This window comes from Dermacentor variabilis, chromosome 3 (assembly GCF_050947875.1).
Source record: "Dermacentor variabilis isolate Ectoservices chromosome 3, ASM5094787v1, whole genome shotgun sequence".
Classification (NCBI taxonomy): domain Eukaryota; kingdom Metazoa; phylum Arthropoda; class Arachnida; order Ixodida; family Ixodidae; genus Dermacentor; species Dermacentor variabilis.
Window position 1 is genome coordinate 149,655,059 of NC_134570.1, and position 144,179 is coordinate 149,799,237.

Genomic DNA, 144,179 nt, shown 5'->3' on the forward strand with positions numbered 1-144,179 from the left:
TCCGTAGCAATATAATCTGCGCATTACATGAACCGCCCAGTGCCATTTTTTTCTCTTAATAACAATTAGAAAATCGTCTATGCCCGTTTGCTCTCTGATCCAAACCGCTCTTTCTGTCTCTTAATGTTATGCCTAGCATTCTTCGTACCATCGCTCTTTGCACGGTCCATAACTTGTTGTCAAGCTTCTTTGCCAGTCTCCAAGTCTGTGCCCCATGTGTCAGCACCGGTAAAATACACTAACTGTATAGGTTTCTTTTTCAATGATAACGGTGATCTTCTAGTCAGGACCTCACGATGTCTGCCGCATGTGATCCAACCCATTCTTATTCTTCTTTGAATTTTCTCCTCATGGTCAGGGTTCCCTGTGATTAGTTGATCTAGGTAAACATACTACATCACAGAGTCTAGAGGCTCACTTGCGATCCTGAACTCTTGTTCCCTTGCCCGGTTATTCATCATTATCTTGGTCTTCTGCATATTAATCTTCAACCCCGCTCTTACACTCTCCCTGTTTAAGTCCTCAATAATTTGTTGTAACTCGCCTGCACTTTTACTGAATAGAACAATGTCATCGGCAAACCAAACGTTGCTGAAGTGTTCGCCGTTGAGCATTACTCTTAAACATTCCCAGTTTAATAGCTTGGATACTTAATCCAAGGACGTACTGAATAGCATTCGAGAGATTGTGTCTCCTTGTCTGACCCCTTTCTTTATGGGTATCTTCCTACTGTTATAGTGTAGAATTAAGCTGGCTGTGGAATCTCTGCAGATATACTCCAGGGCATTTACCTAAGCGGTCTGTACTCCTTGATTACGTAATGCCTCTGTGACTGCTGGTGTCTGTACTGAATCTAATGCCTTTTCCTAATCTATGAAAGCCATATAGAGAGGCTTATTGTACTCTGCGGATTTCTCGGTAACCTCATTAATGACATGGATGTGATCTATAGTAAAGCATCCCTTGCTGAAGCCAGGCTGTTCCCTTGGTTCACTAAAGTCCAGTGTTGCTCTTATTATATTGTTACGATGAGTTGCGAAGGTATGGTTTTATTCACAGGAGATGGACGATGGTCGTAGCGTGATCGCAGCGCAGCCCGGCCTCTCAAACTCCTCGTTCTCTTCGTCTTCTCTTCCTTCTCTTCCTGTCCGTGCCTTTCGTATCTGTTACATTTCCCCGCAAGCAGACGAAGCCCGTGGGGCGAGTCAGGATGGACAAGGAGGGTAGAAAGGCTTCAGGCGAGCAATATGAGTCAGCTGAGTTCTGCTTGATCGCCGACCATTGCACAGTAGGCGAGCTATGACGTAAGTGAGTTCGCTCAGGCGGTCCACAACTACATATGGGCCTGAATATTGTAACAGGAACTTTTGGCACAATCCACGCTTGCGTTGCGGTGTCCAAAGAAGGACTAAGTCACCTTTTTGCAGCGATACTTGTACGTGACGGTGGTCGAACCGACACTTTTTTGAGTTTACGACCAGTCCAGCTTTCTCAATGGAGTCGAGAACGAGGCTGAGGCGTTCGTTATGTTCTTCAAACGTGCGACCAAAGATTACAACATCATCGAGGTAACACATGGATATCTCCCACTTTAGACCACGTAGTACTGTGTCCATGAATCTTTCAAAGGTGGCAGGAGCATTGCAAAGGCCAAAAGGCATAACATTAAATTCGAATAGGCCATCTGGAGTCACGAAAGCGGTCTTTTCCTTGTCGGCAGGGTCCATAGGTATTTGGCAATACCCCGATCGCAAATCAAGTGTCGAAAAGTAAGAAGCAGCATGTAAGCAATCAATGACGTCATCGATTCGCGGTAGTGGATAGACATCCTTCTTCGTCACTGCGTTTAGATGTCGGTAATCCACGCAGAATCTCCAGGAGCCATCTTTTTTTCGGACCAGGCTTACTGGGGCTGCCCATGGACTAGATGACTCTTGAACGACACCTTTGTTCATCATCTCCTTTACTTGCTCGGCAATAACTTTGCGCTCGGACGATGACACTCGGTAGGGCTTCTGGCGGATGGGGTGTGCTGAGCCGGTGTCTGTTCTGTGACGAGCGTGGGACGACGGTAAATGAAGGGGTGCATCTCCATGCGTGAAGTCGAATGCAGCCTCATGCCTGGCAAGGACTTGTACCAGTGCTTGCCGTTCCGATGTACTGAGAGCCTTGCTGATCATGCCAAGCATTAGCTCTTCAGAATGGCGATTATCGCAAGGAGAGCAAGATGCAGAGACGTCCGCAGTTAGTGCCGCTATTGAGCTACATGCGGCTTCATCGAAAAGAGCGATTTTCATACCGCGAGGAAGGACAACCGGCGTGGCGGAACAGTTCAGCACCCAGAATGTGGCGACACCTCTCGTCATGCACACGAGAGAGCAGGGCATGAGTATATTTGTTTTAGCACAGTTTACGCGGAGAGGCCTAACTACAAGGTCAACACAATCAGCATCAACAGTAGTTGTAGAAACACGAACGGGCGTCAGGCACCACGATGGTGCAATCACTTCATCAAGAACACTGAGTGTGTCTGTGTCCCCGTCTTCACCACCCAAGCTTTGTTCGGAATGTGCTGATATAAATAACTTGTTGAATGAGATTTCGCCACAACCACAGTCCACGGAAGCGCCGCACTGTTCAAGAAAATCGATACCAAGAATAACGTCGTGCGAACGAGAAAGAACAAGGAATTCCGACACAAACACTTTCCCAGCCAGCAAAACACTCACAGCACAAACACCAAGGGGGTGAAGCCACTCGCCGCCTACTCCACGAAAGGTAATACCGTCGTTCCAAGAAAACATAACTTTGTGGCCTAGCCGGTTTTTGAAAGCGAGGCTCATCACAGACACAGTCGCCCCAGTATCAACTAACGCCATGGTCGGTATACCGTCAATCGAAACATTCACTTTGTTTTTGAACATCACAACAGGCAGAGGTATTTCTTGCGAAGACCATCCGGCGACCGCACCTCCACTGGCCGCGGATGCTAGTTTCCCGGTGGCGGTGAGGAAGAACGGCGCCGAGGGGACGGAGAGCGACGGGGACGGTTATTTGGTGGCGTCAAACTCCGCTCAGATGCTGGCGAATCGCTGCGCCTGGTCTCATGTAAGAAGTGGTCCATTGGGGGCAAATCGGTCGTCCGCAAGTCATATGAAGTACGGGTTCTGGGTGGCGAGAACATCGGTGGTGTTCTATGTGGTTGACGGCCTTGGCGACAATACCGAGCTATATGGCCTGTGGAACCGCAAATGGAGCACACGGGAGGGTCGCGGTTCACAGCGTCTTCCTCAAAACGAATGGTAGGCGGCTGCGGTCGGCGAGAAAGTTCGTTGTCATGTGGATAACGTGTCTCTGCTGCTTGCTGAGGTCCGTTATATCGTTCATAAGTCGCGTCGTGGTAATAGGGTCGGTGCTGTTCTTGTCGCGGCCTGACAGAAGTCACATAGCCTCGGGGGTGAAAACGCGGCTGCTCTCGTTGTGGCCGAGCGTCATAGGTAGGGCCTCTGTTGTAGAGACGTGGCTGCTGTCGGGGCGCGAGTTCATAATCCTCAGTGCCTCTCGCCGCAGGATACGCGGAGAAGGATGCTACGTTAGGCTCGAAATCTGGTGATAGGCGGCAGCTATGAGTGCCTGGATGTGTCACTTGCGCGTGCAGGCTTAGCTCTTCCCGAACTATTTGTCGGATCGTTGATGCCAAATCGAGGGGCTGGTTGGTGTCCACGCTAGCAACTGTGGTCACATTGGCTAGCCTGCCAAACTTCGGCGTGACGCGCCTTGTCTTCAGTTGCTCGAAAGTACGACAGCGCCGAATGATGTCAGCGACGGAAGCCAGGTTGTCTTTTGCGATGAGGAAGTTATAAACATCCTCGGCAATTCCTTTTAGGATGTGCCCGACTTTGTCTTCCTCGGACATTCCAGAGTCCACCATCCTACACAGTTTTATTACTGCCTCCATGTAGGTCGTGCAGGTTTCGCCTGGCACTTGCGCACGTTGCAGTAGCGTCTGTTCTGCCCTTTTCTTTTTCGTCGCGGAGTCGCCGAATCGTTCTTTGAATTCCGAAACAAACCTTCCCCATGTCGTGAACGTTTCCTCGTGATTGTCGAACCACAACAACGCAGTATCCGTTAGATAGAACACGACGTTCGAAAGCTGAGAAGCGCTGTTCCACTTGTTAGCGGCACTCACCTGGTTATAATGGATGATCCATTCCTCGACGTCTTCGTCCGATCTTCCGGCGAAGGGACGCGCATCTCTCAGTTGTAGAAGGGAACTGGTCGGTGCAGCAGTTGGAATGGGCCGTTGTTCGTCTGCGTCGTGGGACATATTCAACTCCGGTGGATTCGGTGGGAGTCCAGCAAGGCGACGGCTCCGTCGAAGAATTTGTGATTCAGCCTCCGTCTTCGGGTGTCGATTACCCCGCACCTTACACCACAACTGTTACGATGAGTTGCGAAGGTGTGGTTTTATTTACAGGAGATGGACGATGGTCGTAGCGTGATCGCAGCGCAGCCCGGCCTCTCAAACTCCTCGTTCTCTTCGTCTTCTCTTCCTTCTCTTCCTGTCCGTGCCTTTCGTATCTGTTACAATATTGGAGATTATTTTGGTAAGTACTTTAAATAATAATGGGAGTAAGCTAATGGGCCTATATTTCTTTCAGTTCTTTAACGTCTCCCTTTTTCTGCATTAGTATAAAGTTTGCATTCTTACAGTTTTCTGGGATCCTTGCAGTTGATAGACACTACGTATAGAGAGCCGCCAGTTTTTCTAGCATTATGTCTCCTCCATTTTTGGTTAAATCGACTGTTATTCCATCTTCTCCTGCCATTTTACCCCGTTTCATGTCTTGCAAAGCCCTTCTTACCCCAACTCAAGTTATAGGAGTTTGTGTATCCTGTACATTATTGTTTCGAATGGAGCACTCGTGAGTCCTCTGGGTACTGTACAGGTCATTATAGAGTTTTTTTGCTGCTTTTATTATATCTTCGAAAATGCTGATGATATTACCCTGCTTATCCTTCAGTGCATACATCTTAGTTTGTCCTATGCCAAGTCTCCTTCTCACTGATTTCATGCTGCGTCCATTTTTTACGGCTTCTTCAGTCTTTCTCATGTTATAATTTTGAATATCACTTATTTTCGCATTGTTCATCAGTTTTGACAGTTCTGCAAATTCTATCTTATCTTTTCACTTGCAGACTTTCATTCTTTGTCGTTTCTTTATTAGGTCCTTTGTAACTTGGGAGAGCTTTCCAATCGGTTGCCTTGGTGCCTTACCTCCCACTTCAATTTCTGCCTCTGAAGCCAGCCTCGTTAGGGTTTCATTCATTACCTCGATGTCATCATCATCATCACTCTGTTGCATCATCGTCACTCTGTTGCACTCTGTTGCTGTTGCATCACTCTGTTGCATTTAATATTACATTTCTCACGGCTGTGCATTTCACTGGGCAATGCTGAAGTAATTTATCTAGCGTGCTCCACTGAGAAGTCCGAGCTCCTGAGAGTTTGGAGAGGAAAGCAAAACCGCACAGTCCCCACCAGCGACGAGTTAAAGCTCAACGTCTACCTTGAGGGGAAGCCAATACCGGAAAACACGCTCATCAGAATCTGCGGATGTTGATACATTCAGACCAACGCTGCACCCACACCCTCGCCCTACTCAAGACATCCACCATACAAGTGGCCCGCATGATCACGCGCATCTCCCACAGACGCCACGGCATGCGAGAGGACGACACACTCAAGCTGGTGAGAAGCCTGGTGGTCAGCCGAGTTCCATACAGCCTCCCATACTACAGTCCCATCAAGAGTGAGGTACAACAGGCGGACGCGATTCTACGCAAAGCCTACAAAACCGAGACCTTCCCCTCCACCCTCCCCACAACACCTCAACCGAAAAGCTCCTTAGGGCTACATAACACCTTCGAGGAATTGAAAGAGGCACAACTAGTCTCACAACAGTGCAGACTACAGCAGACCCCATCTGGCAGGCAGCTCCTGAAGACGCTAGGCTGCGCCGATCAACTTCAAGAGATACAGAGGACCGAAACAATGCCGGACGAGTATCGCAACACACTAAAAGTAGCACCCATACCTTGGAACATGGATCCCTACCTACACAAAGCACGCAAAGAGGGGAGGGCTGAATACCTACAAAAGACACCAGCACCCCAAGAAACGACGGTAAATGTGGACGCAGCCACAAGCGCCAGAGCAGCGGAGCAGGGCAACAGTAACGCGGTAGAAACGGTGATTGATTCGAACCTACGCGAGATCACCAGCGCATCACTACAAGGCTGTACGATAGTCGAGGCTGAAGAAGCGGCCGTCGCTCTAGCGGCAGCGGAGGGATATCGGCCTAAACGGTCTCTAACAATCCTTACAGACTCACAAACGGCGTGCCGCAACTACCTACGCGGCAGAATAGGGCACGGAGCGCTCCGCATACTCCGCCCCGGAGACCACATAACACAACGACAACCAAAAGAAGAACCAATTAGGGATATGTTAGTATGGACGCCGGGACACACGGGAGTTGCAGTGAACCAAGAGGTGGACACGTCAGCTCGAGGGTACACTTATTACCGAGCATCCAACGTAGGCGACCTGGAGGGGACTGAGACAGACTATTCGGCGATGCTAAAGTAATACAAGGGCTGCAGAAAGCGGTATCCACCACCGCACAACTCCCTTAGCAGAGAGAACTCTGTGGCGTGGAGGCAGCTACAAACGGACTCGTACCCGAACCTAAACGTACTCAACAAATGATATCCCACACAATACAATGACAAATGCCCCTGGTGCAACGAAACACCCACGCTGTATCACATAGCGTGAGCATGCCAGAAGATAGACGTGGTACCCGTTATACCAAACCCGAGTGCGGAGAAATGGGAGGGAGTGCTCTCTAGCGATCGCCAGGTCAACCAAGAAGGTCTCATTCGGCGAGCACAACTGGCAGCAGCATCCAACGGACCCCTGGACTAAGGGCAACCGGCCGTTGCGCAAGAAGATGGACGAGGCCATCTGAAGACCGCAGAAGACCAGCAAATCTAGTGCTAATAAAGTTTTTCACTCACTCACTCTCTGTGAATATCTAGCCGGCTTAATTCTCATCCGTCGAGGCCGTAGCGGGTACGTTCTTACTAAGGTATGTTCATCATCTATGTATAAAGAACGCTGTCAGCTCTTAATAATCATTGCATCAAGCATATAGCAGCCAGTGCATTCCACAGCGCTTATGGGATGAAGACTCGGGCGTAGGCTACCACGGTAGAAATAGATCGCCGCTAAACGAGGCTTGCTCATTGAAGAAAATTAAAGGACCATGTTTATAATTCGGAGAAAGTGCAATGTCAGTCATCAGGGCAACCACGGCAAAAGGAAAATGATGCATCTTTAGCAATCATTGACTAAGCTGTCCCAAAAGGGGTGGCCAGCGAATGCAATACTTGTGGATTCCCTAGGGGCGCACCATATATATATATTCGGTCAACACCGGCATAACAAAAATTTCTTGGTCGTCAAATGCCTATGATTCCGTACGAAAACTTTCATTGAGGCCCGTATTCACAGGAAGCTTCTATGCAATAATTGTTCTCATGCTGGACATGATAACGAATGCAGCAGACCAATGGCAATAAGCACTTACAAACGAACAACTTTGTGAGTACGGCCCCAGATGCCTGCGGCATGACGCCTACAAGAGGGAGGACTTAGCGTCAGGCTTAGGCTTGCAGATGAAGGGACCTAAACTCGAGAATTCGCCAATGTACGTACTTAAATAGGGAGCCAAACCCACATAACATGCTGAATTTATTTTTGTAAATTATAGAAGACATCATAGCGCACTCTTTCCACGTACTTCATTCCATGTTAATTTTATTCAAATTATTTAGAATTCAATGTCGACAACTACTCCTTGACGCTGGCCTGAGGCGCTAGTTGGGGCAGTTGTAGAGGATGTTAACGCTGAGGATATCAGTGTCGCTTAGCCCTGTTTTGTTGTAGAGGGGAATCAACACCGTTCCGTCGTTTGCCGTCATAGTGGTAAGTCCTTGTTCACGGGCGAACGCATGTCCACCATATAACATGACCGAATTGGTGTCGAAAGGAACAAAGTTGTCGTGTTTGCCAGGGTGCAACTTTTGAAACTGGGATTCGTACTCTGCAGGAAGAGAAAATACACACATATCAGGAAGCGAAAACACGCTCGAAACGACGTACTGCCATCTCGTACAGCCAGTGAAATGTTACCATTGTTTCAAAAATAATCACAACTTTAATAAACTATTAATTGCAGCCAGAGTTTAAGATGGCAAACAGTACACAAAATCTAAATTCTAACTCTCAACTTACACAGAAGTTTCGCTTATTCGACACTAGTAACAGACCAAACGAAAGCGCACGCAACAACGTATGTCTTCACTGTCACCAATTTAGGATGCAAATCATGTTGAAGTGATCGCACAATTTGGTTGTGAAGCATGAGAATTAAATTTTGTCTAAACAATATTCTTTAAGGTGAAGCTTAGTTGGTCTACACCCTAGTGTATGTGTACGTCACGTACGTATGAGTAACGTCTCTCGTCCAATTGACATTATGGTCCACTAGTTACGCACGCATTCTGAGCCAACACTCCAGAACGTGTAACTGTCACCCAACGGATTTAGTGTAAGCAAGAAACGCATTAAGATATGTGCCCTACTTTCCCATGCGAAAATTATACATCACATCCGTTCTTCTGACCCAGAGATCAAACAGATTGAGGAATTGATGCCATGCGCGTTTTATCCGCTGCTGCAGCTTCCGCGCCAACTCAAGCAATTTTGACGTCCCTTGGATTCAAACACCACGTTGGATCTGTGTGTTTTCTTTCGTGTTGATCCATGTGACCCAGTTAACAGAGTATTCTGAGGAACTTTTTGTCCACTCGAACTTACCGGGGTCAATATTTTCCTTGATGATGGTGATGTACTGGTCCCTGTCTGGCCGCATCTGCTCGTGGAAGAACCCGACTGCGTGGAGAAGCTCGTGCTCTATAGTGCTCAGATAAAGGCAGCCATTTCCGAGCGACACTGGCTGTACTCCGCGGAGATGACCGACCTCAGCATAGCAACTGCAAGATATCGCTCGAATAAACTACTGAGAAATGAACAGGGGCTTGGGGCATGTAGGTGGGAAAATCTTTGTGTAGAATTAACAGTTCACGATCGCCATACAAAGAATTTTTCTAATGCAAATGTTTTTAACAATTGGTCAGTTATTGCGTCGGTAGTCCTCAGCGTATCTGCTCATGTTGTACTTGTCGCACACATGACACATGAAGAGCCGGTTCCCTGAACGCTCTCGAATGAGAAATTTTCTCACGTAAGGACATTTTTTCGACACGGACCAGGAAGCATAAATTATGAGCTAAGTACATATAAAACTGAGAGCCCATGTTCAGAAAAGTCTCCATAGGCTGTTCGTAAGAGGAACTCCTGGCCGATCATGCGATTGGACATACCATAACGAACGGAGAAGGGCAAGCAGAAAACTAATCTTACCAGCTAAATTATTTGTGAGTTGGGCATCAGGGTCCTTACTAAAAAACTAGTGCTAAATTTGAAGTGTCTGTAAGAGTAAATGCCAGATATTTGGGATGTTGGACGTAATATTAGCGAATGCAGCAAGCACTGGCAAGCAGAATTTACGATGGAACAGCAATGTACATTCGGCCTTCTCCCTACTAACAACAACACCAGAACGTGAGACCATTACGGCATTCGCGATTCTCCTGTGATAGACATTTATGCTAAAATTAGTGCAATAATGTTTTACGCCACAGTGAATGAACTACCACCGCAATGATGGGCATATACAGACATTCTTACCATTTCGCATGGTGTCACTCGGAAGCGACACTTATGTTATTCATCCTTGTCGTTCAGCTTTGCTGTTTGCCATCTGCACTGCGTTTCTTTAGGAGAGCTGAGCACTTTCGTCTGACGACTAATTCTTTCACTACTACGTTATTCTGAAAGCATAATAGTGTCTCAGCTATAAAAATGCATGACACTGAATTCAGATTACATTTGTAGCGTAAAGTTTGCCGTGTACGATTCTTTTTCATTCTTAATTCGAAAGAGCTAAGAGGACGCTTCAGCTCGAGCCCAACTTCGACGCGGCCTATTCAAATAATGAAAAACGCAAAAGCGTTTTTCTGACATAACCCTGGGACCGATTTTAATGCAATTTGTTGCATTTGAGAAAGACCGTTAAACTCGAGTGACGGTTGGAAGCGGAATTTCGATTTAGGGCCGGAATTTCGTTTAAAAGATTTACAAATATTCGACAGTTCGAAAAAATATAGAAGTACGAAGTTTACAAATCCATAGCTCTGCATCAAAAACAGATATCGCGGTTATGTAAAGGGCATCCATTAGATCATTCAAAGCCGACAAATTCGATATGTCAATTTACATCTTACGTCAATTCGTTAGATTGTTTACAGAGGTTCTGCAAAAGCTATATTTACATATTACTAAATGTTTTGAGATTCATGTGCAACATATTGACACAAAGATGTAAGGCTCCCGCACGCAGGAAAGCGCGCGCAAAGGTCGGCGCCACGAAAGACGATGAAGTGCGTAAGCTGCACGCTCTTGTTCTTGCCCGCCATTAAAGAGAAGCGTATATTTTGCAAGACTCCGTCTCCAATCTACGTTACATTCTTCTGGTGGAGGTGCGGGGTAAAACACCTTCAACTCCTTGGAGGTGCTCGATCAGCGGCAGCAGCTCAGCGTCACCGCGCTGGTGCTCAGCCATCTTTATGGCGTCGATAACGCCGAAAAATGGCAAGTCATGGTCAGAGTCCGATGACGTCGTAGGGAGTGGCGCGCGTGCCAAACAGTCAGAGTCATTGTGCTTTCTTCCAGATTGGTAGACAACTGTATTATCGTACTCTTGTAAGCGCAGTCTCCAAAGGGCTAGTCTGCTTGAAGAATCCTTGAGGTTGGCATGCCAGCACAGGGCGTGGTGATCGCTGACAGCCTTAAAGGGTCTACTGTACAAGTAGGGTCGGAATTTACCAATTGCCCGCACAACCGCTAAGCATCCTTTCTCAGTGGTTGAGTAGTTTTTCTCAGCCTTGGTGAGACTGCGGCTTGCATAAGCAATGGTGCGTTCCGCACCAGCTTGCCACTGCACAAGAACTGCGCCGAGACCCACATTGCTGCCGTCTGTAGGAATTTCAGTGTCAGCGTCTTCGTCGAAATGAGCAAGTATTGGGGGCTTCTTACAAACGCTTACACATTTCATTGAACGATTGCTGCTGCTTGTCCGCCCAAATGAAATGTGCATCATCGCGTGTAAGCCGTGTCAGAGGCTCAGCAATTCTTGAGAATCCCTCGACGAAGCGCCTATAATATGCGCACAAACCAACTAAGCGTTGGAGAGCCTTCTTGTCTGTGGGTGGTGAAAACACGGCGACGGCAGCTAACTTGTCGGGGTCTGGTCGGACGGCTTGAGGACCAACGACATAGCCAAGAAAATTGAGCTCTTGGACCCCGATGTAGCATTTTTCAGGCTTGATGGTGAGGCCGGCAGTATAGATCGCAGCGAGGACACTCTCGAGTCGTGCGATATGTTCGTCAAACGTGCTCGAGAACACGACCACGTCGTCCAGGTATACGAGGCAGGTTTGCTATTTGAGTTCAGCAAGCATGGTATCCATCATCCGCTGCAAGGTGGCAGGTGCGGAACAGAGACCGAAGGGGAGAACTTTGAGCTCATAAAGCCCGTCAGGTGTCACAAACGCTGTTTTTTCACGATCCTGTTCATCAAATTCGATTTGCCAATACCCTAATTTAAGATCCAACGAGGGAAAGAAAACTTGGCATGTTGTAGACGATCGAATGCATCGTCGATGCGTGGCAATGGATAAACATCGCGCTTGGTGACACGGTTCAACTTTCTGTAAGCTGCACAAAAGCGTAGTGTGTTGTTTTTCTTTCTGACAAACACTACAGTGGAGGCCCACGGGCTGGTGCACGGCTGGATCACGTCGTGTTGGAGCATCTCTTTCACCTGATTCTTCATCGCTTCCCGTTCCACTGGAGACACTCTGTAAGGATGCTGACGAACAGGACGTGCGGACTCGTGCGTAGTAATGCGGTGCTTGATGATGGACGTGCGCTGCACTTTTAATGACGTTGAAAAACAGTCCGCAAATTTATTCACGAGACTCAGTTGACGGTCTTTCTGACGGTCTGGCAGAGCAGCGTTAACATGAATCCATTCTTTTAGGTTGGGGAACTCAGATTGCTGAGACGATGCGGTTTCCAATGTGGCAATGTCAGTAACGTCAGTGATTTCTCGAAGAAATGCGATGGTCGTTCCTCGCGGTACATGCCGATACTCGTAGCTAAAGTTTCTTAGCAAAACAACTGGACATTTGTTTCGCAGCTGAAGAAGCCCTCTGGCTATACAAATGTGGTGCTCAAGAAGCAGGGGCATGTGTGGCTCAGCAATTCATTCGGCATCGTCTTCCACGTCACATCGGACAAGGATAAGCACGCTGCTCTTGGGTGGCAACGTGACGTGATCGTCAGCTACGCGAAGCGCAATATCACGGTCGTTGTCATTACTGTTCGCTATGGCTTGCGTAGTAACGAAGCTGACTGTAGACTGTTGCAACTCGATGATGGCACCGTTCGGCTGAAGGAAATCCATGCCGAGTATAAGGTCCTCTGAATGTTCAGGAAGTATGACGAAGTCGCCGATGTACGTGAAGCGCCGGATGTTGACTCGAGCCGTGCATTGGCCCTTAGGAGTTATGAGATGCCCTCCTGCAGTACGAATGTGAGTTCCGGTCCACTGCGTCGAAACTTTGTTCAGTATGCGCGCGAGATTCTGGCTCATAACAGACGTGTCCGCACCCGTGTTGATTAACGCCGTGACTTCGTTGTCATCTATGATAACTGGTACGTCGCAGCATACTGACACGGAACTACACTGCTTTCTCTGCGCCTCAATTACGTCATATAGCGGTCGTCGTAGTGGAGGATCTTCAGCGTTCGCAACGTCAGCGACCTGACCTCCATAGGCCGCTGGACTCAATCTTCCCGGAAGGCTGGGCTGTGTGAGTGGCGCCTCGTCGCTCTCGGCGTGAATAGGGGGCTGGAAGACCTGTTTTGGGCGGGTAACGATGACCGGGGTTCACGGAATCGTGGGGAAAACGAGGTCCTGGCGTCCGCGGGGTATGCTTCAATCCCCAGCGGGCGTTCGCCATTGCGCGGGCACGGCGAATTCAGTGAAAATCCACAGAGCCCAACCCGGCGGTAAGGACACGCCCTGTAGAGATGATCGGCTTCACCGAAACGGAAACACAAGGGCCTCCGGTCTGCGGTGCGCCATACGTCGCTCTTGCGGGATGGTCGTGTTTCAACCATGAATGGCGTGCGACGGGGCCTGAAGTCGCCAGTTGCTTGTTCAACGGCGCGCGCACCTTGAAATTCCGGGACGTCGCTCACATCGCGAAAAATCGAGGACAACGAACTTTGCGCAGCTTCCGCATACGACATGCGAGGTTGTGGCTGCCGTACCTCGTGCTGTGGTGTCTCGCTTCGCTCTGGGACTTGGACTGGCTGCCTGATTTCCTCCCGGACGGCCTCAGCCAAAGCGAGTCGCTTTACCGATGCTGGAGCCACCTGGAGCTTTTGGAGCTCTCCTCGAACAATAAGCCTAATGAGCTCCCGCAAGGCGTTCGCATTGTCCAGGGGTATAGCGAGAGTCACACGATAGGGTCGACACGTCGCGGTTGTACTGCCTTTTTCGCTGGTGCAGTGCCTTTTCCATTGATACAGTTTCCGCAAGAAACTCTGCAACGGTTTTTGGTGGGTTGCGTATTAGGGCACCGAATAACTCTTGCTTGACACCGCGCATCAAGTTTCTGAGCTTCTTTTCTTCCGGCATGGACGGATCTGTGCGTCGGAAAAGTCGGCACATATCTTCGACAAACATTGCGATGCTTTCGTTCAGCCTACGTACTCTCGTCTGAATTGCAGATTCAGCTCGCTCCTTGCGATCGAGGCTGCCGTATGCGCCGATCAGCTGCCGTCGGAATTCGTCACATGTCAGTAGATGGGGCCGCCTCACGGTTCTCAAACCATGTCCGCGCATAGTCCTCGAGCGCAAAGTAAGCGCCGCGTAGCTTGCGCTCTGGAGTCTAGCCATTGAATTCTGCGACACGCTCAAAGTGATCGAGCCAGTCCTCTACATCCTCGAAGGTGTCCCCATGGAAGGACGTGGGTTTTCGCGGCTGGTTGAGGACGACCTTGGTCGGCGCGGTCGAAGAATAAGATGGAACCAATGTATTCATCCTTCTGACTTGATTGGGTAGAGGCTCGTGCTCAGGCGGCAGTCCTTGAAGTCGGCGGCTTGTCCGTTCGTGCACAGGATTCAGCTCGACCGGCCAAGCCCCACTGGGCTTATAGATGGTGTTCGAGCTGGAAGTGGTAACATGTACACCGCACCTCCACCAGAAAAATCTAACGTCGATTGGAGACGGAGTCTTGCAAAATATACGCTTCTCTTTAATAGCGGGCCAAAACAAGAGCGTACGTACCTCTTTGTCGTGCCGTCGACGCTACGCCAAGACATTTTTCAAGCCTGCCATGATGAGCCATGCGCGGGACACCTGGCATTCGCTAAGACATTAGAGAGGATATGACAGAAGTATTACTGGCCCCGGCTTTATTCTTCTGTGGAACGGTACGTAAAGACCTGCCGCGATTGTCAGCGCCGCAAGAAACCACGAGATAAACCGGCTGGCTTTCTCCATCCTGTGGACCCTCCTCAAGTACCATTCCAACAAATAGGAATGGATCTACTTGGGCCATTCCCAGTGACCTCTTCGGGCAACAGATGGATAGTCGTGGCTGCCGACTACTTAACCCGGTATGCCGAATCCGAAGCTATTCCTAAAGCGAATTCCTATGAAGTGGCCAAGTTCATTGTACGCCCCATCGTCCTGCAGCATGGTCCACCTTCTGTTCTCATCATCGATCGAGGTACAGCATGTACAGCGGAACTTATGCAGGACGTTCTCCAGCTGACGCATAGCTCTCGCCGCTAGAGCACTGCGTATCATCCTCAACCCAATGGATTAACGGAACGTCTGAACAGAACGCTGGCTGATATGCTCTCCATGTATGTCGACGTAAAGCACAAGACGTGGGACGAGATCTTACCCTATGTGACTTTCGCGTATAAGAATGCTGGACAGGAGACTACACAGTTTAAGCCATTCGAACTTGTATACGGGCGCCACGTCACGTCAACACTTGACGTCATGCTACCTCTGGCTGAAAGTAGCCCGACCAGCGAACACGTGAAGGAGCTCGTACAAAGAGCCGAAGAGGCACGCCAGCTTGCTCGGCATCATATCCGGAGCCAATAGCATACCGACATTTTTCGATATAACCAGGGTCGACGCGACGTCCATTACAATACCGGCGCCTGCGTGTGGGTCTGGACGCCCGTCCGTCGCCGTGGACTCTCGGAAAAATTGATCCGCCGGTATTTTGCTCCCTAAAAGGTTACCCGCGGCCTCACTGACCTGACCTACGAAGTCGTCCCCTGCAGTTCTAATCCCGGTTCACTCTGTCGTCGTCCTCACTGTGAAGTTGTTTATGTAGTGCGCATGAAACCGTAGTATGCGCGTACGTGAACGCCGAAATGCACCTGAGGAGCTCCATTTCTTATGTCTTTCAAAGGCTTTTTTGACGTGACCGAGACGGTCACTTTTCGCATGTGTGTGTTTGGGGGGGGGGCAATTGACACAAAGATGTGGGGCTCCCGCACCTCAGGACGGCGCGCGCAAAGGGCGGCGCCACGGAAGACGATGAAGTGCGTAAGCTGCACGCTCTTGTTCTGGCCCGCCATTAAAGAGAAGCGTATATTTTGCAAGACACCATCTCCAATCTAGGTTACAATATCAATTTTGTGCGCATTAGATGTACTATTAGATGCAATTCACACAATTGTATTATCATTTTTGGTTGCTGAGTTAAAGAGTTGTAAAATTGACAGTTTCGTATTTTGAGAATTTTCGATTTTTGAATATTTTACTAAAGAATTAACGACCTAAATCGATAATTCAAAGCCAACAGTCACTAGATTGCACGTTTTTATTGTAAATGCAACAAACGTCGTCAAATTTGTGTCAGTGGTTGCCGAAAAAAACGAATTCTCCTCTTACATGTATTTATATAGGAGCAGCCGAGCTAAAGCTTCGTCTTAAGGACCACATGTGTCAAAAATCCGGCTTCGACGTCCAGCGTCGGATGTCTCGACAAAAAGATATTCGAACCACGCATAACCAGGCCCTCCATGTGGCGCAAGGAAGCTGCTGAACTAATTAAATTTCTCAAGCTAAAATACGCAGAAAAATCGTAAAGTACGACTCACACGCAGCCTACGGACATGATAGCGTCGGATTGTAATATTAATATACGAGAAAACATAATTTAGTTACGCAAAAACTGAAACAAACCCGTTTTCCAGCGTTTCTACCATATATATATATATATATATATATATATATATATATATATATATATATATATATATATATATATATATATATATATATATATATATATAGAGGCATGGTAGCTCTGCTGGAACGATGTGCTCAAACCCGTTTGTTTTTGCCATACAGATCGCCGCCCTACTGCTCACACCAGCCGGGTACGAAGGAAGAGGCCAGGATGTGAAAGCAAACTCGACCTATCTTCCAGGGTATCTTGGATCCCAAGTGCCTACCGCGCCATTCTATCTGGACAAGCCCGATATACAGCACCATTACAGTGCAACAACAACGCTGGATGACGTCACGGACTTCAGCGCCACCACAGCGAGTCTATGGGCACCACCGACCATAAAAGGAGGCGACAGACTGCGGCGGACCACTGGGCATGGTAGCTCTGCTGGAACGATGTGCTCAAACCCGTTTGTTTTTGCCATACAGATCGCCGCCCTACTGCTCACACCAGCCGGGTACGAAGGAAGAGGCCAGGATGTGAAAGCAAACTCGACCTATCTTCCAGGGTATCTTGGATCCCAAGTGCCTACCGCGCCATTCTATCTGGACAAGCCCGATATACAGCACCATTACAGTGCAACAACAACGCTGGATGACGTCACGGACTTCAGCGCCACCACAGCGAGTCTATGGGCACCACCGACCATAAAAGGAGGCGACAGACTGCGGCGGACCACTGGGCATGGTAGCTCTGCTGGAACGATGTGCTCAAACCCGTTTGTTTTTGCCATACAGGTGAGCAAACGTTTTGGGAAATGCCTAAAATCCAATGAATTGTGCCTAATTGTGCTGCCATGCCCAAGGCTGCTTTCAAATTTGTTATGTGACTTTTGCGTGCATGTTTCTAAATTGCTGCTTATAGCAGGGGATGTGGAAAGTAACCCTGGGCCTGATTATGATCAATTTTCCAAGCAGCTAAAACAAATTGCAGACGACCTTCGTGTTATTAAGGAAGAACGTCTAACATCCATCGACTTAAAACTTGACAGCCTAAGCAATCTCGATACCAAGGTTTCTACATGCATGGAACAAATTAATAACCTCCAGAAAGCACTAATATCACTTGAACTAAAAGTGGACGATCTTGAAAATCGCTCAAGAAGATCAAATCTAATTGTTTACGGTCTTCCCGAGGAAGCTAAGGAAAACGAAGGCTCACTTGAACACAAAGTGCACGAAAAAATTCTTAAAAGTGTCCTCGAAGTCGAAGATGTAACGATTGAAAGGATTCACAGATTGGGCAGGCCAGCAGCTAAAAAAACCAGACCGGTTATCTTGAAGCTCCGGGACTACCGCGACAAAACACAAATCCTAAGCAACTGTTATAAGCTGAAGGGGAGCAGTTTTTCAATCGGCGAAGATTTTTCATGGCGTGTAAGAAACATCCGGAAGAAACTGTGGAACTACGCGAAAGCTAGAAAAGAATCTGGGGACAAGGTATCGCTGTCCTACGACAAACTGCGTATCAATGATGACCTCTACCGATGGGATGACGAAACAAATGATGTGGCTCTAATCCAAACGCATTCAGCTACCTCGAGCAAAAAAAACCAGGAAGCAGAAAGGCAAACAACGCGCACTCGGCGCAACGCGCCACGTCAGAAATAACTTTCTGCAATATTAATGCGCGTAGCATACTAAAGAAAACTGACTTCCTTGAGGCATTACTTCTTGGTATCGAACCAGATTTTGTTGCTCTAACTGAGACTTGGCTAACAATCGATATCAGGGATGCTGAAATCACACCACCAAACTACGTAATCGTACGGAAAGACCGATTAACACGTGGTGGCGGCGTCGCCTTATTGATTAAAAAGGATATCCCTTATATCGTATTACCTGATGTCACAGGAGTGGAAGGAATCTTTTGTAAACTAACATTTTCTACAAGCAATATTGTCGTCGGCTGTATTTATCGTAGTCCCTCATGTGAGGTTGAAGTGATGGAAAGACTGTGTTTGTATGCGCAAAATAACGTTTTGGGGGCCAGACTAATACTTCTAGGGGATTTTAACTTGCCTGATGTGAACTGGCAAACATTTGAACACCACTCACCAAGTGCTGATATGCTTTTCGAACTCATGCTTTCATTGAATCTTAGCCAAATCGTAACAGAGCCCACACGTGTTCAAGGAACTACTTCCAACACACTTGATTTAATTTTTTTGAGCCATCATTTTCCTTTAGAGCAAACGCGCCTTGAACTCATTAATGGCATGTCTGATCATAAGATTACTCTATGTGTTGTACCTGCTCAGAATACATTTTCTTCCCAACCACGCATCACTTACCCGGACTTCAGTAGAGCAGACGATACGAGTATTATTGACTACTTATCTAACGAACTTACCGCCTTTGAAGAACTTTCAATACGTTCCACTACAAACATCGAAACGTTGTGGCATGGTTTCAAAAAAATCATGTTTCATTGTATTTCTAAGTATGTACCTTCTAAAGTTAAAAAAACGAGAAAGCACAATCCCTGGATCTCACGTGACATCATTCATGCCAAACGTAAAGTCAAACGTCTGAAAAAATCAATGAAAATAGCACCTAAACCTTCATCTCGAAGTAATCTTACTCTGGCTATCCAAGACATGAAATCTAAAATAAAGACAGCGAAGTCAAACTTTTACACAAACACACTTCAAGGATTTCTAAGAAATTCACCGAGCAAATTCTGGAACTACCTTAATCCTAAGGCATCAAGTGATCCCCAAGTGTCACCCGAAACTAGCAAACAAACCGCTAATTCACTAAATAACTACTTTTCTTCTATCTTCACATCTGACGATGGGAAACTACCCCAAATTGACATCACCGTTAACAGCACACTAAGCCCCCTCACCGTCACGGAGGCCGGAGTACTGAACCTTCTCCTAAACCTGGACACAAAAAAAGGGCCAGGCCCGGATAAAATACCCAACGCTTTCTTGAAACGATACGCAGAATGGATGACGAAGTACCTTTGTATAATATTTAACAAATCATTATCATCATCTGTTCTTCCACAGGACTGGAAATCCGCAAAAGTTGTCCCAATACATAAGTCAGGCTCCAAAGACGACCCGTCCAACTTTCGGCCGATTTCACTTACGAGTACCGTGTGCAAACTTCTAGAACACATCATACTAAAACACATAACCGTTTTCTTAGACCAGGAGAGTATCATATCACCATATCAACATGGCTTTCGCAGAGGCCTTTCTACAGTCACTCAACTACTGGAACTAACCCACGACATATCATTTAATATCGACCAACACAGACAAACAGACCTCATCCTACTCGATTTCTCGAAGGCATTTGATCGGGTATCACACAAAAAGCTCATAAGGAAACTTCAGGCTACATTAGGTACAGGCCCCATAATTGACTGGATTTGCGACTATCTTACTAACCGTACCCAGTTTGTGGAAGTGAATGGACAGATTTCCCAGACAGCCCGGGTAACATCGGGAGTCCCCCAAGGAAGCGTTCTGGCTCCCCTTTTATTTCTAATTTTTATTAATGACCTACCCGCAAAAATCACAGGAAACATTAGGCTATTTGCAGACGACTGCATCCTTTATCGAAATATTAACTCATATGATGACCATATAACATTAAACAACGACTTGAAAGCTGTGTCTAACTGGTGCGCCCACTGGCAGATGACCATCAATACTAAGAAATCTGCTGTTCTTTCAATCACCAGAAAAAAAAATAACTCGAGCTTTATGTATACCGTTAACGACGTGCCACTAATACGAGTTCATGAACACAAGTACCTCGGATTAACGTTAACACATGACTTCAGATGGAACTCCCATATAAATAATGTTACAGCAACTGCAATGAAACGCCTTTTCTTTCTTGGAAGACACCTCCGACTAGCACCACCCGATACAAAACTTCTTGCTTACAAAACTTTCGTCAGGTCAGTCCTTGAGTACGCAAATGTTATCTGGTTTCCACATACTAAACAACTAATTAAAAAACTAGAAGGTGTACAAAGGAAAGCTCTACGGTACATATACAATAAACATAAATTAACAGACTCGCCCACCGAACTACTTAACAAAGCCGGAATCCTAACAGTACAAAACCGAGCTGTACTAGCCCGTTCTAAACTTATGTACCAGCTGTTACACAACAAGCTTAAGATTGATACCTCTAGATACATCTCCAGAAATGAAACACGGCCAACGCGGCATAAGAACACACAAACACTCAATGAGCATTCTTTTCATACCGATTGCTTTAAGAATTCATTCTTTCCTTTAGCGATAAGAGAATGGAATCAACTGAGTGAATCCATTAGTAACAGCTCCTCATTAGATACATTTGCTAATTCAGTGGAAGAACACCTTCTTGCCTTACAGCTCTGACTTACATAGTCAGGTTTGTTACCGATCTTCATAGCCTAACACTTTAATCTATGAGTGTTCCTTTTGTATGATGCATCATACGCATGACTGCATACTGTTTGTCATGTTCATTAGGTATTGTATATCACAGGTGATTTCAGGTGTTTCTTTTTCTTTTTTCGTGTTTGGTTTCTTGTTTCCTCAGATTCTTCCTTGTTATAGTATATTGTACCCAAATATTGCATTTGTGATGAACTGCTTCATTCTTTTGTTTAGTGAAACTAAAACCTTTGCAATAACACACTTATGATTATATAATCTATATATACACTTGTTCGCAAATACTACCATATGTACTTGCCCTTCCTGTTATAATCCCATGAGGGATTGACAGTATGTGAAATAAATATATATATATATATATATATATATATACCGACCACGGCGTCCGCCATTTGCGCGCGCCGGTGCGCGAATATCTTGGAGGCCACGGAGCGGCACGCCCGGTTCCTTCCAATACCTCCAGAAGGCGCTTGCCTCCGTCGCATCGCGGCACACGCTTGAGGCCACGTTTCAGCCAGAAAGCGCGCGTTCGTGCATAGCGTTCGCCGCCAGCATTTCCCAGTAAATATCGTCGCTTAGGGTCCGGCATTTTTCATGTCTGGCTTGAGTCAGCCGATCGAATCGCTTCGAGTACATTCCGAAGGCGTCGAAGGTGTTCGTCAAAAGTTTCCGAAAAGATAACGACATCATCTAGATAGACGAGGCAGCTTTTCCATTTGAGGTCAGCGAGAACTGTATCCATCATTCGCTGGAATGTGGCTGGCGCGGAACAGAGGCCGAAAGGGAGTACTCTAAATTCGTAAAGGCCGTCCGGAGTCACAAACGCAGTTTTCTCGCGGTCCCGGTCATCTACTTCAATTTGCCAGTAGTCATATTTAAGATCGATAGAGGGGAAATACTTCGCACACCTCAGCCTATCCAGAGAATCGTCGACACGAGGCAACGGGTACACGTCTTTCTTTGTGACGTTGTTTAGCTTCCGGTAGTCAACACAAAACCGAAGCGTGCCATCTTTCTTTTTAACAAGAACGACTGGCGATGACCAGGGACTACATGAAGGCTGTATTACGCCGTCTTCAAGCATATCCTTCACCTGCGTTTAAATCGCGTGTCGTTCGGTCGGGGAAACACGATAAGGCTGTTGCTGTATGGGGGGCACGTCGTCATAGGTGATGATGCGGTGTTTCGTAATCGACGTTTGACGTATCTTCGACGACCTTGCAAAGCAAGAGTGGAACTCGAGAAACAGCTCGCGCAGGGGTTGTTTGTTCTCTTCCGGAAGCGTTGGACTAATGGCGACTTTGCTTATAGGTGCTTCAGCAGTGTCGATTGCCTCGGAAACAAAACACACAGTGACATCGGCGATCGGGTCGGCGTAGGCGATGACAGTACCGGGGAAAAGGTGCCGGTGTTTGTAGCTGAAGTTCGTGATGAGAACCTCACAGTGGCCATCATGGAGATCAATAAGGCTTCTTGCTACGCAAACACCTTGAGAAAGCAGGAGAGAGCAATTGCTTTCTGCGACCGCTTCATAGTGTGAGAGTCTGTCACATGCCACCTGAACCAAGACACTTGCACGTGGTGGTAACGTCACAGCGTCGTCGATGGCACGAAGAGATGCTCGAGCGTAGACGGTGTTGGTCGTCGCTGCGGCGCTCTTTGTCGAGAAAGTGACGAGGCGTTGTCGAATGTCGATGATAGCTCCGTGCTCTCTGAGAAAGTCCATGCCGATGATTAGGTCTCAAGAACCCTAAGGGAGAATGCTCAAGCTGGCAGCAAACGAAGAGCCGCGAATCTGTATTCTTGCAGTCCACATGCCGAGTGGTGTGACGATGTGCCCGCCAGCTGTACGAACTAGCGTTTGATTCCAAGGCGTCGTCACTTTCTTCAGAAGGGTGGCCACCTTTTCCCTGATTATAGAAGAATCCGCTCCAGTGTCCACTAAAGCAGTCAATTCACGACCTTCGAGCAGTACAGGAACGTCCAAGGAAATTCTGCTTCTGTAATCAGCAGGTACTGTCGTCGTCGATGTATCGTCGATCCGCGTACGCGTCAGTAGAGGTCCTTGAGCACGTCCAGACTGACCGGCCTCGCCCCCGAAGGCCGCTGTGGTTAATTTTCCCGACGAGCTGGGCGCAGCCGGCGCGGGCTGGGCGCGGGCTTGGCGCATGGTCCCCGCATCACGCTCGAATACGTACGGCGAGTCGGAGAAAACCGCCGCGGCGAAGGGTAGCATGACTGGTGTCGAGTTGATGGGGACTGCTGAGCAGCGTATTCTTCAAATTCAGGAGGACGCTCGCCGAACCTAGGCCGTGGCGAGTTTGCTGAAAATCCGCGTAGTCCGAGCTCTCGATAGGATCACTGTCGGTAGATGTGCCCAGCTTCACCACAGTGAAAGCAAAGGGGACGGCGATCAGGTGCCCGCCCAACACGTCTGATTTCGTTGGGGCCTGTCGGGGGTCCTGGTAATAGGAGGCCGCTTGGACGGGCTGTAGCATGGCCTGGCACGCGGTGCGAAGCGGGGAGGGTGGTGGGGCAGGTTGCCTCAAAGCTTGCGAATACGGCATACGGGAGCTGCCAGTACTTAGTGGTCGAGCTTCTGTGTTGAAAGCTGGTTCTCTTAGCGCTTGCTGGACTTCGTCACGGAGAACGCTGAACAAGGAGTTGAGCGTCGGCTGTGAGGGTACCGACAGTTTCTAGAGCTCTTCGCGGATTACTGAAAGAATGAGCTGTCGAAAGAAGTCGACGTGGCCCCCGAGAGCTCGGAAGAAGTCCGTAGGTGAGGCAGCGTTCACTTCACGTTCGTATGATGGTCCCTGCTGCCGAAGCGTCTGTTCCATGGTGACGGCCTCGAAAGAAATTCTGACACAGTCTTGTGAGGACTACTCACGAGACCGCCGAACAGCTGCCCTTTCAATCCACGCATCAGGTACCGCACGTTGTTTTCTTCCGCCATGCTGGGGTCGGCTCGTCGAAACAGACGCGTCATGTACTCGACATAAATTGCGACACCTTCATTCGGCATTTGTATACGGGACTGGAGATCACGCTCAGCTCACTCTCAGCGATCAGGGCTCGCCTACGTCTCACGAATCCGGCGTTTGAATTCTGCCTATGAATTTAGGGCACCTACACGGTTCTCATACCAAACACGTGCACCATCGTTAAGGCTGAAATATGCGTTTTTCAGTTTCTCTGCGTCATCCCACTTGTTGAACGCGGCAACACGTTCATTGTGCACCAGCCAATCTTCAACATCCTCATATATGGCGCCGTGGAAGGTATTCGGTGTTCGCGGATTGAGTAGCGTACAATGAATCGGCGTTGTGCCTTCCATACCAGCTGGGGTGGTCGGAGCTGCCATTTTCTCTGGGAGGAGTACGAACTCAGGGGCTTGTCCGCGGATCCTTCTGCTGGCGCGGTGTACAGGCGTAACCACTGGTATGGAGCTGGAGCTCCTGCTGCTCGGAAGGGTTCGGTGCATAGATTAGATTACCCAGGACCTCCACCAGTTTTTCACGCGCTAAGGCAAGAGTAATCAACAGTACGAGCAGCCAGACACGAAAAATGCCAGACCCAGTAAGGTTACATACTCTGCAGTTGCCGGGAAGCGTTAGAAGCAGTAAGGGATCTTTGAATGCTGTCGCGTTCTACTCTTAAAGGGGAAGCTTAGGCGTCCACTAAATGTTTAAACAGTTCCTTGAACAGGTATTGGTAAAACACTTGAGCTGAAAATTGAGGCTTCGTGAGTGAGCATAATCAGTGCCACACACCATATTTTCTGTTGTCAAATTCTATTTTCTGAAGTCAAATTCACGTAACCACTGACGCAAGCATCGGGTTGTAACCCCCAAGCGTCGCTTGAAAAGCCCAATTAAACGCGCTCCTCGTTTACAGGAGGTCGCGTGTTTCTTTGTTTCAAAGCGAATATCATTGCTTACTAAGAACAGCGTTTATTATCTATTTGGCTGACAAAAGGCAAAGACCACTCTCAATTGGAGTGGGTTTCGATTCGGCTGAGCCAGAACAGTGAATGTAGATAACCGGATGAGACGACGAAGCCAGCGTGTGCGAATGATCTGATTCTCTTTACTAAGCTGGCTGTGACTGGTCCAATATTGAGCCGGCGTGCAACGGAAGGCTAAAGATGTCGCTAAAACGGACTCTAAGCAAAGAAGAGTTGGCACAACGATGTTGTAAACAATCGGAAAGGGCTTGATGTTTTTTTGTGCCGCAAAGACGTTTATTAAACACGTGTAAATCCATGCTCCACAGCAGATCAGAGTAGGCAGTGCCAGAATGATCGGCCGACAGCCATCTTCTATTCCTTTCGGTTTAGGGCAGTCTCCGGCTATTTAAGAAAAATTAAGTTTTGATTGGCATATTAATGTGTATTTAAAGCGTACACGTGTTTTTAACGAGGTGAGTTTTCGCGGTGTTGTGACGTCGCGTGACAGACGGGCGAACTGAAGAAGCCCGAAATTTTTTACCAATAGTAGTGGGCTAATAGCGAAAAAGGCGTTGAACCAGAATTAATAATTTTTGTTTCGTTCGGTCTAATCGATGCTTAATCAAGGTGCACATATATCATATCAACCAGGGCGTTTTGCAGTTTTCGTGGTGCCGCGTGACAGACAAGCGAATTGTGGGTGGTGCGAAAATTTTCTGGCCCTTCGTGGAGGGCTGATTGCAGAATTGGAATAGAAAAGTTTGGAAAAGTTTTGTGTTATAGTGCCCATCGTCTGCGCAAAGGCAGTGTCTCATTCAATGATGCTACGACGCAGAACGATCATTGCTAGTACCATAGACACTCGATGAAGAAATCCTGCGTAGTATTCGCAACAAAATCCAGTGGCATCGCCACCTGTCGCACTGCAGAGTACCGGGGTGCCCGTTTTTCACGAATATGTCGCAACTGTAGCTTAAATAGGGTCAATGTTCACCCTTGTCGAGTGCGACCTGCGTAATTATAAGAACCTCTATTTAGGTTTTACAGCCACTCTTCGTTTCATCCATTAAACGTAAGGTATTTTATGGCGCTGTCAACAGATATAGTGGTTGCTGCAGACACCCTTTGCTCGAGAGGAGTCACAAGTTTCGACCATATGCATGGTATCCGCGATGGTTGACCCACCGTATTTCATACGACTAAGCACAATGCTGTTGTGCCATCATGGTTCACCAGCGGCATCCGGCCTGAGCACGACTAGTAAGCAACTCTTGAAGAGGGAAATACTGCCTATATAGGGCTCCTGAATAAAGTCTGAATACATTAGCACAGCCACTGTTCTGAGAGAATCTTGTTTGTGGTTGCGCTTTCCTCGGCGCTGTAGGGTTGTTTTCTTGCCGTCCTGATGACACTGTCCCATGTTTGCTACTGCGCGTACTAAGGACATAGAAAGAAAACAAATACGACATGTGGGGTTGCGCATACCATTGAATATTGTCAGTTCCTAAACGCACGCAAGTAAAGAAGAATGTATGCATGATTACTATTTGTGAAAACGTATGCGCGCAACTCTTTGTAGCATTGTGCGAGGGTATCTTTCTTCATAGAAGAAGGCCATTCAGCCCCTGTGACATGCCCTGGCTTCGCGCTTGGACAAATGTTTGTCATCGTCAACTATATCGTGTTAACTGCAAGGAACATTTCTTATGTGATCTATAGGCACAGTTAGCGAACGAACTATAACAAAAATGAGTTTTGATTGTCTACAGAATGTCTTTCGACTTCTTGTAGACGACGTTGCCTTTCCACAAATTCCTTCGTTCGGGGATACTAAAGTTACAGACTGTCTGTTGAAAAAGGTGATAAGGCTTCTATTTGTATTTGTCTACTCCCAATCTATAGTCGGTGTATGCAAAAAATTCAATAAGACGTAGGTAACTGTTGTCTACTTCGGTAACTATAGACTGCCTGTAGAGAAGAGTCAAAGCCCTATCCATTTATTATGGTTCATTCTTGCTCTATAGACAACAGTCGATAAGCTGTTGATTATTTTTGTCTGCTTCCAGTTTATAGATTGTCTATATGAAAAAGTTGGCAAGGTTTCTAATTTTGTCTACTCCAATTGTATAGTCGGTCTATAGGAAAGAATCAATAAGGTGCTTGTTTCTTTTTGTCTACTTTTGCTCTATAGACTACCTACAGCCAAAAGTCTATACAGTCTCTTTATACTTGTTCCATCCTTGCCTATAGGATTTCTATAGATGAGAGTATTTATGGTGTCAATTATTTTTGTCTACTCTCGGTTTACAGATTGTCGATAGATAAAAGTTTCTAAAACGTATATTTTTTGTCTCTTCGCCGTTTATAAGTTTGCCTTTCACCAAAGCCATTAAATTGTCTCTTTCATTTTGTATATGTTAAGCCTATAAGCCGTCTGTACAAAGCTTATTCGGTTGCCTATTTCTTTAGCCAATGTAAAAGTTATAAAATGTCTGCAGGCTAAACCTAGAAACGTTACCCTTTCATCTTTGTCATTGAATTACGTCCATCCTGGATTATTATATTAATAGATGATTTGGGGTTTTAGGGCCTGCTTGCAGATTTTCATCCAGGATTGCACTGCTTTTCAACATGGACCCTCTGGGGCATGCTTGTCTGGAATGCATCACCGATGCTGATTTTTATTTGCGAACCGCACCTGAACCAAATCTTAAAAAATATGCAAATGCCGCCTATCTGGACCGAGCCAAGGTATTGTTGTTTGCCGTCGCTTCGAGATACTCAAATTATTTTTTACATACGGCCTAATCAGATAATTAGTCCTAATGATTATTCAACTTCTGGGTTGTTATAATTACATGCAAAGTGTCAGAGAGAATTCTACACCAATATGCGAAACTTCCGACACAGCAGTGTTTTGCTCAATACATACTACATAAAATGGTTTGTCGACGTGAGAGAAAATCGCGATACACGCAAAATGCCCGCGCCACTGGCCGCTCGAGGCGCTTTGGGTGTCAAGCCAATCCGATCGGGATGTTATGAATGGCAACTTTAGCGACAAGCGGATTCCAAAACGGCATCAAGCTAAAAGCACCGAGGCTCGTTTGTAGCTGGCTATGCAGAACTTATGAGTGTGCGTTGAACCGACGTCGCGCAATTCGGTGTGCGCGTTATGTGTCGTCTGATTCTCAGATACTTTTTATGTTGTCCTGATATATCCGCTGTGTCACTAACATCGGGTGGTTTTTCGAAGACTGATATTCTTAACTACAAACTGATCAAACGTTCTCGTTCACTTAAAATGTATGCCAAATCATCTGAGCTCACCTAGATCTTCGCACGCGGTATGGCAGTGCGGCCGAGCATATGTGTAAGTCATTACTATATTGATTGCTTTGAGATATCACCAGAATAGACAAATGTGCGCTAACATATGTGGAGGTATAACCTTTGGCAGTGCGCTGGATGATATTCTGCAAATATGCTGTATTACTCATCGTCGCTGGTGATAATAAAAGCGCCTTACCTTGCTCCTAACGGGTCCTACAAACAGTGCATTCATCTAAGTGCGCGTTCAAGCTCCATACGAAAACCCACATCGTTTCTAACACAGCGCGACAAACCGTTTCCTTCCTCCATGACATATACTGATAAATGGAAAAGCCACCCGTTTCGCGTGCACGTCACGCAGAAATAGACAGATAAAGAGAGAAAGAAAAAATATAACAGGTAAAAGCTGATGGGACTTCTCGGAGCGCGCATGCATTCTTCGCCCTGAGCGCTTCTGCATGCGCAATGGCAGCAATGGGGCGCGCCATCTGTCCGCGTCAATTTGAATTCTAGAAAAAAAAAATACGGGGTATTACGTACCAAAACCACTATCTGCTCATGAGGCACGCCGTAGAGGGTGACTACAGAAATTTGGACCAACCGTGGTTCTTTGACGTGCACTTAAATCTAAGTACACGGGTGTTTTCGCCCCCATGCTACTGCGGCCGCAGGGATTTGATCCCGCGAATTCGAATGCTCAGTCACTGCTTCCGGCACGTCTACGCTTGTTACAGCGATGTTTGGTGTCTGCCTGCACCTTGGTGTCTGAGTATTCGCACCTCTTTCGTGCATCACACGTCAACTACACTGAACGGTATGATTTAGCAAAGGTGGTGCCGCCAAGAGCTCAGGACTCGTAGAACGCATTTCTTAGTGCCAACCGGCTGCCTATAGTGTAGGCCACTCGGGCATAGTCTCGATTTGTCGTTTACATGTTTTGAATACACGCTCTTCTTCTCGCTTCTATTATATGGAACGTGTTGCGCCAAGCGATCGCTCACGCTCGTTGATTCTACCCTCATACTGGACGTCCGGAAAAAAGAAAATACACCATTATTTTATCTGGATGTTGAGGAGCCACTAAGTGGATTTTGTGTGTTGAGCAGCCTACTGTGCGTACACCTCGTTTCGCGGCGCTCTATAGTGTTACCATAAACGATGCGCTCCTGAGCAGCAAAATTACTGTGATTCGCTTTGCGTATATGCCTCGCAATGGTGTTAGCGTGACGAATCTTCAAAAAGAGCGGTATAGTTGAATAAATGCTAGCGAACTCAGATGACAAGTCGTGTTCGCGGGACATCTATCAGCAGTGTGTGCGCTGCCCTTTTCGTAGGGCAAAAGTAGCAGCCTTTATGCGGATCCAGGCAGCCAATCTAAATATTCACTCCCGCCAAAGCTTTCGGAGTACGAAACACACGATACGCTCAGTCACTCCCAGCTTCGCAACTAAGCCGAAAAAAATAGAGAATAAATTAGTCGAATTAGGAAGGAACAGCGCCAACTAAGACGAGCACGAGAAGGAGAGTGACGCAGGACAAGCACCGACTTCATCTATCTTTTTTCAGCGAAAAATCTGCAAATATAAAAAAACTACAGGCATGCGCACAAGGACCATAATTCTTCATCTGCCAAACCGCTCAAGATATGACATCCCGTTTTTAAAGAGGGCCACGGAAATATCACTAAAACAGTTTTTTCGCTCTCTTCTTGATATGGAATGCATCCCAAACCACGCCTGCCTTTGTACCTCTGCTTCTGCCAAGAATATCTATCTCTTGGAACCGTGGTTCACACTTCTTGCAGTAGAGGCATTGTTTCCGTGCCGAATGTTCTGCCGCCCGGTCACACGCAGTGCAAGTTGCGCAATGTTGCGAAAGATGTGCACCGCCTTCTTTCAGCGATCGCACATGTTCAGCTGCACGGTCATTCACGCATCTTGGTGCGCATCATGACCGGGCGGCAGAACATTCGCCACGGAAGCAATGCCTCTACTGCGAGAAGTGTGAACCACGGTTCCGAGAGATTAAGATTCATGGCAAAAGCAGAGATACAAAGATACGTGAGGTTTTAGAGGAATTCCATATAATGAAGAGAGAAAAAAAACTGTTAGTGATACTTCAGTGACCGTCTTTAAAAAGGAGATGTCATATCTTGAACGGTTTGGCAGATGATGCATTATGGTCCTTCTGCGCATGCCTGTAGTTCTTTTATATATTTGTTGATTTTTCGTTGAAAAAAAGATAGATGAAGTCGGCGCTTGTCCTGCGTTGTTCTCCCTCTCGGGATCGTCTTAGTTGGCGCTGTTCCTTCCTAATTCAAGTATACGCCATCTAGCCCAAATGAATGTTGTTCTGAATAAACTAGTCACTCGCGGAAGCACCGTTTACACGTTTCAAATGAAGACATTGTGTTCGACGATTCTTTGATGACTTTTTTTTTAGGGCGGGCGGGGGAGAGTCTCTTTTTGAACAGTTTGGCAGCGGGAATTACTTTCCTGACTATCTGAAAAGCGTTAACGCCTTCCGATGCTTCGCCTTTCTGCAGTTTACCAGCTATTATTCCCTGTTTATCAACTGGTTTTATAGGTAGCTGCTAGGGCAGAATCGCATTCTGATAGTCGTGCATGGTATCAAGTCCTCTCTCTGCGTCATTAGGGTTGCGATTTTCCTTACTGTTTTATCAACTGCCATCGTCTCGGACAGACTGTATTCTACATGCGCTGTTCTAAAAAAGGGCCAGATTATCCATTTGGTGCCCTTGTCTTAATGTATAATGCCCAAGTTATCCAAATAATTTAGGGGGCATTCAACTTGTTCTTACAGTATCAGTACACTTAAGAGATTGTAACATGTTTTAGTTGATATGTAACCTTGCCAACACACCCAATTCCTTAGCATTCAACTGAAAGTGTAGCAAATATTGCATTCATCTTATAGTACGAGAAACAAAGACACTGCAGTCTGTTCTAAGCAGAAACAAATTGCAAATCTCTACGCGATCGCTCAAAACTGCTATTCCTATTCTGAGCATGTTCCTTCTGCAATGGCGGATTTTAATAACAGCCGAAAAGTGTACAGCTTGTCCAGACGTGTACCTTTGTTTCAGCAATTATTATAGGAATCATTTGGCATTCTCGTATTTTTTCTTATTTTGAAAAGTACGCTATATGTCATTTAAGCCTCTCTTGAAACGTATCGTTGCTGGCACCAGAGGCCACTACGGTTGTCTAACTGCTCATCGTAGTGTTACATGAATAAACATTATAATTGTAGTGTTTCGTATCAGCATGAAGTCTTTAGTCAGAGGTAAACGAAATTTACTAGAGACATAAGTGATGGCAGCAAATTGTATATGAAGCTACTAATGAACCGCAAAAAAGAATACTCACTGAATATTTTCCATCGCTATATTGCACTTGCTTTGCGTCCGAGTCTTTTTGTGCCCTTGTCCTCCGGGCTGCGTTCGTGCTGCCATGAATTACGAACTTGCCGAAGCCCTTGTCAGCTTTCTTAAACAATGGATTCCATTCAGTTTAATCTGATAGTGCATGTCAAGTTACTGACGCGTTATTCGTTTCTCTAAAGCATATCGAAGTGCAGTAAGTTGGCAAGCATTGGCCACAATATTCTTTTATTCAACTAAAACTGCTGGTGCCATAGACTGCCAGTGAATTTCCATGAAAACTGCCAGGGAAGGCTTGGAAAGAAATCAGGGAATTTGAAGACGTCAACATAGGTATGCTGTCATGGTATATTCCATACAAGGTTCCCAGATAACCTCTCTATTAAATATATTTTTAAAACGTTTCACCTGATAACAAATTCAGACAAATTGGTACCATATTCTTCAAAAAAATGAAAGTGAAGGATACTGACTTAGCGTTTCTTAATAAATTAGTTTGCGTTATCTTCAATGCGGGCCACTAAAGCGTTGTTGAAGTTTCTACAGGACAACAACGTAGACGAGCGGTTGCAGAAGGCCACTGTACTACATACAAAATCAATCACCACTTTACTTATTATCATCATTCATCCCAGTACTTTCACTCCCCTTCCCTCTTCCCCAGTGCAGAGTAGCAGACTAGAGCGCACTAGCTCCAGTCGACCTCTCTGTCTTTCCTGTCAATAAGTTCTATCTATCCATCGTTAACTAAAAGCCTGGAATCTCGAAACCTTAGGAAAAATACTCATGTTTGAGAGCACCTGAAATAATTTACTGTGATAGCATTCATTCGAACAGCAGTTCCAGTTTTGTTTCTCATGAGGTGCATATGCGTCTTGCTATGACACAGAAAGTGCTCACGTGGTATTTCTGGTGTTCATGTGGTATACCTAACTTGCAACCGTGTCAGCATTTCCAAGAGGCCTCATTATCTATAAGAAACTAGGAAATTACCATATCAATACAATTATTCCTTGTTCCTTCAGTTCAAGTTTTGACCAATGATGTTTTCGTTTAAGAGTATGGCAAATAAATTTTAATGTGTAATAATGAAAATAAATTACAAAATTTAGCATGATACTATCAATACTCCATTAACTCTTCTTAGCATATTATTCTGCGCGGGCACATTTAATTACTAGCCAAGAAGACGTGCAGGCTGTCCAACAGGGTAACCTTGTTTTCGCAATTCATATAAAAATCAGTTGGGATAAGTACATTATTGTGTCATACATGAAATTGTCATAAAAGGAACATAGTGTTGCTTCAGCATCAGCAGCAGTTCTGACTGTCTAATTGTTCATTGCACCTTAAATGACGCATTGTGTAATGGTACACATTTGTATTGATCAACAGCCATGAGTCATAATTGAAGTAAATTAATCATTTCCTTAAGTAGTTATAGCAAACATATTAAGCTGCCTAATGAACGTAAAAAGCCCACACAAATACTAGATTTGCCTCATATTGTTGCATCTACTCATTTGCAGCTTTCACTTGCAACGCCTTTGGAACGAATGACGTGAAAACCAAGGCCAGCCTGGCGATCAAGCTTGCAAAGTCTTTAAATAGCCTCTATCGATTGTAGCAGAAGACATGCATTTTAATAAAATCGTATGCTATATCGTGCAATAAACAGTTATTTCAATATTGGTGTACTTGTTTCTGTTGTCGCAGTGCATGAGTCCTCACTATTGGAATCGATACAATTTTAATCTGTTTATGCAACATATGAGAGTGCAGCTGGATGAGGAGCACTATTAATCCATTAACATTAATTCATAAGTACAGATGAGAAGCAACAGGTACACATGCATAACATACATAGAAAAATTTTTGCCACCAAATATAAATAAATTTTAACTAACTTGTAGATATATTGCAGACTTCATTCAAGAGCATGTATTGTGTGTAACTAATATTTCCTTAATGTGCATATGCACGAAGCCTTATACAGCTTTAAATTAAGATTCACGGCTACATGCTTTTGGCATTTTTCGGCTTCTTGCATCCGCATGCATTTCTTTTTGTGAACAGTTTGCTACCTATGCTCCCATACGCATAGTCGATACAATAAATGTTATAGACATTTCTAGCAAACTCCTTATTAAAAAACCCCAGCAGTGATGTTTTTATATCATCAAAATAAAATTACCTGCCTAATCATAGTTGTCAAAATGTGGTCTATATAGCTATTACATAAGGTGTCCTAGCTATATCAGCCAAGCTGGTCAATGAAAATACAAAATAAAAATTTGGTTCATGAAACACAGTTATGGAAAAGACCTATAGGTCTGACCTCTTATACCTGAAAACCATAGGTCTTAAAATCGCATCTCATTGCAGTGTCTTCCTTTAATATCATTCTTCGTTGAACAGCTTCCCTAAATTTGTGTTAGCTGAGGCACCCTGTATAGACAATCGTCGACAAAAAGTGTAAGTCTAAAATCTGTATATGAGCTATAGGCTGGTCTATACTAATCGTCTATACGCAGTCTATAGATTACAATCTGCAATATGTGTAAGGCCACAAGTCCATATACAGACCATAGCTTGGTCTATAGGAATAGTCTATAGATAGATTGTGGATATTTACTTATACACATTTCATAGACCTTAGCCTACATATGTAGAACTACCCTTTTGTCTATAGACATTCTGCAAACATTAGTGAACAAAAGCGAATTTTCAATAATGTATACACAGTCTATAGTCGGTCTATTCTCAGACATTTTGTAGACTAGCCTACAGAAAGTGTAAGGTCGTAAATTCTAGAGTGTCTATAGATTACTGTAAGGAAGTATCATTGAAACCCTACTGACTTCGGGCGGACAGATTTATAACCTTTATATGGACTTTCTACAAATACTTTCGTGAGAGGTTTTAGCGGCTCCTATCTAAAAAAAAGCTAAAGTTCGACTAAACGAGTCTCTGATGTGGATGTTATCTGTAGATTTCTTTTATGGGGTGTCGCGCATCTGCACTCACTGGGAGAAGACGCGACCAAGCGCCAAACGCTTCACCACAACCACTCACCCTTTGCCGCTGAATATTTTGATGTAGTCTTTCTCGTTGGTGCGTTCAACAAAGCGAACGCATGTTACGTTCTCTATCGAGTCCATGGCTTTCCTAATTAACTCATATTGATTTTTCAACTCTGCAATAAACAACAGCACACAAAATTACGGAACCATTGAAACTTGGTAGGTTTGGTACGTTAAAAATACTTTGAAAGGCCTAGTTCACCAGATAATAATGTTCGACCACAGGCTTAAGAAGGAATAAATAACTCGCTAGGGAACTTTAAATGCTAATGCGTCTGATTACAGAAGCCCGTCTCAAGCCTCGTAGGCTCTTCTAAACAATGATATCTTCTGGGAATTAGCAGTCTCAGGAAGAGTTGCTGTGATATTTGTCGTCGTGCTGATCCTGTCCGCACTATACGCGGCCGCTGTAATAAAAAGGCGGTTTCGCCAAGTAGTAAATGAATTAACTACACGACTATTGCATAATAACGCGTTTTGTAGAAATCTGTTTTTCTTACCAAGTGCGCGTAGAAACAGAGGACTCTACGCACCGAAGGCAGTTCCGTGAACATTATATCGCGCGAAAGCAGATGACATTATGGTATCTTGCAACCACTGCACAAGCGCGCTGGTTAAGCAAAATTACATGGAGATTTAGCGATAAATGCAAAACAAATACGTTAGCACCACGTCGCCACTATTCGAGGCACCATATCCATAATTTAAACCGCTTGTACCTATGTTCAAAGCGCTTTTCGAGAGCTCAATTGACGCACGTGCCGTGTATATATATATATATATATATATATATATATATATATATATATATATATATATATATATATATATATATATATATATATTGATATGAATGACCAGAAGGGAAACCGATAGGACCAATTTTTATTAGTCACTGCATACGCCTACAACATACAGAGCCACCAAGAACAGTATCGGGGAAATTATCTGCAGGTCATAGTTCACTTGAAGAAATGATCAATCAATGGACATGGGAGTGTATAAAAAGCAACTGGCTGCCGGTGGTATACAACCCCACTTCTTCGCATTACGCGTGCGATGCTTTTACCGTTTTCCCATCCACTTTCTGGGGTATTGATGTTTATCTACTAAAACTATTCCTTGAAGTGTTATACGTGGTGATTATTTTCCAACCCGTCATGAACATCGTCGCCGTGGAGACCAGCGAACATTCGGGGATCCTTCTGAGTGCTAGGAATGGTCCAAGAAGGTGTCCCGCCAGCAGCACGCACAATGGAAGTTGCCGTGTTGGGCTACTGTTTATGCGACACGGCCGACGGCAGTTGATACAAGTAGCGAGCCGAGCGGAGCTCCAAGGCTACACTGAAGAGGAATATCGAGAGACGAGAGCACTGAGAACGTGGAAAGCAACCATCATGACCACAGGGGTTACTTTGCAGGTCGTCCTTTTCCATCAGCAAGCGAGCCACACACCATTACGGTCCCAAGTGAAGGCAATCACTATGTACAGGTGGGGAAGACGATATGCACTTGTAGTGCTCAGAACACACACACACACACACACACACACACACACACACACACACACACACACACACACACACACACACACACACACACACACACACACACACACACACACACACACACACACACACACACACACACACACACACACACACACACACACACACAAACACACACACACACACTCACACACACACACAAACACACACACACATATATATATATATATATATATATATATATATATATATATATATATATATATATATATATATATATATATATATATATATTCAAACGTGTACTTGTTTATCTTTCTCGGCTGACAGCTTTTTTCACCGGCTAACAAAGGCTTAACGTTGTCGCACCCAGCAGGACGCGCCTGCATCTATCGAAAGTTTTTATGATGCTATCAATGGTTCTATCCATTGCCTGTTGTCACCGAACCTTGTGTAATCTGATTCTGTGCGGGGCACGAATTGTGTAGTCCTTTCTGGAAGACACGCGCTCACGAGCGTTTATTGTGGAACCTTCTATGACTCTTGCATAAAACTGACGCGCTTGCCCCGCCAATCAGATTTCGACGATCGCCAACTGTGTTCGCCGCTTTTGTGCTTTGAGTGCAACTTCATTTCCTGGGCACGAGTTCACCCAATAAAAACTTAGTTTCGTTATTCACAATTCTGCTGCTGTTTTCTTCGTCATTACAATAAGACATCTTATGAAGGTGCTTCTGTGTGCATATACGGAATGCCCCCGTCAACACCATACGCAGAAGGCAGTACCAGCGTCGCTCCAGAATATCGAGCAAGCGACGGGCTACAAAACCTGCCCCCGGAGCATGTACTTGTACCTGAGACAACCAGAAAGATCGTGGCCATGTCAACAACCACAAGCAGCCCCAGCGTCACGCACCATGCTGTAAAAGGCCAGGGAGCCACCAAACTTCCGTGGATCATCGTTTGAAGACCTGGAAAACTGGCTGAAAACGTTCGAAAGCGCCGCCACATTTAACAATGGAAACAGCAATGACAAGCCGCGCCATGTCTTCTCCTCATTTAAAGACGCCGCCAGGGTGTGGTTCTTGAATCGAAAAACCACCCTAACAACGTGACACCTACTTCGCCGCGACTTCCTGCTCACATTCATGAGTGTGGTGCGCAAAGAGCGAGCGCAAGCCCTGCAGAAAATTCGAGGACAACTGTCCAATGAAACCATCGCTATCTTCCCAGAAGAGATGACCCGTCTTTTCCTAAATGCCGACCCGGGAGTGTCCGAGGAGAAAAAATTCCGCTACCTTACGCGGGACGTAAAGCAAGAACTTTTCGCCGTACTGATCCGTAATCCACCGAAGACCGTAGCTGAGCTTTTCATAGAGGCAACGACAATGAAGAAGACGCTGGAAATGCGAACCCGTCAATACAACCGCCAAGTGCTTTCGCCTAAGAGCGAAATTCAAGGCCTAGGTCCTGATGAGCTCCGAGAGACCATTAGAACCGCCGCACGCAAAGAACTGCGCAGTATGTTCCCTTTGACGCAGCCTCAAGTAGCATCTATTTCTGATATCGTCCGATGGGAGATCCAGCCGTAACTTGGAGTCTCCGAATCACCGCAGCCTCGGCCGGAAGCGATGACCTGCGCCGCCGTAGCCCGCCGCCACGCTCCCTCTCCACGCCAGGACCCGGTAACGCCGCCGTTGCGTCGTTCGCCGCCGCAGCAGCCAGCCCTCTCGTCGCCCAGCGCAGCTACCCAATGAAGACATACTTGTATGTATGGTCTGCTCCACACCGCCACTAGCTCTGCTACCGCCGCTAAGAAACGGGCCATGTCTACCGTTAGTGCCATTGTTGTGTTTTGGGACTGCGAGACTTCGTTGTCAACGTGCCTCGTTAACAGCTTGGCGAACGGCCTCGTGGCGCCGCCGACTACATCGCCGCAACACAGAGGAGACCCTGACGTTCCTTGCGTTCGCCGTCACCAGAACGCTGCCAGTCACCGCAGCGTTGACCGCACACAGGGACTAGTACGTGGCCGGCCCGTAAGCCTGTATTCGGAAAACTAAAAGACGCAGCCGATGGAGGTGCAGTTGTTGTCCGCCTAGATATCGAAGATCCTCCTCCGCCGCCGACGACGACGCTTCAAGTTATATCTTGACGACGTAGGAATATCTTGACTTGACGACGTAGGCCGCCATCGCGACGGAGTCTCGAAGCCAAGGATACGCCGACAAAGAGACTTGACCGCCAACGTACCAGCTACAGAACGCTACGTAGCCGTCACGCGACACCACGACCGAATTACAATGCAAGACGGAGAACCACCAACCTCAATGTGCTTTTCGAGGGCCACACCATCACCGCTCAAATGTGACACGGTAGCAGACTACTCCGTCACCAGTGGACCTTTTGTCGCCAAGCTGAAGAAACTCAAGATTACATGGGACGGCCCTGATATCCGGACAACAGGAGGACACCTTGTAATGTCGACTGGACGCTGCACAAGAAGAGTTCCAGCGCATGACCGGCCTTACACGGGGAGTCCAAGTCGAAGTCGATAACGCTGTCCAAAGACGAAGCGATACTGCTGGAAAGGACCTTAAGAGTGCTTGAAAACCAAGTCAGCATCCCACCTCGGTCCAACAAAGCCATTTCCGTCGGCACCGGAACACCCGCAGACGTAGAAGTCGTTATTGAGGGTGACCAACGTCTACTGCTCGACCGCGAAATTTGTGTCGCTAGAGTGGTTGCTCAACTGCACGAAGTAAAAGCGAAAGTGATATTAAGAAACTTCAGCGTGGAGTTTAAGCGCATCAACAACGGCACAATGATCGCATGCATCCAGAAAATTGTGGAAACCAGCAATGTGTTTATCCTCTCTTACTCCGTCGTACCTTCCTCGGCTGTCAAAGTTCAGGAACGAGCCTTGGACATAAATCCAAGTCTTCTCTTGAGTAAGCAGCAGCGATTTAAAAGTCTCCTCCAACAATAGAAAGACTGCTTTTTTGACGTGATCGTGTATTCGAGAAACACCAGTTGCAAGGCATCGCATAATAACGGAAGAATCCGCTCGACCGCTTCGCCATAGCTCTTCCAGAATTTCGACACGAAAACGTGAAGCTATAAGGCAACAAGTCGATGAAATTCTGCGCGAAAATATCAGCCTGCCATCGAAAAGATGGTGTGCACTTCCTGCAGTCTTAGTGAAGAAAGGACATAACCCTGCGTTTCAGCGTCCATCATCGTTGGTTAAATAAGGTCGCAGAAAAAAGTATGTATACCCTCACCCAGGCATAGACAACGCATTGGATCTGATCTAAAACGCTAAGGACCTTTCGTCGATGGGTCGCAGGACTGGCTACTGGTAAAAAATTCTACGATAAGGATCGAGAACACCGCCTTCATCAAGCGACCAAAGTAAAAGGTGCATCTTCACCCATCTCTACTTGATCACTTAGCTCGCCATTCCATGTTGTATCATCATACTTGCTGTCTTCTAGGAAAGGTTTCTTGCTCTCGGTTTTACCCTCAGCCATTATTCCTGAATTCGCCGAAGTTGATTCCGAGTTGTGGAGAACCAAACGTGCCGGCTTTATGAAGCTCTGTGATGCCTGCAAAGCCCCAGGATTTTCATTACGGCCTTTAGCATCATTCATATGGCTTTCTACACTTGGACGAGCATAAGACTCGTGACGAGGTTCTCGGCTTACGACTACTGTAGTGGCAGAGTAAAAGCAGGTCCTCAAGAAAGGAACGTCGTACCTGTAAGGCGCCTGGCTCGCTGAATCTTCACCCGACGTCTTGTTAGTCCGATCGCATACATCCTTCTACGTCTTCAATGATAACCGTAAATGTCCAAAAAACAGAAAAATCAGCGCAGCACACAAAGACAGCGATCGAACAGATACACTTCTGTTGTTGTCCTTGGTGTGCGTGTTTGTTGGCTTCTTCTGATATGACTAGTAAAAATCGGGCCCCTCGGTTAACCCTCTTTCTTCTAGTTCATTACATAACTGGAGTATCGAATCCGGCAACATTGACGCCTTCAGGTAGCATGTGTGGGTTTATTCAGCGCTTGCTTTCACCCAAAAATATCACGTTCTAGTGACCCCTGCGGCAGAAAGAATGTTCCATATCCGCCGCGAAGGTCTGCGAGCGGTGGCATTGGCTAACACTCCCAGGGTTTTAGTAGGAAACATAAATACCGAAGAAAGTGGATGGGGAAACGGTGCCGCGGTAGCTCAATTGGTAGACCGTCGCACGCGAAATGCGAAGGTTCTCAGATCGTTCCCCACCTGCGGCACGTTTTTTCATCCGCTTTCATTTCCAATAATGCACCGTTCCTTTACTTCATTGATAAAGCCCGACTAATTTCCCTTGTGTTGTCCTTGCTGTCAAGTGCTTGTTGGCTTCTTATGATATGACTATATATATATATATATATATATATATATATATATATATATATATATATATATATGTGTGTGTGTGTGTGTGTGTGTGTAGTAACTGGACACAGAGATTCGAACCCGCGACCAACACCTTTCCGGGGCGGTCGCCCTACCGCTTGAGCTAATCCTGGTTACCCGAAGTCGTAGACCACACTGGACAGGCGTTGGTCCCACGCTTGAATGCCGTACCAGGACTGTTTTTTTCTCAGCTGCCAAACTTTCTTTCTGAGAAACCTGTCTTCGTTTCATTTGTTGTCACGGGCTCCATTCGGATACATGATAATTTTTCCCTCCACAAAACGTAATCTATCAGACAGCGCAATTAAGCTGGGCTGTTTCTCTCGTCTCTGATCCTCGTGTCGCTGTTTTATAAATGAGGGTTAACCAAGTCGCACAAGTATCGACCTTGCTTCAGCTCATTGCATTCAGTATAGGCATATCCTCTACTTACCGGATGGAATAGTGAGACTCTCCACCAAAATACCTTATTGCGGAGGCTGCACTGAGATTCAATGTGAGGGAAAGTGAGCGAGGTTGTGTTAAGTCGTGCTGTGTTGCTCTTTGGGACTTTCTGTTCAGTTCTACGTTAGAGTTCTGCGAGCGCATGAACATCATGTTGGCAATTTGCAATGTGAGAGAAGGCCCACATTCATTTCAATGTTGAGTTCTTTCGCGAGCGACAGTAGCTTGCACGAGAAGAAAAAATACTCTCAGCTTTGCATTTATGAGTTCACATATGACAAATCATAAAATGCCACTGAATTTTCGAGACATGTGTACTGATTTCCACACAGCTTTGTTTTGCATGACAGCTACCAAGATAATTCGGACCTATGTAACAGCTCCGTAAATACCTCGGATGACACAACGACAGGAAGGGGGACTTGCTTTTCCTTGTGCTCGTTCCTGTTCTAGGCATTCCTAGTGCTAGCCAATTACCCCCACTTCTGTATTACGGACCAACCAGTAAAACATTATCCTGTACGTGTGCTAGCTCATAGTGCTGAAAGGACAGAGTTGCAGTTAGGGTGGCAAGGCGACGTTTGGATGCCTTGAATCCTTGTGTCATATCTTCTAATAAACTTTTAGAAAGAAAAAAAAACGTGAAAACTATCAAAACAGTATTTGCGCAACCGTGACAAAAAGGAGATATACGAATGTCGGAACCGTTTAACCAACGCCTACAACAGCCTATATACACACACTGAAATGTCTGACAACACACAAGAGAGCGGCTGCGTTATTTTGCAGGTAGTCACGGTGTAGGAGCTCTAAGACATCCGATATTCATGTTATTGGATACTGAGACACAAGAACCGCTTATTACAACTTGTTTAGTTTATTTATTCAAAGGCAAAGAAGAGGCAAGCAAAAACTAGGGAAACTAGAAAGATGCCATGAATGCAATACCTACAAGACAAAAATTCGCGGTCTAATAACGATAGTGATGTACGCCTTGCGCACGCTTCGCGCTTCATAATGAAATAAGGCTTCGGAGATTTCGGCGCTTTTGGTATATTTACTGGCATTACGAAATTTATTGGGATTAGCTCATGGCAAGCAGAAACATTATAAGCAATGCTATGAGAAATCAATCAAGAAGGTTCCTTTAAAGTATAACGATTCTCAGGCATACGGTCATTCGGTAGTGTCTAGTATGCCCAATGTATGCTTTGTTACGGACTGCAGAAATGTAAGAATTTACATTTCATCTGCAGTGGCCAATCTTGAAGCTCTATTTCAGAACTCAGACATGCTGAGGAGCGCGATTTCCGTGGCATTTCATGTGCTGCTTTTACTTTTTCATACTTTCGAACTTGAGAAGAACTGGAAAAGAAAGTTGAACGATATTGGACGTCCAGCATTTGTCCTTTACAGTGGGCGGCGTTCCATTTAAAAGAATTCCAAGCACACTATCCGGCCGTGCATTAAGTCAATGTCAAGCAAAAGAATCTATGTTCTTTAGCGGTGGAAGCGAAGCATTAGCCTTGCCGGAAGGTTGGAAGTAACTTGCGCCTTAATCCTTCGTTTGAAAGAACTGCAACGGTTGAAATGAAATTGTTAACGTAATAGTGACCCATTGCGACCGGCGGTACATCCACAATACATTCTGCAATGAACAATATACAGTAAAATAACAAAAGACACCAATGAATTGTTACGCAGGAAGAATCATATTTAAGCTAGTTGACCTGCTAGCAACAACGAAAATGAAATTTCTTGACACGAATGACATTGAAAATGCACTCTAAATCGTCTTTCGCACTCAACACGCTTCAGATAATGTCAGTGTTCAATTTTGTGCCCGTGTACTCCACAAGAGCCTCAGTGCCGTTGTGCCGAACCGAGGGGTCGCAGCGGCGCGCCAGAATCAGAGGACCAGCGTAGCGGGCTCTTAGAACGTACTGGCATGTGCCGCGTTTGCGCCGTCAGCCCGTGCTGGCCAAATTTGCCGACCGAGAGCGCCGACCTTTCGCGTCCGCGCGTAGCAGCGTCTGTGGGCGCTACACCGTCTTTCATACGTCTATTAAACTAGCACAGATACACTTTTGTGCACTGTTTCTTGAGCGGTTTCAACTTACCAGGGGATATCGTGTAAGGAATGGTTGCTCCGGGCCACAACAACTGCTTTATAGTAATGGCGTTCACCTGCACGAAACACAGCAGATGTATACACGGAGTGCTCCGCGCTCTACTTTGATATCAAGATTGTTTCTTGTCTCACATTTGAAATGCAAAGCTCTGAAAGAATACACGTGGCTTTGTCGATGAGCGGGGGGCTTGATACCTCTGGTACACGAGTACTCATAAGACCATCGGGCTAGGGGGCATCTACTGAAATGTCACTCGTGTTGGGTGACACACGTAAAAGAAGTATTTCTTTTTGATAGGGGTCCTTTGTGAAAAGGGAGATATTCGAACTCCTTCATGGGATAACCCCTTCAAGACTACAAAATCTGACAAAACTCAATGAAACGTTTAAAACAATTCTAGTGCTTGCAAAGACGATCTTATACCTGGAAATGACGCAATGTTTAGCCGTGATCTGTTACCGCAGCTATGCTCTCAAACCATCGCAGCACTTGCCACAATTATAATCGGCGCCTTTATGTCATATTGGCCTTTGTCAGCTTTAGCTATCGGTGGCATTTTCACCATATGTCTTAAACGACGTAGCTTGATTCGCATGGCTCTTGTTTGACAGCGCTTGAAAGCATCACACAGTTGTTGAGCCCGATATTTTTTTCTCCATTGAGACCGATTTGTATTAAATACATGCGTACAGCTGCCCAGCGGGAACGCTATGGCCCTTTTGCACAAAGATGCTGTTCTCTCATGATGCAGACGTTGACATGCTTACAGAGACGTGGTTGAGCAGTGAAATATTTGACAGTGAGTTTGTTCCTAAGGGCTATAAGGTCTTTCGGGGTGACCGCGACAGAAGAGGTGGAGGAGTGGCAATTTTGTACAAATCATCAATGCAACTTTTTAGTATGCCCGATGTGCAAGATATTGAAGCTGTCTTTTGCAAAGCATACATCAACAAGGTCCGCTTCATCCTTGGTGTTTTTATAGGCCTCCAAACTCTTCTGCTGCGGTACTTGAAAACTTAAGGGAATATATGCACTGCCATGTAAAATGATATGACAGAATACTACTGGCAGGGGACTTTAATTTACCAAGCCTTGATTGGCACACCTTTTCATTGCATTCTGCTCACAGTATTGATAACACAATTGTACTCACGTTTCACTTACTGCAAATGGTAAATAATTTCACGAGAGTACAGGGAGCTGTAGGCTCAATTCTGGACTTATTTTTTGTAAGTGGCGCCACCCGGAATGTGATAACCTGTGAAGTCCCAAACGGGATTTCTGATCGCAAAGCTGTCTTGTTGTGCTTGTCAAATGTCTACTCTGATTGCAAAAATGGTGTTCATTTGTTTCCCAATTTTTCTCGTGCGGATGATGAATCTATTCTAGATCTGCTTGCATTCTACTTCGATGACTTCAGAAACAGCACTTGCAATGTAAATGACTTATAGCTTTCTTTTAGGGGAATTGTCTCTGAGTGTATCCAACGTTTCAATCCCACAATTGCAAAATATTCTGTGCACCGTAATCCATGGATTTCTCGCAAGACGTCACGCTTACATCGAAGGCTTAAAAGGTTAAAAGTGAAAACAAGAACAAATGTAACCTAAAAATCGATTGCAGAAGGCACTTCAGAACAACTAAAATAGAAAATAATTTGCGACACAGAAAAATATTACGGAACGATCCTGCCTTCGTTTATTAAAGCATCTACCGAGAGATTGTGGCGCCAAATCACACCTAAATCTTCTTCTACCAGTGGGTTCAGGATAGACGGCAAATGTGTAAGTGATGAGACTGTCGTTTGTCCTGCTTTTAACACATTCTTCCAGTCGGTATTTACCAAAGATAATGGTTGCCTTCCCAACTTTTCTATATCGCTTCCTGTTATATCTGACGTTGTCATTTCTGTGAGCGGCGTTTTTAATTTGCTATTGAATGTTGATACTAAAAAGTCACCAGGACCAGATAAAATACCAAACGCGTTTTTAAAGCGTTATGCGGAATGGTGTACTAAGTACCTATATTTTGTATTCACCAGATCTTTACGCGATGGTTCCCTACCGGATGACAGGAGGATGGCCGAAATCAAACCTTTACATAAATCCGGGAAAAAAAAAACACACATAGACATTACCGACCAGTGTCTCTTACATCTACATCATGCAAAATTTTAGAGCATATAATTCATAAACATATAGCAGGTTTCTTAGAAGAGCACAAGGTACTTACAGATGTCCAACATGGTTTCAGACATATGTTTTCTAGATTTACTCAATTAGTTGAGACTGCTCACGATCTCGCCCAGGCAATTAATGAAGGGAAGCAAACAGATATTGTGTTCATGGATTTTCGTAAAGCATTTGACCCCCAAGGTATCATATAACAAATTAATCGATAAAGTAGGGTATTATATAAAAAATGAACAGATACTTCTATGGATCAGAGCCTATCTTACTAACAGACACCTATTTGTCACCTTAAACAATACTTCTTCTAACAATACAGGGCTTTCGTCTGGAGTCCCCCAGGGGTCCGTTTTGGGACCACTTTTATTTCTATTATTTATAAATGACGTAGTCGCAGAACTTTCAGTTTCCGTGAAACTTTACGCAGATGACTGTATTTTGTATGAAAAGATATCTTCTGTTGACGATCAGGTGCGTCTAAATAATGACCTAGCAAAGGTCACTGCTTAGTGCGTACAAAGGCAAATATCTATTAATTTTGAAAAAAGCGTTTTATGAGAGTCACACATAAGAAAGAACCTCTTCAATTTGCATATAATGTTGACAACGTATCTCTGTCAGAGGTAAGAGAGTACAAATATTTGGGCCTATGGATAACCAATGAGCTTTCCTGGACGAAGCACATAGATACTGTTCTTGCAAATTCTTTGCGTCAACTGTTTTTCTTGAGGCGCTCACTGAAATCATCTACGTCTGGTGTTCGTTTACTGGCATAAAATTTTTACATTCGTCCGTTGTTGGAATATGCCGTAATTATTTGGTACCCATTCACTTTAACCAATATTAAAAAACTGGAACGTGTACAGCATAAGCTAGTTAGGCTTGTTTTTAATTCATACGGCCGCGCGTCTGTTTGTGACCTCATAAGGCGCTGTCGATTACCCCCGGTGACTGTGCGCAACCGTATGTGTCGATTAAAGTTCCTCTGTCATCTTGTAAACGGCCATTATAAGGTTAACACTTCCAAGTTCTTTACTTACTCATCAGGTTATAACACGAGGCAAAGGCATGCTTTATCGATAAGCACCATCAACGCACGGAATAACTCTTTCCAATGTTCTTTTTTTCTTAGGACGATAACAGAGCGCAATAATCTTAATTCTGATATTGTTACCCAGAATTCCTTATCAATGTTCAAACAATGCTTCCAAATGTTATAAATTCGTGTATTTTATCTGCTTGTATGTTTTTTTTTATGTTATGTATTCTTCACCAATGTCTGAATATACCTGCATACGTGATGAATTTTGTATGTGTTTACATGCTTGTATATGTCTGTGTATACCCACCCTGCTATGATCTGATTTCAGATTGCTGTATGTATAAATAAATAAATAAATAATGCTAGAGTATTCCTGAAAGAAGAAGCGTCCTAACGAAACGCTGTCATCGATGTGATGCCAAACAGATTGAGCCTTTACCGTGAAGCTAACTGCGCGCCTGTGGGGCTTGAGAAACGTGCTTATAGAAACACAAGATAAACGGCAGTTCTCCGCAACCTCTGAACAAGTCATCATCATCATCATCATCATGAGCCTGGCTACGCCCACTGCAGGGCAAAGGCCTCTCCCATACGTCTCCAACTACCCCGGTCATGTACTAATTGTGGCCATGTTGTCCCTGCAAACTTCTTAATCTCATCTGCCCACCTAACTTTCTGCCGCCCTCTGCTACGCTTCCCTTCCCATGGAATCCATTCTGTAACTCTTAATGACCTCCGGTTATCATCCCTCCTCATTACGTGTCCTGCCCATGCCCATTTCTTTTCTTGATTTCAACTAAGATATCATTAACTCGCGTTTGTTCCCTCACCCAATCTGCTCTTGTCCCTTAACGTTACACCTATCATTCTTCTTTCCATAGCTCGGTGCGTCGTCCTCAATTTAAGTAGAGCCCTTTTCGTAAGCCTCCAAGTTTCTGCCCCGTACGTGAGTACTGGTAAGACACAGCTGTTATAAACTTTTCTCTTGAGGGATAATGGTAACTTGGTGTTCATGATCTGAGAATGCCTGCCAAACGCACCCCAGCCTATTCTTATTCTTCTGATTATTTATCTCTCATGATTCGGATCCTCAGTCAATACTTGTCCTAAGTAGATATATTCCCTTACCACTTCCAGTGCCTCACTACCTATCGTAAACTGCTGTTCTCTTCCGAGACTGTTAAGCATTACTTTAGTTTTCTACAGACTAATTTTTAGATCCACCCTCCGGCTTTGCCTCTCCAGGTCAGTGAGCATGCATTGGAGTTGGTCCCCTGAGTTACTAAGCAAGGCAATATCATCAGTGAATTGCAAGTTACTAAGGTGTTCTCCATTAACTCTTATCCCCAATTCTTCCCAATCCAGGTCTCGGAATACCTCCTGTGAACACGCCGTGAATAGCATTGGTGAGATCGTATCTCCCTGTCTGACGCCTTTCTTTATTGGAATTTTGTTGCTTTCTTTATGGAGGACTACGGTGGCTGTGGAGCCGCTATAGACATCTTTCAATATTTTTACATACGGCTCGTCTCCACTCTGATTCCGCAATGCCTCCATGACTGCTGAGGTTTCGACTGAATCAAACGCTTTCTCGTAATCAATGAAGGCTATATATAAAGGTTGGTTATATTCTGCACTTTTTTCTATCACCTGATTGATAGTGTGAATATGGTCTATTGTTGAGTAGCCTTTACGGAATCCTGCCTGGTCCTTTGGTTGACTGAAGTCTAAGGTTTTCCTGATTCTATTTGCAATTACCTTAGTAAACACTTTGTGGGCAACGGACAGCAAGCTGATCGGTCTATAATTTTTCAAGTCTTTGACGTCCCCTATCTTATGGATTAGGATAATGTTAGCGTTCTTCCAAGATTCGTGTACGCTCGAAGTCATGAGGCATTGCGTATACAGGGTGGCCAGTTTTTCTAGAACAATCTGCCCACCATCCTTCAGCAAATCTGCTGATACCTGATCGTCCCCAGCTGCCTTCTCCCTTTGCATAGCTGCCAATGCTTTCTTTACTTCATCCGGCGTTACTTGTGGGATTTCACATTCCTCTAGACTATTCTCTCTTCCATTATCGTCGTGGTTGCCACTGATACTGTATATATCTCTATAGAACTCCTCAGCCACTTGAACTATCTTATCCATATAGGTAATGATATTGCCGGCTTTGTCTGTTAACGCATACATCTGATTCTTGCCAATTCCTAGTTTCTTCTTTACTGCTTTTAGGCTTACTCCGTTCCTGAGAGCATGTTCAATTCTATCCATATTATACTTCCTTGTGTCTGCTGTCTTACGGTTGTTGATTAAATTCGAAATTTCTGCCAGTTCTATTCTAGCTGTAGGGTTACAGGCTTTCATACATTGACTTTTCTTGATGAGATCTTTCGTCTCCTGCGATAGCTTAGTGGTATCCCGTCTAACGGAGTTACCACCGACTTCTATTGCACACTCCTTAATGATGCCCACAAGATGGTCGTTCATTGCTTTAACACTAAGGCCCTCCTGCTGAGTTAAAGCCGAATACCTGTTCTGTAGCTTGATCCGGAATTCCTCTGTTTTTCCTCTTACCGCTAACTCATTGATCGGCTTCTTTTGTACCAGTTTCTTCCGTTCCCTCCTCAGGTCGGGGCTAATTCGAGTTCTTACCATTCTATGGTCACTGCAGCGCTCCTTGCTGAGCACGTCCACATCTTGTATGATGCCAGGGTTAGTGCAGAGTATGAAGTCTATTTCATTTTTAGTCTCGCCATTCGGGCTCCTCCACGTCCACTTTCGGCTATACCGCTTGCGGAAGAAGGTATTCAATATTTGCATATTATTCTGTTACGCAAACTCTACCAATAACACTCCCCTGCTATTCCTAGTGCCTATGCCATATTCCCCCACTGCCTTGTCTCCAGCCTGCTTCTTGCCTACCTTGGCATTAAAGTCACCCATTAGTATAGTGTATTTTGTTTTCCCTCTACCCATCGCCGATTCCACGTCTTCATAGAAGCTTTCGACTTCCTGGTCATCATGACTGGGTGTAGGGGAGTAGAGCTGTACAACCTTCATTTTGTACCTCTTATTAGGTTTCACAACAAGACCTGCTACCCTCTCGTTAATGCTATAGAATTCCTGTATGTTACCGGCTATAGTCTCATTAATCAGGAATCCGACTCCTAGTTCTCGTGTCCCCGCTAAGCCCCGGTAGCACAGGACCTGCCATTTTTTAGCACTGTATATGCTTCTTTTGGCCTCCTAACTTCACTGAGCCCTATTATATCCCATTTACTGCCCTCTAATTCCTCCAATAGTACTGCTAGACTCGCCTCACTAGATAACGTTCTAGCGTTAAACGTTGCCAGGTTCATATTCCAATGGCGGCCTGTCCGGAGCCAGGGATTCTTAGCACCCTCTGCTGCGTCGCAGGTCTGACCGCCGCCGTAGTCAGTTGCTTCGCAGCTGCTGGGGACTGAGGGCCGGGGTTTGAGTGTTGTATTCATATAGGAGGTTGCGGCCAAGTACTACACCAGGATAGGTGTAGGTCACCAGGACCAGGCCACACTACATGCCTGTTTATGGAATTTTATCAACACGCGAATGTTTTTTTTAATCCAGTGGAAAATTGCGCGGCACCGGGATTTGAACCACGGACCTCATGCACGCGAGGCGGGTGTTCTACCTCTACGCCGTCGCTGCGGCTTGCCTGAACGTCGCTGCAGCTTCCCTTGAACAAGCGAGCGGATGGAAATATTCGACGCGCGCCTTAAAGCTGTCAATTCTGTGTCAGGATTAAACCCTGTAATATAGTATTTTCCTCCACCCAGTACTCCACCTTAACTCTGGAAAGTGCAACTCAGAAGTGGTCACTAAACATCACTGACCCGTTTTTGTGAGTCCCTGAGGCTGGCAGTGGCAGGAAAGCATGTCAGATCCCCGAGATCGACGTTCGTGATCGCGTGGTAATATGGGGAACCCACTTGCGTTTATCTAATAAAGACGGAAGCTTTAGCTGTTGCTTTGGGCAACATAACCTGAGCTGCGCTGGGTGGAGAAATGTTTTTTTTTCTTGCGCTAAAAGATGCGGACAAAGACAGGACGTACATGTCACACGAAGTGCTTCGTGCGTCCCGTATTCCTTTTCGTTGTCTGCGCATTCTGGCATAAAATAAATTGCTGGCTCTCCCATAAATCTACATGTTACAGCTCGAGTGATGTTGTGAACAAGTATTAGGAAGAGCTTGGAACGAATATTTTTTGTAACTTACTTGGGACATATCTAGCGGATGTAATGCTGTCCTGTACAAAGGGTTGTGGGTCAGAGACCACATTTTCTTATGTTTTGACTGGTTTCCCGATGATCTTGTTTTGTTCTCGCAACTTGACGGGGTGTTCTCGTTTGAGAGCCCGGAACTGCTCTGGCTTTCGGCTCAAGGTCACTTGAAGTTCGGCGAAAACTGGAGGTAAAGCGTCTCATGATTAATACATTTGGCAATACATAACTAACTTACCCAAATCACCACTTGGCTATGTGTAGGCCAGTGGGAATGGCGAGGCGGATGCTGGGAATCAACTCCTGTAGTAGAGCCTTTCTCTCCTACTTCAATCGAGCAAGTACGCTAGACTTCTCAAGGTGCCGTCATACGATGACTGGGCCGCACCGCAAGGAGACGCTAGAATTAACGCTTTGTTTGCTTTTGCAGGAGGAGATGTTCCTGCCTTTACCGGGTACCCTATTCCGACTTAGGTCAAATGAAAGGTTTAATATATATACTCTCTCTCTGGTCTATCACGTCTCGCAAGCAAGCCGATAAGTTTCCCAAACTAAACAGTATGTATCTTACACCGTGGCCAAAGGTCACCCTTTGAAACAAAGGCTTCTCAAACTCAGTGATATGTGGAGTACGAGCGGGCGAATGTTGGGTTTCTTGAGAATAAGGGAAAGTAGACATTTAAGACTTCGTGCGCGGACGTAAGAGAGGTGCTCGAGAGGAGACAGCGACGAAGAGCTAAAAACAAGAGGGCATGCGGCGAGAGAAAGAAATAAAAAAAAAACAGGAAGCCCTCGCTTAATTCTAAGCAGCTGAAGTGGGCCAATCGGTGAAAATCACGGAGTTCTCAGGCAGACCGATGCTTCGTAAAACACGAAGCGAAGGGCGAAACGCGTTGTGGAACACGGGTGAGTTACAGGAAACGGCGCAAGAAGGTCGGTCGCCGAACGGGGAGTTGAAGATGGACCATTGGGCTCAGGACCCGAGCCACCAAGACTTCACCAGCCCGGCGCTACCGGTCGAGCGCCGGCCACTGCCTCGCTATGCTTCGTGATTTCGCCAGGCCAAGGACTCCCACTTCGAGGCCTGTGAACGTCTGGGCCCGTGGATAGAATGCCCGCAAACGCACTGTGGGCCGGAGCTTGCGATTAGTTGTCATCTCCGGGATTCCCGGTCTTTTACCGACGCCTTCTGGTGGTTGCCGGTAGGGCGTCTGCTTCTACCGAGAGTGCTGGACACAACATGGATACGTCCACGCATGACCTGTGGCTCCGCCCCATTACTGCCTTACTGCCGCGCACATTATGCAATGGGAAGTGCTTTGTTTCAGAGAACTGCTCGTTCTTAAAAGCCAAGTGCAACAAAATTCTGAACTGCGTAAATAGCACATTTTCAGACAATTTACACATATGATATTGCCTCTCTGGAGAATTTTACGCTTTAAATGCGAGTAGCTGCTTCAGAAAACGCCTGCAAAAATCGATGTTCCTCATGCCAAAACTACTGTTATTCTAGGTCACTCTGCCCAAACTAATAAATACGTCGGTGTTACCGGTCGCCCGAAATGGCGTACATTGAAGACTGTAGAGAACCAGCACCCCGTCGCCTGCTTCCCTTGCTTGTACACCAATTGTTGTTGTTGTTGTTGGAGCCTGTGACACGTGTGGCTCCTACCCACGTTGGGGGATTGGCCAAGAAATGGTTAGAAATTAATATCGAGCATAAATTTCCTAATATCAATGGGAATAGCATTGAATAGTGTAGAATTGCCTGTTAAAATAAAATCAGGAAGGTCATATCGAATGAATAATGATTAATTTAAAAGTATAAAAAAAGGAATCTAGCAGGGCATTCGTTCCGCTAAGTATGGACAGCTGGGCTAGTTGGTTGTGATTAGCATTATGAAACATCGTTCCATGGCACAATTCAACACGGACGAGAAGAGATAGACAACACGAGCTCCGGAGTGTTCACTTGTGGGCTGGAGCGATGTTTCATAATGCCATTCGTTTAGATTCTGTAAGGAATGTTTGGACAGCGAAACATGCTTGCCAAAGGCTGAATCCAAAAATGGACACCCCGAACGAAAGAATTGCAGGTTCTGTCAAGTCCAGGCCTATTCTTCCAAGAATGTATTTCCAACAATTAATATTTTGCTGAACGCAATAGAGCGACGACAAGATAGACGAAAGCGCTGTATCGTCTCCTCCTCATCACAAAAAGAACAGAGGGGGTAGGGAACCAAACCCGACCTGTGTAAATAGAAATTTAGGGAGGCAATGCGGCAGCGTAATTTGGTGAGGCAGACCTCAAGCATATTTGTGTAACAGGATTGCCTATGCCAGGGAAATGCCAGGTGCTTATACTCTGGAGAAGCAGTCAAATGTGGGTTTGTTAAGGCTAATCGAATTGATCGCATCCGAAATCTTGCCGCCGTGATCTGTGCTGCAACTGGTAGAACAGGAAGAACAGGGCCGGATAGTGATGCATTTGCCAGTGAATTGGCAGTTTCTTTAAAAAACAAACCTTTATGACCACGCACCCAAATCAAATGAACGCATTGCACATGGGCAGGCGCTAGTAAGTGGAAGAGTTTTCGCATGGGTGACTCATTAGCAGCGGTAAGGCAAGAGCATACAGAACGGGAGTCAGTAAGAATAGCAGCCATTGTAATCATTTGGTGTAATTTACGTAAAGCTAGGATTACTGCTAACAACTCGGCCAGAAAAATAGGCACAAAATCAGGCAATCTTAAAGAAAAAGACCAATCGAGCGCAGGACAAAATATTCCAATGACAGCTTTTTCCTCGCACTGTGAGGCATCTGTTGCAATGATAATGTTTGTTTCTAGGGTGCTTAGGTGGTCTTGCTACTTGGCGTTTAAGATGCCGTAAGGGAGCAGTTTCGCGTGGTTTGGGAAAATGTCATCGAACCTGATCTCTGGGTAATTTCAATGCGTATTATTAGGAAGCACGTCGCTAATTTGCACAGTTAGTGCTTCAAGTAATGTTTGCATAAATACAATCTGTGGTCTAGGAAACCTGGGCCAAAGAAGAGGAAAAAATAATTCTCGATTGGAGATGAAAATAATTTGAGGACGGTTTAATGATGACTCATATAGCCTTAAGAAGGTCTGAACGGTCAGGAGGAGAAATCAGCATAACATGGGTGGCATTTCTGCTTCCAGGTATAATGCGGCATTTGCAACCTATTTTGGAAGGCCTTAGCACAGACGTAGTGCCTCTCGTTCTAACAAAACTATCCGCCAGTACCTTGTATGATGGAACATCTGAGAATAAAACACATCCAAATTCTAACACCGGAAGAACGTACAATTTATATACCATCAAGAGGGATTTTCTTCGCATACCTGTTCTTTGAATGCTCAACTTGCGCAAAATGCCCATTGTACGAGCTCCTTGTGTCGCAATATATTCAATATGCGGCCGCCAGTTAAGATTTCCGTTGTAAATAACTCCAAGGTGCCTTAGCCACTCTACTTGTGGGTTACCTTCGAGATGATAGTTAAGCGATATGTATACTGGGTCTTTAACGGGAAAAACAAATATAGCACACTTATTAGCATTCAGGTTTAGGTGTAAGCTATCCAGCCAGCGTTCCAGTTCCGTTAGATACGACTGCAAAATTTTTTAGAGTATATGTAAGTAGTCATACCAAAAAAAGCAATGTCATCAGCATAAGCGTAGGTACTGACACCTGCGTGAACGGGGATTCCCTGCTCAGTAAAATATTAAATAAAACTGGTGAGAGTACCGATCCCTGAGGCACACCTCTTGTTTGTTTATGTTTACTAGAAGACTAGCCGCTTCGAAAACAATAGAATTCCCTGTCTTTTAAAAATTCGTGCACCCATGCTACAATATAGCTTGGAAAACAATGGTTCTGTAACCGATTTGTTAAAATTGCTTGTTCAATGCTGTCGTAGGCTTTACATATATCTCAGGTAACTAAAGCCACTTCCGCGCATCAATGAACATGGACGCTATAACGTAAAGCTATTCCAAACTTTTCTATTCCAATTCTGGAATCAGCCACCCACAATTCGTCAAAATCTTTTTGGGACCACCCCACTTCGCCTGTCCGTCACGGAACGTCATGAAAACGGCGATAGCTCCTCATCTGATATGACGTGTACACACTGATTATGCATGATTGTATCGAACAAAAGAAAAAAAGTTATTTCTGATTTAACGCCTTTTCGTCATTAGCCTTCGGCTATTGGTCAAAAGTTTTCGGGCTGCACCCACTTCACCTGCCTGAAACGCCACGTCACAAAACAGCGAAAAGTCAACGCGTCTAAGTGACGTGTACGCCTTAAAGATGCAATAATATGCCGAGCAAAAAGGATTTTTTTTATCAATAGCTACAGGCTGCCCCGTTCCGAAAAGAATGAAAGATGGCTCCAGCGAATCGCTCAGGCACTGGCTACACGCATTGCCGGAGAACATGGGTTTATTTGCGTATAATAAAGGCTTTTGCGGCCGCGTAACGTTTTCGAGCGTTTTGGCACCTTTATGACCTAGTTCTTCGAACTTTTCTTTGCTGAGGATCGGTTTTACCTTAATTCTTAAGCTTCCGTTGCATGCCGCCGCAAGTTTTGAGCAGCCGAGCACGCCATATTGCCAAGAAGGGTCATGCGAAGACGACCGCATTGGAGTTTTTTGTCAGCTCCATGATGTGTTTGATCTATTCGTCGCCAACTTGGAAAAGTGCTGAACATAGCAGGTGCTGTTCTACATGCAGCTTCTTTATTTTCTGTCAAGCATAGCATATATACGCTTATCGAAGCTGAAGTTTTTGGGTACGTTTTAAAGAAGAAGGGTGTAAGCGATAGACGCATGACATTCCCTATAAAATACATATGATACCCTCGCAAAAAAAATGAATGCAGGTCTGCTTTGTAATGTATACTGGGCCAATGTGTATGCTAGAGGGGTGTGCTTGATCTCGAAGCACACACGATGGCTTCTTTACCTGTGTTTCGTCAAAATATTTTGGTGCCTACAATAACTTCAGCGACTGTTGCAGGAAATATATGTGTTTAGAAAAAGACGAACATTGCTATTATTCGTACTGGTTCCTTTCTTGCTACTGACAAAGATGACGATGCTCCTGTCTTTTCAGTCAATAAAATAGGGAGCAGTGTTACAGTAAATTTAGATAAATAGAAACCAGTTAAATATTATATGAAGAATATTTAAAAAGAAAGATCATATATGCATCCTTTATTACAAATCGGAAAATCAGTGGGAGGGAACAGAAAATATCAAAGACTTTATATATTGATATGCCAATCGAGATGAATTATGCAATCAAGTAGGGAAACCCATGATGGTGAACCAGACGCAACCCCAGCTAATGAAATGACAGAAAATTCTAAAGAAAATGACACCTAGCAATCAGACAACAGGGTTGTAATGCATGAACAGACTGGCATTGTAGTAGACGTCACCAGTCTCTTCACTGAACCAAATACAGAATCATTCACTTTTGAATGCATGTATTCATCGCCAATTATCGCTTTTAGATCTGCGTCAATAATAAATCTGCGTTGCACGCGCCTCTGGAAATAAAAGCAAAGCCCTTCCTTGTTACTTGGTGAACTCATGTTATACACGTCATAAGTAAAAACACCTCAATAACAAACCATATTTCCCACAGAAAATGCTAATTTTGCTACTGGAAGGTTATGCGGGCTTGATCCAAATTATGTTTGACTCTTTGCAAGCTTTTTTGGTTTTGGAAGCTTCAATATATCATCATAATCATCATCAGTCTATTTTATGTCCACTGCAGCACGAAGACCTCTCCCTGCGATGTCCAATTACCCCAGTCCTGCGCCAACCATTTGCCACTTGCGGCGGCGAATTTCCTAATTTCATCGTTCCATCTAGTCATCTGTCGTCCTCGATTGCGTTTTCCTTCTCTTTGTACCCATTCTGTAACCATAATGGCCCAATGGTTATTTAACCGGCGCATTGCATCACCTGTCCAGCTCCATTTTTTATCTTGATGTCAATCGGAATATCGTCTATACTCGTTTGCTCTCTGCTCCAAACCGTTCTCTTTCTGTCTCTTAACGTTATGTCTTGCAATCTGCGTTCCATCGCTCTTTGCGTGGTCCTTAACTTGTTTTCAAGCTTCTTTGTCAGTCTCCAAGTCTCTGCCCCATATGTCAGCACCGGTAAAATGCACTGTTCGTACACCTTCTTTTTCAATGATAATGGCAAGCCTCTAGTCAGGAGCTGACAATGTCTGCCGTATGCAATACAAACCATTTCTATTCTTCTATGAATTTTCTTCTCATGATCCCGGTTCCCTGTGATCTATTGACCTAGGTAAACGCACTCCTTCACAGACTCTGGAGGCTGCCTGGCGATCCTGAATTCTTTCTCTTGCACGGTGATTTATCATTATCTTAACCTGTGCATATTTTTACGAATGATGATTATTTACAGGGTGAAACGAGGTCCGAGAGGAAGTTGCAGGCCAGGCCCAGCCGGCTCAGAGCAAGGAGGTTAAAGAAAAACTTTCCTAAAGTTTTCCTTTAACCTCCTTGGCTCACAGTACCCCGAGATCACGCGCGCACACTGTGCTTCTACTTTCTCTGCCTCAGTCGCGCAGTACTGCTACATTTTCCCCGGGGGCAGACGAAGATCGCTGAGCGAGTTAAAGGGACCTGTGATGGTACAGCTTGAGTCTGGCCACGTGAACAACTTGCGTCGCAGGTGAACGCCCATTACTTGCCGTTGCTTTGGCGACGACATAGTTCACATCCATCAGTCAAGCGGCTGAGTATAACGAATGGTGCGGTGTAACTGGTGAGAAACTTGCGGTACAATCCCTTTCTGCAAGCAGGTGTCCACAACCAAACATAATCACCGGGAGTAAAGCTGACAGGAATATGCCGCGCATCATAGCGAATCTTGCTGCTTCCTTGCGAGGACAACGTCCTAAGATGCGCCAGTCGACGTGGTTGCTCAGGACGACACAGAGTTTGGGCGATGGAAGTATCTTCTTGGCACGATAAAGGTAGAATAGTGTCCAGAAAGCTCTGGGGTGCGCGTGCGTACAGGAAAAAAAAACGGCGCATATTCAGTAACTTTTTGCTTGGCACTATTCTACGCGTGCGTTACAAAAGGTAAGACGGCGTCCCAATTCTCGTGGTCAGCAGCGACATACATTGATAACATGTTGGTAAGTGCTTGATTCGTCCGCTTCGTGAGGCCATTGGTTTGCGCGTGGTAAGGAGTGGAATGACGACATGCCGAGCCACAAAGCCGTAAATGTTATTCAACGACGTCGGCGGTGAATTGCCGCACACGGTCTGTGATGACAACCCGGGAAGCACCATGAAGGAGTATGACGTGTTGCAACAAAAACGAAGGGACATCTGTTGCAGTGGTAGATGGAAGTGCAGCCGTTTCCGTGTAGCGAGTAAGGTAAACTGCGCATACTGTAATCCAGCGGTAGCCAGCTGACGTCTTTTGGAGTGGGCCAAGCAAGCCGATGCCGATTTTTCAAAGGGCAACGTCGGTGGCCTGACTGGTTCCAAATAGCCTGCTGGGGCCGTCGTCGTTTGCTTGTGGCGCTAGCAAATTGTACAACTGGCGACATACTCTTTCGTTGTTTTCCACAGCTTGGGCCAGAAAAATCTCTGTCGAAGTCGCTGTAGTGTGAGTGCAAAGCCAAGGTTCCTGGACGTGCTATCGTTACACATGGAACGAAGGATAGCAGGGCGCAGGTTTTTGGGCACACCTAGAAGCAAGGGAGGACCATCAGCCGAGTAATCTTTTTTTGTACAGCAAACCATTACGACAGTAAACGGTATTGTTCCTGCTGGCTGACATGCACAGCTGCCCCTAGGAATTTCAAGGTAGGGTCGCAACGTTGCTCGCTCTCGAAGGTACTCAGGTCTGGAAAGTCGGAAGAGATGTAAACTAGGTAGTCATAGAAGTCATCATTCTCAACTTTAGTGTGCGGCGAAAGGAGACGGTATAGGCAATCAGCATCCGTGTGACAACGTCCGCTATTGTAGTTAACGGAAATGCTGCACTTTTGAAGGCGCAAAGCCCAGCGGGCTAACCGGCCAGACGGGTCACGCAGCCCAACGGGCCAACAGAGTGAATGATGGTGAGTCACTATCGTGAACGCGTGGCCATGGAGACATGGAAGGAACATCTCAATGGTGAAGACGACTGCTAGACGCTCGAGTTCAGTTACGGTGTAGTTTGCGCTTTTGTAAATGTCCGAATAGCGTAGGCAATGACGTGCTCACGGCCACCGCAGAGCTGAACAAGCACAGCGCCAACACCCACACCGCTGGCGTCAGTATGCAGTTCAGTTGACGCCTCTGGATCAAAATGTCGCAGAACCAGTGCAGAAGTCAGCAAAAATTTCAGCTGTTGAAACGCCGATTCTCAGTCAGCAGTCCACAATTATGGGTGTCTGTGAAGGAGAGGCGTGAGGGGAGAGGTAAGCTATGCGAAATTCTTGATGAAGCGCCGGAAATATGACCAAAGGCCGAAAAAGCTCCGCAGATCTTTCACCATGTGTGGCTGTCGGAAGTCTCGAACCGCTGCTGTCTTTTCAGGGTCTGGTCGTATGTCGTCTTTGTCGACCAGAAAGCCTAGTACGAGGGCTTGACGCTCACCGAAATGATATTTCTTCGTGTTTAAAATAAGGCCAGCCTGCTGGACACAGTCAACAACAGCCGACAGGCGCTGACGGTGCTCGTGAAATGTCCGGCCGTAGCTAATGACGTCGTCTATATAGCACATGCAAATTTCCCATTTCATTCCGCGGAAGACGGTATCCATAAATCGCTCGAATGTCGCTGGAGCGTTGCATAAGCCAAAGGGCATAACGTTGAACTCAAATAGACCGTCACGTGTCATGAAGGCTGTCTCCTCCTTGTCTGAGGAATGCATGCGGATTTGGCGATATCCTTTTCGTAAATCAACAGAAGAGAAATACGACACGGAGTGGAGGCAGTCGACGGCGTCGTCTATTCGCCGTAGGGGGTACACGTCTTTCCTTGTTACGGTGTTTAGGCGGCTATAGTCCGCACAGAATCTCCGTGAGTTGTCTTTTTTCTTGAGTAGGATCACTGGAGCAGACCAAGGGCTACATGATTCCTGGATCACTCCTTTCTGCAACATTTATTCGACTCAACATTTATTCGACGTCAACTAAGGGCACAATAGCGGAGCACGGGCTTGTCCAATCGACATATACAGGTCTTGTGAACCTGTGCGAACCTATCTTTGCCTGCTAACCAGACACTCACACCATCCACTGACAACACTTCCAAGCACCAACCTTGACTGTGTTTTTTCTAAAGCTATTGCATGTCACACAAGCAATATACCTGCAAGATTCCAGGCCACCGACCTCCCCACGACACCTCCATGGACATTGCCAAGACCACTAGTGAGGCTTCAGATACCCGGAATTATGAAGAAAGCTCACGCTTCCTCCATTAGCTTGAAGCAGCTTACCCTGTCAGATATATTTACTTTATACAGTGGGACTGTACAAGTATATACCGATGGTTCTGTCATGCCATCTGCCACAATGGCCGCATTTGTCATCCCATAACTTGGAATTACTCGACGATTTCGGTTAGACTACAAATTGACATCTACGGCTGCGGAACTTGCGGGAATACGGGAGGCGGTCCGTTTTATGAGAGCACACACACCGCATAAATGAACGATATTGTGCGATGCCAAATCAGCGCTACAGGCGCTAAAAGGTAAAATACTTTTTAAAGAAAGGACCATACTGTCTGGTCGTGCTGGAAATCGTCGAACTTCATCATAGTGCCGAATTAGGTGGCCACATGATCACCTTTCAATGGGTGCCTAGCCATTGTGGTGTTTTTGGCAATGAACTCGCTGACAGTGAGGCAAGATCGGCCTCCTCTTGCTCTGACGAAGTACGGATTGCCTACTCGCGACCAGACACCAATTCCATGATGAAGGCACTCATGCTGGACCTTACATAGGCTTACAGAGCCCACTATGACAACATTCACAGACGTCTACATATGATTGACCCAGACGGCAAATTCTATTTGCGCCCGAAGCTTACACGGAGCAAAACATCATTGCTACACAGGATTCGGCTCGGCGTTGCTTTCATCCGTCGCTACGCACACCTCATCGGCCAATCGAACAGCCCTTATTGCGAACACTGCCAGATGCCCGAAACACTGCAACACGTACTGTGTGACTGCCCAGCATATATGCTAGAGAGAAGGACGTTAGACAGTTTCCTAGCCAGCGTTGGCAGACAACTGCTGTCGGAGGAAACTATCCTCGGCCCATGGCCTGATACTGCAATTTCAATGCGTACAACAAAAGTATTCTTGAAGTTTCTGCAGGACACCAAGCCCGACGACCGGCTCTAGCGAGACAACTGTCTCATGTACATAAGCACTCACCATTGCTCTTATTATCATCATCCATCCCAATTTTTTCACTCCCCTTCCTTCTTCCCCAGTGCAGAGTAGCAGACTAGAGCGCACTAGCTCAGGTCAACCTCTCTGTCTTTCCTATCAATAAATTCTATTCATTCATTCATTCGACCTGCTCGGCGATGACTTTTCTCTCTGGAGGTGAAACGCGATAGGGCTTCTGACGAATTGGCGTCGCTTGCCCTGTATGGAAGCGGTGTTGCATACGAGACGCCTGTGGTGTATGGGACGCTAGTTGGCCATGAGCAAAATCAAACACTGTGGCGTAGCGAGCGATCACTCTTTCAAGCAGACACTGCTCACTAGAAGACAGCGACCTGTTAATAATACGCTTAACGTCAGCAGAATTATCATGGTTGGAATCGGGGTTGGATTTCTTTTCGGCAGTTGACATTTCTACCGCTGCGACACTGACAACGGCTTGTTCATCAAAACTTGCCAGTTTAAGTACTAGCGGCAATGTTATGGATTGGGTTGAAACGTTCACTGTCCACAAGCGAGTACAACCATCAGTGGTGACAATGAGGGAGTGAGGGGCTATTGCATTTTTCTTGAGCGCATTCTTATAATCGGGCCTAGCTAAATAAGAACCTGTACGAGGGCGAGAAGTATTGACAGGTACAAACATTGCAGTCTGAGGGGGCACACACACATCTTGCAACACGGAGAGAACGTCGGCGCATCACTGGTGTTATTTGTTATCTGTTATCGAGAGGTACTGGAGACAATGCCCAAGAATGGGCAAAACGTAGTCATGGCACTTGATATAAAAGGTGCTTTTGACCAATGTCAGCCACGCCGCTATAATGGAAGAGCTAAATAACACCAACTGCGGGAGCAGAATCCATGACTATGTCAAGGACTTGCTGACCAACAGAACGGCCACAGTGGGACTAGGGCAGTTGAGGAGTGATGTCTTCACCACCCCAAGCAAAGGCACACCCCAGGCTCGGTCATCTCGCCCATACTCTTTAATGTGGCGATGATCGGCCTAGCAGAAAGACTCAGCAGAATCCAGGGCATCCAGCACGCGATGTACGCAGACGACATCACGGTCTGGGTGAACCATGGATCCCTGGGAGAGAAACAGGAGAAGCTACAACAAGTAGCAAGCTGCATAGAAATATACGTGAAGGAAAGAGGACTAGCCTGCTCTACAGAGTAGTCTGAGCTAGTGAGGATAGGAAGGTACCCGATTGATGCACCACTCGAGGTGAAACTGGAGGGGCAAAACATCCCGGAGAGGAACATGATAAGAGTCCTGGGAATGTGGCTACAAGCAAGCAGGAAATGCAGCGACACACTCAGCCTGCTCAGCAAGTCGGATGAACAAATAGGCAGAATGATAACCAGAGTCTCCCACCGAAGGCATGGGATGAAAGAAGACGACACGCTAAAACTCGTCAGAAGCCTCATAGTCAGAAGGGTAATCTACTCGCTGCCATACCACCCCACGATCAAGAGCGAAACGGAACAAGCAGAGACAATCCTACGGAAGGCCTACAAGACGGCACTCCACCTACCAAGAAACACACTGAACGACAAGCTGCTACAGCTAGGGATTAGCAACAGCTTCGCCGAACTGGCAGAAGGCCAGCTTGGAGCACAGTTTCACCGACTCAGGGACACATTTACGGGAGGAGCGCTCCTGACAAGGTTAGGTCGCGACCCAAGGCGGCATCTCGACCGATCCGCCGATATACCCGACGAAATCCGTAAGATCCTGCAGGTCAATCCCATTCCGAAAAACATGGGTCCAAATCTCCACGTGGCCAGAAGGCAGGCGCGGGCAGATTATGTGGAAAGGCATTTAGCCAAACTATAAAACACAGTTTTCACGGATGCAACACTGTATCCATGGAATAGACATACAAAAAACATTAAGGCAGCTTCGGTAGTGGTTGACAACGCAGGCAAGCTGATCACCTGCACAACTACACGTAGCGCCAGTATAGTGGAAGCTAGGAGGTCGCTGTGGCGCTGACGGCGGCTGAGGGCGATAGAAAATACAAATCAATTGCCATTTTAATGAATTCAAAAGAGACATGCAGGAACTGCACAAAGAGTAGAATCTGCAGGGCTGCCTTAGCTATCCTCCACAAGGCAGAACACACCTAAGACACACGGAAACCCACAAACTAATCTGGATTCCGGCCACACGGGGATAGAAGGAAATGAAAGGGGAGGCAGCTCGGCTCGCGAGATCACGTACCGAGTCGAGCGGCCACACGCCCTGGGACAGCACTTCACCCTGGAGATCGGCTATTCAGAGTTACTGAACTACCACAGAGACAAGAGAATTAGATACTCCCCGCCACACAAAGCCTTAACTCAGCAAGAAACAGCTAGTTGGCGGAGGCTGGAAATGGCAACCTTCTCTAACTTACATATACTAAGCAAGATGTATCCTACACAATTTAGGAACACATGCCCGTGGTGCGGGTCAACCCCCACGCTTTACCATATAACCTGGGAGTGTAAACGTAGCTACAGAATACACCAACACAAAACCCCGAGTGTGGAGCAGCGGGACAGCCGGCTCACCAGCTGCGAGCTCGCCGCCCCAAGGGCAATGGTGCAGCACGCAAGCGAAGCAGCGCGGCTCAGTGGAACCCTGGACTAGGGGCCCAACTCTGCTAAGTAGGTCAAGCTTCAGCAGCGATGAAGACGAAGACCGAACGCTAAACCCTTAATAGACCAAATAAAGTTTTCTCTCTCTCTCACTCATATTTACAGGGTGAAACGAGGTCCGAGAGGAAGCTACAGGCCAGGCCCAGCCACGGCAGAGTACCCCGACATCACGCGCGCACTCTACTTCGTCTTTCTCTGCCTCAGTCGCACATTCTTGCGACAATACTAAACTTCAGCCCCACTCTTACACTCTCTCTGTTAAGGTCCTCAATCATTTGTTGTAACTCGTATGCAGTGTTGCTCAATAGAACAATGTGATCAGCAAACCGAAGATTGCTTAGATATTCGCAGTCGATCCTTACCCCTAAGCCTTCCCAGTTTATTAGCTTGAACACTTCTTCCAAGCACGCAATGAATAGCATTGGAGATATTGTGTTTTGCTCCCGTAAAGGCCCAGCGCACTTTATAAAGTGCACTATCGTAGAGTTTCAGAGAATAAAGCGCCAGTCATAAAACTTTCACAATGTATCTACAGTGCAAAAATTAGTCTAACACGAAAAATCAACGAAATGTAAACGTTGATACAGGCACGCGTCTGTTATCGTTAAATATTTCGTGTCATCTTCACAGCCTCCCTATGAGACGGTGTCAGCGTATTTTAGTTCCACACTAAAGCTGTCGTAGCGCCTACTGGCCAGCACTGGTTCCCTACAAAACGCGGTCAGTGTCAGTTTAACATTTGTTGTGTCGTTCGCTGTTTGTTTAATCAATTGCTATCGTATTTTTTTTGCCTTACGTGCATTAAATGTTTTGTGTACCACTGTGAACAAACACCTTTGTCTCATTTTTGGTGCCCTGAACTTCTGCCTCAGTGACCTACTGAAAAAAGGAAACTGTAACACACCCGAGCGCAACACCCGAACGCCGACAGAGGGCCGGTGCTTCTGTTAACCTGATAGAGTTGAGGAGGGGCTTCTCACCGTGGATCGTTCGAGAATGCGGGCGTAAATGCATTTCACACTATCTTTTTTTACTTTTCATTCACCTCATACACAATTTTTCTAGCGTTTTATCAATTTCAGTTTTTCAAACATTTGGCATTTCCACGAATGAGGGACGAGGAAATGAAAGCAATAGCAAGGCTTAGCCTTGCGCTGAAGCACCTAGGATGCGGTTTTAAGAATACGCCAAGGCGACGCGTTGGCGTAGCAAACTTATCGAAGCAATTTCTGCTGCTCTGCTGAAAGAGCTGCCCTGGCAGTGGTTGCACATCTCACAACGCTGGCATCATCGCGATCAGCACCACCTCACCAGCGTTGCAGGCACCGCAACACAATTCGGTGAATGAAATGAGAGGGTAGTTCGGAGCTCGCAGTGCGCTGTTCATTCCGCGCGGACCACTGCATACCACTGCTCAGCAGGAACGCTCTTTGCCAGGCGTGGTAGCCAGAACGCTGCCTTGGCTCTCCTGCGCAGTCGATTGATCGTAGAATGGGGCTACGTCCCTTTAGCTTCCTCGTTGTCACAGCCAAACACACCGCGCACCTATAGTGTCTCTGTTGCCTGTCACAGCCTGTTGCCTGTCACCGATGCTTGTCACAGCGTGATAACGGCAGCGCCAGCGGCAAATGCCCCTCGGGCGTGCGAATAATTGCTCTCGCTCGCCGTAAAAGCAAGGCAATGTGCTTTGCTGCATCGTTTCTAGAAGACCGTGCCGCACAGTTTGTTAGCTTTCAAACTTCTTTTTGTAAGCGGTCATTATGCGTAATGGAAATAGGTTTACGTCAAGGGAACTTTAGTTGCCCGTCTGTTACAGGTATAGATCGGGCACGGCGTGGAATGCTGCAGAAGAAGCGGAAGAAAATACCCACTTGCAAGGTGCGGCCTTCGGGCGAAACATTGTCCCCTTCAATGTGTCCGGCTCTTTGCACTGGCCGCTCAACTGAAACTGAAAAAAGAAAAAAAAAGTGTGAAGAACGAGAGTGTTCACAAACGAAGCATTGCATCAGATCAACGTCGCCATTTTAGCAATCTGGTCGCTAGATTTAACCACTTGTTGGTCTGCTTAGCTAACGGCACCTTTTTTTCGTGATGTGACCGAATTATTCCTTCACTTTCTAGAATGGCGCTTTAATGCTTTTTCAAAAAACTACAAAAAGGCCCCCATGATTTACGACGAAGGTGCTACCTGACCACGATGAAGAAACGGTACGGTTAGCACTTTTTAGACGCTATTCGCTGTGGTTAAAAACACTGAGGGAAATAGGTTTCACGTTTCCCTCTAGGTAGCGGTTTTCTTTTTTGTTTGTTTGTTTTCGTTCTTTATAAAAACAATTAAAATGGGTGCCAATGGCGCGGATGCTGCAGTCGCACCAAATACGTTCAATTGGTGCCCATTCGAAATGCAGCAGTTTAATGAATTACTAATGCGTATGCCATTAAATTTTTAGAGCACAGGAGGTGAATATAGGGCCACACTAAATGTGTATTAAGGTGTCTCCGTATTTGAGGTGTCGGGCTCGTTGACGTTAACATCAATGCACCGCCTCCTTTTGTCACGGCTTTCGGGCCAGTTAATACTACACAGAGCCGAGTTTTCAGGCGGATCTAGGAATGACCACGTAGTATTTGACTTGCACGAAGTTCGGGAAATTGTAATTCAATTGAAATTCTTATTTAAGTTTAGCCAGCACTTTAGTGATGTTAGAGGGTGAAGACAAAAAGCTATATAGATATGTTGGTATATATAGAGTCAAAATTATTGATTTAATTTAAAGAATTCACAGAGATCCAGTCCGACTGCTGCACTGAAATCGCGTCTTCGTCGTTTTCGACAGCCAGCTCACTTTGTAGTCCTCGGCTTCTACATAAGCGGCAAACCACCAAACAGCCAGAAAGCATCGTCTCGATGCTTCAAATGCGACAAAGACAAATAAACATGCAAAGCCCACACGCTGTAACACTGATGAAGTTTGTGAAGAGGAAAGGATCACTCAAGCGGGACAAGGCGAATGAAAATAAAGATGACCTAGTCAACGTGAGTGGTACGTTTTAATCCTAGAATGTCCGTCTCATGCACACAGCGGGATGGCCGAGTCGTGTCTTGAAGAAGGATAACTTCATAGTTGACCTCGCTGAGGCAGCGCAGGACTATGTAGGGACTAAAGTAGCGGTGCAGTAACTTTTCCGGCCAACCCCGTTGGCGAATAGGGGCCCACACCCAAACATGATCACCGGATTGGTTTATAACCTCGCGATGTCGAACGTTATACATCTCAGAGTCTATTTATTATAGATTCTGAATTCCCTAGCGTGCAAGCTTGCCAGGTGCATCTGCGAGCAGGGGAAATTCATCTGCGTTACTGGTAATGTCGTATTGCTGGGTAGCAGCATGGCATGGTGGCAGCCTCAAGGCCGTGGAGCAACCGGAAAGGAGTGAACCTAGAAGTTTCTTGACCATCAGCCTTGTATATGAATGTAACGTAAGGCAAAACACCGTCCCAATTCTTGTGGTCGCTGTCGACATACATGGAAAGCATGTGAACAATTTCTTGTTTAACCTCTCCTTAAGGCGGTTGGTCTGAGGATGGTCTGCAGTGGCTCGACGGTGAGCTGTTCCACTAGGCGTCATGAAGTCTTGCACCACCTGGGTTGGGAAAGGCGTACCACAATCTGTTATGACTATTGCTGCTGCACCATTTAGGAGAACGAAGTTGAGGAAGAAAAAGTGCGCGACATCACCGGCAATGGCTCGCTGAAGGGATCCAGTTTCGCAGTATCGCGTCAAATAATCAGTCGCAACCAGAATCCAGCGGCTGGCAGCAAAGAACTTAGGGAACTTAGGGAGCATCGCACGCGAAACAGCGCTGCGGTAGCTCAATTGGTAGAGCATCGCACGCGAAATGCGAAGGTTCTGGGTTCGGTTCCCACTTGCGGCAAGTTGTTTTTTCATCCACTTTAACTTGCATTGATGTATAGTTTCTTTATTTCATTTATTAAGGACAAGTGATTTCCCCTAAGTTGTCGTTGGTGTCAGTGTTTGTTGGCTTCTTATGATATGACTAATAAAAATTGGGCCCCTCGGTTAACCCCCTTTCTTCTCGTTCATTTCATAAGGAGGGTCTCGAATGCGGCTACATTGATGCCTTCAGGTAGCATATGTGGGTTTATTGACCAGTTGCCTTCACCCAGAAAGGTCACGTTCTCGTGACGCCTGCGGCAAGAAAGACGTTCCACGTCCACTGCCAAGGTCTGTGAGTGGTGGCGCTGGCTAACACTCCCAGGGTTCTACTAGGACACATAAATACCCAATAAAGTGGAAACAGCGCCGCGGTAGCTCAATTGGTAGAGCATCGCACGCGAAAGGCGAAGGTTGTGGGTTCGGTTCCCACTTGCGGCAAGTTGCTTTTCATCCACTTTAACTGCCAGTAATGTATAGTTTCTTTAGTTCATTTATTAAGGACAAGTGATTTCCCCTATGTTGTCCGTGGTGTCAGTGTTCGTTGGCTTCTTATGATATATATATATATATATGATGTCACAGTCGCTAATGTGTGAAGAAGAGGACTATGATGGTGGCCTGAGAGACGACGAGGAAGAGGGTAGTTTTTTTATCGCTGCTCTACGCTTGTTGGCCCAGCCATTAAAAGCCAACTGTAAATAGACGCACGCTTCTTCCTTTCCGTAACATCATTGGTGGAGGTGCGGGGTAGGTCAAGTTGTACAACGCCGGCGGAACAGTCAATTAGAGCAGAATGGGCGGCCAGAAAGTCGAGTCCGAGGATCACATTGTGAGGGCAACGTTCGAGCACACTAAACAAAACGGACGTGTGGCGACCGGCGACACTGGCACGAGCAGTACACATTCCAAGCACAACCGGAGTTCCCCCGTCGGCGACCTGGAGCAGTCGAGTCGGAGCAGGAGTCAGTACTTTCTTCAAGCGCGTTTGAAGCTCCGCACTCATAGTGGAAATTTGGGCTCCAGTTTCGATGAGAGCTGTAATGGGCAAACCATCCACGTCCACGTGCAGAAGGTTCCGATTAGTAGGCAGGGTCAGCAGAGGAATTTCAGGCCGGTGTTCTAGAGCAGCGTCACCTCCAGGAGCTGCCCCAGTTAGTTTCCCGTCGGAGAGCGGCGACGGTAAGCTGGGATGGAGAGCGACGCAGCTGGGGCGAACGGGAGCGCCGACTATGGGGTGTCTTTCATCTGTTCTTTCTGTTTTTCGCACCACTGGCTTGCAGCTCAACTCGTCCAAGTGCCACTTCGGTCCCCGCCAAATAACCATGCTCGGACAACTCGTCGATTCGTCAGGCATTCGCCCCGACCCCGCTAAAGTTCATGCTGTGCAGAATTTCCCCGTACCAACTTGTGCCAAAGATGTTCGCAGCTTTATTGGCCTTTGCTCGTACTTCCGCAGATTTGTGGAAAATTTCGCCCATGTTGCCCGCCCCCTGACTGACCTCCTGAAGAAAGACGTTCCTTTCTGTTGGGGCTCTGAACAAGCGTCTGCTCTCTCGCAGCTCATCACGCTGCTCACCACAACTCCTGTTCTCGCCCATTTTGACGCCTCCGCTCCGACAGAAATCCGCACTGAAGCTAGTGGCTACGGCATCGGCGTAGTTTTAGCTCAACGCCAATGTGGACACGACCGCGTCATCGCCTACGCCAGCCGCCTCCTCTCTCCCGCAGAGCGCAATTACTCGATTACTGAGCACGAGTGTCTCGCCCTCATTTGGGCGGTGGGCAAGTTCGGACCCTATATATATGGTCGGCCATTTACAGTTACAACCGACCACCACGCCCTTTGTTGGCTTTCGTCCCTTAAGGATCCCACTGGACGCCTCGGTCGCTGGACCCTACGGCTGCAGGAATACACATACACTGTGGTCTCCAAGTCGGGTCGTCTACATCAGGACGCCGAATGCCTGTCTCGTCATCCCGTCGATGTACCGGAAGGCTTAGTGGATGTCGCACCGATCTGCATTCTTTCGCTCTCTGCCTTGCAAGACATTGGCGCTGAACAACGACGCGATGAGTCGTTACGCCACATTATCGAACGCCTCCCCTCTGATCCGTGTGACCCATCCCTTCACATGTTCGTACTACAAAATGGCATCCTCTTTCGCCGCAACATGCACCCCGACGGGCCTGAGCCCCTAACCGTCATTCCGTCTCATCTGCGACAGACTGTACTGCAGCAAGTGCACAACGTTCCCGCCGCTGGACACCTTGGGGTTACGCGGACCTATGACCGAATTCGGCGACGGTTTTTCTGGCCCCGTCTCAACCGCTCCGTTCGGCACTATGTTGCCGCGTGTGAGTCGTGTCAACGCCAGAAAAGACCAGCTGTGCCTCCTGCCGGACTGCTGCAGCCTTTGAATATACCGGCCGACCCTTTTTTTCGCGTTGGCGTTGATCTTCTCAGACCATTCCCTATATCGAATGACGGAAATAGGTGGATTGCCGTCGCTACGGAGTATACAACTCGCTATGCCATTACTAGAGCCCTACCGACCAGCTGCGCTACAGACGTCGCTGATTTCTTGCTTCACGACGTTATCTTGCACCACGGTGCACCTCGTCAACTTCTCACCGATCGCGGCAGATACTTTCTTTCCAAAGTCATAGACGACCTACTTCATTTCATGTGCAACTAAACACAAAATTACTACCGCTTACCATCCTCAAACTAACGGTCTCACCGAACGCCTGAACCGCACATTAACTGACATGCTAGCAATGTATGTTTCCTCCGATCATCGCGACTGGGACATTGCTCTACCATTTGTCACGTTCGCCTACAATTCCTCGCGCCACGACACAGCAGGCTATTCCCCCTTCTATCTCCTCTTCGGCCGTGAGCCAACTTTGCCTTTCGAGACACTCCTCTCGACCACGCTCGACTCGCCGACAGAGTACACTCGGGTTGTCATAACCACAGCGACCGAAGCACGCCAGATTGCCCGCATTCGCCTTTCTGCTTCACAGACACGCCAGAAGTGCCAGTACGACCAGCGCCATCACGACGTGCATTACGAACCAGGCGCTCTTGCGCTAGTCTGGTATCCATCTCGGCGTGTTGGTCTTTCGGAGAAATTCCTCTCGCGATGCTAGCTAGGGCCCTTACCGCATCCTTCGCCAGGTGACCCCTGTCACATATGAAGTGTCTCCGCTGGATGCCACGGTGCCTTCACCTCTCTCTGACATTATCCACGTCAGCCGTCTCAAACCTTACCTTTCTCGGACAGATGAGCCGCACCAATACGGTGCTTTTTCCGACGGGGTTGATGTCGCAGTCGGTAATGTGTGAAGAAGAGGACTATGATTGTGGCCTGAGAGACGACGAGGAAGAGGGTAGTTTTTTTATGGCTGCTCTACGCTTGTTGGCCCAGCCATTAAAAGCCAACTGTAAATAGACGCACGCTTTTTCCTTTCCGTAACATCATAATATAAATCAGAAGTGTGATGTTTTAGAATATTTCTTTCATAAGTGCCCCGCAAACGCGTCCTCACCTAAGAGTTGAATGAGCGATGAAGTAGGCGTGCCCTGACGTGCTGGCGAAGTTGGCGTGCTGGGCTACGAAATATGGGGCTGAATGCAGGCTTTGACGTTCGCATATCGCCTTACATTGAAAAGTGTCTTTCGATATCTCTGCACAATTTTTGCCGCCCTTTACAGCGAAGGTTGGTATCAGCTGGCGATAGTGATGACCTTGGGCTAGGTCGGCCAATGACGACGAACAAAAGAGAAGAAGGGTAAAGGAATCGTTAACGATCACTGCTCCTCGTTCCAAATCACCATGATGAGGAAAAAGCTGCGAAAATAATTCCCTTGATGGAACAGAAAGAAATATTTAGATGAGCATCACAATAAACCCAAAAATCATGTGCATGTCAGCGCGCAACCACACCAGCCAGCAGAAAACTGCTCCGAAATGTCCATTTGTGTATTCGGAAAATTCTGTAAATATCGGTATTATTTACCTGCATTAGACGTTAGATGAATAAATGTTTCATGTACTATACGTTCTGTTTGTAGCCCGCCCCCATCCCGACCAAACTTCAACGGCTATTTAGCGCTGTAGCTGCTAAATAAATTAAAACATACAGAATATATGCAGTAGGTATGGGCAGAAGTTGTGACTGAGTTTCTACCAGATTTGCCCCTGCTTAAAGCAGCGCGAATGTGGGGGTAGTTCTGACCGCATGAATGGCTCTCAGCTATATCGAGATGAGTTCCGCCTACTTCAAGCACATATAATCAATGCTGCGTTCAATATTTTCCGGTAGTCGATTCGTAAGTTGTCATTTTTTTGTGAGAATGTGATGCCCTGCGTGACGTTTCTTGATTGTAAAATTGAATTCATTTGCTTTATACTTCGATGGATGCGAATGGAGCAATGCATTTTTTTTCAGCACCTGCTATTTTCTTTTCTTTTTCTTCTATCCACAGATATGCACGAAAAGCATATCTGAACGCACTATAGCAGCCTGCGGCCTTGAGGTGCGCTCGTTGCTGAAGCCTTGTTTCGTATCCTTCTTCGTAGACGATGGGAAAACTTGAATAGCAGGATCTTTTTCTTGTGCGATATTTGTTGTGTTAATTCTACCTGAATACACTGCGCCTTTCTTTCGGTAGGTGTGATGCACTACACGCCAAGGCAGAACCAGTGCAATAAAAGAATTTGACAAAGAAACTATTGTCTAAAGCTTCACAAGTAGTGCATACCTTCGAGCCACGTTCGATCTTCAACATCACCAGTGGGAGGGCCTGGTGGGATTGGTGCTCCTGACGCCAGCAGAATGACCGCAAAGATCGACATTGTTGCGAGACTCATTGAAGCGAAAATCAGCAGCGGCAGTCGCGGCATTTACCTTAATGGCTCCCTACGGTAAAACAGCAGACTGCCGAAAGGTTTTCTTTACAAGAATGCAGCGCCTCATCAAAGAATGTTTTTTTATAGAGAAAGCGCACGGGCTTGTTCTCGGGGCTTTATCGGCAATCTATCAGAACGTTCCCCACATGTCTGACTGAAATTATCCCAGGTCAAAATATGCAACGTGCCTCGTGCTGCGATTAATCTCGAGTGCAGCTGGTCGTTCCTGCGGCTCTACCTTTTATGTTTTCAGAGCAGCACAGGACTTTACAATTTTTTTAACGATAGTCACGGGGTTAGCTTAGTAACCTTGATAATAAATGGACGCTTAGGAACATTCAAACTGATGGTAATGAGAAAACGCTTGCGACAGAACTAATCATGATAAGCCAACACCGCGTGCTGTTCAAGAATGCGTTCAGCATGCATTTGGAGGTGGAAAGATGTTGAACTGGGTGTTTTCAACTCTTCCTCTACAGTTGGCAACCACATGCAGCGTCTCAACAACACCCTTTCAAAGCGCGAGCGATCCCGAAGGAACATTTGAGAGCTCTTTCCTTACCAGCGGGACCACCGGTATCACCGCGGTGTTTTCACTAGTCTCTTAGAGTGCGCAGTGTTAGGAATCGGCGGGCAATATCTGCTAGACGAGGACAAGATATCGCGGTAATTTCCTCATTCTAGCTAAACGAGTTAAAAAGATACATCGTGCTACATGTCAAAATTTCATATAAAGTGAGCCTGCTCTTCATCAGAAATGGTTTCTTGACAACACTACACCTTCAAAATTCCACCTATCAATGGGTACCTTTCGATAGGCTTACCGAAGCTCTTATGCCTAGGCCTGTTCTAGACGACGTCAGTTCTAGACGAACTGACGTCGTCCCAAAGAAGCATCCCCTCGAGGACCACCACATGCGCGGGTCCCGATACCCTGATGACGTACGACTGAAACCAGAAGCGGTCGCAGACGCTACACCCTGCAACAAATCCGTATTCGACAGGGTGCTTTTGAAAGTACCCCTCTACGTCCAGCAAGTACGCAGTCCTCCCATCGCCGCGGCTTGCCTACAGCCGGCTTGTTAGCGGCTGTTTCCTTGGTGTGCCGCTGATCTTCGGCCGTGCGTCCTCTCTCTCGGTGCCCCGCTACATGGCCGCGTGTATGTCGCCGCACCTCCTACGTCGCCGCTTCGGTACGCGTAGCATACTTCTGTTGTCTCTGCAGAGTCTTTGCAATTTACCGTCCCCTTCCGCTTGATTCTTTCGAGGGCCCATCGTTGTATCTCTGCGTTGAAGCCCACGAGCAACATTGTGCCGATAGCGCAACCGAGCCTCGTCTATTTCTGCGCGCACACCAGTATCGGCGATTGGAGAGAGATAGAGAGAGGGAAAGAGCGATTGTGAAGACGATAATGCTAGTGATCGAAAGAAAGGAAAGACGATTGATTCATCCATTGTGAAGAGGAAGAGGCCCAAGAAGAAGCGCGAAGCGAGTAGAGGCGTGAGAGAGGGCACGTGGGAGAGCGCGCGCATGCTCGTTGAGAAAAGAGAACTGATCACCGAACTAATAGCGGACAGTGAGCGAACGCATGGGGTAGGGTGCCCATAGGCTTCGAACTGCATGACCTCGGGCGGCCTCGCATTTGACCCTGGCCCCCACTAGCAACAAAAAGAAATTCTTCGCATTTAGCATTGCATGACTTCCTTACTTGATGACACCGAGAGATAAAGGCTCCTGTGTACCCCGGCAATTTTTCTTCATTCTTTTCCAATCACTCGCCACCCACAGGCGCACTTTGGGTGCTATAACATAACACTAGCAAAATCTGTTGTTATTCTAATTATGCCGCTAGCTCTCCGCGATTGGTCAAACATATCTTGGGCCAACGTCACATTGCGTGTCTGTCGCAGGATACCACTAAAGCCTCGATAACTCCTCATCTGATATGAGGGGCACGCAGAAAATATTCACGCTTAGGTGGAACAAAAGAAACATAATTATTTCCACTGATGCGCCTTTCTTGCCATTAGCCATCCGCTATTGGTCAAAATATATCGGGCTTCACCCACTGCACTTTTCCTTTACCGGAAAGCAGATGGAAGACAGAAAACCGCGAGAACTTACCACGTCGAACTGTCGTGTACGCATTCATTTATATATCGAACAACACGGAGCGGAATTCAATAAGCTACCTTATGAACAACCTTTGACGTAAGAAAAAAAGAAAACTCGCAGTTTTGCCCGAAAGACAAAGCACCGGCTGCGATAGCAAATTAGTAGATAGCTATACTAAGTAAGGATAGTTGTGTTATCTGCTGTATAAGCTTGTAAACATTCGTTAAATTAACAATGATGTTATGTGTAAGCGCGACTTAACGAGGACGTACAAAGAAACACACACAGACAGCGCTGTCTCTTTGTGCCTGATCCTTTCTGCGTCATCGTTCAGTCCCGCTTTCAAGTTCTATGATAGATTCAAACCAAGAAGCCCGCCAACTTGTTTAAATTAACAAGCACGGTGTCACGCACGCACAGGTAAACATGAACACTTCTCTCTCGATGAGCGCGGAACCTCACTATCAAAATGCTGGAGTGGGGAATCACGACTGCACAAGGCGATCTAATTGACCTCCCTGCATCTCTTGCTTCAACGCGAAGGAAACGTCCATAGCTTTCACTCGTACATACTGCGCGCGGCGACGATCTTATCGAACTTGTACTTTATGCCGAACCTCACGGCGACATCAACGCCCACAGCAGAAACACGGCTGGAATGTCCATATATATACTGTCGCAATAAAAATCTTACCAAGCAAGTTTGTTCACAGCGCCGGAACCACTCGCAAGATCGACGCTCTTGCGATGCCCACCGCTTCAAAGATGAGCGCTGCAATCTCCAAAAGGCGTGTATGTAGTGGTAGCGCAGTTGCAATATTCAGTACTTGCGCTAAGAGTAAATGTAAGTCGATCCAAAAACTTAAACCGCCGTCTCAGATGCCAACATAAGAAGGAATTCCTGGGACACGGAGGTGGTCTGAGGAACATAATTATATCTATCTGTTCCCCACGACATGACGCGGTTAAGCGATGGAATATGATGTTGCGGTTAAGTTGTCATGCACCACAATTGATAGCCGAGGATGACGCATAATTTTATCATGTGGTACGCTTTGGTTTGTCATCTGAAAGTGCATTGAGCAGTCTAGGTGCATAATTGCATTGGACATGCGCTGATGTGGAAGATATTAACACTAATGTTGGGCTGCGAACCTGCGCCTCAGATCTGATAGGTTGTGTTTCTGTAGCTTGATTTTTCATGCTCTTCATGACACTCTACTGGATAGAAGCAGATAGAAGTGCGGTGTCTGTCCCTGACAACCATAAAGTTTTTCGTTGATGTGTTTCAAGGTCTTCCATTATGTCTGTGTAGTTCGAGCTTTCCCTCAGTAATAAAGGTGTGGATAGTTATCTTTCAAGGCGCTACTAAGGCTCGAAGTATCCAGGTGTCATGAAACAACGAAAAAAACGCCTCGCCGTCTCTAACTATCATAAATTGCTGCTCTGGGACAATTCACAACCATGTTCAACGCTGTAGTTCCCGCTTTGTATTGCTCATAATGTCAATTCCGCACTGAGTCGAAGTGACTAAATATTTGTGCCCACAGTATCGCACACCCCGCAGCTTACAGTGTAAGCAAGCGTATCTGCACGACGCAAGGCAAGCCTGTCAATGATACGAAGCGATGAAACATAGAAAAAAAGACGCGACGATTAACATCACGTACCGCCACTGATACGAAAATGCGGCTACGGTGTTGCGCTACTAAGCACGAGATCGCGGCAGCAAATAGAGACCGCGGCGGCTGCAGTTCTATTGGTGCGAAATGCAAAAACGCCCGTGTCCTGGCGCATCGGAGGAATGTTAAAGATCGCCTGGTGGTCAAAATAATCCGGAGTCCCCCACTATAGCGTGCCTCATAATATAATGGGGGTTTTGGCACCTAAAACCCCAGAATTCAATTCATACGAAAATAACGTGGACTGTTCAAACAAGCGTGATGTTTTGACATGAAATACACATCTATGAATAACACGAACAACAATCTCACCTGTCTTCCTGTAACAGGTCGCGTCGGAGGAAAGCGAACGAATGCCCCGTGTGTTCGTAACAAATTTTTGAGCGGATAACGTCTGTCAGGTTGATCTACGTCTTTTGATTCCAATGTACTGTAGAGGTACCTGCCGCCCTGAACCTTCGTTTAATGGGTAAGCAGGATTACGTCATAAAGCGGTTTGCCATTCACTATATAGAATGGGATATGACACCAACCTTTCCTTGAGGCTACGAACTCTTATGTTGTTCAGTGTAAAAAGAACTACACGCCATAGGGTATCACCTGATAGTGCAGTATTTATGCATGCTTTTAGGAAGTTTGCACTGTGCAAAACTAATGTTTTCGTTTGGCTTGCAGAAAGCCACTAACTAGCAACAGGCCGTAAAAAGGCAGCACGACGAAAAAATGCGGCGCTATACGACAGCCACCGTCGTCTTATGATTAGCAGGAGATGTTAGTGTGGCCAAACTAACATCACTCCTGAGAAAAATGACATCACTTACGTCTCTCAGTCACTTCTTGAGATGGTATATTTATCTTTCCCTCCTTTCACTGAAGAAAGCCTTCAGAAGCGATTGTGAATTCGATGAAAGAATAATCTAGCGAGTGACAGTCTTACGGTGCTCCGCGCCCGATGCGAAGTACACTGTTAAAAAGATGTACACCCTCTGGGGCTTTCCTTGCCACACAACAATAATCGACATCTGTCGTGTCCCCATTTTCTTTTATTAACGCTGCGAGTCCGGTACTTCAATGTGACGAACGGCATGCGCGTTATCAGCATGGTAGAGAATTTTCGACAGGAGAGTAGCCAGCGCAGCGTTTTCATAAAAGAAACGCAAGCAACACAGATGACGATTATCGTTGTGCGTCAAGATAAGCCTGAAAGGGTGTGAATTTGTCTAAGAGTGTAGGCAGGACAATATGACGGCGTGAATAAGCCGGACACACATAGTCGGACACGTACTTCACATAGTGCAGACTTCACATAACTATGTGAAGTGTGCACGACGCTGAGCGTAGTAACTAATGCGCACCGTATCAGCAAGATAGATCAGCATTTTCGTATCTCGAGTTATGTTTTCTCGTGTCCTCTCACGACGGCGCACAGTTCCATGACTGGTTCAGTGCGTACGGACGACGCTGCGACGTTTCGTGGATTCGGCGATGTAAGTGCGTATTGTAAAGGTAACGAAGTACGCCGCAAGAGAAAGAAGAGGAAGAGAAGGTGGTAGCAGGGGCCGTGCGTGGTCGTAGTTCAACCGTGCGCTGACGTGGACTGGTTCCTGAGCTCCCTAACACTGGTTCTGGTCAAGTAGCTGGCGGTTTTATTTTAATCTGTGTCTTTTACGTATTTGTTTTTGACCTTTTCTTTCAATATCTGCTAACATTCCCGAGTAATTTCCTGTTTCCTTGCAATGTCACTCTCATCGCCAGGCCAGGAGGCTTCCTCCTGGTCGGCTTCTGTTCCTAACTCTGATCTGCCGGTGGAGCTTTTCTTACGCAGTGGGACGAGCAGCGTGCCTGTGGCTTTGTTTCTGAGTGACGGCGGTGTGATTCGCATTCGCATGAAGAATCCCAAAGCAATTCAAACCAAACTCCGGATGGCCTCGGCCAATGTTCAACAAATCCCCGATGTTCGACAGTTCGGCAGAGGGGAAATTCTTTGCTGCTCGTCAGACCAGGCTTGTGTTCAAGATTTACTGAAGTGCGATGTTTTCGCGACACATCCGGTGAGCCGTTTCATTCCTCACCACCTTGATGTACCAAAGGCCTAGTCCGCGGTATCTACGTAAGTCAATGTCCGGCAGAAATTTCGGAAATGTTTTCAGCGGCAGGCGTGAATTCTGTGTATCGTTGCAGCCGTGTCGTTGATGCCCACTGAAAGTCATTGCTACTTTCGATGGAATGCACCGCCCATCGGAAATCAAGGCATGGCCACTGATATACCGAGTTGAGCCTTTATCACCTCGCGTCCTTCGGTGTCTAAAGTGCTGGCGGTTCGGGCACTCCATAAAAGGTTGCAGATCCAACACATGATGCCGAATTTGTGGAGAAGGCCATCACTCAAATGACTGTTCTTCCTGAAATGAGTCCTGCTGCCCTTGCAGTGGTCCCCACCCCGCAGATGAGCCTAATTTCCCTGAAAGGTCAAAAGAAGTCCAAATCCTTGAAATAATTGATAGACGTCGATGCTCTCGTCGTGAGGCCATTGGAGAAATTCAGAGTAGGACTCAGGGGCAGGCGGGAATGACGGCCCGTCAAAGATGTGCATCGAAAACTGAGTCTCTGAGGCTGTGGCAGCTTCCGTAGAAATGACGCTGGAGAAAGCAATGGAACGCATCATGACAAATCTCACCGACTCCCTTGTTCAGGTGCTGTCCTCACAACTATCTCCGTGGCTTCAACTAACTAATAAAGCCAATATTAAAGATCCGGTGCCGGATCTACCGCGGAGTGCACCACTTGAAATATCGACCGCGCAGACGTCCACAAATAACGAGTCATCAAAGCCATCAACTTCTAAGAAAAACGACCAAATCTGTCTTTCTGACACAGATGAGATGGAAAATCAAGATGTAGATATGGACCCCCGATCTCGTAAACGAACAAGGTCACCGACAGAGAAAAAACCCAGCGCTAACACCAAGTCCAAGGCAAAAAAGTACGATAGAGAAATTCCTACTAAGAAGGACTTCTTAAAAGAGAGCATTTTAGACCAAGCAGTTTCTATGCTCAGATTTATTCACCATAGGAACTTTAACAGTGATTAAGTGGAACTTTCGTTCCATACTTTCCGCTGCAACAGATTTATTATATCTTATTGCTAAATATTCTCCAGATATTATTATTTTACAGGAAACTTGGCTTTTTGCTGGTCAGGCTTCTCATCTGAAAAATTTCCTATGTTTTCGAGTGGATCGCCTATCGTGATGCGGTGGTTTAGTTTTGTTTGTCTCATCAAAAATTTGTCATAGAGCTACTATAACATACCAGATAATGTCCCCAGACTGTGAAATCTTAGCACTGGATATAACACTCCCTCGTTGCACACCTTTTTCTATAATTAACACGTACTTTCCCGCTGGAGTGCAAGATACGCGCTATCTGGATACCTCTATTGCACGCAGTCAGAAGAACATCCAACTGGTGGGAAATTTTAATTCTCATCATGTATCGGGGGGTTTCCGAACGGACACTTGCGGCAAACGCTCGTGGTATTGGGTCTTAACGAATCAGTTCTCTTGCATAAATTCGAGAGAACATACTTTAGTACGGGGTCAGTCGCGATCTGCCCTAGATCTTACGTTTGCTACCTCGAGCATGTCTGTCACCTCCTGGAAGACTGTAGACTCCGGAACTAACAGTGATCACCTCCCTATAATTTTTGAACTCCTTACCCCGTTAACTAGTTCAGATAGTAATGTGCGCACTTTTGTTAATTACGAAAAATTTAAAAATGCATTAAAATCAGCTTTACACGCTCAGGAGGGCGTAGAGAGGGATATTAAAGCAATCAGCCTGTGTTCCATTCTAAAACAGTCATCAAAAAAAGCTCATTTTGTTGTGCAATCTACTAAGGGTGGATCATATTGTCCCTGATGGAATTCGGACTGCGAGGGAGGTTTTAGACGTAGAAAAGCAGCGGGGAAGAAACTTTTATTCTACCAAAGTCCTGTTGATTGGGCTGATTATACATATATAGCTACTACATTTAAACGAACAGTCTCAAAAGCTAAGGAGGATTATGATTCCAAGCACTACACATACCTCTCGAAGTCTTGCAATAAAAAGGCCCTGTTTAAATTTCTTACATCTCGTAAAGTTATACCGGCGCCCGTGAATGTCGATTCTGTCGTTCTATCAACAAAAGAAGTATGGGAATCACTTGAGAAAATTGTTCAAGGATTTGCTCGACGTTTCAAACATAAATTGCCTTTAGGCCTAAAAAAAGCCTCCTTTGGCGGACGACTTTGAAACAGTAACAGCGACAGAGATCGAACGCATTATTAGTTCGTTGCCAGTGTCAGCCCCCGGTCCAGATGGAATTACAAAAGGAATGCTAAATGTTTTATTTATTATGCGCCTCAGGACCTCCTAAACATAATAAATTTCTCTCAAGAACGCAAGGATTCCAAGAGAGTGGAGAGTAGCTAAAATTATTCTACTATGAAAGAAAAAATCAGCTGGACTAGACTTAGACAACATAAGACCAATTTCTCTTACTTCCAATGTCGTCAAATTAATAGAAAGCGTTCTTCATGGCCGTATAACAAATTTTATGCAGGATGACACCCTTCTCAGTCCTTGCCAGAATGGATTTCGTCCCGGCCACTCCATATGGTGCGCCCAAGTAGACTTAGAGAGCCGCGTAAAACTTGGTCGCCGCAAACGAGAGTGCGCAGCTTTGGCGATGCTAGATGTATCAGAAGCATACGACTCTGTAGAACATTGTATTCTATTCGATTAACTTCAGTCTACGAATTTCCGAAAATATATAACCGCTTGGATCTAAGAATTTATAAGAGATAGAGAGTTTTATTGTTACCAACACGGTATTTCGACATCCAAAAGCAAGCAGACAAAAGGTGTACCACAGGGTTCCGTTCCTTTCCCTATATTATTTAACATTTTGCTAAGCACAATTCCCTTGTGTCCAGAAGTACATGTTTATGTTTACGCGGACGATATCGCATTTTTTACGTCCGCAAATAATATACATTCACTACAACAGTCGTTGCAGAATTACTTGGGAATGCTGGAGAAATGGATAGAGGGGTTACGCATGTCGTTAAATATTAGCAAAAGTGCGGTATTAGTATTCCCATTAACTGCACAGGTGCATATATCTTTACAATACCGACAGGAAATCATTCCTCAAGTTGACGAAGTCAAGCACCTTGGTGTCATTTACGATGGCAAACTCACCTGGCGCAGTCACATTGTACATAATAAAACAAAGGCAGAACGAGCCGTAGGTATGCTCCGCCGGCTTAGCCACCGTCGCTCTGGACTGCGCAGGGATACCTTACTGATGACCTATAAAATGTATGTGCGGCCCATATTAGAATTCGGCTGCGTGATATTTTCCGATGGCCCCGCCTACAAAATTAACCTCTCATACTTTTAGAAAGAGAAGCGCTGCGGTCATGCCTTGGGCTACCTAGATTTGTTGCCAACGCTGTTTTATATCAGGAAGCTCATATACCCACCCTAGACTGCAGATTCCGCATACTTACGGTTCAGACATTTTTAAAAATTTATGGCTATTTAAAAAGACGTACGCATTATGCTTTTATCCCTGAACCTGCTCAGTTTTCCAAGTATCGTGGTCGAGATTCCACAGTCCTCAGATAGTATTCGTACACGCACAGTTAAAAAATTGAATGTATCCATACGCCAACTTTACCACACAAATGATGCCTTTACAGACCTCAAAATTGAGCTCGAGGACATATTTCCTAATCGTGCAAACTATTACCAAGGTGAGATTTAATTAATATCTTACACGGCCACCTACACCAGCTAACCACTGACAACGTAATAGCTACTGACGCTTCTGTTTGCAATGAGAAGGCAGGAGTGGGGATCTTCTCTGAATCTCTTCAATGGTCCTACTCCCTTCGCCTTCCCGACTTCACACCTATATTTCAGGCGGAATTATTAGCCATTATATTAGAATTACGGAAACTCCTCCCTAAAGATCCATTAGGTGTTATCGTGACCGACTCGCTATCTGTATGCACAGCACTAAATGCATCTTTAAATTCAGGAATTCAAAGAACATTTCGTTCGATGGTACATCCATACTTAAGAAAAGTAGGTTTTCTTTGGGTACTGGGACATCAAGGGTTGCACTTGCATGAAATGGCCGATTCACTCGCACGCGCATCCGTGAACGGCCCTATCATATCTGTTTTGCCGACATCAGCTTATGTCACCGCGGCTAGGTACAGAAATTTCGCTATATCTCAAAATTTTGCAATATCCATGCTAACACCGTGTTCTGAATTCCACCATCCTGGGTTCCCATGGAATATTAATTGGTGCCCTTCAAGACAATTGAAAGTATCTTCTACAAAATTGAGATGTCGTATACCTCCTCTAAATTTTTACTTACACAGGTCTGGTCTCGCTATGTCCCCTCTATGTTCCTTGTGCAGTGCACCTGAAACTATCGAACATTATTTTCTCTCATGCCGCCGCTTTCTAAGACAAAGAAAAATATTAGAATACTCATTTACCAAACTTGGCCTAACGCTTACCTCGACAAGCATTCTTTCTTTTGGGGCGACTTCACTGGGATCCAGCCACAGGAATGCTCTTCTTGCAGTTTACAATTTTATTAGAGAGACAAAAACAGTACCTTGCTGATTTTCTACAATTATCCACAGTTTCTATTATTTCACTTCTTTACGTTAAATTATTTTATCAAAATTCTCAACTATATTTTCATTGCAATGTAAATTACAGTTCAATCGCCCCACGCTGCACTATTCAAATCTAGTTTCTCTATACTTCTAGCCTTACGGAAAACCGCCTGCTTCTTGGCCAATCAACCATAGTGGGTACGCGCCACTGTCCGGGACACAAGATTAGACAAGCAGGGACGCAATCCCCCATAGTCGGTATGTGCCATTGTTTAGGATACACGCCAAGCGAAGCATTGAGTCAGGTAAACAGTTGGTTTTTGGAATGGCTGAGATTTCGGTGTGGTCATCTACCGCTGGGAGCCCATTCAAGGCGCTGGACTGCCGTCACATTTTGGTGGTAGTGATGTCTATACCCAAGCACGGTCGCCGGGCTGGTACTTGAGGAAGCGTCGTTGGAGGTTGTAGTGTCTGCTGTCGGTCCTCTGCTGGTTCTTGATCCGCAGGCGGGCGAGCTGTCGGGCTTCTTCGGCGCGCTGGAGATAGGTAGCGACGTCAAGGTTCTCCACGTCAGTGACGTGCGGCAGCATGGCGTCGAGCGTCGTCGTCGGGCTCCTGCCGTAGACCAGCTTGAACGGCATGATCTGTGTTCTTTCTTGCACCGGCGTGTTGGAAGCGAATGTTACGTACTGCAGGACGGCATCCCAGGTCATGTGTTCGACGTCGACGTACATCGCTAGCATGTCGGCGAGGGTCTTATTCAGCCGCTCCGTAAGACCATTCGTGTGCGGGTGGTATGCCGTTGTCCTCCTGTGCCTTGTCTGACTGTATTGCAGAATGGCCTGGGTGAGCTCCGCAGTAAAGGCCGTTCCTTTGTCGGTGATGAGGACTTCTGGGGCGCCATGTCGCAGCAGGATGTTTTCGACAAAGAATTTCGCCACTTCGGCTGCGCTACCTTTCGGCAGTGCTTTAGTTTCAGCGAAGCGGGTGAGGTAGCCCGTCGCCACGACGATCCCCTTATTTCCGGTTGTTGACGTCGGAAAGGGTCCCAGCAAGCCCATCCCGATCTGCTGGAATGGTCGGCAAGGAGGCTCGATTGGCTGTAGTAATCCGGCTGGCCTTGTCGGCGGTGTCTTGCGTCGCTGACAGTCTCGGCATGTTCTGACATAACGGGTGACGTCGGCGGTCAGGCGCGGCCAATAATACTTTTCTTGTATCTTCGATAGCGTCCGGGAAAATCCGAGGTGTCCAGCTGTCGGATCGTAATGTAGGGCGTGCAATACTTCTGGACGAAGTCCTGACGGGACAACAAGAAGGTAGTTGGCGCGGATTGGTGAGAAGTTCTTCTTCACGAGTAGATTGTTTTGAAGCGTGAATGAAGATAATCCGCGCTTAAATACCCTAGGGACAACGTCGGTGTGCCCTTCCAAATATTCGACGAGGCCTTTTAGCTCCGGGTCTGCCCGTTGCTGTTCTGCGAAGTATTCCGCGCTTATCATTCCAAGGAAGGCGTCGTCATTCTCGTCGTCTTGCGGCGGCGGGTCAATGGGAGCGCGTGCTAGGCAATCGGCATCGGAGTGTTTTCGTCCGGACTTGTAGGTTACAGTGATGTCGTATTCTTGTAGTCTGAGGCTCCACCGCGCCAGTCGTGCCGAAGGATCCTTTATATTCGCTAGCCAACACAACGCGCGATAGTCACTGACGACTTGGAATGGCCTGCCATAAAGAGAAGGGCGAAATTTAGACGTAGCCGAAACGATGGCGACGCATTCCTTTTCGGTCGTAGAATGGTTGCCTTCGGCTTTTGACAGCGACCGGCTAGCGTAAGTTATCACCTGTTCGACTCCGTTTCTCCTCTGGACTAGAACGGCACCGAGGCCTAGGCTACTGACGTCAGTATGGATTTCTGTATCGGCGTACTCGTCGAAGTGCGCAAGTACCGGCGGCGACTGCATGCGTCGTTTGAGTTCTTCAAATGCGTCGGCCTGCGGCGTTTCCCACTTGAACTCAACATCACATTTAGTTAGACGTGTCAACGGCTCGGCGATGCGTGAAAAGTCCTTGACAAAGCGCCTGTAGTAGGCACACATGCCAAGGAATCTACGCACTGCCTTCTTGTTGATGTGTTGCGGGAACTGTGCGATTGCAGCTGTCTTTTGTGGGTCTGGACGGACACCAGATTTGCTTATTACGTGGCCTAGGAACAAAGTTCATCGTAAGCGAAGCGGCATTTTTCCAGCTTCAGAGTAAGCCCTGACGACTTGATGGCCTCTGGTGCTGTATCAAGCCGCCTAAGGTGATCATCGAAATTTCCGGCGAACACGACGACGTCATCCAAGTAAACGAGACAGGTCTGCCACTTCAATCCTGCTAATACCGTGTCCATGACGCGATGGAACGTTGCAGGCGCCGAGCACAGTCCGAATGGCATAACCTTGAACTCGTAGAGGCCGTCTGGGGTGATGAAGGCCGTCTTTTCGCGATCTCTTTCGTCGACTTCTATTTGCCAATAGCCAGACTTGAGGTCCATCGACGAGAAGTATTTAGCGTTGCAGAGCCGATCCAATGCGCCGTCTATTCGTGGGAGGGGGTATACGTCCTTCTTCGCGATATTGTTCAGACGACGATAATCGACGCAGAAACATAGGGTTCCGTCCTTTTTCTTTACCAGGACAACAGGGGATCCCCACGGGCTTTTTGACGGCTGGATGATGCCGTTGCGCAGCATTTCGTCGACTTATTCTCTTATAGCTGCACGTTCTCGCGGCGAAACTCGGTAAGGGCTCTGGCGGAGTGGCCGAGCGCACTCCTCGGTGATTATGCGATGCTTGGCGACTGGTGTTTGTCGAATGCTCGATGACGTCGAAAATCCGCCTTCGTATCGTCGGAGCAAACTTCTGAGCTGCTGTTGCTTAATCACGGGGAGACTTGGATTAATGTAGTAGTCTGGTTCGGGAACCATCGTCGTCGGGGTAGATGCGGCGGAATCCGAGAGGACAAACGCATTACTGGTTTCCAGAATTTCCTCTATGTACGCGATCGTCGTGGCCTTGTTTATGTGCTTGGACTCCTGGCTGAAGTTTGTCAGCAACCCTTCAATTTTCCCTCCATGCAGTGGCGCGATCCCTCTTGCGACGCAAATTTCACGGTCTAGCAGTAGACGTTGGTCGCCTTCGATGACGCCTTCTACGTCAGCGGGTGTTTCCGTGCCGACCGAAATAACAATGCTGGAGCGAGGCGGGATGCTGACTTGATCTTCGAGCACACTCAAGGCGTGGGGACTACGAGGGCTCTCCGGCAGTATCGCTTTATCTTCCGACAGCGTTATTGACTTCGACTTCAGGTCGATGATCGCGCCGTGTTGGTTCAGGAAGTCCATAACGAGAATGACGTCTCGTGAACACTGTTGGAGGATAACGAAGGTGGCAGGGTAAGTCCGCTCATGAACGGTAATTCTTGCCGTGCAGATCCCAGTCGGCGTGATGAAGTGTCCTCCAGCGCCTCGAATTTCAGGGCATTCCCATGCAGTCTCGACTTTCTTCAACTGGGCGGCAATGGCTCCACTCGTGACGGAGTAATCGCCTCCTGTGTCTACTAAGGCGGTGACTGTGGTCGTCGATAAGCACGTCGAGGTTGGTGGTTCTTTGTCTTGCGTTACAGTTAAGTCTTGGCGTCGGATCACGGCTGCGTCGCGTTGGCTTGTGGTTGATACGTGGCGTCGTCAGGTCGTCTTTCATCGGCGTATTCTTTGCTTGCAGACTTCGTCGCGACTACGGCGTGTCGTTATGTCGTCGAGGTATTTTCTATGGCGTCTTCGTAGGCGGCGGAGGATCTTCGTCATTTCGACGCAGAGCAGCCGCACCTTCATTGGTTGCTGCTTTTAGTTTTCCCGATATGGTCTCGAAGACCGGCCCCGGGCTGGGCCAGTCTAGGGTCGGCGCTCCGGCGACAGGTAGCCGCCTGGTGACGGTGAACGTGACGGTCGTCGAGGGCTCCACTGAGTGGTGGCTAGGTAGTCGGCGATATTGCGAGGTCGTTCACCAAGCTGTGGTCGCGGCGCGCTCACGGCGACCCCTCGCAGTCCCATCTCTCGGTATGGGCATCGGCGGTAGACGTGACCCGCTTCTCCGCATTGGTAACAGAGCGGGCGGTGGTCGGGAGCGCGCCAAATGTCCGTCTTTCGGCGTAGCGGCGCTGGGCGAAGGGGCGGCGGGCTGGCGGTGGCGCGTTGGACGACGGAATTGCGGCGTTATAGGGCCCTGGCGTGGTCGTGGAGGGGCGCCTTGAAGGCGCGCGACGGCGGCGTATGTCATGGCTTCCGCCTGGCGCTCCGGTGACTCAGGTTGCATCTCAGGAACTCCAAGCGATCGCTGAAGCTCATCTTTGACGATTTCAGCGATTGAGGCTACTTGAGGCTGCGAACTGGGGTATAACCTTTGCAGCTCTTCCCGTACGACCGCTCTAATAGTCTCGCGCACATCGTCCGTGGCCAGTGATTGAATTCCTGCGTAATTGGTAGAGGTCGTGCGGCGGTTAATTGCCGGTTGCGCATTTCGAGTGTCTTCTCGATGTTGGTGGCCTCGCGAAGGAACCCTTCTACGGTCTTCGGTGGGCTTCGTATCATTGCGCCGAAAAGTTCTTCCTTCACACCCCGCATAAGCAGGCGGACTTTCTTGTCCTCGGGCATATCCGGGTCGGCGTGGTGGAACAGACGGTTCATTTCTTCCGTGAATATGGCAACGTTCTCTTTAGGTAGGTGCACTCGGGCGTCCACCATGGCTTCTGCCCTTTCCTTGCGCACGATGCTCGTAAAAGTTCGCAGGAAGCCGCTACGGAACAGGTCCCATGTTGTGAAGGTCGACTCCCAGTTCTCAAACCACGTTCTGGCGGCGTCTGCTAAGACAAAGTATACATGCCGCACCTTGTCGTTGGAGTCCCAGTTGTTAAATGTCGCAATTCGTTCGTAGGTCTCCAGCCAGGATTCCGGGTCTTCAGTAGCTGCTCCATGGAAGGTCGTTGAGTCCCGAGGTTGCCGCAGGATAACGGGGAACGTTGACGCAGCCATTGTGGTTGTCTTGGCGACGATTTCCTTTGTCGTCTCCAGTAAAAGTGCGTGCTCTGGGGGCAGTCCTTGCAGTCTTCGGCTAGCACGCTGGTCTTGGGTGATGTTGGTTTTATCCTCGGGCTTCGGGCTTGGATCGCGGCTTTGCGGGGCGTTCGGTACATAAACGCACAAGCACCTCCACCAGATGTCACGTGGTGTTGATGGTGAAGAAAGCAGCCAAACTGAGATAGACGACACTAGCGTTTTATTGGGCGAACTTGTGCCCTCAAAAAGAGGCTACACTCAAAGAACAACTGTAGCGGCGAAAACGATCGGCGGTCGTCGAAATCTGATCAACAGGTCAAGCGCGTCGGCTTTTATACATCAATCGTCGAATGTTCCAGACTAATCGCTGGGACCCGCGCGCCTTCGACAAAGTTCTGCATTATTCGCGTCGCGCACACATGCAATCAGATTACACAAAGCTCGGTCACAGACAGTGGATAGAACCATCGATAACATTCCAGAAACTTCCAACATATGCAAGCGCGTCCTGCGCCATGCGATAACATTTGTTAGGCGGTGAAACGTGTCGCCCAATGAAGACAAGAACACCTGTCAATATTACAGGATGAGTCAGAGTAGATAAGATAGCTGTCCACCAAGAACACGCAACAGCCAGCGTCTCGCGATATTCTTCTTCCTCGGTCTTCTTTCATCCTACCTTAACGGGACCCCCGGGTAGTGAAGTGCAGTCTCGGGAGGGGAGGTTTCTTCCGGCGCTGACACAATTCGCAAGTTGCGACACAGCGACGCACGGAGCGGTTGAGACGCGGCCAGAAGAACCGGAGTCGTGCGCGGTCCTATGTACGCAAAATTTCAAGGTGCCCTGCCGTCGGTGCATCGTCAAGTTGTTCGAGAGCGATGGATCGCAGATGACGAGGAAGGACAAGGAGCAACTCAGGGCCGTCAGGGTTCATATTACGGTGATAGAGGGTGCCGTCGTGCAGCACGAACATACGGCACATGCCGTTGGTGCTGCCAGATTGCACTCCGGCGATGATGAACTGTAAGGATTCGGCGCGTTGTTGTTCAGCGCGCATGTAGGTCATGTCGGTCGGAACTACTCGGTCATATACCGGGTTGTTGTGATACGATTTTACTTTTGAGAGAGCACTCATGTCGTGCATTTTTTGTAAGCATGATTCAGTATTCCCACTCGCCCTAGTTGCAGTCCCGGTTCAAACAAGCTTTTTAGGTCTACTCGTTAGTTTCCGGGGAGGCCACTTTGGCTCGGTGACGAACTAGGACACCGCGTCCCATTCACAGTTAAACCACTGCTTGTGCATAAGTGTGATACTTCATGGGAAGAATAGCAAGTTATTATTGTGCGCTAAAGACAGGTACAAAAAAGAAGCACATAACATATGCGCTTGTGTTATGCTTCCTTCTTGTACACAGTTTTTCTTTGTGCATAAATAATAAGCGCACTTTGTCAGGATGGTATTGTGCACAACCTTGTGCAGCCATTGGGTCATTCATTGAAAGAAGAACCCGGTTTCATTGAATGGGTAGCAAATGTACAAGGTGTTTTTGTGCCAAAAATATTTTGTTCAGAAGAGTATAGGCTTGGGTTGATCGGTAAAACATAGTTACACTGGAAGCATAGCGCGCAAAGGACAATCCACGAAGACTAGACAGGACAAAGCGCTATCCTGTCAGCGCTTGTCCTGTCTAGTCTTTGTGGATCGTTCTTTGCACGCTATGTTTCCAGTGTAAAAATATTATACCACAGTAGAGAACATAGCAAACCGTAGTCGCAGTCTGATGCTCTTGGGAGGAAGCCTTCAATTGTATTGCTTGACGTTGACGTCGTAAGTCAGCAAAAAATTCACAGTGGCTAATGAGCACACAGCAACAGTAGATTGGTGAACTTTGGCATACCGACAGTATTCGTTTCGCTTTCTTTTCCCACCTGTGACAAAAACGAAAAAATAACATACCAAACGGTTGCAGCATTACATTGGCTGCTACCGACGAGGTCGCAGCAGGCGGCCCAGTACCCTCAAGAGGTGGTTAGCATGCACGCCCCGTGGTCCTTGAAAAAATTGGAGGACGCTTAACCTTCGCCTTCAAGAGTGGAACGCGTCAGCGTTCCCATCTACCCGCCAAGGGTTGTAAGACAATGCGCTACGGCGCAGCGATCACTTACGAGGCGCCCCGCATCGGACTTTGCACCCACCAATCACGCGCTGAGCGTCGAGCAACGCAGCGTTCGGCGCGGCAACGAAACGTGCGCCTGAGCAAGCGGAACGAACCAAAGAAGTCGGTGTCTCGGAGGAGCAAACGATCTACGCCAGCGACACGTCGTATCGGCACGGGCTGAGAGATAGAAGGATAGTGATCTAAAGAAAGGAAGGACGCTTGATTCTGCAACCCGTGAGGGAGCACGGTGAAGCGTCGTCAGGGGAGAGGGAGTCCGGGACGCGACGCACCTCGCACCGGTCCCCGCAGAGCCCCAATGCGCGCGTTGCGCGCCAACTGTCGGGGCAGCGCCGTACATTGAGAGGAGAAGGCCGTCTCTGTTTGCCGCAAGATGGCTCGGCGTGTGCGGAAAGCGCAGAATAAATGTAGCGGAAACGTACTTCGCTACGCGTTGAACTGGGACTTCTGTAATTTACATGCTCATAATTACCGATATGCGCAGCAGTATAGCTTTGTAGGGCATGTTTGCAAGGCAAAACCGCATTCACTAGGGGTGTTTTTGTCCCTCTTTGAACGCTCGAACTCATGGCTGAGTGGTAGCTTCTCCGCCTCACACTCTGGACACCCTGTTTCGATTCCCACGCAGCCCATCTTGCAAGTTGTTTTTATTTATGAATTGCATTCCGGGATTTTTCGCTCACGGCCAGCGCCGCCGACACCGACGACACTGGCTTTTCTGCGACACGAGCTCCTTAACGATGTCGCGTTAAAAGGTTAACTTCACTGTTGCGCTGCTGCGGGCCCCTCAGGTACGCCTCCCGCCGTGGTGGCACCCGTATGGATGATAGTGGCGAGTCTACAGCTGGAGTCTGCTGGACAGCTAACGGCACCTCACTGTCGTCGTCATCCTCTTCGGGGGCCGGCTCACGTGCCGCCGAGACAACGTTGTGGAGAGTTGTGCAAGCAGCAGTGATCGTGGCTTCTCGATGGGGTCGTAGAGCAGGGTCCGGTAATCCTACCAGCAGCGCAAACTGCTTTTGAGGACCCCGACGCAGCTCTCCACAACACTGCGTATGGTGGTGTGCTCCTTCTTGTAGTGGCCCTGGGGGTGCTTCCAGCTGGATGCCAGGGCGCTGTTGTTAAGAGTCATGGCTCCAAGGAATATCCGGCGTCTCTAGCTATAAGGCCAGGGTGACAGTTTTAGGGATATAATAATAATATATTTTATTCACTTCAAATCATACAACGTGTTCCAACCTGCATAAGCGTTGCGACTTGTGTGCTGAGCTGGGCTGCCAGGTTAAGCAGATGAAACAACAGCGAGTAAATCATAGTTGAAAAGAAGAGAAAATAAAATCAACCAAATACTCAGCAACTGCTTGTGAGACATAAGAACAAACAAACAAACAAACAAGAACCAGCAGAAGTGATAGCAAATCCACCTTGCACGCTTTCGTACGCGAAATGACAACATTAATAAAAACATGACAAACAGTAAGTTATTGGCGTTGTTTTCCACACATCCCATAATTCCGGCTCAGTGACAGTAGGCATGAAAGCTGAATGAATGCTCGAAGCAACTGCAGTAGCGTTCGCCATTTTCCTTCCCTGTCTACACAAGAAAGTAACAGATTCAATAAAGTGTTTATTGAACTCAGTGACCACTTCTGCCTTGTTTTTATCTGGAAAGGCCTGTTCTGAAGTATCGTCAATGCTTTCGTTGGATGGTTTTCCTATGATGGTTTGCACTAATTTCTAAGTTTTTTTTTTTTACATTCCTACTGCATGCCGAGAATTGATGAAGCTGGTACTGTTTTTTTTGCCAGTCGTATTTTTGCTGTAATCTTATTTCGCAGTTGCCAGAATTCTTACCTAAATACAAAGTCATGAGGGTTCTCATTGCGCCTTCTTAAAAGTTTACTCTTGATATAGGATAGCTCAATAATTTCCTTGTTTATCCAAGGACTTGCCTGATTTCGCCGTTTCATCCTCACCTTAGTTTTCCAGTTATTATAAATTGATTTCATTTGCTCTACGAGCAGTTCGTAAGCATATAGGTGATTGTGCTGCAACAGGGAATTCCGCAGAAAAGACGGGGAATGCGGGAGATGGAGATTCAAGACGATGAGCAAAACGTGAACAAGGTGAATGCAAGAGCTAACGTTTCGACAAGTGGACTTGTCTTCTTCAAGGCGACGTATGCTTTCCTCGCCACAGCATATATAGGTGGGGGTCTTCTAAAGGAGAGAGGGTGTGAGGCGGGAAGATGCGGAAACGAGGGAAAATGTGTTAGCGTGTCGAATTGAGAGTAAAGGAACGCTGTGTACAAGGTCAAAGCCAGAGAATTCCAGTCATACAACTTAATTAGTGTATCTACTTTTTGATTGTTAATTACAAGCCTTTCTGTAGATCTCTCCTGTGCCACCATTTTACTATCTTTTAACAACGTAAGCGTAACAAAATAATGATCACCAACTTTTCCGGTCATAATACAGCCATATTATTAACGTTTCCTGTTGCGCTGCGGTTGTGCTGATATCGTCAATGCATGTGTGTGTAAATTTACTTCCTTGAAATTCTTCTAGCCCTAAATTTTATTCTCCAAGCCTTAATTGGCCAACAACGTTAAGTAGTCACTTACACCTACCCTATTAGTTACCGAAATGTCAATGTTAAAGTCTCCTGCGAGGATCACACGTTTATTTACTTGGTACTTTTTCAGGAATCTAGCGAGCTCCTCTAAAAAAACTGCAATATTCTTGCTCGAGGTCTGTAAAGCGCACGAACTAACAATTCCTCTTTATTGTTAGAAAGATAAAGTGCTATGACTTCCGCTTCATCAAATTTAATTTTCAAGCATTCACAGAACCAGCAATTTTTCACAAATACTAACACTCCTCCGCCACGCTTGCTCTCTCTCTCCACAAGGCATACGATTGATAGTTCTGTATATTATAAAGATAGCAATCAAACTCACTGACATTCATCTAAGTAAATATTCTGACCTCCACAAAAATTAAAACGTTCTCCAAGTACATTTGTAATAAGTTCTAGTTCTTGTGAAGACTTCTTACATTCACATGGATAAGATCAAAACATAAACAAGATTCAGCTGACACGAATTCCCGGCGTATCTTCATCCATTCAGAAAATGAATGTACAATCTCTGTCATCACGTTATGTTGCGCAGATCCGCTTCGTTCTCAACAAGAATAACAGAGGCACCTTCAATTTTCTTCACAAACAGACGACCGTTTGGCACCGAAACATATTTGTAGTGTTTTTCAGTTGCGCTTTGCCCTCCACGGAAGATTCTTGGCTAGATGTGTCAGATTTCCATTTATGCAAATGTTCTGATGTCTCAGCATGTTTCGTTTTGCCATCCACTTCATTGTCCCCCTTCTTCATGGTGGCAAAAATTTGCAGCATTTACCAAGTAAATATTTCCAAGGCGCAGTTTTGCATGCAAGTAGCCATGGACAGGGTTCGTACACCACACCGATGAATCGTGACACGAACCCGGGAAGCAGGGGTTGGTGTCCTGGATCCGCAAGTCTGCATCGGATGTCTACAGATTGAAAATTGGGGCAAATAGATGTCGTGGAAGTCTTTTAAAACACTTTTTTTCATGAACCAAACTGAATCTCTTCACAATCTGACAGACTGTTCGAATACTGCTATGAACAAATCACAGACATGGAAGGACTTTTAGTGAAAGTTTCTACACGCGGACTTGTTTTATTCAGGGCAGTGTCAAACTCTAGCACGCCTATTGACTGCTCGGAAAGTCCGAGCTTCCTAGTACCCCCGCGTTTTACCCACAGAAAGTACTACGCTACAATTGACGAGCGGTATTTTGAATCTATCTACGTCGGGAATCAAGTTTCGGGGTACTCGGCTATTGAGCAACGGCAATTTCATCCGCTGTGGAGCTGGCCGAACCGCAGTGTGTCCCGCACCGCACGATTTCATCACTTTTCCATCAAGATGTACCCTACAAACGAATCAATTCGCGTTGTGGATAGATCGGGAATACCGCTCCTACTAGATTCTGTTGTAACGGTACCAGTGAAATGGGAAATTTCAGCGATGCAAACGGAAAAAAATGGCTATGGATACAATTCAAAAACAATACTTACCATCGTGGTGTTCATTGCTAGAAACTCTTCCTCGACATATTGTTTTATGTATTTCCGGTGCTCAGAACGCTATGCAGGGCCCCGACAAGCCGCAGCACAAGCCGCAGCTAGCTGTCGACGCGGATTGAAGAGTTTAAATTGGTCTTGCGAAAATGACGCAAAGAGACTTCGCCGCGATGACCCTGTAAGGCGTCGTTTTGGAAATGAAGCTCCTACGGAGCCGCTCCTGCATCTTAGGCTGTGACTGTGCTGCGTGTGTCTCGCAGGCATCTCCCTTTTTTCGCCTGTTTTTAGACGTGGGGCACATCGGTGGAAAGGATATTCAAGTGAAAACGAGTGGATGGCGCATGCTGGAGAAATGCGCAAGGATAAAGTTGCACATTTCAGTCATAGGGAGCGCATGGAATGCACATCAATTAAATAGCTCAGCCATACTTCGGAAGAACATGGCTACACAACATTGCTCACAACCTGATAGCTTACGCGTTGAAACTTTGATTTAGGCAAAATAGGCCTTTTGCTCGTATGAGCTCCTTCAGTCTTTCTAGATCTAGCGCGCCCACACGTGAATACCCATATGCATTGGAGATAGCATACATTCAGCTTCACATTTAGCTTTGCGATCTTTAAAACACATAGAGTCACGTGTGTGATAATGACTCGCTAACTCAAAGCCCTACATTCAAAAAATCTTAATTTCACAGGATCCATACGTTCACATACACTCCACACCTTCATACTCACCTTCACTTTTTCAGTTAAGCACACTGAAGGAAAATTTGATTCAGTCTGACTAGAAAAGTGCATGTACGAGGAAGTGCGCAGAACTGTGGGTGAGTGTGACTGCATGAGAATGTATGCGTGAGGCGAGGCTGACAAGTGTCAGTGTGAACGTAGTTTGTGGTGCTCCGTTTAAATGTACGTGTGTCATTTTGAAGTTTTAGGGTGTGGAAGTGATTACAAACCGAAAACCGTGCTAGAATCAGTTTTCTCCGCAAGGAAATCCCTATCCGAACCGATAATCTTAGAAAGTGCACTAACAGGGAACCGAACCTGAACCGAAAAAACTAAGGGTTGGCGATTTCGCACGGCACGGCTTAAGCATATAAGCGACAATATGAGTGCGGAAAATTTCGTGATTTTTTTGCATCACTTATTCAGGCGGTCCATCCCACTAGAAGATTCTTACGACTCCCTATTTGCCTTGTGTGCTGGAATGGGTATAGGCAATGTCTACATGCCGGTACCTATGACCTCCTCAGCCGATACGCTCGCACATTTGAACTCGTTCGTGGAAGTGGGGTTTCGAGACCGAAACATCGCGTCTCGGGTTCAGCTGAATCACGATTTCTGTTGAGGCTCTCTATTCTGCCGTTACGTGGGACAACCTAAACGCTAGACGTAAGAAGAAAAATATAAACTCCTTACTGTAATAATAGAAATCGCAAGACACGCCCGCCAGGAAACCAAAGAGAGTAAACAAGACGGTGTTCGCAATGGGCGGAAATCGGAAAACCAGCTAGTTCAGCATCACGGCAGCTTGCATAAGTTACGCTGCATCGCTAATGATTAGCCTCATTTCCGGATTGCGCGGTGGTCACCGCTGTAAACGCTGCTAGATTCGCGTTTGTTACGCGTCAAAGCAGCTGTCCCAGACGGCGTCTCAGCTCGCTTTCTCATCATTCTGGCAACTGTGACGGTTACTGCTCACAAAAGGGGCAGTGCTAGGGTGGGCCAAGATTACCGTTTATGTCTTCTCACAGTACTGTATCTGACGCTGGTATTGCTACTTTCAGGCGATGTTCAGCTCATTCTTGGCCATCGTAACACTGAAACCTTGCTAAAAAGCATTCAGAATAGCGAAGCGGTCGTTCTAAGTAAATTTGATCTCATCGATGCAAGACCTACCAGACACGAAACTTCAATTGCACGTATGAGCGAGTATCTAATCGACGCTCAAGGACCGGTGAAAGAAATTTGTAAGTTGGTCTTGGAGCAGGCAATCGTAGATAAATATATCCTACATAAGGCAAAAAGAAAGTTCCGAGAAAGCTGCAGATTTAGAGAACCGGAGCCGTAAAGAAAACGTTTTTCTTTTCCACAGTGTTGAGGACAATGACCAGTCTGAAACATCAAACAAGTCGGAGCATCTATTTAAAGATATATATAAATGTAATTGGGGTATTGAGTCGAAATCTATTGGAAGGACACACCGTGCTGGATGTTACAAGACTAAAGCAATACGGCCAATAATTCTAAATCTTTCGTGGTTCAACAAAAAACAAATGATCGTGTCGAATGCCATGAAGTTTAAAGAGACAGCGTATAGCGCCGATCGAGACTACTCAGTTGAAACGCGCGCTATCAGGAATAAATTGTGGGAATATGCAAAAGTGAAAACGGTCCGTAAAGAAAAATTTTAACTCAGTTTGGATAAGGTTATCGTAAATCGTATGGCTTTTCGGTTGGATGAGGAAAAAAGGAGGTTGCCCCACTTTCGAAGCCGTGACCTGCAAATAAAAGTAAAAACCAAGAAAACAAAGATCTACTTGCTTTATTGGTTAACTGGAGGAATATAGTGATTAAAGCAGAGGAGCTTCTCGGTTTGGTAGAGTCAATAAAGGTAGATGATGTAGTGGGCAATGAATCGTGGCTCAATCCGATAATTAATTAATAATGGATCGTATGTATGAACACTAGATGGTTCATTTATATGTGCCTACAAAAAAAACCAATCATAATTAACTAGAGTCTTACCTGGGATGTGGTTACCACTGTCGATCTTTACAAATACTTAGGTGTCATGTTTGCTTATTGCTTATGGAATGCACATTTCTACGATATAGTAGCGAAAGCACTCAGGCCGTTTACCTTTGTTCGGTGAAACGTAAAATGTCGCGAGCCTGAGCTAAAACGGAATGCGTTTATAACTTCTGTGAGACCAATATTAGAGTATGCCTTTCCTGTATTGGATACATCGGAAACAACTCTGATTTCTCAAATAGAATGTATTCAAAGCAGAGCGGCTAGGTTTCTCCTCTGCAGGTATAGAAGAACGGAAAGTGTTACCATGATGAAGCAAGAATTGAGTTGGGAATCGCTGTCATTACGCTAAAGACCAATAATGTGAAATCTATTTTTTCAAATATGCCACAATATGGTTGGAATTAATAAGGAATCTTAACTGCAGAAACTGTTCTTATTTCCAGGAGCAACGATCATACACTAAAAATACGTGAATACCTTTCCGCTAATTCCTTTTTTTTTCAAAGTGCATAGTTCAATGTAACAAGTTGTCTGAAGAGCAAGTACGTTGCCAAAATGAACAGTTGTTTATATCTATGCTTCAAACCCCCTGCTGTTACGCCCAAGGACAAGGCGGTGTCATTCTTGAATAAAGAATAAAGAATGGTTCTACGCACGCTTGGCGCCTCTAAGCAGAGTACAACGCTCAAATACATGTGTAAATAACTCCCAGAGCACAATGTGCGTGCCTTTCACTTTGTTTTCTTTTCTGTCTGTCATTTGAAAGCAAAGTACTCCATGAGACGTGCAGATGCGCAAGGTAAGTCTACGTGAGTTTTAGCACGAATAAACCATCCTTGGTCATCGTTCGCACGCTTTACCCTAAGATTTAAATAACGTTGACCATTTTGAATCGATACGTTCAAAGGAAGTAGACAATTACGTAAGCAGCAGCGTGGAATGTGCTCTCCTAAGGCGACATAGGGTAGAAATATTGAAACCAGGTATTTATTTGAAAATAATCGGTATCGTAATAATATATAGGAATAGAATCATTTGACAAAAATTACGTGAAGTATTATTAGTTACGGATAAAGTTTTTCTTCAGAGCGAAATCATGTTTTTGCGTCACATGAACACTAAACATTTGTTACGGTATACATAAGCCTGGAAAAATGTGCCCCTTAACAATCGCCAATGCGTACTATGCGCTGAAGCCCACTACATGGGAGGGCTACGGGCTACGCACTATCGCGGAGGCAGACCACACGAAGGTCACTTAAAAATCGTTTTAGTTTCAAGTCAGCGTTGCCTGACAGCTAACCTTAACTGTCAAGCCTTTTCCCGTGCGTCCTCGACACGCGCTTTACGGCATACGTAACGTAAGCGAGCCAAGCGTAGTGACCTACCGACACAGCCGCGGGAACGCCCAACGTATACATGTTCAAAAAGGACAACGGAATGCCTAGAATGGAGCATGTTGTTCTCGCTATGCAATGGCCAGCCTACAGATAAGCCATCGGCCCGCAAATTAATCATCATCTCTGGTTTGCATGAACCGTTCGTGCGTAAAATAGCATTTGCGCTTGCTGCTCAAGTTCCGTCGCCTGCAGAGGTGTACATCTGCTATTTAAAATCTACTGCGTGTTTTACGTGTTCCTGGTGTCTATGGTTGGTTCGGTGCATTCTGATGCCGCGTCGTTCGCTGGAATTCTTTAGAGAAGATAGTGAACGACGTTTAATATTCAAGAATCGGCCGTGCCAGCCAATAAGTCATGACGACATAGCGATGCCCTACGTCTTCTGTACATTGAAGTTGTGTAACGTGAGCATTAGTAAGAGAGAAAAAGAAATAAACTGATTTTCTGAAACGGTAATCCGGGTCAGGACCCATTTCACCCTAGGTGGGAAAATTCCTTATTCCAGGAACCCTCTTGCTTTAGCTACCTCCTTGACCCGGGCGACAAGAGTGCGTTGGTCGTCCAGATAGTCAGAGAAAAGCTTGGCCTCCCACGTTTCAGCGGTGGCATATACCTGCGTGGAGTTGGGGTGCTCTTCTTGTGTTCCAAGAGGCGCCATTGTTTGTAGTCTTTTGTTGACCTGTAGATATGTCACGTAGCGGGCAATCATGGACCATGTGTTCCAGGGTGTTTGAGGCGTCGCTGTAGGTGAATGTGCACAATTTCTGCGAGCGCTGCGTGTACTGTGCACAAGTTTGTGTGTAGGTCCGTGCTGTCTCTTTGCTGAGATTCTTCTGTGGTAAAGGCTATGTTCTTTTGCTGAGTCGGTGGTGTCGTAGACGGTCGGAGTCTTTTGCGCCATGTCATAAACGTTGGTGGCTGGCCTGCAGTGGGATGGCCGGAAAGCTCAGGTGGTATGCTCGCGGGCAGCGGCGTATGCCGCTTGATTTCCTGACCCGCACCCCCTCCCGCATGCCCCGATAGCCTGGAATCCATTTGATGTGGATGTCGGGGGGCGAGGGGCGTGCGATATGATTTCCACGTAACTTGAGTGTGGTTTCTCTTATGCATCCTTTTTGATAGTTGAGTACTCCTGCTTGGAAATCTGCTAGGATTACTGCTACTTCAGGGCGAGTTGTTATTGCCAGAGCGATTGCCAATTCCTTTGCAGTCTCGGCGGCTCTTGCTCGAATGGTGACAGCTGTGAGTTCTTTGCTTTGATGATCAATGACACTTAGGGAAAATACGTTTTGTTTATTACACAGGGCATCATCGGTGTACATCGTATCAGGGTCTCTCGCATCTTTCTTGCTGAGTGCGCGGATTCTGCTTTCTGCTCCTTATGGTAACTTGAATGCATATTGCGTGTTATACTTGCAACACTGATATAGCCCCGTAGTGCCAGTGAGATTCTTGATTTCTGGTCTGCGTCGGCAAGGCAGCTTCCGTTTTAGTTTATGTACTTCAAAAATACGCGTCCGGTGGGTGGAAGCTTGAGCAGCTCTGATTGGCTGATATTATGAGCCTCGGCAAACTCTTTTCACGTACTGTGGACGCCGAGCTTGAGGAGATTCTCTGTTTATGTCTTGGGCGGCAAGGTCAAGGATACTTTGACTCCCTTGAGCCGGTTTTAGTGTCAAGTAGGGAGTTCCGTAGGTGATACGGCTAGTTAGGAGGGCTTGGGTTATCATTAGCGTGTCTTGCTCCTTGAGTCCGTTTCTTTAGTTTGTGATTCTCTTGACGAGGTGCATAACTGGTGACAGTACGCGTTCGAGACGCGGGAGAGTGGCCGCCCGTGATCCGTCCTTGTGGATGTGAAGTCCGAGTACGTGAAGGATGTCGACTGTAGGGATCTTGGCTCCGTTGAGGGAGACACTAGGATCGAGTTCGATATAGTTGGGGGGTCTTCCTGGTGGCCATGCTTTCGGGACGAAAGCTCTGACTTTTCAGGTGCGTATTGTAAACAGCAGACTCGGAGGTGTCTTTGGATAGCATATACGTATTCTTGTACATTGCGTCCTTTTACATTAGTATGTGCTTTGTTCCACAGCGTGATGTCGGGGTATGGCTAAGGTTTGGGAATGCGTTGAGTTGTTTTGGTAACTTGATTATAGCGATGTTGAAAAGGAGGGCGGAAATAACCGATCCTTGAGGGGTTTCATTGTTGGGTAGCCGAAATTTCTCGCTGCGGAGGTTGCGAGCGCCTACTATTGCTGTTGGGTGTGTCAAAAAGCTGCTGATGTGGTTATAGATATGGGCTCTGCAGCCTGTAGCTTCGAGGTAGCGGAGAATGGCTTTGTGGCTTATGTTGTTGAATGCGCCCTCTACGTAGACTGCCACGATTGATGATCTGCGCCTGTGATAAAGCAGGTCGTTTTTGAGCAGCAGGAGTACGTTCTACGTGCACAGATGCTGTCGGAATCCAAACACCGTGTGCGGCAAGTGTCTATTGCCCTCGAGTTATGGTGTTAACCGGTCGTGCACGATGTGCTCAATGAGTTCGCCCTATGTTGGACGTGAGGGACATGGGATGGAGCTTTTCAATGCGAAGGGGTTTGTTGGGTTTGGACATCATGGTGAGCTCTGAATGCTTCCAGGCTGCTGGTAGGTCCCCCCTTTTTCCCAGCAGTCATTGTAGTACTGGCGTAATGCTGTGTTGGCCGATTGTGGTAGTTTGTGTAGCAGCTTATTAGTGATCCTGTCCTTGCATGGGCTGGTGTTTCTGGTGAATTTGGCTAAGCATGCCAATATTTTCTGCTAAGTTGTTCCGCGTAATCTTAGGCCTGTATGGTGAGACAGGCTATTCATTGCTTAAGTTTTCTAATGCAGTTTCTTCTCTTCCCGCTCTTCGGTATGCTTTTTGGCCTCCCCGAGTTGAAGGAGACGCGGGTCGACTTCGTGGGTGTTGGTGCTTATTTAGATGCTCTTGATCTGCTGTTCTGCAGTGATGAGAAGGCCCTTGAGCCAATGGTCGATGTCGTCGGTTCTTTTGATCCTGCTGAGGTTGTCACTGAAGGACTTCCAGTCTGGTAATCGGGCATCTCCTGTCTGGGGCACTTTCCGATTGTCGGCGATGTCAAGTTGGATAACCTTGGGGTCGCTTCCGGGCCTCTCCGAGAGCCGAATTCACTCTGCCCAAGGTACATTCGCTGTGAAGGTAGGATCCGGGTTTGTGTGCCTGGAAACACTGTTTCCGACTCGTGGCCTGTATCGGGTCGGTCCAGAAGGGCAGCCTGTGTTGTTGTGCAGTGTCGTGTACGCGGGCTCCTTTCTTAGTGGTGTTTGTATAAGTACATGCTGTATGTGGGGTGTTTATATCTACCATAGTGACAACTTTATGGCCTTTCGTGCGTTTCCTGAGTTCACGGATAAACAGGTAGAATTATGGAAGTTAGCAACGAGGAGGGCTGTATGTGCTGGTGATAAAAAGGCTTTGCTATGTTTTTCTGTCTGGTAGGATCTCCACTATGGTGCGCTCTATGGGGATGTCTTCTATGTTGTGTTCTTGCGTTGTGAGAGTTTTATTGGTAAAGATGGCTGTGCGCTTGGTTTGCATATGATCGGTGTATCATTGAAGTGAAACGTTGTGGGTGTTGGTTTCTTATAGCACAATGACATCTAAGTGGTCCGGTTTGACACGCTTGACGAGGCGGAAGAACCGACAATTCTATTGCCAGATGCGCCGCGTCTTTTGGTGTTGTTTTAGGTGTCGCCATCGTGAGGCTCTTCAATTTCACAGGTAGATTCACGATTGGGTGAGATCGAGCGGGAGGCATATCGACTGTTCGTGCGAGCCTTCTTTTTACCCTGATCGGTGGAGTCGAGAAGGCTGTCAAGGCAGGACTTGGTGACGTAATTGCTCTTTACGTACGCTATGAAGTTGTTTACCTGGGCTGTTAGGCCGGTAACCTGCCTTGTGAGATTGGCAATTTCATTTGCGAGGGTGGTGATTTGGGAGGCAAGGGTCGCTGTCTTCTTGACGATAGGCTTGGTGATGTTTTCAATCATGACGGCGAAGGCCAGGAGGTACTTTTCAACTGTACCTTCGATCGTGGCAACAGCTGCCTCCATGGTTAGCATTTTAGATGGTTCCTTGCTTCCATATTCATATTCTTTGCACCTTTGGAGTAGTCTGTCTGTGAGGCTTCGTTGCTTTTAGAGTTTGCTCTTGGGGGCTCTCACGGCTACTGTTTCTGCCGAGCACTTCGCCGTAATTCACGCGCTTTGAGGAACGCAATTTTGATCGCGATCTTGACGTGAATCTGCTGCCTCTTGTAGCGCTATTGGTGAGGTTAATTGAATTGGCGGAGTATACACTGGCAGCGCCTAGTTCAGGGAACTCGTCGCGGTTGGAGCTCCATCGGCTTTCTTGTTCTTGGATTTTCTTTTGCCATTGCTGCCTTACTTGAGAAGGTGGCGTGTTAGGCTGGAGCTTTTTCATGCATTCTTTCCCGGCCGTGTCGTGTTCTTCTCAGCAAATTTTGCACGTGGGTTATCAGTCGTTGTTTTTAGGGCTGCTTTGTTTGCCACATTTGTAACAGAAATTTGGGGTTGGTTTTGGGCAAATGTCTTGACGATGTATAAGGTTGCCACAGGTTCCGCAGTACTGAACTGAATTGCGGTAGTGTTTGCATAGGTAGTTACTGCTCTGAGAAAGGATGTTGTACAGAACATATGGGTTCTCATAGCAGATTACTGCCGCCGTGGATGTCCGAGCATGCGGCGCTGAGGACTGTATAGCCCGTTGGCACTTGCATTTTATGCATCAGCTCCGCACTGCAGGTCCTAGGCGTGATGTCGTATATAACGCCTTTACCAACATGTTCTGATAGACGCGAGTTGCCTTCTCCGTTGAAAATGTCGCCTCCAATCTGTTTGTGATTTTGACTAAGTTTCGAGTTTAGATCTTCTTGGCTGTACCTGCAATACTACGGTTTGCTTCTTTTTGCATTTCTACTCGTACGTTGTTGTGGAATTTTTTTTGCAACATACCGTTCTTCCGACTGCGTGAGTGACTGTGACGAGTGCCCATTTGGCTAGTTCAAGGCCAACTTGTAGGAGGTGGACGATCTTGATGTCGTCCAAAGGTAGCGGTGGCATTCTGGACTTTCGCAGCGGTGGCGGCATGCTTCTTCTGAATTGAGTGGCTGCGCCGTCCTTGTGGGAGCGTGATTTCCTTCTTGCCTCTCCTTTCCCATGTTAGCCATTGGCCTTTGAGGTCTATAGTTGTGCCGCTGTTTTTATCATAGGTGCAAGATTGCGTGACGTTGGCGTCCTTAGCTCAGTCTCTATGCATTGCGCTGATTTACTCTTGTTCGCTTGACGTCACGCCCATCGCAGGTGTTTCTTGGGTCATCTTAAGGTCTGCCTCTTAGCCGCAGCACCAGCGAGCGCCGAGCCTCCTCTCCGGCTCACAATGCACGTGCGACGCCTGCTGGACGTGCGGCAGCGAGCGCTGTCGGCCTCCTCTCACGCGCACCGTGTGTCTGGTGCACGCGCGACGGCGGTTCCCCCGGCGGGCCGGTGTGGCCTGGCGCGGCGGTAGGCTTACCAAGGCGCGGGGTAGTCGCTGCAGATGAAGCTCGAAATATTGACCAAAAAGGCACTCAATTTTAAAGTATGTGGAATGCACACATAGCAGCTTGTAGCTTGTCGATTTCGGTGCAAAATGAAAAAGGTGAGGTGCCTTTCCCGTAGAATTAAGCGTAAGACGTAGGAGCCCATGTGAGGCACGTCAGTACACCGCGGCGCCCTAGCGGAGAGCGCCCAACACTAGTAAGAAGAAGAATAAAAAAACGACTCTGGAGTCCAATGAATATGTCAGAAAACACAGTTACTCTGACCAGGAAGCATTTTAACAATTGCTAGTAGGTGCAGCGGGGCGTGGTATTTTTCACGGCCCTCGACGTTTCTGCAAAGGCGCGAGCAAGAGCGCGTGCGAGAGAAAAAGTCTGGGGGCCTTTGCTCCTTGAATATGTGATTTTGCCTGGGCACTTCGGTGGAGAAGTTTCTTTGCGCGTGTAGCTTGTGTTTGTCCCTAGGCGGGCCGGCATGGCGGAGCGAGGTCGAGTTTGTTAACGCTCGGGCGCTGGCTGCCGGCGCGGTGGGACAGGTGTACTGGCGCGCACTGACACCCCATTTGGAGATCGCTGCGTCTAAAGGTACGACGGAGAGACTTTCTCGCGCGTGCGGCACTGGTGCTGAATCAGTCGTGCCGCATTATAATGTTGACGTGCCTTACGCACTCTACCTTCAAAAAAAAAAGGAAACGTGATTTCTCCGGTGGATCAATAGGGGCCGTCGTAGAGGCCGGGCTTGCTTTCCTGGACTTTTCAGGAGCATTTATGAGCGGTCCCCATTGAGTGAAATAAACGCACAGCGCCTTAGCAACCACGGTTGAACGCAATTCCCTGAGGTCACGCCATGAGGAATACTGGCTATGCGTCTCGCCCACATTAGGTTATGTTTAGATTAGGCTTACGTTAGCTTAGGTTACGTTAGGTTAGCGTAAGAAGCGTTAGGACGCCGGGCATCACAGCGCTTATGCCATGCGGGTTATTGTCCTTGCGTCTCGGCCACGTTATATTACGTTTGGTTAGGTTAATGTTACCTTAGATTGGGTTGGTAGCTAGGTTAGCGTAAACGCCGGCGTGGCGAGGCGTGTTCTCACAACAGTTATCTCGTGAGCATTGTTGTCTTGTTCTCTCGGCCTCCTTAGGTTGAGTTACTGTTTGGTTAGGTTAGCGTTAGATTAGGTTATCGTAAAACGCGTTAGGGGTATGCGGCGTATTCATATAGTGGTTGCGGGGCCGTCAAGTCGCACCGGCACCTTTTCAGCCACTCGCGTTCAACTGCGGTTGCTAAGGTGCTGTGGTTTCTACATATTCTGTATATGCGGATCGGCCTCTTCCACGGTCCCTATTGCTCCCACGGAAACATCTGCGATGCTATCACCTGTTTCACCGCGCCGGCAGCCAGCGTCCGAGCGTAAGCACGGACACTGCCGGCACGCCTAGAGACAAACGCGTACAACACGCGCTAAGAAACTCCTCCGTAGTGCCTAGGCACAATCATACATTAAAGGAGCAAAAGCCCACGAATTTTCCCTCTCGCACCCGCTCTTACTCGCGCATGCGCGCAAACGTCCGGTGCCTGCGCAAGTGTCACGCCCCGTTGTACCTACTAGCAACGATCGACTACTAGCTTTGCGTAATAAAAGCATAATGATAACTGGTGATTTTAATTTACCAACGATTGATTGGGAGGACCTACGTTATGGCTGTTCTTCTACTGATGATTCCATTCTTGACATCATGTTCTTGCTCAATCTTGAGCAAGTGGTGACTGACTATACTCGAGGCAGCTCAATTTGGGATTTACTGTTTCTCAGGGAAATATTCATTGAGAGCACCGTTGTAATTGAGCCTGGTATTTCTCACCATAAGCTAATCTTCTTTACCTGGGATAAGGTTCTAGGTCGAACTAAAAAAAACTCTGTCAGTCACTGTTGTAAAGAAATTTTCTAAGGTTGATGATGTCGCTATAATTGATTACCTTGACACGCATATCGAAACCTTGTCACACGATGTTGAGACCTCATGGCAACTCCTTGTTAAAACCCCATATTATTGGCTTGATAATTTCGTGCCCAGCAGGAAAATGTGTAAGCACCATTTAAACCCGTGGATTAGCCGAGGAATGATCCACATGAAGCGTAAGATTAAAAGACTACGCAAGAAGCGTGCAACAATGACTCCCCAGTTTACAGAATTAAAATTTAAGCTACAAAGAAGCTTGGCAAAAGCAAGGAAATATTTTATTACTAGTACCATTGACAGATTTTCTTCAAACTAACCCCCAGAAGGTTGGCGGTACTTAAGTGAATCGAAAACCGGGATTAGCAAAATGAATGTTGACGTTTTGGTGATAACTGACTCCTCTGCTATTGCTGAACATTTTAATGCATATTTCCAGAGTGTTTTTACTAAAACCGATGATTATGAATTCCAGAATTCAGTCATGAAACTGATACTGACATAGAAGTAACGCGGGAAAGTGTAATACATATGCTGTTAAAACTTGATCCTAAATAATCCGCTGGGCCTGACGGTATCCTTAATGCGTTTCTTAACCGGTACGCTGAGTATTTATCTGGGTTTCTAACTGCTCTTTTTAACTGCTCACTGTCTTCAGGGGAAATACCGGCTGACTGGGGCATAGCACGCATTAAGCCAATTTATAGAAAAGGTGACCACTTGTCATTTGAGAATTATCGTCCTATCTCTTTTAGAAGCAGTTGTAAACTTCTCGAGCATGTTATTGCAAACTTCATTCATGAATTCCTTAGTGATAACAGCGTACTATCAAAATTTCAACATGGATTTAGAAAAGGGTTATGTATTGTTACACAACTAGTTACAACTGTCCATGAATTTTCACGATTGCTTGATGGATCAGGACAAATTGATGTTCTCTTTCTAGATTTCTGTAAAGCGTTTGATAAAGTGCCACATGGGAAATCGTTGTACAAATTACAGTGCTTGGGGTTACCAGAAAAATAGTTCAATGGATTTGCGCTTATTTTTACAATAGACAACAGTATGTGGTAATTAATAATTCATCATCTGCTATTCTTCATGTTACGTCTGGAGTCGCACAGGGAAGTGTATTGGGACCACTTTTGTTTTTAATTTATGGTAATGACTTGGTAATGACCCAGAGATCACGTTGAATTGCAACATGCACTGAATGTTATTGACGACTGGTGTCAAAAATGGGGCATGCAAATAAATACTCAGAAAACAGTACTACTGCGTATCACCAGGAAACGAAATCCTAGCCAGTTCTGTTATTCCCTTAGTAACAATAGTATCTCGATTGTAGGCAAATATAAGTACTTAGGTATCACCCTCACAAGCAACCTAACGTGGTCAACCCACATTTCTGATATCTGCACATCTGCACTATGTAAGTTATGCTTCCTTAAAAGAAAGCTGAAATTCGCACCTTCGCAAACAAAGCTTTTAACCTATAATACCTGTGTTCGTTCTAAGCTTGAGTATGCTTCTATCATTTGGGATCCCTGTTTAAAGAAAGATATCATGCAACTTGAACGTATTAACAGAAAGGCTGTTAGGCTTATATTTGGCAAATATCGTACACTTGATTCCCCATCCAACCTAATGCAATTAAAGTGTATTTCTACTCAAGAAGCCCACAGAAAGTATAGTCGCCTTTCATTTCTTGATAATTGTATGTTTGGTAACATAAAGAGTGACCTCCCTGACATTATAAAACACAAAACAACACAACGCGCACGCCATGGCCATGAATTTGCACTAACCCCAATATTTTCCCGATCAAAATCTTTCAAATTCAGTTATTTCCCTAGAACTCTGGAAGATTGGAATTAATTGTCGTCTGTTATTTTTGGCTCCAACAATCTTCTCGCTGAGATGGAGTGTCACCTTTCTTAAACTTGCTTTTTGTTGTCTGTTGTTTTGTACATTCATGTCGGATGTAACCCACACCTGCTTGGGCCACCACATTAGCCTGCAGTATTTTGAAATAAAAATAATAATAAAATACGCAACCTGGCAAGGAGGCAACAGCTGCTTCAAGGTTCGGGATGAACCAGTTTATTGTGATAAGGTAACCTTTTCGCTTGTTCTTATATACAGTGTGCTCGAGGTGCGTCCTGTGCACCGTTGCAGCGCGTGCTGTTCTTTATTCGCCAAGGCAACAGAGGTAATCATGCGTAGCAGACTAGAGCGCACTAGCTCAGGTCAAATTCTCTGTTTTTCCTATCAATAAATTCTATTCATGCATTCATGCGTCTTTGATAAGCATGAAGGAAGCGTGCTGAGAGCTGTACAGGACAATACTAATTACAATTTGTGATATATTGTGATATGCCACATAATATATATTTAAACTTTTTAAACATATAAACTGTCTCACGCGACGTCAACAACAACAGCCGAGCGTTCTGCAATACTGTTTTTTTTGCGCTACATAAATTCAATGCAAAAAGAGGAACAATGTGCTATCCTTTGTCACTCGCAGGCAGCTTTGTCTTCACTTCACAGTGACATCAGCAATTCACAAACATGGCGTTGGTTAACGAGATACTTATGGAGCTCACCAAATCAACTGAAGAAAATCGCAAAATAACGTTCCACTGGATACCTGGCCACTGCATTATCCCTGGAAATGTTGCAGCAGATAAGGCAGCTGGACAAGCGCATGTTAATAACGCCGCACATGGTCTCCCTCTAACACAAGGCGAATTGCGCCGCATAATAAGACAGATATCAGCCCGTGGTTGCAAAGTTACATGGTTTGATCAGAACACCAAATCTTCCAATTTATTTCACATTGACGCATCGCTTCCATTTCAAATCTCGTCCACAGTAAATACAACCAGAGCCTTTGAAACGCTAATTCACCGTCTGCGTCTCGGTACCGTGCACACAGAACACTTTCGACAAAAAATTTCAAGGGCTGATAGTGCGGAATGCACTTGTGGCCACGCTGATGGAGATGTACAGGATTTTCTGCTAGAATGTCTGCGACACGACGCACACATACAACGCTTAGCACTTGATTTAGTGGCATTAGATTGCAGGCACGTTAGCCTCAGGAAGATCTTAGGTCCTTGGCCAACATACTCATTGAAAAGACGAGCGTTACTGGCTCTTCGAAGATTTTTAGAAATGATTGATATTCTCGGAAAATATTCATTAGAGTGTAAAAATGTGATAGCGCATTCCAACTTTTTTTTCTTTTACACGACTTTGGCCAATCCAATGCCTGGTTTCTTTTTGTAACTTCTTAAAACATTAATCCATGATTTCCTATGTACCCTTATTACAGTCTAGCTAAGTGAACAGAGTTTGTGTTAACTAAAGTGCACATATGCGACTGGAGTCTCTGTCGCTGTGCTACTGAGTTGACTTTTGTTTTAGTGCGGCATTAGTTTATTTAAGGGACTGGACTTTGCATTTTTACTGTTTAGAGTTGTTTTTCTGTTAAAGTGAGACATTAGCGTACTTACGTGTTGTTATGATTTCGCTATTTTTGTTACGATTTATACGTAATTTATGCCCGGTCTAGATCGACGTCGGCTACTGGGACCCCTCGATCTCGCCAGCACAGCCGGTCGAGGAGCAGAGCTCGCAATCGTACCCCGGGACCGGGCCGAGCCAGGTCGAGATTCATCCAGCCCTCATAGAAAAGATGTGCAGGGCAGACGCGGTCAAAGGTGCGCCAAGGCGCGGGGTCTACGGAGTAACTGCCTCAGAACCGCAAGTGACAAAGAACATAGACAATGAGATTATTTCAGAAATAAAACGTGACAACGCCATGCTGAGAAGCCTAGTACAACAGCTAACCCAAGAGGTACACGAACTGAGAAATGTCCCGCCTCCCGCGCAACCCCCTAGACCCACTCCCGTCAGCAGTCCTGCTCCAAGCAACAATGGCGACGAACAGGACAAAGCGACCCCACCCGCGAAAAGGCGAGCCGTACAAAGCCAAGACACCAGCCGTGCCGAACAGGCGAGATCGGAAATAAAAGCCATGCTAGCCGAAATACAAAGTGCAATCGGTAATCTGTCTTCCGCCATATCCGGCCTCAGAACTAGGGTGGTCAAGCTCGAAGAATGTGCGATGTGGGCACCGTCCCTGTCGCAATCACCACAGCCGAACACCGGAACACATAATATAAATCCCGCAATCTCAGACGTTCCCATAATGGCACCACCCCCCGCGCACCGCTCCAGTTTCTCAACAGGTCCTTATTCAAGACTCCAGGATGTACATACGCGATAAAGAGCTATTGGTCTGGCAGTGGAACTGCAGAGGTATAACCGGGAAAAGTCCTGTCCTACAACAATACGTAAGAAACATCCAACCCAAACTCGATGTGATAATGCTACAAGAAACCGCGGGCGCGTCGGCCAACATCCCGGGGTACCGCGCCCTCGTCCCTAAATTCCAAATCGGTAGGGGCATCGCCACACTAATAAGAAAGGGCCTAGTACCCACAGAACGTGAGATTAAAGGCCCGCAGGCCGAGCATATAATGATAGAAATTATTCCTAACAGAACTTAAAAGATTGGCATCTTTATACTTAACATATATAGTAACCCATCCAAAAGACGGCAGCGTTTTCTCTCATCATCATCATCATCATCATCATCATCATCATCATCATTGATGGCGCATATGTGCAAACGGGCGTGACTCTTGAATTTTATTTCAAGTGACTACGTCTAGCAAGCTCACCGGCTAGAATTCGTAAATTGCAATATTTTATCATCATCATCATAATCATCATCAGCCTGGTTACGATCACTGCAGGGCAAAGGCCTCTCCCATACTTCTCCAACAACCCCGGTCATGTACTAATGGTGGCCATGCCGTCCCTGCAAACTTCTTAATCTCATCCGCCCACCTTACTTTCTGCCGCCCCCTGCTACGCTTCCCTTCCATTGGGATCCAGTCCGTAACCCTTAATGACCATCGGTTATCTTCCCTCTTCATTACATGTCCTGCCCATGCCCATATCTTTTTCTTGATTTCAACTAAGATGTCATTAACTCGCGTTTCTTCCCTCACCCAATCTGCTCTTTTCTTATCCCTTAACGTTATACCTATCATTCTTCTTTCCATAGCTCGTTGTGTCGTCCTCAATTTGAGTAGGAGCCTTTTAGTAAGCCTCCAGGTTTCTGCCCCGTAGGTGAGTACTGGTAAGACACAGCTATTATATACTTTTCTCTTGAGGGATAATGGCACCCTGCTGTTCATGATTTGGGAATGCCTGCCAAACGCACCCCAGCCCATTCTTATTCTTCTGATTATTTCCGTCTCATGATCCGGATCCGCCGTCACTACCTGCCCTAAGTAGATGTATTCCCTTACGACTTCCAGTGCCTCGCTGCCTATTGTAAATTGCCGTTCTCTCCCGAGACTGTTAAGCATTACTTTAGTTTTCTGCAGATTAATTTTTAGACCCACTCTTCTGCTTTGCCTCTCCAGGTCAGTGAGCATGCATTGCAATTGGTCCCCTGAGTTACTAAGCAAGGCAATATCATCAGCGAATCGCAAGTTACTAAGGTATTCTCCATTAACTTTTATCCCCAATTCTTCCCAATCCAGGTCTCTGAATACCTCCTGTAAACACGCTGTGAATAGCATTGGAGATATCGCATCTCCCTGCCTGACGCCTTTCTTTATTGGGATTTTGTTGCTTGCTTTATTGAGGACTACGGTGGCTGTGGAGCCGCTATAGATATCTTCCAGTATTTTTACATATGGCTCATCTACACCCTGATTCCGTAATGCCTCCATGACTGCTGAGGTTTCGACTGAATCAAACGCTTTCTCGTATTCAATGAAAGCTATATATAAGGGTTGGTTATATTCTGCACATTTCTCTATCACTTGATTGATAGTGTGAATATGGTCTATTGTTGAGTAGCCTTTACGGAATCCTGCCTGGTCCTTTGGTTGACAGAAGTCTAAGGTGTTCCTGATTCTATTTGCAATTACCTTAGTAAATACTTTGTAGGCAACGGACAGTAAGCTGATCGGTCTATAATTTTTCAAGTCTTTGGCGTCCCCTTTCTTATGGATTAGGATTATGTTAGCGTTCTTCCAAGATTCCGGTACGCTCGAGGTCATGAGGCATTGCGTATACAGGGTGGCCAGTTTCTCTAGAACAATCTGTCCACCATCCTTCAACAAATCTGTTGTTACCTGATCCTCCCCAGCTGCCTTCCCCCTTTGCATATCTCCTAAGGCTTTCTTTACTTCTTCCGGCGTTACCTTCGGGATTTCGAATTCCTCTAGACTATTTTCTCTTCCATTATCGTCGTGGATGCCACTGGTACTGTATAAATCTCTATAGAACTCCTCAGCCACTTGAACTATCTCATCCATATTAGTAATGATATTGCTGGCTTTGTCTCTTAACGCATACATCTGATTCTTGCCGATTCCTAGTTTCTTCTTCACTGTTTTTAGGCTTCCTCCGTTCCTGAGAGCATGTTCAATTCTATCCATATTATACTTCCTTATGTCAGCTGTCTTACGCTTGTTGATTAACTTCGAAAGTTCTGCAAGTTCTATTCTAGCTGTAGGGTTAGATGCTTTCATACATTGGGGTTTCTTGATCAGATCTTTCGTCTCCTGCGATAGTATGCTGGTATCCTGCCTGAGTTACCACCGACTTCCATTGCACACTCCTTAATGATGCCCACAAGATTGTCGTTTATTGCTTCAACACTAAGGTCCTCTTCCTGAGTTAAAGCTGAATACCTGTTCTGTAGCTTGATCTGGAATTCCTCTATTTTCCCTCTTACCACTAACTCATTGATCGGCTTCTTATGTACCAGTTTCTTCCGTTCCCTCCTCAGGTCTAGGCTAATTCGTGTTCTTACCATCCTGTGGTCACTGCAGCGCACCTTGCCGAGCACGTCCACATCTTGTATGATGCCAGGGTTAGCGCAGAGTATGAAGTCTATTTCATTTCTAGTCTCGCCGTTCGGGCTCCTCCACGTCCACTTTCGGCTATCCCGCTTGCGGAAGAAGGTATTCATTATCCTCATATTATTCTGTTCCGCAAACTCTACTAATAACTCTCCCCTGCTATTCCTAGTGCCTATGCCATATTCACCCACTGCCTTGTCTCCAGCCTGCTTCTTGCCTACCTTGGCGTTAAAGTCGCCCATTAGTATAGCGTATTTAGTTTTCACTCTGCCCATCGCCGATTCCACGTCTTCATAGAAGCTTTCGACTTCCTGGTCATCATGACTGGATGTAGGGGCGTAGACCTGTACAATCTTCATTTTGTACCTCTTAAGTTTCACAAAAAGACCTGCCACCCTCTCGTTAATGCTATAGAGTTCCTGTATGTTACGAGCTATATTCTTATTAACCAGGAATCCGACTCCTAGTTCTCTTCTCTCCGCTAAGCCCCGGTAACACAGGACGTGCCCGCTATTTAGCACTGTATATGCTTCTTTTGGCCTCCTAACTTCACTGAGCCCTATTATATCGCATTTACTGCCCTCTAATTCCTCCAATAGCACTGCTAGACTCGCCTCACTAGATAACGTTCTAGCGTTAAACGTTGCCAGGTTCATATTCCAATGGCGGCCTGTCCGGAGCCAGTGATTCTTAGCACCCTCTGCTGCGTCGCAGGTCTGACCGCCGCCGTGGTCAGTTGCTTCGCAGCTGCGGGGGACTGAGGGCCGGGTTTGATTGTTGTGTTCATAGGAGGTTGTGGCCAAGTACTGCACCAGGGTGGCCAATCCTGCTCTGGTGAGGGAGTGCGTTACCGGTTCTGGTCACCGGGATCAGGCCACACTCCAGGCCTGTTTGTGCAATTTTATCAACGCGCGGATTTTTTTTAATCCGGTGGAAAATTGCCGGCACCGGGATTCGAACCACGGACCTCTTGCACGCGAGGCGGGGGTTCTACCTCTACGCCACCGCTGCACCTTGCGTTTTCTCTCCCTGCTCACAAAGGCAGCCGAGCTCGCCGGTCTGAACCCGCTAATAGTGGGTGGGGACTTCAACGTGCCGTGCCATGCCTGGGGATACGGCCACAGCACTACCAAGGGCAAACAGTTATGGCAGGACTCGCAAGACTTGGAATCCACGCTCATCACGGATTGCAGAGCCCAAACGCGTATGGTCAATTCGGTTGCAAGAGATACCACACCGGACTTAACAATGATCAAAAATATCGAGAGGGCTACCTGAAGAAACAACCCAGAAGACCTAGGTAGCGACCGCATGATCATCGAGATCACGATCCGCCGAGCGGGAACCACCCTTCCAGTCAAAAGTTTCAAATGGACAGACTGGGACAAGTTCCGCTAGCACCGGCATATCAGGCAAGACGACGAGCCAATCGGTGGCATTGACAGCTGGATTGCAGACCTGACCAGAGATGTCGGGGAGGCCACGTAAACCATCATTCCCGATTTCCTGACGGAGAAGATGAACAGTCGCCTCGCCCACCTCTGGGAAGCCAAGAAATCCATACAAACCCGATGGCAAGGCCAGCGCCTCAATCGAAATCTGAGAAAAAAAGATAGCCGACTTACACAAACAAATCGAAGAGCACTGCAAAACCTTGAGCAAGCAGCAGTGGGACGAAGTCTGCAACGCCGCGGATGGCCAACTCCACAACGGAAGTACGTGGCGATTGTTGAGGCACCTGCTGGGCGAAACCCAATGTAAATCCAAGCAAAGAGCCGACATGCAGAGACTTCTGCACAAAGAAAAAGGGCCGGCGAGCGAGAAGCAAATCGTCATGAAACTCTGCGCCAAGTACCTCCCGCAAAGAGCGACGGTCGAGCACGGCCGGTACACTGGCAGTCCTAGACCCAAGTTAGATGAAGACTTCAGTGGGGTTGAAATCAGAACGGCACTCCAAGGACTCAACGGCAAGACAGCCCCAGGACCGGACAGGGTTAACAACAAAACGCTCAAAAACCTGAAAGACAAATCTGTCACCAAACTCACGGGCTATATGAACAAGTGCTGGAGAGAAGGCCGCATCCCGGAGCAGTGGAAGAGGTCCAAGGCTATCCTCATACCGAAGCACGGAAAGCCGTTGAGGTTGGAGTATCTACGCCCAATCTTTCTCACGTCGTGCGTCTGTAAGGTCTTAGAACACGCCTTCCGGAACTGTATAAACAGCCATCTAGAAGAGACGGAAGCCTACCCCCCCACCATGACAGGCTTCCGATCCCGCCTGTCCTCGCAGGACGTCATGTTACAACTAAAGAACCAGATCCTTGACGACAAGACAAGAAACACCAGAGCCATCCTAGGACTAGACCTGGAGAAAGCATTCGACAACGTCGCTCACGAGTCTATCCTTAAACTAGTGTCTAATCTGAACCTGGGGTAAAGGGCCTACAACTACGTGAGGGTCTTTCTGGACGATCGCAAAACCACCCTGACGGTTCGCGACCTCGAGTCCGAAGAACAAACCCAGGGAAGTGCAGGTACCGCCCAGGGCTCAGTTATATCTCCGCTTCTTTTCAACTTAGTCATGCTGGGTCTCCCCACCAAACTACTGCAAATCGAAGCAATCCACCACGCTATATACGCGGACGATATAACGATTTTGGCGGACCGCGGCAGTGACGGGCAAATTGAGCACGCACTACAAACGGCCATTCACAAAGTCGAAAAGTACCTCCAAGGAACGGGCCTCAAATGCTTCCCGAGCAAGTCCGGACTACTTCTTTACCGGCCCACGCGCAGAGGCATGCCACCAAAGAGCTACACAGGACCCCGGGAGTACGAGGAAATCGGCCTGTACACCCAAGACGGAAGCGCAATCCCCAAACTAAACAAGATCAAAATCCTGGGAATGATCATTGAGGCCAATGGAGCTAACGGCGAAACCGTGAGGGAGATCAAAGGCAAAGTCACCAGCGCCGCGAGACCCATAAAGAGAATAACCAATAGACACGCGGGCATGAAGGAAGAAAACGTGATTCGACTAATCCACTCATTAGTTGTCAGCCACATCGCCTACGTAGCCGCCTACCACAACTGGTACGTCGCGGAAAAGAACAAGATCAACACGCTCATAAGGAAAACGTACAAGATAACCCTGGGCCTCCCGGAGTCGACGAGCACCGAGCTCCTGGCTCAGCTGGGCGTATACAACACCCTAGAAGAAATAGCCGAAGCACAACGCATCTCGCAGCTCGAACGCCTATGGACCACCACGACGGGTAGGTACATTATGAACACGCTCGGCATAACGTACCACAACCAGCACGGCCACAAAATGCAAATCCCCAACAAAATCAACGAGACCATTACGGTGGCAACCATCCCAAGAAACGTGCACCCCGATTACAACCGAGCTAGAAGAAAAGCAAGAGCCGAGGCTCTGCTCCGTTCATTCGGCAGGGAGAGAAACGCAGGCTTTATCGACGCAGCCGAATATGCCAACGGCCAAAAATACACCGCCGTAGTCACAGACGCAGAGTCAAAAATCAGAACCACATGCAGTGTATACACCAAACACTCGGAAATAGCGGAGGAAGTAGCGATTGCGCTGGCCCTCACAGAACAGGAATGCGAAGTCGTACTAAGTGACTCGCGAACGGCAGTAAAGAATTATGCCAACGGTCGAATTTCTAAGGAAGCCCTGTCCATTCTGGCCAAAGCGGGCAGATCCAAAACCGCGAGGTCGAGCATCATATGGTTCCCCGCCCACGTCACCAGGGTAGGGGACGCGCTCCCGAACCTAATCCAGACGATGCACCGGACGGCGCGAGACATGACTCGCCGCGCCGAACAGGGCAATGCCTCTCTCACGACAGCGAACGCTTCTCGAGGAGAACGGGACAGGCTCACCAGATACGACGACAGAACCAGTGCATATCTGAACGCCAGAAGGATATACCCACCGCCGAGTCCCAAATTGAACAGGAGAGGCAGGCCGTCGCCTGGCGACAACTCCAGACGAACACATTCCCTAATCCATTCCGTCTGAAACATATTTTCCCAGATAAGCATATTGTGTCAGGAAGGGCCAGCAACACTCAAACACATGCTGTGGGAGTGAAATGTTGTTATAGGAGGGATGGCAGTTACTCCGGAGACCGTGTCGTCGAGGTGGGCCGCCGCTCTGCGCAGCTCAGACCTCGGAATCCAGACGTGGGGAGTCCAGCGAGCCCGTGAGGCGGCGTTGAGGCAGGGCCTTGACGTTCCCCCGTGTGAGACCTGAGCCCGGGTCACGTTAAACCTTGCCGAATGTACAAGAAAGTTGTATCCATCAATCCATCCCTCCAGTAATTATAAGGACCTCATTCCTCATCCAGGAATTCAAAGGAGTCCTTTTTGAGCGTACAGATACATTTATTCGGCTATCGTCGATGGCAGATGAAAGAACAGTTATTGCTTTCCGAAATTCAATGTTCACGTCATTATCGTACATATTACCAACGTCAATGACCAGTACGTTTTTTCCGTAGTAATGCGTAATCTAATTTGCTGGCCGTTGTCAATCACGTTCCACTCTTCATCGTTGTGTCATCAATAGAAAGAAAGACGGGAAGGTGATCTGATATTGCTTTGTCAAAAAGGCCAGCATTCATTTTCGTTTCTTTGTTTGTCAATATATGGTCAGGTGTTGTTGCCTGCGTCTTAGTTAACCTCGTGGGAAGTTGCTTAAGTTGAAAAGTTGAATGAATTAAGTAGTTGTGCATAATTATTATGACTAATGTTGTGTGTGCGAATGTTCACGTCTCCAGTGATTATCGTATGATTGTTCTACTTCCTCGAAAGGTGAACGAATATTTGCTTCATTTCGTCGAAAAGGAAGCAACCTTAGGATTTGATGCCAGATAAACGAAGCCTACTATGCCAAAACAGTGCAATCTAAAAAATTGGGCTTCCTTAACTGGGGAACTGCCATTTAGCAATAATTAAGTGAATGCGTGGCCATTATTCACAAAAAGTGCCACCACCACTACGTGAACATGAGCTCTGCGGATGCGGCAGAGTTACATAACCGGGCATGGCATCATCCTTTCCCTTTTTAATCAAGTTTCCGTGGTTGCTAGCACGTCGAACCTGTCCCCATGCTTAATTAAAAATGCAAGGAACAAGTTAAAGTTTTTCTTATACTGATAATATTTCAGTGCAAGATAGCCGTACACCTAGGCAATAGTAATTGATCGTATTGAGTTATTGTGAATGCCATTGTTACGCTGAAAAAGGCAGACTTGAAGTCCCAGGAGTCCCAGGAGTAGCCTCGCGACGTCATCCTCACATGTGATGTGAATGACGTTCGATTTCTCCGATTTGCTTGGCAAATATTTATCTTCTGAAACCCAGAAGAATCTCCAGCTTTTTCTTTTTTCCTCTGTATGACGTCACGTAGCAGAACCTTATTCTCTAAGCCCAAGTGTACGTTCACGAACTTGGGTGAATTTGATTCGAAACCAAGCATTGTTGTGTTCAGCCTGCTCTTTTTCTGGTGATTTTAGTAAATTATCTCGCACGAAACGTGAGATAAATTTTAGCCCAACATTTAAAGCATTGTTGGCGTCTCTCGGTACTCTGTGCACAACGTCCAAGATTTGATGGGAAAAACAACATCGGCTGCTCGGCTGATCAGCTGATCGGCTACTCGATGCGATCTGAACTGGAAATACAGCGGTACCCTTGTGAAATCTCCATCACTCCTTTCTTGCTTTGTGTCATTCAAGCCAAATCGGAATAAATAATAAATTATGTCTCTCTCCCAACACCAGAATTGGTTAATTGCAGGGGGCCTTACGTGGCAGAATCTATAGATTAATGGAAGTATGTATTCGAGATGCCTTTTGATTCTGAGTGTGTCTCGTAACAAATATGTAAATCATTTAAATCACATTAGTAATCGTTCGAAGCTACCGCAATATACATAAACCGTCAATATGTGCAATTGTATAGATATGCATAACTTTCAATAAATGCAAATAAAAAAGATCTACATACTTGCTGAGGGACTAGTTTTCTCATATTTCACCAAGAATTCGCATTTTCTTGCCCAATTCTTTCCGTTCGTAGTGTGTGTTTTAAAATCCTTCAAACTAATGCAAATCTCCTTTTCTTCATCATTAATAAAAGCTAAATATATAATACGGATACATAGAAACTTGGTGCGATAATATTTTACGCCCTATTCTGACACGTGGTTCATCTTACACCGACCGAAATATCTATCAATTTAGCGCGAGGCCGCGTAGTTAGGACATTGACATCCGTATAAAGTCCGACACACTGTCATTAAAGCAAAGCTCGTTACCTACTATGGAAACGTGTTGCAATTTAGGACGACTCCGGACAAGGATTTTCAACTGACCTTCCAATACGGCGATATCTTTTTCGAACAGAATGCTGCGTCCACATTAGAAAGTGAGCTCTGCCTTTCATCCATATGATCATAAATGACACGACTAAATTAGCCACGGCAAATTCTGGCCATGTCCCCAAAACAACCACATTTCACGAGGTAAAATAATAAAAATAACAATGCAAGCATCCATCCCAAAATGCTATCCATGTTCTTTCCATGCATGGTTTATGTCAGATGAGTACGCTGTTCGCCGCAATAAAATTAAGTCCCCATCACGAGACAACATACGAACCGGCTCACACATTCATAGTTCGGTGGTGCGGTCGGGAGGGGTCAATATTGTCCCATGGTAGTGTCGTATAAAGAACACAGTAGCAATACTGTGGAAGACGTAACTAACTTTTACTAGGCAAACCTGTGCCCACAAAAACAGGCTACACTTAAAGAACGGCGAAAGCGGCGAACACAGTCGGCGATTGTCCAAATCTGATCAGTGGGTCAAGCGCACCGGTTTTTATATATCAGTGGTCGTATGTTCCAGAGTAACCTCTGGGACCCACGTGTCTTCCACAAAGTTCTACACCGTTCGCGTCGCGCATACATGCAATCAGATTACACAAGTTTCGGTGACAGACAGCGGATGGAACCATCGATAACATTCCAGAAACTTCCTATGCATGCAGGCGCCTCCTGCGCAGGGCGATAACATTTGTTAGGCAGTGAAATGTGGTCACCGGATAAAGATAAACAAGTACGCCTGTCAATACCCCCCTTTAAAAAAAGCATCAGTCCTATGCTGCAAACAAACGAAAGTAATAAACGAAAACATCCGGAGCAAAGACGCAACAAACTAAGGAAGTTCGTGAGCGTGAGTAAAAGGGCTTGAGACACACCACGTGGACCACTTCAGATCGTGCGCTGAGAATGTGAAATGCCGTCTGGCACGACCTCACGGTCCAGTTCGCCAATACGTCGGATGACCTTGTAGAGTCCGATATAGCATTGCGATAGATTCTCACTGAGTTCTCGTCGACGTGTTGGGGCCCAAACCCGAACACGGCCGCCAGGCTGGTACTGGACGTAGTGTTGTCGGAGGCTGTAGTGTCGGCTGTCGGTACGCTGCTGTTTCTTGATCCGTAGGCGGGCGAGCTGACGGGCGTCTTCGGCACGCTGGAGATAGGTAGCGACGTCAAGATTCTCTTCGTCGGTGACGTGCGGCAGCATGGCGTCCAGAGTCGTCGCCGCGTTCCTGCTGTAAACCGGCTTCAACGGCCTGATCTGTGTTGTTTCTTGCACCGTAGTGTTGTAAAAAGGTTACGTACGGCAGGACCGCGTGCAACGTCTTGTGCTCGACGTCGACGTACATTGCTACGGTCTTGTTCAGGCGCTCCGTGAGAATAATCGCCTGCGGATGGTAGGCAGTTGTCCTCCTGTGACTTGGCTGGCTGTATTTCAGAATGGCTTGCGTGAGCTCTGCTGTAAAACCCACTCCTCTGTCGGTGATGAAGACTTCTGGAGCACCATGTCGCTGCAGGTTGTTCTCGACGAAAAATTTCGCCACTTCGGCTGCGCTGCCTTTCGGCAGAGCTTTTGTTCCAGCAAAGCGGCTGAGATAGTGCGTCGCCACGACGACCCACTTATTTCCGGAAGTTGATGTCGGAAACGGTCCCAACAAGTCTATCCCGATCTGCTGAAAAGGTCGGTAAGGAGGCTTGATCGGTTGTAGTAATCCCGCTGGCCTTGTCGGTTGTGTCTTGCGTCGCTGACAGTCTCGGCATGTCTTGACGTAACGGGCGACATCGGCGGTTAGGTGCGGCCAGTAATACGTTTCTTGTATCCTCGATAGTGTCCGGGAGAAACAGAGGTGCCCAGCAGTCGGATCGTCATGTAGGGCGTGCAGTACTTCTGGACGCAGAGCCGACGGAACAACAAGATGGTAGTTGGCGCGGACTGGAGAGTAGTTCTTCACGAGTAGGTTGTTTTGAAGCGTGGACGAAGACGATCCTCGCCTTAATGCCCAATGGACAAGGTCGGTGTGCCCTTCCAAATACTCGACGAGGTTTTTCAGCTCCGGGTCTGCTCGTTGCTGTTGTTGTTGTTGTTGTTGTAGCCTGTGGCATGCGTGGCTCCTACCCACGATGGGGGACTGGCGAAGAAATGGGTGGACTACACCAAAATAATATAGAGCATAAATTTCCTATTATCTATGGGAATAGCACTGAATAGGGTTGAATTACCGGTTAAAATGTAATCAGGAAGGTGCTGTTGAATGAGTAATAATTAATTTAAAGGTAATAAAAATAGAATTTGGCAGGGCATTCGTTTAGATTCTGTAAGGAATGTTTGGACAGCGAAGCATGCATCCCTGTGGTTGAATCCCAAAGTGGACGCCCCGAACGAAAGAATTGCAGGTTCTGTCAAGTCCAGGCCAATTCTTCGAAAAGGTATCTGCAAGAATCTTTTTACTAACGCAGCAAAGCGGCGACAAGATAGAAGAAAGTGCTGTATCGTCTCCTCCTCCTCACAAAAAGAACAAAGGGGAGAGGGAACCAAACTCGACCTGTGTAAATAGAAATTTAGGGAGGGAATGCGGCAGCGTAATTTGGTGAGGCAGACCTCAAGCATCTTTGTGTAACAAGATTGGCTATGTCAGGGAAATGCCAGGTGCTTATACTCTGGAGAAGCTGTCAAATGTGGGTTCGATAAGGCTGATCTAATTGATCTCATCCGAAATCTTCCCGCCGTGATCTGTGTTGCAACTGGTAGAACAGGAAGAACAGGGCCGGATAGTGATGCATTTACCAGTGAATCGGCAGTTTCATTAAAAAACAAACCTTTATGACCAGGCACCCTAATCAAATGAATACATTGCACATGGGCAGGAACTAGTAAGTGGAAGAGTTTTAGCATGGGTGACTCATTAGTAGCGGTAAGGCAAGAGCATACAGAAAGGGAGTCGGTAAGAATAGCAGCCGTTGTAATCATTTGGTCTAATTTACGTAAAGCTAGGATTACTGCTAACAACTCGGCCAGAAAAATAGGCACAAAATCAGGCAATCTGAAAGAAAAAGACCACTCGAGCGCAGGACAAAATATTCCAATGCCAGCTTTTTCCTCGCAATGTGAGGCATCTGTTGCAATGGTAATGTTTGTTTCTAGGGTGCTTAGGTAGTCTTGCAACATGGCGTTTAAGATGCGGTAAGGGAGTAGTTTCGCGTGGTTCAGGAAAATGTCGTCGAACCTGATCTCTGGGTAATTTGAATGCGTATTATTAAGAAGCACATCACGAATTTGCACATTTAGTGGTTCAAGTAATGTTTGCACAAATATAATCTGTGGTCTATGAAACCTGGGCCAATGAACAGGAAAAAATAATTCTGGATAGGAGATGAAAATAATTTGAGGACGGTTTAATGGGGATTCATATAGCCTTAAGAAGGTCTGAACGGTCAGAAGGTGAAATCGGCATAATATGGGTGGGATTGTTGCTTCCATGTATAATACGGCATTTGCAACGTATTTCAGAAGGCCTAAGTACAGACATAGTGCCTCTCGTTCTAACAAAACTATCCGCCTGTATAGCTTGTATGATGGAACACCTGAGAATTAAACACATCCAAATTCTAACACCGGACGAACAGTACATTTTATATACCATCAAGAGGGATTTTCTGCGCATACCTGTTCTTCGATTGCTTAACTTGCGCAAAATGCCCATTGTACGAGCTCCTTTTGTCGCAATATATTCAATATGTGGCCGCCAGTTAAGATTACCGTTGTAAATAACTCCAAGGTACTTTAATGACTCTACTTGTGGGATGTCTTCGAGATGGTAGTTCAGCGATGTGTATACTGGGTCTTTAACAGGGAAAACAAGTATAGCACACTTATTAGCATTCAGGTTTAAGTGTAAGCTATCCAGCCAGTGTTCCATCTCCTTTAGATACGACTGCAAGGTTTCGTAAAGAGAGTATATGTCACTAGCCATACAAAAAAGGCAATGTTATCAGCATAAACGTACGTACTGACTCCTGGGTGAACGGGGATTCTGCTCAGTAAAATATTAAATAATACTGGTGAGAGTACCGATCCCTGAGGCTCACTTCTTGTTTGGTTATGTTTTCTAGAATAGCCGCTTCGAAAACAATGGAATTCCCTGTCTTTTAAAAGTCATGCACCCATGCTACAGTATAGCCTGGAAAACAATGGCTCTGTATCCGATTTGTTAAAATTGTGTGTTCAATGCTGTCATAGGCTTTACATATATCTAAGGTAACTAAAGCCGCGTATTGCTTTTTCTGTCTGGCGATGTTAATTCGACTTTCAAGGTCTACATGCGCATGCCATATTGAATAGCCAGATCGAAATCCAATTTGGCAAGGACTCAACAATTGATTTTCGACAATAAACTGTATTATGTGTCCGAGAAGCACTCTTTCAATAAGTTTCACTATGTTTGATGTCAACGCAATTGGTCTGATGTTGTCGATAGTGTACCCTGCCCCTTGCTTTTTAAGTAACGGAATAATTTTGGCGATCTTCCATTCTTGTGGAATCCATACATTGCTAACAGAGTAGTTTACCAAGTTCAGAAGCTCACGTGGAGTTTCTTGAAAGAAAATCTTTAACATTGCATTTGTTATTCCGTCCGGGCCAGGCGCTGTTGTGGGCAACCGTAACATAACTTGTGGTACTTCCGAATAGGATATCTCTTTGTAGTGCGATAATGCAGGAGTAAAAACAGAAGCTTGAAGGCGTGTCGCGAACCGGCTCTCCAATTATTTAGCCAATAGCTCTAAGGACTCCTGCATTTCCTGTGAGGTATATACGATTGAGTCTACATTAACGCTTATTGGGAGTCTGTTTCTAGACCGAAGGTAATTAAATAAAGCACGTTTGTTTTTGAATTTAGATAGATAATCGAAATGATTTTTATCGTACTCATCTTTTGCGTGTTTAATAGCACGTTTGAAGGTTGCCGAAATACATTGATAATCTTTCCAATTTTGTGAGCCCTGATTATGTAGAAGTTTTTTCCAAGCAGCTTTCCTTCTTCGATAAACTCGTGTGCACTCACTGTTCCACCAAGGACTTGATGGGGAACGCTTAGCGGTCTGAATTACAAATTCAGACTTTTGTCGGGACATCTGTAACGCTGAACAGATATCCAAGCCAATTTCTTCGTTATTACTATTAGGTAATGATGCAATGGTGGAGCGCAAGCAGTCTTTAAATTTTTTGCAATTCACAAATATTCTGCCGTGTCGATCAACTGATGTTAAAGGACATGCAATTTCAAAGTATACCGGAAGATGATCACTGTTTGTACCGAAATCAATCGTAGTTCAAGATGTCACGGCGACGCTTGTGCTAGAAAACGTCAAATCTAACACTGAGCGAGATTGCCCACGGATAAAAGTAGGTCGTCTGACATTAAGGCATGAAAGATTTTTATCTATGGTCCAGTCCCATAGACGTGTCCCACATGCATCCGTTTCGTAACCCCATGACACGTGATGGGAGTTGAAGTCACCAGTAAGGACGACTTCGTTTTTGCAGCTGGCAAGCGCACTATCCAATTGGTATGTACTGTGTACGCCCGTAGGGAAATAAGCATATATAATAGAAAATGAACGGTAGCCTGGGATGCTAAGGTGCACTGCCAAAATTTCACATTCTGGAGACATTAACCTGAAAGCTATTTTCGCCTTATGACAGAATTTAGATGATAACAAAATCATTAAACCACCTCCTAGTGAAAGGCGATCTAATCGAAAAGATCGAAAATCTTTAACAAGAAAATTTTTCTCAGGAGTAAGCCAGGTTTCTTGTAAGATTATGACGTCAGGATTAAGTTCAGTTGTTAAGTAATTTAAGTCTTTTGAAGCAGAGAACAAGGAACGACAGTTCCACTGTAGCACTTTTGAAAAAGCTATGGTGATGATCCAATTGATATTCAGCGACTACCGTCGCGATAAGCTTTCTTGGATGCCAGAATGAGAAATAGGATTACCGTTTTTGTTTTTGGTATAAGGACAAGAAGTAGTTACTGGAGACCCAGTTCCCTTTTGCGGCCTGATATCATGACCCGTTTCCATGTCGACCAGCGAGTCTGACTGACGCGAAGAACAAGGATCGGATCCTACAAATGTTGGGTCCGATGTGGTACTCGGCGCTAGGGCTGAAGTGGCTACCTGTTCTGCAGCACAAACAATCGATTTGGTGATTGGTGTGGCAGCTGTTTGCAGCAGCTGTGTCATCTGCGCACTAAATACTTATGAAATACATTCGGTAACACTTGTGACAATATGTTGCATAGCCTTTGTCATTGCTTTTTCTACTGCTGATTCAATAAGTTTAGGCAAGTTGTCTTCATGGAAAGTAGATTGCCTCGCAGTGACGCCAGCGTATCCAAAGGCTCTTTCCTTGACGACTGCAATAGCTTCTCGCCGCGAACATCGACGCCTGTCAATTATCTCTAGTAACTGTATTTCGTTAGCTCTAGCCGAGCAGCTTCCATAGTCAGCCGCATGGTTTCCTCCACATAGGCAGCACGTCTCGGTTTCAGCTGTGCATTCATTGGGGGAATGATCGTCACCACAGGCGCGACAGCGTCCATTTTATTTGCAGCCTCCTGCACTATGGCCAGAACGCCAACAGTTCCGACACTGAAGTGGACGGGAAGCGAGAGGTGCCACTCTAAAAATAAGTGGCCACACTTTTAGTTCAGATGGGCAGGACATGCCAGCAAACGTAGCAATAACCGATTCTGTGGCAACTTTTTCTCCGTTTACGAGTCGGTTAGATCGGTATACAGCTATGACGCCAGCATCAGACAGTTTCTCCAAAGTCTCAGTTGGGCTCAATCGAGAGTCTACGCCCCGGACAATGCCTTTAGTGCATGCTAGATGAGGAGGAATGAACGCACTCACCGGGACAGATGCGAAAGTCTTACTCTTTAAGAGGTCTGCAACACAGGTCGGATCTGATGACCTACAAACTATCCCACCTCTTATCATCATAGATCGCTTATCATCTGGAAATGATGCGTCATGGCTTGGAGCTCGGCCTGAACAGCTTGTGGGTTGTTCAGCTGGATGAATCCACCGTTCAAGGGCACCAGCGCGACAGGGATGCTGCTAACACCGCTGCGGAAAAAAGATTGCAAAGGCAAATCATCAGGAGCAAGGGAGGCTGACCAAGGGATGGGCCCTTGCCCAGGAAAGTTTTTAGACATCAGTGCTGATTCAATCACGAAATAGGTCCTACAAAAATTAGATAAGTGATATAACTAGGTCTAATTCACCCAAAACTCAGCCAAAGCACCAAGCAAGCTCCAGCTTGGGCACACCGGGGCGGAGAACCGAACGAGTCCACGGCGCTTGTCACAGGGGCCGACTGGGTCTGGACTGGACCCCGGTAAGCGGCGCTCCTTCGTCTTCTTAGCGGTCACGGCAGGAACAGTGGCACAGGTCAAGGCAGGAACACAGCGAAGTCTTCCGCGCTTATTATTCGAAGGAAGGCGTCGTCATCCTCGTCGTCTTCCGGCGGGGGATCGATGGGGGCGCGTGATAGGCAGTCGGCGTCAGAGTGTTTTCGTCCGCACTTGCAGATTACCGTCACGTCAGATTCTTGCAGTCTGAGGCTCTACCACGCCAGCTGTCCTGCAAGGGCCTTTAATTTAGCTAGGTAACACAACGCCTGATGGTCGCTGACGACTTTGAATGGCCTGCCATATAGGTATGGGAGGACTTTGGCTGTAGCCAAATTGATGGCGAGGCATTCCTTTTCAGACGTAGAATAATTGCCTTCCGCTTTTGACAGCGACCGGCTAGCATAAGATATCACCCATTCAAATCCGTCTTTCTTCTGGACTAGGATGGCACCGAGGCCTAGGCTACTGGCTTCAGTGTGGATTTCGGTATCGGCGTCCTCGTCGAAGTGTGCAAGTACAGGCGTCGACTACATGCGTCGTTTGAGTTCTTGAAATGCGTCGGCCTGCGGCGTTTCCCACTTGAACTCGACATCACATTTGGTTAGATGTGTTAGCGGCTCCGCGATGGGATGACAAAGCGCCTCTAGTAGGCACACACGCCAAGGAATCTACGCACTGCCTTGTTGACGGGCTGCGGGAACTTCGCGATGGCAGCGGCCTTGTGCGGGTCGGGGCGGACTCCAAATTTGCTGATGACGTGGCCTAGGAACAGAAGCTCATCGTAAGGGAAGTGGCACTTTTCCGGCTTCAAAGTGAGCCCTGATGACTTGATGGCCTCTAATCCTGTCGCAAGCCGCCTAAGGTGATCGTCGAAATTTCAGGAGAAGACAACGACGTCATCCAAGTAAACAAGAAACGTCTGCCACTTCAATCCTGCTAACACCGTGTGTATGACGCACTGAAACGTTCCAGGCGCCGAGCACAGTCCGAATAACATGACCTTGAACTCGTAGAGGCCATCTGGCGTGGTGAAGGCGGTCTTCTGGTGAACTCTCTCGTCGGCTTCTATTTTCCAGTAGCCAGACTTGAGGTCCATCAATGAGAAGTATTTAGCGTTGCAGAGCCGATCCATTGCGTCGTCTATCCGTGGAATGGGATGTACGTCCTTCTTCGTGATCTTGTTAAGTCGACGGGAATCAACGCAGAAACGTAGGGTTCGGTCCTTTTTCTTCACCAAGATTACAGGAGATGCCCATGGGCTTTACGACGGCTGGATGATGTCGTCACGCAGCATTTCGTCGGCTTGTTGCCTAATAGCGTCACGTTCTCGCTTCAAAACTCGGTAAGGGCTCTGGCGGAGGGGTTGAGCGCACTCTGCAGGAATTATGCGATGCTTTGCGACTGGTGTTTGTCGAATCCTCGGTGATGTCGAAAAACACTCTTTGCAGCGTCGGAGGAGACTTCTGAGCTGTCGCTGATTACTCATGGGGAAACTTGGATTTATGTCGAAGTCTGGTTCGACAACTATGGTCGTCAGGGTACATGCGGCAGAATTTGAGAGGACAAACGCATTTGCAGTTTCCACAATTTCCTCGATGCACGCAACTGTCGTGCCTTTGTTGACGTGCTTCAACTCCTGGATGAAGTTTGTCAGCAACACTTTCGTTTTTCCTCCTGTGTAGTCCAGCGATCTCTCTTGCGACACAAATTTCATGGTCAAGTAGTAGACGTTGGTGACCCTCGATGAGGCCTTCTACGTGAACGGGTGTTTCGCCCAGCGGAAATAATAATGCTGGAGCGCGGTGGGGTGCTCACTTGATCTTCGAGCACACTCAAGGCGTGGTGACTACGAGAGCTCTACGGCGGTAACGCTTTATCTTCCAACAGCGTTATCGATTTCGACTTCCGGTCGATGGCTGCGCCGTGTTGCTTCAGGAAGTCCATGCCGAGAATGACGTCTCGTGAACACTTTTGGAGGATAACGAAGGTGGCAGGGTAAGTCCAGTCATGAACGGATATTTTTGATGTGCAGATTCCAGTCGGCCTGATGAGGTGTCCTCCTGCGGTCCGAATTTGAGGGCCTTCCCATGCAGTCTTAACTTTCTCGTTAACTGGGCGGCGATGTGTCGACTCATGACGGAGTAATCTGCCCCTTTGTCCACTAAGGCGGTCACTGCGTGGCCGTTGATGAGCACGTCGAGGTCAGTGGTTCTTTGTCTTGCATTACAGTTGCGTCTTGGCGTCGGATCACGGCTGCATCACGTTAACCTGTGGCTGGTGCGTGGCGTCGTCAGGTCGTCTTTCGTCGGCGTATTCTTTGCTTCTAGATTTCGTCGGGACGGCGCGCATCGTTCTTATCTCGCCGAGATAGACTCTTCGGCGTCCTCGTCGGCGGCGGAGGATCTTCGTCAGTTCGAGGAACAGGAACCGCACCTCCATCGGTTGCTGCTTTTAGTTTTCCGGATATGGGCTCGCAGGGCGGCCCCGGGCTGGCCCAGTGCAAGGACGGCGCTGCGGCGACAGGCGGCGGCCTGGTGATGGCGAAAGGAAAGGTCGTCGAGAGCTCCACTGAGTAGCGGCGAGGTAGTCTCGTCGATATCGCGAGGGCGTTCACCTTGCTGCGGCCGCCGAGCGTTGACGGCGAACCATCGTAGTCCCATTTCGCTGTATGGGCATCGGTGGTCGATATGTCCGGCTTTCCCGCAGTAATAGCAGAGCAGGCGATAGTCGGGGGCACGCAATATGTCCGGCTTCCTCGCGTAGCTGCACTGGGCGATGGGTGGGCGTGCTGGCGACGGCGGCGGTGGGCGACGGAATTGGGGCATTATTAGAGGGATCTGGCGCGGTTGCATCTTCACTACGGGCGACGGTGGCGTAGGTCATCGCTTCCGGCACGGGAAGCGACGATTCGGGCTGCACTTCGGTAACGCCCATTGACCGTCGAAGTTCATCCTTGACGATGTCAGTGACTGATGACACCTGAGGTTGCCACGAAGGAAACATCTTGTGCAGTTCTTCGCACACCATAGTCCTGATGCCCTCTTGTAAATCACCCGAGCGCAATGCTTGGATGGCGCACTGCGGCGTGAGCACTTGGCGGTTATATTTCCTAGTGCGCATTTTTAGAAATTTCTCAATCGTCGTTGCCTACGTCAGGAATTCTGCTACGGTCTTCGGTAGGTTTCGGATCCGTCCGGCGAAAAGTTCTTGCTTTACGCCTCGCATCAAGAAACGCACTTTTTTTCTTTTCGGACATTTCTTGGTCGGCGTGCTGAAAAAGACGGGTCATCTCTTCCGTGAAGATGGCGATAGTCTCATTGGGTAGTTGCCCTCGGGTTTCCAGCACAACTTCGGCCCTTTCTTTTCGGACAACGCTCGTGAACGTCCTCAGGAAGTTACTACGGAACATGTCCCATTGTAAGAGTGGACTCCCGGTTCTCGAACCAAGTCATCACGGCATCTTCCAAGGAGAAGTACGCATGTCGCAGCTTATCATCATAGGTTCAATTGTTGAAGGTAGAGATCCTTTCGAAGGTTTCGATCCAGGTTTCCGGATCCTCCGGCGTAACTTCACGGAAGGTAAGGGGCTCTCTGGGTTGTTGAAGTACGATGGGTGACACTGGGGCTGCCACTGTGGTTGTCTTGGCCACAACCTTCTTGGTCTTCTCTGGTAAAGTCCGTGCTCCGGCGGCCGCTGTTGTAGACGGCGGCTTGCTCGGTGGTCAGGGACAACGTTGGTGTTCTCTTTGCGGTCCGGGCTTGGCTCACGGCTTGTCGGGGGCGACCGGTACATGAACGAACAGCACCTCCACCAGATGGCATGTGGTAGCGACGTATAAAAAACACAGCAGCAATACTGTCAAAGACGAAACTAACTTTTATTGGGCTAACCTGTGCCAACAAAAACAGGCTACACTTAAAGAACGGCGAAAGCGGCGAACACAGTCGGCGATGGTCAAAATCTGATCATCGGGTCAAGCGCACCGGCTTTTATACATCAGTGGTCGAATGTTCCAGAGTAATCGCTGGGACCCACGTGTCTTCCACAAAGTTCTACACCATTCGCGTGGCGCATACATGCAATCAGATTACACAAGGTTCGGTGACAGACAGCGGATGGAACCATCCATAACATTCCAAAAACTTCCTATACATGCAGGCGCGTCCTGCGCAGTGCGACAACATTTGTTTGGTGGTGAAATGTGGTCACCCGATAAAGATGAACAAGTGCACATGTCAATATGGTGAGAAATATGGTGAGAAATATATTTTTTCCGGCATGTTCACATTTTTAGCATTAGCACGTCCCCAGAGCGCCAGCCTTGACATTCCGCTAGAAGATCATAGCGTCATTTTTTTATTTATAGAAATTATCCGTGTGATTTTAAAGTCGTCCACGAAGTAAAGAATGACCCTTCCGGGCCACAGCCGCTTTCCACTGGTCACCGCGTTCACCTGCACATAAAGATAAAATATAAAAGGTAACTATTTTGCCCACTGTCCTAAGCAATCTTTTTTTATGATGGCTTCTCTACTCGGTGATCTACTATACACAGCGGTGTAAATAAAGAACGAAATTTTCATTCTTGAATGCTGTAAAAGCTTGGCGAACCAATGTGCCACCAACAACAATTATAGAAAGTGCAGACCAGCCTTCACCTCTAAGGATTGGCCTTAGGTAACAACAACGTCTGCTCGAAAGTACAGCGCCTTTTCCACTGTCCACTTGGCTGAATATATGGGAAAAAAAATACGCAAGTCTCAGTGACGATGCGAAGGGCCGGATAACTGATTCCTCAATTGTGCTTCGTTATTAACGCCGAACGTCACCCTGCGAATCCAAAATGCTTTCTCGCTATCTTAAATCCCTTTGTTTTGCCATCTCCCGCTGTGCACACATCGACTAGTGAATTCATCTGTTCCTAATTTCTTTATGAACCTAGCTCTAACACTTCGAGAGATTGCGCCGCACTACTTTTCTTTGTGTTTTCCGACCTCTACTATAGTGTTCGCAATATCGTGACTGGCAATGGCGTTGTTATCAAATGTGTATTGATCGCACGATACATTCTTCTTTTTTTACATGCACCAAGAAATAAGTATTATCGTTAAGGGGCTGTCGAAGAAGCTACTGGCATCTACATAATAGGCACGTATGGGCAATTAAGAGGATGCTCTAGTGAAACATTTTCTTTCTTACAGCCTATTGCATGGCTCCTGTCTCGAGGGTGCTTCCACCTGTACTATTATTCAGAAGCGTCAATGAATATCTCGCATTGAGGGAGTTATTTATTTATTCACATTACCTTACAGGCCCATTGAAGGGCATAGAGTAAGTGGGGCAACAGTTATTACATGACAAAAATAGCAAAGTGCAACATCGTGATACAATATTAATACGTGTCGAATACATCTTATCACGGCATGCTTCACGATTGGAAATGGAGGAAATGTCATCAATGTGCAATATCTCTTGGTTGTGGTGATGAGTAAAATGCCTCTTTTTGACCATGAATGCGCATGAAACTAAGTGCGTTATGAATACGACGAGATCTGCGTACAGGAGCATGAAGGGGCAAAGAGTGAAAGTTATTACTATAAATGTACCTGCGAAACAGACATAAAAGAGCAATGACGCGGCAATATTCTAATGACTGAAATGCAAGGTCTTGTTTTATTCGGGTAATGCTCATATGATAGTCGTAGATGCCAGGGTTGAATCTGGCTGCCCTATTCAGAACGGATTCCAACTTACGGATTAGATAATCTTGATATGGCGACCATATGGATGAAGCGTATTCTACTTGGGTGCGAACATAAGTAATATATGCTAGTTTTCGTAAATTAGAAGACGCGTTACGGAAGTTTCTACGCAGGTAGCCGAGAGATTGAGGAGCTTTGGATGACACAGTTGCTACATGCGTTGTCCAGGATAAGTCCGATGAATGATAAACGCCGAGTTATTTGTACAATGAAACAGCCGAAACTAGGGTATTATTAATCGAATAGTGGAACATTGAGTTACTGAGCTTCTGACTAAACGAGATTATCTTGCAAAGAACTGAGGAAATAGATGAAATTTTTCGACGGCGATAAACGCCATACCTTACAGCCTCCATGGAACTTCCGCGTAATGGGTTCGAGCTCCTAGCAGCATAGGAGCTGCCAACGATAACAACGGGGCAGCAATAGTCGACGTCTCTACAAGATCCAGGCCGTTCACCATGCGGGTGTCACGATCAATTCTTGGGCGGGCTATGCTGGTTCAGAGGCAAAAACGAAGAACTTGGACAACCCCATCGTTTGGAGTGCAGTTTACCCAGTAGTGGTTATAACGACCTTGTTTACGTTGTCGGTTTAAAGCTGCTGCACCTGTCGTATGAAAGCGATGAAGGACACCGCAAGCGGGTAGCTATAAGGGCTTTTTGGTGCGGCATCTCATCTTTATTTTGTACAGCAAGTTGAACGACAAGGAAAACAGAAAGGCACATTTGACACACACATAGCGTTGTGTGTGTGTCAAATGTGCCTTTCTGTTGTCCCTGTCATTCGGCTTGCTCTACAACGAAAAAGGAGACCGCAAGCGGCACCTCTCTCGTGCAGCAAATGTTATAAGAAAGCGCGGCTTGTCCCACTTCCAGTGCGCTTCGAAAGCTTTCAGTGAGAGCCTAAATTGTTCATTTTATCTGAACTGTATTACGCAAAAGGGGATACACGTGTCAATGCAAGAAACACTAGCGACACACTCTCATAGTACACCGGCACATTAGATTATTTTGTATTCTTCAGTTCAAGTACTGTGTGCCACTGCGGCTATTAACGTGAAACGCTTTCGCAGTACGTTTACAGATGGAGGACAGTGGCATAACCAGTGTCTAAACAATGGCGCTCTAGGCGCTGTGTGATTAAATAAGCATTACGGCGCGAAAACTGCCCCGGATAAGGATGTCACATATGAAGATGTCGCTACATTAACAGTAGCTGCATGACTTATATAAACAGCTGTGGAGGCCAGTGGCTAAATTTTCCAACCTTCTGCCAGTCAGGAAATTCAGTGAGAATGTGTTTCTGAAAGCGGATGAGAAAGGCATCCTTATGAATAATTTGAAAAGCACCGGCACGTTGTAGAAAGTTTATCACGTGGGGTGCGCGTGCGGCGCGCTTCCATCGAGGTCAGCTACGGTTATACGACGTGAAGGTGGACGAAATACAAATAAATAATACATTCGAGGAGTTGGACCCACCATAACAATTTTACGCCTTTTATGATTTCGCATAGAGCAGTAAATATTATTTTGCTCTACCCTCTGACTTCGAACAAAGTGTGAGAATTAAAATTTTGTATGAAAGATGAACGGCACATTTGGTTAATGTAGTTGACGTAGCGCATCGGTTCAATTGCGCGGTACTGCGTGAGGTCAGTTGATGGCGCAGCTAAATAGATTGAGTGACTAAGCAACTCTCATATGGTCGACGTCTTTGCAAGATTCATGGCGTTCCTGTAACATATTGGCTTCTGCAGCGCTGACACGGCTGCATATTTGGTTAGTTGCAATATCCTACTTCTGACGCTGCAGTGGCGCTTCCAAGAGGTGCCGTCACGGCATTTCCTCGTCAGGATTGATGTTCTTTTTTTGTGTTTCAATGACTACACGCGAATACGAATTTTGAGGTATTATTTTGGGTATTGCACTGGTTTCCTGTAGGTCAGAAAAATATTTAAGGACCTTTGTGTGTAGACGGTCAAGATGAGCCAATTTGCCATGCCATATTGGGAAGGGCGGCTGTTGCTTCAGATTTTCGACTCGGACGGCGTCAAAAATTTGTGCGTCTTTTTCTTCAATTGCTGCGCCAGCGTGAAGTGCAGCGCGAATGTTTGGGTAGCACTGATATAAAGCGCTTTTTTTGTTTGCCTACCAGAAGGTTTACATGGTTTAACATTGTGGAACCAATACATGCAGAATCACCTGTAGGAGTTATCGATGATGTGTAAGTATTTGCGACTAATAATCTGCTGTTTCGTCGTCGTTTGCTGCTGTGTTTGTTATAATTGCGAGAAACACCGCGAAAGGATCGTGAAACGGAGAAGCGCGATTGCAACACCGAATGTTATCCAAGACTAGCAAGAGACGACGAAGAATTGATAATTATGGGGTTTTACGTGCCAAAACAGCTTTCTGATTATGAGACAAGCCGTAGTGGATGACTCCGGAAATTTGGACCACCTGGGGTTCTTTAACATGCACCTAAATCTAAGTGCACGGGTGATTTTGCATCTCGCCCCCACCGAAATGCGGCCGCCGTGGCCGGGATTTGATCCCGCGACCTCGTGCTCAGCAGCCTAACACCATAGCCACTGAGCAACCACGGCGGGTACGACGAACATGCGAGTAGCAGCATCTACATCTACATCTACTGTTCACTCACATTATAGATAAATTTCAGAGCATGTGGACGTCGGCTGAAATCACAAGAGAGATTTTCTGAATGAAGCAAATATATATTACCTTTATTATGTGCACGTCTCTTAATTGGTTGTCCTTCCGTTTCCTGTTTATATTCATATTGGATTATGCCGCTGCTTTGTGGAAGATCGCTATCCCATGCGTGCTGTAGTACCTTACTTAATTGAACAGTGTCATGTTAGGTAAGTCTCGTACGTAGACGTTGTCGATGACGCTGCCTCCTCTCTATTCGAAACCTTATCAACTGTGATTAATCACACTCCGGTGTCGGCTGCCTATGACGAAGCCGCGCGGGCCCTATCGTGGAAGTGGTCTGCGCTGAGGACACAGTTCGTGAGTGCTGATAGCTTCGTGTGCGCTTTGTTCTCGCCGCTTGGTTCGAGTTGAAGCGAGAGGCAGCACGACGGTCAATTCGCTGGCAGCTGCTTGAAAGCAAGCTTGAAAGCAATCGTCTTACGTAACGGACCAACAGAAGCACGGATGGACGGACGGGTTTGCTCGTTCGGTAAGCATAGACATGATTATTTACTTAAAATGACCTAGCGGTAAGAAAACGATCGTAATGTTTTAATGAGTCCTAATGAGTCGTCTTAGAATTTTAAAGATATTTTTTGTCTAAGTGTGAGTTTTTATCAGTTAAGAGGAACACGCAGTGTTTCGGCAATGTATTCCTCTCAGCATGCAAACCTTTCTTTCTCAAGTCTTGGAGCATATTGAAACACTTTATCTAGTATAATATCCATCATATTACCTTTCCTTGTAGTTGTAGTGCTTTATTTTGGGCCCCAAACAACACCGGTCAAATATTTTTTTCCTTTCGACCACTCATGGAAAATAAGCGTAAAAACGCTAGAATGCCGTCGCGGATTGCAGCTCGACGTTGATTACACTCAAGGCACCACCGCTGTGAGGCCTTAGTAAAGCAAAGGTTAGAGTTTCTGCTGGCCCATATCTCGAACTTCTTGGCTATCAGATACGTCCATTGTCACTTCATATGACGTTGTATACTAGAATCTTCAAAATAATTTGCACGCTGCAGTCTTTCAACAACAGTGGAAAGCCCCAAAATAGCCGCTGACGGTCTCGTTATCCAACTAAAAGCAATCCCTGTTTCCCCGCGGACACTTTCAGAACTGGCTGATAACGTCCCCTGCTCTCTACGTCCCCCTTTCGTTCTCCCTTCAGGCGCTACGAACGCGATACTACTTTGCAGCGAATTTCCTACTGGTACAGCTACTATTGTCGCTCTAGCGTAAGATCAGTGGTGTAGCCAGAGATGGCGGCCCCAACAACGTGCCCGTACATTATCGCAATTGTTAACAGCGGTGCGTGCGCTGTCTGTGGTTACGCCGAAAATATCGACTGCCTGTAGCGCAAATTTACTCTTACCAAAACCGGCAACCAGTCTTCATTTCACAAGCGAAATCGGATGATTTGCCTTCAACGTGCACAAATGCGTTTCAACACAGACCTCTCCGTACATTAACGCATTAGATCACGATATGTCGCTTTTAAAGGCAACATGACTACCTGATCATTTTTTGAATTGCAGACAATTTCTTTCAATCTGCGGTGTTAAGGAAAGCTTCTGTATTTCTCATTTCTTCTTTCTTTTCTTTCTTCTTTTCTTTTTGACGTGAAAAAGTCTTAGTTCGGACTGTATGGGGACTGGTTTACTACAACCGCATGTAACGAAAACATGCCTTTCTATTATCGCTTTTATCTTTGCAAGCGTACTATACACACGGCTGACTTCTGCATCGTTCTCTCAACAAAAGAAGATCATGCTTGGTCATGCATGTATTACGTGCACAAATTGTGCCATTGTCGGTACACGCATGACTAAATCGATTGGCGCTATAGGCAACTCACACCAGTGCTCACCGGGATGTCGTTGTGCAATGAGAATTAGATGAAACGGCGCAGTGGGATGGCTCCAGCGCAAATTGCCAAGAATGCCTTGAGATCAGTTTAGCCTTTTGCTGAACTTTCAGAGCACCATATTCTTACGGAGCGATCTATAGATAGATCGCAGAGCGATGAAGACGACGATGATGTTACTTGCATGTGGGCCGGATCAGACAAATTCTTTTGCACCAGCTTTCTTTGTATATATTTAGTACATATATCATTCGCCTACATCTCGCCTCCATCACACTTTTTGGATGTACGGGATACGTCATGCCTCGCAGCGGAACTCTGCAGCGGCAGTCATCATGGATATCTTTCTGAAAAAGAGGAAGACGCGGCGCCTACATCAGCGCCCGCACTTCAACGGTCATGCTGGCGCAACCCCGAGATCTTGGCACGTTCTGTGGTTCCGCTGAAGCAGACGTTAAACACGGGTTGGCGAAGTACGAACGTGTGAGGGCTAAAACCAATGGGACCCTATCCTGTTGTCAAATATTTTCTACCTCAAAGACACTACAGAAGTGTGGTTTGATAACCACAAAGCTGAGATCGGGAGCTCGGACACCTGCAAAGAAAAACTACAAGATTGTTGGGAAGCCCGTTGGTCAGAAGATCGCCGCGAGAAAGATGCACGCCTCACGTGCGCAGACATCTACAGAAACTTACGTCTCGGACATTGAAATCGTGTTATCCGTATGTCGAAAGGCCGATGCCGAGATTCCGGAGCATGGCAGCGTTCGGATGTCTTGAAAGCAATTGCCGATGACGCCTTCAACCTTTTGCTGAGCAAAATTCTCGGAAAACTTCTTAAGCGTTTCAACTACCCCTCTAATGAGTCATAAAACGAAGGCGTACAAATTTTAATTGAACCCTGCTTAAGACGCAGGCTTCCACATTAGCCCACTCATAATCACTCCTAATAATCCTTGCACTCCCTTGACGTGTGCACACAACGAAAGTTCAAGTCATTCTAGGACGCTGGGAAAACACCTGTAGTTTCCTCTATAGCGGCTAGAGAAAGAAAAGCCTCCTTGTAAAACTCGCGACGGTTTTTGACAACGCTAGAAGCTAACTTAGCTCGTGTCCGGTATTACGGCAAGCGCGGGCGGTTCGCCGGTTCAGCGGGGGCGTAAGCGTGAGCGGCCAGATTGGTGGCGCCAGCTGGTGGCGCGAAACTCAACCACACAAACATAAAGGTGATTACTAAATTCTGCTTAGCTGCTGGCGTAAATTTTCGACAGTGGCGTAATCGTGTTCACAATTACGCCGCTGCCAAAAATTTGCACCAGTAGCGAAGCAGGATATAGTGGGTTACTGCAGTTTTAGCTCTGTGTTTGTCTGATTGAACTCTACGCTACAAGGCGGCTGCACCGCTCTAGCGGCTGACGTTTACGCTCCCGCAAATCCGGCAATCCGCGCAAACCACTCCCGCTTACCGGAATAGCAGATATGCTAAAAGTATCTATTGATAAGAATACTTCGGACCGTTTGCGGGAAGAAAGACACAAAACGAAAAGAAAATCTGACTTATTTTAGCAAACAAATACTTTGGGGTACATGACGCAAGCGTTCAGTCATATACGAATGAGGATGTCGAGTCCCCCACATCGCAATTTAATAGAATATATACGATATTGACGCATGCACTTGTTTATCATTCACCGGCGACCATTTTTCACCGGATAAGAAATGTTAAGCATTATCGTTCGGCGCAGAGAGCACCTGTATGTATCGGAAGTTTCTCGAATGTTGCCATTTTTTTACCCATTGTCTGGAGCCTTCGATGACTCATGTATAAAAGCCGACGCGCTTGACCCGCCGAATAAATTTCGACGATCGCCGACTGTGTTCGCCGTTATTGTTGTGCTTTGCGTGTAGCCTGTCTTTGTGGGTACAAGCTCGCCCAATAAAGGTTAGCTTCGCCATTAGCAGTATTGCTACTGTGTTCTTTGCCGTCATTACTACGGGACATCTTGTGGAGGTGGTTGTGCGTTCATGTACCGGAAGCCCTCCGCAAAGCCGCGGTCCAAACCCGACTGCACCGACATGGCCCCGGACCATCGAGGAAGCTGTGGCCTAATAAACCTGCCCCCGGAGCGTGGACTTCCCAGCGAGGCGACCAAGAAGATTATGGTCGACTCGACAATCTCAATGGTATCCCCAGCGTCCCCCATCGTGCTGCAACAGCCTCAGGAGCCACTGCCCTTCCGTGAATCATCGACTGAAGTCCCAGAAACCAGGCTTGAGACCTACGAAGGAACCGCAACATTCAACAGTTGCAGCTGTGAGGACAAAGCAGAGTGCGGGTTTAGTCCAGTTGGTAATTCATGATCTAGGGCAGTTACCGCAAGCAAAACACGACACTTGAAAAAAGGGGCAACACGAAGCGGTACTGAAAACTTATGATTTAGTGAAACGAACGCCAACATTATATAGATCAGACTCATGTGTGCACCCTAAAAACAACGTAAAAACCAATAAAAAGAGAGCGACCTTAAACAGGGGTGCAATACAAATACTAGGATAAGCGCTGACACGCAACTGAAGCACGAAACACGTGCATATCACATGGAAAGAAACAAGAGTACTTTCTGAGAAACGGCAACTGACGGCGAGCTAACGCAATCGCGCTCCTCAAAGCGTCGTGTGGCCACTTCCTCTACAATCTCACTTTCCAGCTGGCCATTTTTTGTGACGATTGCCTCAGTCTTTGAAAACAAAGAGCAGCCCAAGCAACTACAGCAATGAATAGCGAAGTTCAACCCTCCAGCATACCGTAGAGAAGGTTCATGATCACGCAAGCGAATGTTGATACACTTACCGGTTTGTCCAATGTAGTATCTGCCACACTTTAGTGGAATCTTATATATGACACGTGTCGTGCAAGGCACGTGCCAATTACTTTGCTTCATTTAGCAGGAGGCCGCGCCCGTGGTTCCCCTTGCCTAACGTTATGCTACACATCTTCGAAAGCTTACAAGGTGCTGAAAGGGCAGCATCAACCTCGCATTTACCAGAAATATTTTTAGGATTGTGGGAATGCATGTAGGGAAGTACTGTAAAATTATTCCTACTGGCCTGTTCATTGGACATTGATGGTGCTTAGTGTTTTTTGCGAAACTTGAGAAACAATGATTTGGCAACTGAAAGCAAAGGAAAGCTCGGATATCCCGCCTCTTCCAGACGTCCCACTTGAAGTTGAAAACTCAAACGCTGTTTGCGGTTACATGATTTTAAAAGCGCTGATCTAAAACATAATGAGGCTATACCCTCTTCATAATCTTTGAATGAGATAAATTGAAAGGCAGAGGTGCTTTTTTTGCACCTGGACTCGAAAGCCCAGCGAGCATAGTCAGCGGACGAAAAATCGAACTTGAAATCTGTCGATTAGGCAGAAGCTCATGATCGAAGTCTTATGGCTTGAGCAACTGGAAAAAACTGACAAAATCTCGAGAGCCAGTTCGCCGACCTCGGCGTCTTCCGAAAGCTTTACTTTGATAAAAAATTCGCCTGCATATCTAAAGATTCTCAAAATTGAAGCGTGAGCCAGCTTGGGCATCTGCTCATGGTTAAAAGTACCAAGCACAATTTCTCAAATCCCTGGCTCGAGAGTGTACCCAATACACATGCCGTTCTTCTAGACACACAATTTATCAGCGAAGGACACATTTGTAGAATTGAGGAAAAAACTCAGCAGCTCTATTAAGTATCTGAGGACACACCACAAAAGTTCTGGAAGTTGACAGCACCTACGAGGTCAATGAGTTCCCTAACAGCCCCAGGAAATTTATCGTACGGAACCGAATAGAACCGATCTTCCACTTCAATGGACGAAGTGCTGTTCTTTTCTGGAATGCCAACCTTTAGCTCATCAACCAAAATCTCAGAGCCACTCATCTTGTATGGATCGACTGGCATCAGTTCCCTCAGATGTGTCTGAAGAAACTTACTGATATGTTCTTGCCATGTCCCTCTTTATGTTAGAATAACTCGGAATGGACAAGACTCTGCGGGTTCTCGGCCGTAAAAAAGACGCAATGTGTGTTCAACTTACTGCTCGGCACCAGTTTTGGCAATTTCTCCAGGCTGTGTTCCTTCAGCAGAGCTATGGCCCTGCTTTTTACCTTGGGAGAAACCTGGGTTGAAAGGTTTAAGTTCTTAGAGCAGCGTTTGCTTTTTCTCTGAACGAAGTCCCATGAAACACTGTAAACCTGCCCTCTAGAATAGCTACGTCGTTCTCTCAAGAATGTCATACATAAGATTCCAATAAAGTGTGGCAGATAATACATTGGACAAACCGGTAAGTGTATCAAGATTCGCTTGCGTGAGCATGAACGTTCTCTGCGGTATGCTGGAGGGTTGAACTTCGCTATTCATTGCCGTAGTTGCTTGGGCTGCTCTTTGTTTTCAAAGACTGAGGCAATCGACACAAAAAATGGCCAGCTGGAGAGATTGTAGAGGAAGTGGCCACACGACGCTTTAAGGAGGGCGATTGCGTTCGCTCGCCGTCAGTTGCCGTTTCTCAGAAAGTACTCTTGTTTCTTTCCACGTGATACGCACGTGTTTCGTGCTTCAGTAGCGTGTCAGTGCTTATCTTAGTATTTGTATTGCACCCCTGTTTAAGTTCGCTCTCTTTTTATTGGTTTTTACGCTGTTTTTAGGGTGCACACATGAGTCTGATCTATATAATCTTGGCTTTCGTTTTACTAAATCTTAAGTTTTCAGTACCGCTTCGTGTTGCCCCTTTTTTCAAGTCTCGTGTTTTGCTTGCGGTAACTGCCCTAGATCATGAATTACCAACTGGACTAAACCCGCACTCTGCTTTGTCCTCACAGCTGCAATTGTTGAATGTTGCGGTTCATTCGTAGGTCTCAAGCCTGGTTTCGGGGACTTCAGTCGATGATTCACGGAAGGACAGTGGCTCCTGAGGCTGTTGCAGTGCGACGGGGGACGCTGGGGCTACCATTGAGATTGTCGAGTCGACCATAATCTTCTTGGTCGTCTCGGTTGGAAGTCCATGCTCCGGGGGCAGGTTTATTAGGCCACAGCTTCCTCGATGGTCCGGGGCCATGTTGGTGCGGTCGGGTTTGGATCGCGGCTTTGCGGAGGGCTTCCGGTACATGAACGCACAACCACCTCCACAAGATGTCCCGTAGTAATGACGGTAAAGAACACAGTAGCAATACTGCTAATGGCGAAGCTAACCTTTATTGGGCTAACCTTTATTATACATGAGTCATCGAAGGCTCCAGACATTGGGTGAAAAAATGGCAACATTCGAGAAACTTCCGATACATACAGGCGCGCCCTGCGCCGAACGATAGTGCTTAACATTTCTTAGCCGGTGAAAAATGGCCACCGGTGAATGATAAACAAGTGCATGCGTCAATATCGTATATATTCCACTAAATTGCGATGTGGGGGACTCGACATCCTCATTCGTATATGACTAAACGCTTGCGTCATGTACCCCAAAGTATTTGTTTGCTAAAATAAGTCAGATTTTCTTTTCGTTCTGTTTCTTTCTTCCCGCAAACGGTCCGAAGTATTCTTATCAATAGAGACTTTTAGCCTGCCCGCTATTGGCCTCGAGCTCCACCACTGGAAAAGCTGGCGCCACCGTCGGCGTGACGTGCTAGGAGGGATCACGTGGACATAGCGGCCGCGTCGGCTGCTTCGGGCGCGCCGAAGCGAGCTGAAAACGAGAGTTTAAATTCCCTCGTACGCTGCGGTCCTCATTTAGTGGCGAGATTTTCCCGCTTCGAGTGTCTCCTTTACAACGCTTTAAAGCACTACAATAGGTTGTGGCTGCCTTTGAAGGCGCACAACATGGTAGGCTACTGCTCGGTGCCGCAACGCCGGGCGCACGCGACGGAGCACGGTGTCAGCCTTATTCACACGTCCGCAGGACAAGAAGCTGTGTGAAGCTTGGCTCGCGAAACATAAAACCGGCAAACAGTCATCGGCTATAACTCGGGTATGCAGCAAGCACAGACGCGAGGAAGATTTCTGCTACGGCGCCCGGTCTGCGATGTTCTGAAAACGCGCACTGAGACGCTCGCCCGAGTCCGCTGCCCGACTAATGTCATGACGGTTTGGTCTATGAACTTGTCGATGCTATAGATACTGGCAAGTTCAGTGGAGTGGAAAGGCAGCGGTAGAAGCACATTTAAAAAAAGCATGGCATATGGTCGTGTTTGTGTTATGAATTAATGCACTGGATTACAAAAAAGGAGCAGCGGGGAATTGCACGCTGAGAACACCGATAAACATACAGTGCGACGCAACTCGAGAAATAGTATTGAAAGGTCAAAGAATTTAGTAGAAAAAAAAGATTGAATCGTCGCGACGGCACATCACAGTCCCCGTAGGCGTCGAAGTCTCTACAATGAAATTATTTTTGAACAGCTCTGATAGCGCCCACGCAACAATGGTTGCTTGTATACTGTCAAATGCTCATATTCTGCGGCCTAAAGCTCATGGCACGGTGCGAAAACGCGCGCGCGGAGAAAGCAAAACAATGCGCGGACATGCATGCAGACGCGCAGACGGTCGCTGCGAATCTGTGCGATCGC

At 46.6% G+C, this 144,179-nt stretch overlaps 1 protein-coding gene across 1 annotated transcript; it reads right to left on the reverse strand.

Annotated features, from left to right (window-relative positions):
- Positions 1–7,818: 7,818 nt before the first annotated feature.
- Positions 7,819–73,012, reverse strand: LOC142576392 (astacin-like metalloprotease toxin 5). The gene is made up of 6 exons (XM_075686509.1): positions 72,675–73,012; positions 65,817–65,887; positions 43,312–43,378; positions 34,766–34,886; positions 8,948–9,123; positions 7,819–8,171 (listed from the first exon to the last, which is right to left on the reverse strand). Exons 1-6 carry the CDS (start codon positions 72,814–72,816, stop codon positions 7,945–7,947), a joined length of 804 nt encoding a protein of 267 aa, XP_075542624.1. The 5' UTR covers positions 72,817–73,012; the 3' UTR covers positions 7,819–7,944.
- Positions 73,013–144,179: the final 71,167 nt, after the last annotated feature.

Coding starts and splice junctions, on each gene's coding strand:
- LOC142576392 (XM_075686509.1), bottom strand. CDS start 72,816: ATGCCGCGACTGCCGCTGCTGATTTTCGCTTCAATGAGTCTCGCAACA. Junction 65,888..72,674: donor AGATCGAACGTGGCTCGAAG/GTATGCACTACT, acceptor TTTCAGTTTCAG/TTGAGCGGCCAGTGCAAAGA. Junction 8,172..8,947: donor CAAGGAAAATATTGACCCCG/GTAAGTTCGAGT, acceptor CTCTTCCTGCAG/AGTACGAATCCCAGTTTCAA.